The following is a 124,018-nucleotide window of genomic DNA, read 5'->3' as shown; positions in this document are numbered from 1 at the left end:
CAGACATAAATTTTGGTCCTCATTGTCCTATTTTGGACTGTCTGAGCCTTGGGCACTCTAGGACCCCACATCAGAGGGGCAACTTACTCCAAGAGTCCTTCAACTCTTTAAAAAAGAAGACTTGAGTGTCTCAGAACTACTAAGTGGGGTAGGAACTCTCCAGGATTATATTAAATTTTGAAGGGGGCAAAACAACCCTTACTATTTCAATTCCAGAAATTATGATACTTTTTCTCTAATATCTCAAAAGCTAATGATCAGTCTTGTTCCTTTGAACATCAAGTTTTAAAGTCACAGCCAAAGTGTGTCAGAAACCTAATGGGTAGAGTGCTTCCTGCTTTCGCCCCCAAAATGTTTATTCTTGTGAACAGTCATGTTTTCCCAGAATTCCACTGGGGAGGTACAATACTCCTGGTTAAATTTCAGGAGTTGATTTCTTCAGGTCTGTAGGATGGTGTGGGTGGGGAGATCCATAGGTAAAGGTTGAGTCAAGTAGTATGGGGCTCTCACCACAAAGTAGGATCTAATTGCTCTTGGCACAGGCTGGGGATGGGGAATGGGGATGGGGAAATATGGGGGTAGAGTAAAGCCACCAAACTAGGTAATTGCAGTTTAGGAGTCATTCTATGGTTTTTTCTCTCCTTCCCCAACCCTCAAAGGATTTGTTGTTTGCACCAAATACGTAAAGGTTTCTATTTTTCTTAATTAATTGTAAACTTTTATTATTACATAGCAATACAACTAAGCTCTTTTAGTAATTACTATGTACATAATTTCAATTCATAAAATAGTATCACTTTTGAATCTATGGCACATTAAAAATATTCATTTTATGTTTCTTGTTGCTATTAACTTGTTTTTTGGTTTCCATTTCACTAATATACTATAAGTTGTTTAACTGTTTCCATTTGGTTGAACCTTAAGGTTATTTTTGACTCTTCACAATTACACACAAGATTTCTAAGAAAATCTTAGAACATTTTTGTATGTTTTATGATACTTAGAGGATATATGAGCACCAAAGGAATTATCAAGCCAAAAGTTATGGTTTATTTAGACTTTTACTGTGTGCTGCCAAATTGCGTTCCTTAGAGTTTCTACAAGCCTGCAATTTCACAAGAATTGATTAAGTATACCTTTTTCTCCAGAGCCTGCCAGCATTGAGTTTTATCACTTTCGATAATTTTTGCCAGTTTGATGGTTTCTAATCTAGTTTGCATTGACTACTGGCAGAACATTCTTTGACGTACTAGGTCCAGTATTGTCATTTCTCTGCTCAAATATCATAGGAGTCTCCAGATTTACTTCCAAGTAATTCTCAAATTGTGTCTAGCATTTAAGTGGCAAGGCAGTGCTCTCTATTTTATCTCAAATTGTTCTCATCTGTGTAGAGGCAGGTGGTGCTGTAGACCTAAGTTGAAATATAGCCTCAGTCACTAGATGTACGTCCCTTGGGCAACTCATTCTACCTCAGTGGCCTGTTTCCTCAACTTTAAAATGAGGATAATGATAACACCTACTTCATATGGTTGTAATGAGGAAGAAATGAAATAATATTTGGAAAATGCTTTGCACAGAGTAGATGTTTAATAAATCCTGTTTGCTTCCTCCTTTCTGTGCCAAACTGTATTGCAGTCTCTTCCCTAAATTCATCCTGCACTTTTGAAATTACTTGCCTTTGCTCCTGTAGAATGTATAGACTTGAAATGCCATCCTTCCCCATAATAACATATTGAATTCTTGTTGATCTTTTAAGCCAAATAATCAATTGAACAACAAATATTTAGGAAACATTTACGATGAGCACTGTGTTAAGGGCTAGATCTAATTCCAATATTATTTTCTCACAGAAACCAAAATGAGAGAGAGAGAGAGAGAGAGAGAGAGAGAGAGAGAGAGAGAGAGAGAGAGAGGAAACTTTCTGGATGGTTTAGTCCAGTTGCTTGACAGGGTTTCCTCCAACAAGGAAAGGAAGTCCCTTGAAAGGCTGTTTCTTTTATTTTAATTAAGATTTTTTATTTTTATTTTACAACCCTCAGTTCCACTTGACTTTGAGTTCCAGATTTTCTTCCCCCTCCACCCTGCTTCCTCCCTGAGGTGGCATGGCATTCGATATATCTTCTACCTACAACTTCACATTAAACTTATTTATACAATAGTCAATTTGTAAAGAAAAAATATGACCAATGGAATGAATCATGAGAAAGAAGAAACAAAACAAAAAAAACCAAAACAATAACAAAAGAGGAGAAAAAAAAACAAAAGAAAAAAATGAGAGCAAATGCTTTGCCCCAATCTGCATTCAGACTCCATAGTTCTTTCTCTGGATGTAGATAGCTCTCTCCATTATGAGTCTTTTGGAGTTGTCTTTAAACCTTGTTTTGCTGAGAAAAGCCAACTCCATCAAGGTTAGTCATCTCGGAATCAATATATCTGCAGTTGTGTATAATATTCTCCTGCTTCTGCTCCACTCACTCAGCATTATATCATGTAGGTTTTTCCAGCTTATTATCAAGTCCATATCATCCCCATTCCTTATAGCACAATGGTATTCCATTACATTCATATACCACAACTTGTTCAGCCATTCTCCAGTTGATGGGCATTCCATTGATTTCCAATTATTTGGTACCACAAAAAGAGCCACTATAAATGGCTATAAATATTTATTGTACATATAGGTCCCTTTCCCATTTGTGTGATCTCTTTGCGATATAGCCCTAGAAGTGGTAATGCTGGGTCAAAGGGTATGCACATTTTTATAGCCCTTTGGGCATAGTTCTGAATTGCTGTCCAGGATGGCTGGATCCACTAACCACTCCACCAGCAATGTAACACTGTTCCAATTTTCCCAAATCCTCTACCAGCATTTATCATTTTCCTGTTTTGTCATTGTAGCCAATCTGACAGGAGAGATGTGGTATGTAAGAGTTGTTTTGATTTGCATTTCTCTAATCAGTAGTGATCTAGAGCATTTTTTCATATGCCTATAGATACCTTTAATTTCTCCCTCTGAAAACTGCCCGTACATATCCTTTGACCATTTCTCAATTGGGGAATGACTTGTATTCCTATAAATTTGGCTCAGTTTCATGTATATTTTAGAGATGAGGCCTTTATCAGAGACACTAGTTGTAAAGATTTCTCCCAATTTTCTGCTTACCTCCAAATCTTTGTTGCATTGGCTTTTTTATACAAAAACTTTTCAATTTAACATAATCAAAATTATCCATTTTGCATTTTGTAATGCTGTCTCTTGTTGTGACATACATTCTTTCCTTTCCCATAAATCTGATAGATAAACTATTCTTTGATCTCCCAAATTGCTTATAATATCAGCCTTTATTCCTAAATCATGAACCCATTTTGACTTTATTTTGGAATATCGTATAAGATATTGGTCTATGGCCAATTTCTGCCCTACCATTTTCCAATTTTCCCAACAGTTTTTGTGAAATAATGAATTCTTAGCCCAGAAGCTGGATTCTTTGGGTTTATCAAAGAGTAGATTGCTATAGTCATTGACTGTTGCGTCTTGTGTACCTACCTGATTCCATTGATCCACCACTCTATTTCTTAGTCGGTACCAAGTAGTTTTGATTACTGCTCCTTTATAGTACAGTTTAATATCTGGTATGGCTAGGCCACCTTCCCTAGCATTTCTTTTCATCAATTCCCTAGATGTTCTGGAACTCTTGTTCTTGCAGATGAATTTTGTTGTTATTTTATCCAGCTCTGTAAAATAATTTTTTGTTAGTTCAATTGGTATGGCATGGATAAATAAATTAATTTAGGTAAAATTGTCATTTTTATTATATTAACTCAGCCTCACCATGAGCAATTGATATTTTTCTACTTATTTAGATCTGACTTTATTTGTGTGAAAAGTGTTTCATAATTATGTTCATATAGGCCGTGGGTATGTCTTGGCAGGTAGATTCCCAAATATTTTATAGTGTCTACAATAACTTTAAATGGAATTTCTCTTTCTATCTCTTGCTGTTGAGCTTTGTTAGTTATATATATATATGAATGCTGAGCATTTATGTGAGTTTATTTTATATCCTGCAGCTTTGCTGAAGTTGTTTATCATTTTAAGTAGTTTTTTACTTGATTCTCTAAGATTCTCCAAGTAAATCATCATGTCATCTGCAAAAAGTGATAATTTAGTTTGTTCTTTGCCTATTCTAATTCCTTAAATTTCTTTTTCTTCTCTTATTGCTACAGCTTACTTTTCTAGCACCAAATTGAATAATAGGGGTGATAATGGACATCCTTGTTTCACCCCTGATCTTATTGGGAATGCATCTAGCTTATCCCCATTACAAATAATGCTTGCTGATGGTTTTAGGTAGATGCTATTTATAATTTTAAGGAAGGTTCCATTTATTCCTATGCTTTCCTAGTGCTTTTAATAGGAATGGGTGTTATATTTTGTCAAAGTCTTTATCTGCATCTATTCAGATGGTCATATATTTATGTTTACAATCTTCCTTATATTAGACTATCCCTGAAATCCTGGTATTATTCCAATCTGATCATAGTGTGTAATTATTCTAATATGTTGACATAGTCTATTTGTTACTATTTTATTTAAAAGTTTCACATCAATGTTCATTAGAGATATTGGTCCATATTTTATTTTTCTTTCCCTGGTTTAGGTATAAAGACCATATTTGTATCATTGAAAGAGAATGGATTTATGCCTTCATTTATTAGTGATATGAGCACTTTAAGAAATATAACAATTTTCCATTGAATATTTGTTTTTTTCTTTAAATATTTAATGTTCTTCATATACTTCTACCCTTTTAAATTCACTTATAGATGGATTAATTATTTTCTGGTATTAGATGATTTAAATAATCTATTTCTTTTGTTAACCTGATTTTTTTGTTTTTCAGAAATATTTAACCACATTCTCTAAGTTAAAAGTTAGCTTTACTTTACAATTGGGAAAACAGTTTTAGATCAGGACCTTTATTTTTCTTCAATTGTGAGTTTTTCTTTTTCATTTTTTTCTTTTTAAAATTTATTTATTTTCCTTTTCACGTTCACTTCCACAGGACTTGGGGTTTTAAATTTTCTCCTCATCTATCCTCTCCATGCACCCCAAGATGGTGTGCATTCTGATTACCCCTTTTCCCGATCTGCCCTCCCTTCTATCACCCCCTACCCTTCTATTTTCCTGTAGGGTAAGATAGATTTCTATATCCCATTTCCTCTGCATCTTATTTCCCAGTTGGATGTACAAACAATTTTTAACATTCATTTTTAAAACTTTGAGTTCCAAATTCTCTCCCATTAGCCCACCCCACCCATGCTCGTTGAGAAGGCAAGCAATCCAATGTAGGCTATACTAGAAAACACTTAAATAATAGTCATCTTGTGAAAGGCTAACTATATTTCCCTCTACCATAACCCACCCCTCGATTTATTCTATTCTCTTCTTTGACCCTGTCCCTCCATAAGAGTGTATGCTTCTGATTTTCCCCTCCCCCAATCTGCCCTCTCTTCTATCATCACCCATCTCTTATTCCCTTCTCCTTACTTTCCTATAGGGTAAGATAGATTTTCATACCCAATTGAGTGTGTATGTTATTTCCTCCTTAAACCCAATCTGATGAGAGTATGGTTCACTCATTACTTCTCACCTCTGCTTTCTTCCCCTCCATTGTAAAATAGTTTTCTTGCCTCTTTTATGTGAGATAATTAACCCCATTATTCCTCTCCTTTTCTCCTCTCATTACATTCCTCTCTCAATCTTCACTTTTTTTTAGATATCATCCTTTAATATTCAACTCACCCTATGCCCTCAGTGTGTGTATATATATATATTATTAGGGTAGTTGGAGGGAATATATATATATATATATATATATATATATATATATATATATATATATATATATATATATATATATTCCCTCCAACTACCCTAATAATGAGAAAGATCTCAGGAGCTGCAAATATCATCCGTCTATGTAGGAACATATACAGTTCAACTTTAATAAGTCCCTTACGATTTCTCTTTCCCGTTTACCTTTCCATGCTTCTCTTGAGTCTTGTATTTTAAAATCAATTTTTCTGTTTAACTCTTTTTTTCGTAAAGAATGCATAGAATTCCTCTATGTCACTGAATGTTGATTTTTCCCCCCTCATTGACTGCACAGAGTTTTGCTGGGTAGTTGATTCATGGTTTTAATCCTAGCTCCTTTGACCTCTGGAATATCATCCTCCAAACCCTCTATTTCCTTAATACAGAAGCTTCTAAATCTTTTGTTATACTGATTGTGTTTCCACAATACTTGAATCATTTCTTTGTGGTTGCTCGCAATATTTTATTCTTGGTGTGGGAGTTCTGGAATTTGGCTATAATATTGCTGGTGGTTTTCCTTTCGGGATCTTTTTCAAGAGGCTATTTGTGGATTCTTTCAATTTCTATTGTACCCTCTGGTTCTAGAATGTCAGGGCAGTTTTCCTTGATGGTTTCTTGAAAGATGATGTCTAGGCTCTTTTTTGGATCATGGCTTTCAAGTATTCCAATAATTTTTAAATTATCTCTCCTGGATCTATTTTCCAGGTCAGTGGTTTTTACAGTGAGATATTTCATGTTGTCTTCTATTTTTTCTTTCTTTCAGTTTGCTTTATAATTTGCTGATTTCTCATGAAGCCATTATCTTCCATTTGCTCCATTTTGATTTGTAAGGAATTATTTCCTTAATTGAGTTTTTGGACCTCCTTTTCCATTTGGCCAATTATGCTTTTTAAGGCATTCTTCTCCACATTGGCTTTTTGACCTGGTTTTACCATTTGACCTAGTCTATTTTTTAAAGTGTTATTTTCTTCAGTATTTTTTGGGTCTCCTTTAGCAAGCTGTTGACTCATTTTTTTTCATGATTTTCTAGCATTACTCTCATTTCTCTTCCCAATTTTTACTCTAGTTCTCTTACTTGATTTTCAAAATCCTTTTTGATCTATTTCATGGCCTGAGACCAATTCATGGTTTGTTTTTTTTTTTTTTTTGCAAACTTTGGATGTAGGAACTTTGACTTTGTTGTCTTCTCAGTGTATGTTTTGATCTTCCTTTTCCTCAAAGTAAGTTTCTATAGTCTTGAGGCTTTTTCTTGCTGTTTATTCATATCCTCTGCCAATTGTTTTACTTTTTAACTCTTTGTTAAGGTAGGAATCTGCTTCCAATGTGGATTGTATACTGTCCAAAGATTCAGAGGTTTTGTGCAGCTGTTCTCAGAGATACTTCTAGGGACTCGTAAGTTTTCAGTTCTTCCAAGGTGGTATGATCTAAGGAGAGATGTTTATTTTTCTCCTGGCCTGTGAGTGACACAAGCACTCTTTTCTGCCCTAGAACTGTGAGGAGGGTTTCCTCTCCAATGTTGCCACAAGCTCTGCTATGCCAGTTCTCCTCCTTGCCCCAGGACTGCCAACCAGGACTGTGACCCAGATTCAAACATGGGCAAAACCACAGAATCCTGGCTCAGTTCCAACAAAGGGACCCTTGTAGTCATTTTCTCATCAGTTGTTTGATCCCCTTATCATCTGTGTGTTGAGAGCTCTGGAAATTGCTACTGCTGCCACCCTGGGGCTGTGCTAAGGCTGTGGCTGGACTTTGCTCCACTCTCACCCAGGTCCAACTGACCTTTCCTACTGATCGTCTAAGGTTTTTGTTGGCATTTGTGGGCTGAGAAGTCTGGAACCTACCATAGCTGTCTGTGATTCCTTCCCCGAGACCTGCTCCTGGTTCAATGGGGTCTGGTTTGTGCTCATACAGCCTGCACTCCTCTCCTACCCTGAGTACAACAGACCTTTCCTGAAGACCTTCCATGTTGTCCTGGGCTGGAAATTTGTTTCACTTTGTCTTATTGTGGGTTCTACTGCTTTCGAATTTGTTTAGAGGCATTTTTACAGGTATTTGGAGGAGTTTGGGGGAGAACTCAAGTAAGTCCCTGTTTTCACTCTGCCCTCTTGGCCATGCTCTCCATGAGTTTTTCTTTTTCGTTTTTGAGATGAACAAGTTGGTTTGCCTCTCTTCTAAATAAACCCTTAAATTAGTTTGAAAAAGCATTCCTCATCTTACTTATCAATTTAATAACTTTTTCAAAAAATTTTCATCAACTTTATAACTCTTTTTGATTTTCAGAATTTCTACTTTATTAGTTATTTAGGGCTTTACAATTTTTTTAAAAGTGAAGGCCTAATGTTATGATTTGTTATTTCTCCTCTTTTTTGGATTAAAGTATTTAGAACTATATAATTTCCCCTAGGACCGTGTTAGCTGTATTCCATAAGTTTCCCTTGTTATGACACGATTGCCATTTTAAAATGAAATATTGGATTATTTCTATGATTTCTTCTTTAACTTGTCAGTCCTTTGGAATTCAGTTTCTAATGTATAGGACAACACATAGTCAAATTTTGTAATGGTTTCATTCAAAGATAAGAGCTATATAAAATACTTTCTGTTCCTATTCAGTAATTACTTTCCACATTTCCATATTTTGTTTGGAATTGTCCAGAGTTCCACTCTGTATCTGCTCCTCTGCCAGGTTTCAACTTCATTTAACAAAATTCTCCTCCCAGATTAGATTCATCCTACCTAATCTTCTCACCATTCTGTAATTTCAGTCATTGATTGACAGAGCCTCCCTCAGCCACATCTACCTCTGATTGGAGGGCTGGAGGATGGAGTAAAAAACTCTTCCCTATGTCTTCTTTAGGAAGGGCAGAAACTAAACTTTTTCTCATTCAACTCTGCATCTTCTATTCTGTTTGCTTTTAGCTCTGCTGGAAGATGTCCCTATGCTGGGCAGCCTTAGGTTTCCACCCCAAATCCACTCCACCTCCTCTTTCCTTCCTCCTTTTGGGTGTTGTCTCCTCCATTAGATTATGAGCTCTCCGAGAGAAGAAACAGGCTTTTTTATTACTTGTATTCCCAGTGCCTAACACAGTGCCTGCACATTGTAGGTGCTAAATAAATATTTGATAGGTTGGACTAGATTAGATCTGAAAGGGTCAATCTCTCAATAATATAGTTTTGCTGTTTATTTCTTCCTCCAATTTGATTAACTTTTCCTTTAGTATTTAGAAGCTATGCTCTTTGGTGCATACATATTAAGCACAGGTATTGATTTGTCATCTATGGCAACTTTAACATAATGAAGTGTTTTGATTGTCTCTTTTTATCATGTTTATATTTGCTTTAGCCCTATTTGAAATCATCATTACTACCCTAGCTTTTTGAAAAAAAATTACTTGAAGTAGAATGGATTGTACTACAGACACTACAATTTTGTGTGAATTTTTGTATTTCATGGGGAAATATTAGCTAAGATTTTTTCTTGTAAACAACGTAGTGTTGGATTCCATTTTTTAAATCTACTTTTATACCATCTTCCATTTTGTGGTTTGATTTTTTTATTATTTGTTTTCCTCAATGTTGTCATTTTCTGTTTTCCCTCCTTTTTTTTCTCAATCCTTTCTTTACTAATAAGGAGCTAGAAAAAAGGAGAGGGAATTTGCCTAATGTTTGTGATCTTCAAGTGAAGCTCATTGTTTCCTTTCTGTTGCCCCTTCCTTTTTCCTCTTGCCCTGCTTGAAATTCAAGTTACAGGAGATCAGGGGATCTAGTCACATTTCCAGGGTGGAGAAGAGTCCTGTGGTCACTGCAGGGCAACAGAGCCCTCACTCTCAGTTCTAAAGCAGAAAGTTATGTTTCAAGGGACCAGAGGAGGGCTAGGACTTGTGGCTGCAGAGGACAAAGGTCTCTCTGCCTTGATAAAGACCAGAGCACAGTGCAGGAGAGCAGTGACCATACCTCTTCTTGGACCATACCACCTTGGAAGCACAGAAAATGTACAAACCCCTTGAACTAGTTCTGATAAGATCAGCAAAAATATGTGAAGCTTGGGATAGGGTCCTCCCCTTCCTGAGAGTACAGCTCAACTTTAACATAAAGTTAAAAGTTAACAAATAGGGTGGGGAAAGGGTAGGAAGGAGGGAGAGAGTTCAGAATTCAAAAAAAATTTAAAATTATTTTAGAAATTTAAAAAATGCCAAAAATTGTTCTACAACTTTGAGCTAAAGGACCATGTAGATACATAACTGTGCCCTTGTCAATTTAGTACAGAATAGACACCCTGGCACTTAGTCCCTGAGCATATGGAGAAGTGATGACCCCAGGTAGTTAAATAACTCAGTATTTTCTTACAGTAAAGGTTTTATTGATACAAAGTGACTTTTTCTTCACTATTTCATGCTTTAGCTTTTGCAGGTTAAAAGCTGAACATTTTTAAGTCAAAATGAATGATGGACCAAACTGTGAGAATACAACTAAATCAAAACATTTATCTCAAAGTAGAAAGTGATCAAATTGTGCGGATTGAGGCTGAGCATTTGTTACAGTTGCCATTTCCAATCAGTGGCAAGATATGTCTGATGCATTTCTCCTTCATTGTCTCTGCAGCTAAATTCCTAAGGAAATAACATAAGCAAAAGTAATAATTAGTAAGTGAATGAAAATATTCAGCCTGAACAACCAAAGAATTTGTTTAGAGCAATGATGCTATGCATTTTTTAAAAACAACATGCCTAGGTTTTGGAGGGGCAGAAGACAGAATTGTTAGTTAGAGATGTATCTGTTTAGCTTAATGACAAACCCTAAACTATAGGGGACGTTTCTATAAGAACAGGTTTTCAAATGATACTATAAAGTTCAACAGAAAACCATTCCCTTTTGTTTCTTTGTATTTGTACCTGGTCTTTACCAATTTTTCTCTAAATGGGTCTCAAGATATTGATACAGAGCTAAGGAACTTCTAATAGCAGCCCAGAGAAAATTGTTGTCAATTTTCTTATTCTCTTCTGTCTGTAAAATGCTTGCTCTCCTTTCTTCCCCATGCCCCCACGCAAGAACTCAATTCCTTACAGATGTTTTGAGAGTTTTATAAACACAACTGAAAATCTGGTTCATCTGTCCTTGAAAGATTTTTAAACTATTTTAAAATTCTCATCACATAATGACCCCACTAGGAACTGTACAGAGTCAACATTTTGTCGCATTTGAAAAGGTCCTTAGAAGAGCATGATGAATGCTCATTTGAAGTGATATCTTTAGGCAACATAGATGGAAGGAGCCATAGTCTCTTCAAGACCCAAGTTAAACCACTTTAACTGTTTTTGACAAAGTGAAAAAAGATTTTTAATCAATTGCTGATAAAAATTTCTATATATGTATATATGTACGTAGATATCTGCATATAAGGTATCAAAACATATTATAAAACCCAAGCCATGTCTTCTGACAATGAGGATATTTTAAAGCAAATTTTTTTTGGTGGTGGTGGTGGTGGTGTTAGATAGAGAAGGTGGTCAATCTCTTCTCCTAGAGATCTGGAAAAAGAGGTCAAGGAATAATGTCTTTTGGATGGTTCTTCTGTGGTATTCTTTGAAGTGAATTGGGTTGCTTTCTCATGTTTACATCCTGACGATAACTTTAAAATGTTACAGTAATAAGAACATCACAAATTAGGAACACAAATCACATCAGAGAAGCCCAGGATTAGCGTAGAACTTACCAAAGTTCTCTTATGTACATCTGGGATAAATTATATTCCCTTTTATGCACTTTGCTCTAAATGGAGGTGATCTTGGAGCTTTACGAAATCCCGGAATACATGAAAATTCTGTTACTTCTCCTGTTCTTGAATAAAGTTTTTCAATGTCTACCCATTTAAGTTCTATGTTATTTTTCATCATCATCATTTCTTTTGATATTGTACGGTAAATAGTAAATTTTGATCAGAAGTCATAAAATAATCAAAACCTGTTTTTTTTTTCTGGTGAAATTGGAGGAATAAAAACTGTTCTAGTAAATATGATCTTGACATTTATTGAGACAGAGTGTAACAGGTCTAGCTTATAGAAGGCAGCTTTAGAGGCCGCCAGGAAGTACAGTGCATAGAGAGATAGACTTTGAGTCTGAATCCAAATCCAGCTTCTGATACTTTGTATCAGACTTTGTATGTGACTATGGGCAAGTCACAACCTCTGCCTCAGTTTCTTCATCTGTAAAATAGGGATGATAAGAATAGCATCTACCACCAAGGATTGATGAGATAATACTTGTAAAGTGTTTTGTACACTTGAAGTGCTATGTAAATATTAGCTATCATTATTAGAAGATTCAACAACAAAATAACAAACATGCATAGTTATACAATACTCATGTTGTGAAAGACTAACTATATTTTGCTCCTTCCCAACCTAACCCCTTTTATTCAGTTTTCTCCCTTGACCCTGTCCCTTTTCAAAAGTGTTTTGGATTACCTCTTCCCCCATCTGCCCTCCCTTCTATCATCCCTGCTTTTTTATCCCCTTCCTCCTACTTTCAAAGTGTATTTTCAGGTATTTCTAGCTGATAAATAATAATAGTTGACATTTCTATAGTGATTTGGAATTTGCATTTTTAATCTCATTTGATCCAGGTACTAACTCTGTGAGGTCAATACTACATGCGTTATTGTCTCCATTTTACATACGAGCTGATCTGAAGGCCAGAGAAGTAAACTGGCTTGCTTGGGATGACACAGCTAAGAAGTATTAGAGATAGATTTTAATGTGTGTTCTTTCAGATTCTAGTTGCGGTATTTACACCACTAAGCTTTTTGACCTCTTGGAAAGATATGCTGAAAGAGGGGGTGGAGCCAAGATGGCAGCTGGAAAGCAGGGACTTGTGTGAGCTCTGCCCCAGGTCCCTCCAAAAACCTATAAAAAATGGCTCTGAACAAGTTCTAGAACTGCAGAACCCACAAAATAGCAAAGGGAAACAGGGCTCCAGGCCAGGACAGCCTGGATGGTCCCTGGGTATGGTCTATTGCATGGAACTGGGAGCAGAGTGGAGCAGGACCAACCAGACCAGGAGCCAGGTGGAACAGGCCCTAGTGCCCTTAATCAGTGAGCTGTGTCAGTTACCAGACTTCTCAACCCTCAAACACCAAAGACAACAGAGAAGGTGAGTGGGAAAAGCTGTGGCAGACAGAGTTAAAGGAGCAGGGCAGCAGGGGTGGTGCAGCTACAGAACTGCAGTTGCTTCTGGCCCAAGGCCCACCTGGTGGGAAGAATTAAGTGGCAGATCAGAGCAGGAGTGTAGAACCTGCTAAAGATCTGAGTCCAGTCCGGGTTGGCGGTTCTTGGGGGAGGAGGAGTGCTGATGTGGCAGACCTAGCTGTATAGAAATAGCTTTGAAAACAACTGCACATCCCCTCAAGCTTGGAACAAAGTACTCTCTACTCTACAAGCAGTCATACCCCGACCAAAAACTCAAGGGTGAAGTAAGTTGGCTGGGAACATGGCCAGGCAGCAAAAACAGACTCAGATTCAGACTCAGACATTGGAATCTTTCTTTGGTGAGCTCAAAAAGCATTTGGAAAAGTAAATTAGATAAGTAGAGGAAAAATTGGGAAGAGAAATGAGAATGATGTGTGAAAACTATGAAAAACAAGTCAATGACTTGCTAAAGGAGACCCAAAAAATACTGAAGAAAATAACACCCAGCAAAACTGATCATCATGCTCCAAGGCAAAATATGGATTTTCAACAAAGTAGAGGACTTTCAAGCTTTCTCGGTGAAAAGACCAGAGCTGAATAGAAAATTTGACTTTCACACGCAAGAATCAAGAGAAGCATGATAGTGTAAACAAGAAAGAGAAATCACAAGGGACTTACTAAAGTTGAACTATTTTGTTTACATTCCTACATGGAAAGATGATGTGTGTAATTCATGAGATCCTTCTTGGCAGTAGGGTGGTTGAAGGGAATAACATACATACATACATACATATATACTTGTATATATATATATATATGTATATATATATATATATATATATATATATACATATATATATATATATGTAGACAGAGGGAACAGGGTGAGTTGAATATGAAGGGATGATATCTAAAAAATAAAATAAAATTAAGGGGTAGGAGAGGAATATATTGAGAGAGGGAGAAAGGGAGAGATAGAATGGGGTAAATTATCTTGCATAAAAGTGGCAAGAAAAAGCAGCCCTGTTGGAAGAGAAGGGGGGGCAGGTGAAAGGGAATGAGTGAATCTTGCTCTCATCAGATTTGACTTGAGGAGTGAATGACATGCAAACTCAATTGGGTATCTTACCCCACAGGAAAGTAGGAGGAAGGGGATAAAAAAGCAGGGATGATAGAAGGGAGGGCAGATGGGGAGGAGGTAATCAAAAACAAACACTTTTGAAAAGGGACAGGGTCAAGGGAGAAAATTGAATAAAAGGGGATAGGTTAGGAAGGAGCAAAATATAGTTAGTCTTTCACAACATGGGTATTGTGAAGGGTTTTACATAATGATACGCATGTGGCCTATGTTGAATTCCTTGCCTTCTTAGGGAGGGTGGGTGGGGAGGGAAGAGGGGAGAGAATTTGGAACTCAAAGTTTTAAAAAACAGGTGTTCAAAAAAAAAGTGTTTGCACGCAGCTAGGAAATAAGATACACAGGCAATGGGGAATAGAAATTTATCTGGCCCTACTAGAAGGTAAGAGAAAAGGGGATGGGAGTAGAGTGGGGTGACAGAAGGGAGGGCTGACTGGGGAATGGGGCAACCAGAATATATGCCATCTTGGGGTGGGGGGAGGATAGAAATGGGGAGAAAATTTGTAATTCAAACTGTTGTGAAAATCAATGCTGAAAACTAAATATATTAAATTAAATAAATAAATAAAGACAAAAAAGAAAGTTAAAAAAAAGATATGCTGAAAGAAGCTGGGGAACAAGGAGGCAGAAATGAAGAGGAAGAACATTCCAGACATGGGAGAATGACAATGAAAATGTATAGACTAATATTCATGGATCTTGACAGTTGATAGGAAAAAACCATACACACAGAAAAGTTGTCATGGTATACTGAACAGAGTCTTGGTGTCCAATCTATAGGTAACAACTTAGCACTGCATAGTGCAAAAAGCAGTCAAATGAGAAGTAGGAGATTAGTTCCAGACCTCATTCTGCTATTAAATTGGTGGTCAGTCACTATACCCCTTTGGTCCTCAGTTTACTGATCTGTAAAATGAAGTGACTGGGAGGGATGAAAATTGTAGATGTTATGTCTCATATTTACACAGTTTTATTTTTTTTTAAATTTACAATGTGATTCTGTTATAGGAGCCTTGAAGTAGATGATGCACATGTTGCATGTGGCTACAGAATCCATTTTCTATTACCCTCAACTATTTTTTTCTTTCTTTAATTAACATCATTATACCATATAGAACAAGGCTATAGTGGGGAGTAGGTAGAATTGTCCTTCTTCAGGGTCAAGAGGACAGTATTCTCATGCCTAATAGAATAATAATCAACATACCTTGCATTAGCACCAGGCAATACTTTTCCAACTGCTTGCCCATATGTATTCCCTAGTTAAATATCAGTTCTTTGAGAGCAGGGATTATCTTCTTTTGTGTTTTTATCCCTTAAGCACAATACCCTGGCATACTACAAGCACTTAATACATTCCTGTTGACTGATTCTATTTTGAGTGACTAGAGCTATATACTTGTTAAAAAAATACTCTCCAAGAAGTGTCATTACCAATGCACTGAGGTGATGGGCTCCATTTTCCCATATTACATGTTATCTCCTCTCTTCCTATCATCTTGAATCCTTCATCACATGAGTAGTTTACTGTAGTATTATGTGCGTAGGTATTGGATTCCAAATTGTCATCATCTACTTCTGAACTTCTCACTTGCTTAATGGCTCCATATTGAATAGCAGGAGGTTTGGAACACGGCTTTTTTTCTAGATAGAGAAGGGAACATGCTTATAAAACATAGTATTAAATATAAGTGTTTGGGGAAAATAAAATATCCATTTGAATTAAAAAATAATTGTATTTGAAAATGTGCAAATATTTCCTAAATGCAGGGATACAGTGAAAAGAGCCTTGATCTTAAAGTCAGAGAATCTGAGCTAACAATGTAGCTAAATACCACACAATTTCACATAAGACCCTTCTGGAAATAGTAGGTCTGATGGCAAGGGGAAGAAAAGAGAGAAGATGCATAGGAAACAAAAAATTACATAAAGACAAATATCTATGAGTAGGTTAGAATTAAATGACTAGGTTAGAATTCAGTTTCAGTATTAGCAGAATCAACTGGGGAAAACAATTTAGAAAATATATTCTTTGGATTATTATTTAAAGTATAATATTATAGGTTTGTTTAATAGAAAAAAAAGAGATTTTATACTTAGAGATCACATAGTTCAACCCTCTAATTGGACTGATGAGTTAGTTAAAGCATCACACAGCCATTAGTTAAAAATCTAAAACCAGAACCCACCACAGTACAATATATAGTCCTGTATATTTAATGAAAACAAACACAATATTCCACACATAAACGTGCAGTGTGTATATGTATATATGTTCATGTAATACACACATACATACACACTCTGATATAAACTACAAACATATTGTATAATACTCAGATATGATTCTAGAAAGTTATTTGTTTTATAACACCTCATATTTTTAGTTTGTATTCAGACATGATCTAAATAACCAACTTATAAAATTGGACAAGTTTTCCAATGGAAAAAAGTATCTTGTGCCACTCTCAAGACATGGTAAACCATATCAATGAATGAAACACACCTTTTAAGTCATACATTTAGAGCACAATTGATTTGTGACAAAACAATAATACCTGAGTCATAAAATATGAATAACTGGCAATTTCTAGTGTCAAAGATAATAACTTAATGGCATAAAGAAAAAATTACAGCTTAATTAGTCAAGATGGAGTAATCATCATTGGAACCAACAGAAGCTGGCAGCTACAAAGACTGCCAAACCTACAATAGCTTATAGGTGAAGAGACTTCAAGAAAAACTTCAACAAGGAGTCTAGAGAAGCTCCCAGTGGTGTTAGTATCCACATAAAAGAGCAAGAACAAAAAGGGCGTTTTGATAATGAGCATTAATATCTGAATTTATTTTAGGGAGGCAACATTTGGAAGATGGTTTTAATATTCAAAAATATTATTCATTGATTCATCTGAATGCCTTCAATGCTCCCCAAATCATTCTTATTTGTTGCATGTTTAGGTTGATTGCTGAAAAGTCTATTCTTTCCTATCCAACACAATTCTGCAGGAAATAGCTTGTATTATGAACATTAATCCTGGAATCAGTGTGACTGTCCAGAGGGAGAGCTCTAGTAGTAGCAACTTCCTCTGTAGATACTTTAGCTTCTATTACCTCTGGAGCAATGGCCAATGACTTCGAAAACAAAGTCCTTACTACCAAAATATTAATGTTGTCAGACAATTCAATAACTGAAATATATGGTTATATCAATGGAGATGACAATAAGAAGATGCATTAACATCAACCTTGACTCAACTGTAAGACCTCTAAGCCTTTCTAGCTGTCCTGCATCTGAACCCTCATACATCGGTTGTCTCCCTTTTTAGAATATGACATGACTGAGAGGGGGACTGTGTTGCTTTGCTTTTATCTCTTATCTATAAATGGCATATAGTAAGTGCTTAATAAATGCTTTTTTGTTCATTGAAAACATTAACAGTTGAATTCTACCCATCCATGAATACCCATAAACTTTTTTAATTCAGGAGAAGTAGCTTACCATAGCATTCAATTAATTTTTTTTAATTTAATTTATATTATATTTCATTTTCAGCATTGATTTTCACAACAGTTTGAATTACAAATTTTCTCCCCATTTCTCCCCTCCTGCCCACTTCAAGATGGCATATGTTCTGGTTGCCCTGTTCCCCAGACAGCCCTCCCTTCTGTCACCCCACTCCCCTCCCATCCCCTTTTCCCTTCCTTTCTTGTAGGGCAAGATAAATTTCTACGCCCCATTGCCTGTGTATCTTATTTTCTAGTTGCATGCAAAAACTTTTTTTTTGTTTTTGAACATCTGTTTTTAAAACTTTGAGTTCCAAATTCTCTCCCCTCTTCCCTTGGCACCCACCCACCCTAAGAAGTCAAGCAATTCAACATAGGGCACATGCGTATCATTATGTAAAACCCTTGCACAATACTCATGTAGTGAAAGACTAACTATATTTTGTTCCTTCCTAAGCTATCCCCCTTTATCCAATTTTCTCCCTTGAACCTGTCCCTTTTTGAAAGTGTTTGTTTTTGAGTTCCTCCTCCCCCATCTGCCCTCCCTTCCATCATCCCCCTTTTTTATCTTCTTCCTCCTTCTTTCCTGTGGGGTAAGATACCCAGTTGAGTGTGTATGGCATTCCCTCCTCAAGTCAAATCTAATGAGAGCAAGATTCACTCATTTCCTCTCACCTGCCTTCTCTTCTCTTCCTACAGAACTGCTATTTCTTGCCACTTTTATGTGAGATAAATTACCCCATTCTATCTCTCCCTTTCTCCCTCTCTCAATATATTCCTCTCTGATCCCTTAATTTGATTTTATTTCTTTTAGATATCATCCCTTCATCTTCAACTTACCCTGTGCCCTCTCCCTCTCTCTCTCTCTCTCTCTCTCTCTCTCTCTCTCTCTCTCTCTCTCTCTATATATATATATATATATATATATATATATATATACACACACACACGTACATACACACACACATATATATATACATACATACACATACACTTACACATACATATACATATATATATATGCATATTCACTTCAGCTCCCCTAATACTGAGGTCTCATGAATCATATACATCATCTTTCCATGTAGGAATGTAAACAAAACAGTTCACCTTTAGTAAGTCCCTTGCGATTTCTTTTTCTTGTTTTTTTTCTTGATTACCTTTTCATGCTTCTCTTAATTCTTGTGTTTGAAAGTCAAATTTTCTATTCAACTCGGGTCTTTTCACTGAGAAAGCTTGAAAATCCTCTATTTTATTTAAAATCCTTATTTTGCCTTGGAACATGATACTCAGTTTTGCTGGGTAGGTGATTCTTGGTTTTAATTCTAGCTCTACTGACCTCCGGAATATCGTATTCCAAGCCCTTCGATGTCTTAATGTAGAAGCTGCTAGATCTTGGATTATTCTGATTGTGTTTCCACAATACTCAAATTGTTTCTTTCTAGCTGCTTGCAGTATTTTCTCCTTGATCTGGGACCTCTGGAATTTGGCGACAATATTCCTAGGAGATCTCTTTTTGGGGTGTATTTGAGGAGGCGACCTGTGGATTCTTTCAATTTCTATTTTGCCCTGTGGCTCTAGAATATCAGGGCAGTTCTCCTTGATTTTCATCATTTAGTCAACTTAGTCATTGAAAGAATCCATGTATCACCTCCTGAAAGAGATCCCAAATTGAATATTCCAAGGAATGTTGTAGCCAAATTCCAGAATTATCAGCTGAAGGAGAAAATACTGGAAGCAACCTCAAATAAAGAATTTAACTATAGTGGAATCACAGTCAGGACTTAGCAGCTTCTACATTAAAGGACTAGGGGGACTGGAATATGATATTCCAGAAGGCAGAGGAGCTTGTGTGTTGGTAAGCAAAATGGGCTCCTTAGCACTTACTTCAACCAGTGCCCTTGAATAGTTTGGCTTTTGTTTGCTTTGAGTAATTCAGTGCATTTCATTGAGTCTTACTAAGTGCTAAGCCCCAGGCCCAAACCCCTATTAGGTGTAAAACCTATGTGGGTGTGGATTGGCAACTAAGGTAGGGCCCAAGATGGGGCTAACTCCAGGGAGGGCCTAGTTCACATGTCTGGGACAGCAGAGGCTTTTAGACCACGTGGGTTTAAGTTGCCTCTTTGCGAAGATTCTAGGTCACGTGGGTGAGTCGCATGTGTAACTCATCCCTGATGCTGAAAAAGATATAAAACCAGGGGTTGGCCTTCTCTTCCTTGGAGCGCCTACCTACAGCAGTGGTGGCACGTGACTCTGGGTCAGCCCTTGTTCTGAGCTCCTGGGCTGAACCTAGATGTTGTAACTATGAATCTGTATTTGGTCTGTCTGTTGATGTTTGTAATTTGTTTGTAATTTGCTCTGAAGTTCAGTGTGCTGGTCTCTTCCCCTGAACTAAGTGAATGATATTTGTGTGCTGAATTAAAGTAAGCTTGTCAACCCCTTCACATTGCTTTCCTTATTAAAGCAGATCAAAAGAACCTGTGCTTTCGCAGCCATGTTGGCAGCTTTCTGGGTGCTGGTTGTGGGTGGATCTTACATCCCCACAGCAGCTGCTACCCGGATTGTGGAAACAGCTTGGATTACAATCAAGAATCAATTAGCCAGCAAAGTTGAGAATATTATTTCCGGGGAAAAGACAGATGGGCATTCAATGAGATAGGAGACTTTCAATTATTCCTAATGAAAAAAACAGAACTGAACAGAAAATTCCATCTTCAAATACAAGACTCAAGAGAAGCATAAAAAGGTAAATAAGAAAGAAAAAAATAACATTCGACAAGGTTAAACTGTTTACATCCCTACATGAGAAGATGATGCTTATAATATTTTTTAATTAATTAATTTTTAGTTTTCAATATTCACCTTTATAAGATTTTGAAACCCCCACTCTCTTACCCTCTCCCCAAGAAAGGATGCAATCTGATACAAGCTATACAAGTACAATCATATTAAATATATTTCCACATTAGTCATGTTGTGAAAGAGGAATCAGAACAAAAGTGAAAAACTATGAGAAAGAAAAAACAAAAAAGATAAAATAGTATCATTTGATCTGCTTTCAGACTCCATAGTTCTTTTTCTGGATGTGGATACCATTTTCCATCATGAGTCCCCTCAGGTTCTCTTAGATCACTTCATTTCTGACAAGAGCTAAGTCTATCAATATTGGTCATTACCCAGTGTTGCAGTGACTGTGTACAATGTTCTCCTGGTTCTGCTCATTTCACTCAGCATCAGTTCATGTAAGTCTTTCCAGGTTTTTCTGAAATCTCATTGCTTGTCATTTCTCATGAAACAATAGTATCCCCTTACCTTCATATACTACAATTGTTCGGCCATTCCCCAACTAATGGGCATCCCCTCTGTTTGCAATTCTTTGCTGCCAGAAAAAGAGCTCCTATAAATATTTTTGTACATCTGGGTCCTTTTCCCTTTTTTATGATCTTTTTTGGATACAGACCTAGTGCTCTTGTAACTCTTGAGAACTGGATCTTTAATAGGGCAGTTAAAAGGGGTATACATAGAGAAAGCATGTGGGTATAAGCTGACTTTGATGTGATGATAAAAAATGAATTAATTAAGAGATAAAAAGACTTGTAGTGGGAGAAGAGGAAAGAGAGAGGCAGAATAAGGTAAATTACATCACATGAAGTGGCACAAAGACCTATTATAGTAGAAAGAAATAAAGCAGGAGGGTGAGCATTGTTTGAACCTTACCCTCATCAGATTTGGCTCAAAGATGTAACAACATATCACCACAGCACTTTGAGATAGGTAAAATGGTAAAATGGTATGGGCGATGTCTTTTTATTTGCGCATAAATTGGATTTAAGTGAGGCAGAGTTGCAGGAAGTCCTTGGCCTCACTCTCTCCTCCAGAGTCATCACAGTCCAGTGGCAGGACAGAATGAAGACAACTGGTGATGGCTCAAGATGCAGTGGATGATCTTGGTGTCTTTGATGTCTAACCAAGCTCTAAGCACTCCACAGTGCCTGCTTCAGTTGCCTTCATGGCCATTTGAATAAATTGTTCTCATCCACCCATTCCACCAGGGGAAGTCTTTGCATACTTGAGGTAGACACCTCCTTAACTCACCAATGGGTTTGAGACCCCTTGGTTACCCTCAACCGGGTTCAGCCCATCTGCCAAAATGGTTTACCAGGGTATGGCCCCTGTGCATGGCACAGCTCTTTGGAGCCACAGGCAAGAGTTGGGTGGAACAGGTGGACACCAAAGTTGGAAAGCAGCCCTACAAAGGGCTCAGCAGCCATCACACCAGAGGTACCAGTCCTCCCTTAACACACCCTACACCCCAAAATGTAATAAGTAATATCTATAAAACAATCAGCAAGCATTATCTTTAATGAGGATGAGCTACAATCCTTTCGAATAGGATAAGAAATAAAACAAAGATGTTAATTATTACTGCTGGTATTCAAAATTGTACTCAAAATGTTAGCTATAGCAGTAGGAGAAGAAAAAATTAAATGAATTAGAATAGGCAATGAGGGGAAAAAAATATCATCCTTTGCAGATGATATGAGTGTATACTTAGAGAATCCTAGAGAATCAACTAAAAAATCAAACAAATAAGAATTTCAACAAATTTTCGGGATATAAAATAAATGTACTTAAATCATCAGCATTCCCATATGTTATCAACAAAGTCCAGTAGCAAGAAATAGAAGGGTGTGTTGGTAAGCAAAATGGCCTTTGTTTTCTTTGAGTAATCCTTACTAGGTGCTAAGCCCCAGGCCCAAACCCCTATTAGGTGTGGAACCTATGTGGGTGTGGATTGGTGACTGGGTTGAGGCCCAAGGGGGGGCTGGCTAAGGGGAGTTGTTAACTCCAGAGCCATGCCCTATTAGGTGTTTACCTAATCTATGTGGATGTGAACCTCCCAGGGTCCTAAGGGGAGGGGCCAACTCAAGAACCAGTCATTCAGATGACATTTGATGACATCTGAAGCCCTATAAGAAGGGAGGACAGAGCCATTTGTGCAGGGCTGTCGAGATAGTGTTGATGCAAGAGACTCCAGGCAGCTGAAGCTAAGGGCCCTCCAGCTTGTAACCTTGATGCTGAGACTATGTATTGGGATTTGAATCAGACAAGGTCTGTCTGTTGATGTTTGTACTTTGTATTTGTTCTGAAGTTCAGTGTGCTGATCTCTTCCCCTGAACTAAGTGAATGATATTTGTATGCTGAATTAAAGTAAGCTTGTCAACCCCTTCACCTTGCTTTCCTTAGTTAAGGAGATCAAGAAAACCTGTGCTGCTGGGCAGCTTTTCTGGGTGCTGGCTGAGGGTGGATCTTACACCCCCACAGAAGCTGCTAGCTTGATTGTTGAAACAAAGGGGAAATTTCAAATTAAATGACTGCAGAGAATAAGAAAAAAAAACTTGAGAATCTACCTGCAAAACAAACCCAGGAACTATATGAACACAATTACAAAAGGCTCCTCACACAAATAGAGTCAGATCTAAACATTCAGAGAAATATTAATTACTCATGAATAGAGTGAGGCAAAATAACAAAAATGAAAATTCTACCTAAATCAAGGTACTTATTGAGTGGCATACCAATCAAACTACCAAGAAACTTTTTTAAAGTGCTAGGAAAAAAAAAAAAAAACTTAACGTAGAAGAACAAAAGGATCAAAGGATCAATGGAAAAAAATGTGAAGGAAGCAGCACCAGATCTCAAACTTTATTATAAAGTAGTAATTATAAAAACTACTTGATACTGGCTAAGAAATAGAGTGGTGGATCAGTCAAATAGATTAGGTATATAAGACAAAGGTGTAAATGCAGTGATTTAGTGCTTGGTAAACCCAAAGACCCCACCTTCTGGGTTAAAAACTGACTATTTGACAAAAACATCCGAGAAAACTGGAAAACATTATGGCAGAAACTAGGGATGGACCAACATCTCATACCATATACCAAGACAAGGTCAAAATGACTACATGATTTAGACATAAAGGTGATACCATAAGCAAATTAGGGGAGCATGGACTAGTTTACCTGTCAGATCTCCTGAAGGAAATATTTAGGATCAAACAAGATATAGAGAACATTACAAAATACAAAATGGATAATTTTGATTATAAAATATTAAAATTGTTTTGCACAAATAAAAGCAAAGCAAGCAAAATTAGAAGGAAAGCAGAAAACTGGGGGGAGGGAATTTTCTGCAAGTATCATTTATCAAAGCCTCATTTCTAAAGATAACTGGGTCAAAATTATGGGAACAAAACTCATTCTCCAATTAACAAATAGTTGAATGATATTAAACAGGCAGTTTTCAGTCAAAGAAATCAAAGCTGTCTATCGTTCTATGAAAAATGCTTTAAAGCACTAATGATTACAGAAATTCAAATTAAAACAACTATGAGGTACACCTCGCACCTATCAGATTGCTTAATATGACAGAAATGGAAAATGATAAATGTTAAAGAAGATGCGGTAAAACTGGGACACTAATGCACTGTTGGTGGAGTTGTGAGCTGATCCAACCATTCTGGAGAGCAATTTGGAACTATGCCCAAAAACAATGAAAGTGAGAACCCTGTGATCCAGCAATGTTGTTGTTTGTCTTTTGTTCTCAAAGATGACTATGACATCAGGAACATGATGCCATGACTCGCAAGCAAATTGGACCTAAGTGAATTGCCTGCCTCACCTTCTCCTCCAGAGTCATCTGAGTCCAGTGGCAAGACACTGATCAGGATTACTGAGGGTGGCCCTTGATGCAGCAATACCCAAAGGGCTTTTTGAAAGGGGTGGGGGAGAAGAACCTATCTGTACAAAAATATTTATAGCAGCTCATCATTTGGGGAATAGCTGAACAAATATTACCATATGGTTATAATGGAATATTTCTGTGCTATAATGAATGACAAGCAGGATAATTTCAGAAAGATCAGGACTTACATGAACAGAGAAAGAGTGAAGTGAGAAGAACCAGAGAACCAAACAAAATATTGTACAGAGTGACAGCAATGTTGTACAATGAACAACTGTGAATGACTTAATTATTCTTAGCAATACTATGATCTAAGACAATCCCAAAGGACTCTTGATCAAAAATGCTATCCAACTCAAGAGAAAGAACTGATGGTATCTGAATATAATGTTGTCTGAATGGCAAAGCATACTATTTTTCTCTTCCTTTGTTCTTTTTCTTTTTTCCTTTCTTTTGTCCTTGCTTCATTTTCTCCTTCTTTTCTTCTGACTCCTTCCTTCCTCCATTCTTCCCTCTCATCCCTCGCTCTTTATTGCCTCCCTTCCTTCCTCCTTGCCTCCTACCTTCTCACTTCCTTCTTTCCTTCCTTCCTTCTTTTCCTCCTTCCTTCTCTCTCCTTGTTGTTTGTGTTTTCTCCTAGAAAATGACTAATATGGAATTATTTAACATGGCTGATAATGTATAAACTATATCAGAGAGCTTAACATCACAGGAAGGGATGAGGAGAAAGAAGGAGGGATAGAATTTGGAACTAGAATCTTTTGAAAAAACAAATGATTTAGTAGACTTTTATACTCTTCTAAATATATATGTACTGTTCCCTCTTAAACCCATTCCCAATGAAAGTAGGTTACCAGAAATACCAGCCCTCATCCCCCACCTAAATCCTTTGTATCTTCTGAATTTAGAAGAAATAAAATGGTAGGGGTTTAGTGAGGGGGGAGAGAACAAGGCAGGGATTAGGACAAGGGAGGGATTTTAGAGGGGAGAATGAGGGAATAGGTAAATCGTGTTTAGATTAATGGGAATGGAAAGATAGGGGAGGGATCTTTGGAGGGGGGAAAGTAATAGGAGGTTAGGGTGGTTGGGGGTGGAGCAGGGTAGGCAAGTAATAGGAAGGTGATGTAGCAGATAGAAGTAAAGTAGAGGAGGCAGGAAGAATAGAAAACAAAAGATATGTACAAACACAAAAAACAAAGATCAAGACTAGATTATGTTTGGGAAAGTATATGTCTATATACTTATATATATACGTATAAGTGTACATATATATCTGTATTTGTATGTATATATTAAGAAATATATGAATTATATCATAGCCTTCTGGGGGTGTGGGGGAAAGGGAAAAAAAAGAACAAAGTTTAAAAGCGCACAGCAGAGAACAAAAGAAAACACAAGGAAGTAAAGAAAAGATGGACAATTGTCAACACAAGGTGTATTATTTATCATACAGGCTTCCTTGAAATGAAAACTTATATTTACGTATTTAGAATCCTTTCCTATGTTCTGCTATGCACATGACATGCTTTTTTCTTTTTTACTTTATATTTAAGTTTCAATATTTAAGTATATGACATGTTTTTGTTTCTTTTCTCTATTTTATATTTGTGTTCTGGTAAAATAAAACAAAAAACTGTTTAAAAAACAAATGATAAAAATTGTTTTTACATGTAATTGGGGGAAAATAAAATATTATTTAACGATTAAAAAAGAAAAAAGGAATGTTGAAAAATCATAAAAACAAACCTGACCCAAAATAACAAATGAAAAGACACTTCTCCCTACTTCTTTGTAGAAGTTTGGGGTCCTTGTGTATGAAACATTATATACAGTCAGATTATTTCAATGCATCCGTTGTTTTCCCTTTTTTCTTCTTTCTCTTTTTTCTTTGTAGAAATAAATCCTTGTTATAATGGATGGACCTCTGAGGAGTAAAGGGGAAAATTGACCTCTGGGGAATAAAGGGTGAAGTAAACAGGGGAAAATTAAAGATCAAAGATTTGAATTAAAATTCATTTTATAAGTTAAGGGCAGTCAAGAAGACAAGGTAGCAGTCACACTGTCAGACAATAAGCAATGCTACGAGAGACCAGACTGTCCTATCAAAGAAACTTTGGGGAAATAGGCTACATTATCAGAGAGCAGGTAATGGTACCTTAGAACACACAGTGCTACTGAAAAAGCCAGGTGTGATTTCATAAAATGATCAGCATTATCAGAGAATAGGAGGTACTATCCAAGAAGAAATAGCATCATTAGGGAAGCAGAAAGTGACACCAGAGTTCCATGATACTGACCACAGCAAATTGCATCCTGTGGTAGTGATTCATGAAAGGTGGACCCTAGTACGAAGAGACTTGAGAATTTATGAAGTTCATTGGCTTTTGCAAAATAAACTTTCTTCTGATAGGTCATGTCCAACATGTATCAGGAGGGAATACTAACTTTCTGTAATGTTCAATGATGATATCATAAAGACCTCACTGAAATGAAATGTTATATCCTTTCCAAATATAGTCTGGGACTTCCTATCATTTGGGCCCATTACAAATAGTTGAAAGAAGCATACTCACGAAGGCATTCTGGCACTGGAGACCATCCTTCTCCAGTACATGAAAATGTTGTCCAATAGTCTGAGGAGGATCCTTGAGCAGGTACATAATTTTCATTACAATGGTAGTGCATTACTTTTCCAATAAATTGTGGAAACAAACTTCGATAGTATTGCTCACTGTACCAAAATGGCTTAAAAATGATTCCATTTTCAATTTCTGGATAATCACAAAGTCTCACTTGGGAGAAAGAGAAGTAAAAAGAAATTATTTTCTTTATTAACAATTTTAACCATTTAATTATTTTTTATTTCCTATTATGAATACACACTTTACAACATGCTATAACTGCATTCATTTCATTTGTGATCTCAGAATGTGCACTGGTTTAGAATGGTAAAGTTAGCATAGTGCTTATCCATAGTTAGCTAGGAAATTATAATACCTAAAGACATTAAGACATATGAAGATTAGGTTGCATCCCTGAATTGTTCCTCAACTATGATATGGAGATGTTTTGATTTGTAGAATGCTTACTCTTCCACTATACTGTCATCCGTTGGCCTACATGACAATGCTGTCTTGCTCTTTGTTCTCATATCTATCTGATCATTCCTTCGTAGTCTTCTGCTACAATTCCATCTATCTTCTTATTAAACATTAATATCCTCCAAAGTTCTGTCCAGGGACATCTTCTCTACTCTTTTTTAAAATTGTTGCTGATCTCTTCAGTTCCTATCAGTTCAATTAATTCTATGAAGATTATTCTCAAATCTACATATCCAACTTTCATGTCTCTCTTGAACTCTAGTCCCATCTTATCAACTACCTATTGCACATTTTGATAGAAATTTCACATCAGTTATCCTTCACCTTTGCCTTTCCACTACCTCACATGTCCAATTGATTTCCATATCTTGTTGATGCTGTTTCCATGATATTTTTCTTATTTTACTCCTTTATCCTGAGACTCACATAGTCAGGACCGTACTTCATGTCCTCATAAGTCCTTGCCTATACTACTACAATAGCCTCTTAATTGTTCTAGTTGGTTCTAATTTTAGTCTCCAAGCCATCCTCCACACTACAGCCAAATTGCTATTCCTAATACACAGGTCTGAGAATGTCATATGTCCACTCAAAAATTTCAGTAGTTGCTTGTTCCTAGTGTAAAAACAAATAAATTCTTAGTCTGTAATATAAAAGTTCCCATCATCTGATTGCTATCTACCTTTCAAAATATTTCATATTAGTCTCCATCATACAATCTACATTCCAGCCAAACTAGACAAGTAGATGCTCCAAATGTGGCATGCTGTGTCTTATTTTCAGGACTTTGAAGAGGTTTTCTTGTGCCTGAACTATGCTTCTTGCTCACCTTTGTCTCTTAAGATATTCAGCTTCCTTCAATGCCCAGGTCAATTGCTACATCCTACATGAAACCCCCAATTTGTTAGTGCTTTCTTCCATCTCATCTTGTATGTACTCATCTGAGCATATAATGAATGTTTATATTCATACTGTAGTACTCTCAGATTTTTTTTGGTAGGGGAGGGAAACTATACCATACTTTCCTACAAGAATGAAATTATAAATTGAATAAAAGCCAATACAAGAAAAACTTTTTTAAAAAATAAATTTGGAAAGAATATTGTAATATTTTAAAGAGATTTAAACAGGTTTCATTGTAATATTTTTGTGTTCATAGATTCATTTCTGAATACGACACAAGAGATGTGACTATAAAGTAATAATGCTTGTTTCTTTTAAACATATAACAATAACATTTATCTGTAGAAGTTATTAGGAATTCAATGGTATTGCACCCACTCAAAATATTTTTGGAATTTCTATATTGGAAATGCCCTCATACTTGATTTCTAAGTCATTTTGGGGGGAGGGTAAAAGATGGGGTGGAGGGGACCGGTAATTTCATGGTGTAGTTTCTAATGAGAAAACTAGATCTTAACAATACAGATCAGCAACTGTGCTTCAGTTTCAAATTTTAGAATGTAGCTTGGGGTATAGAGAAGCAAAGTGCTGTCATCAGTCACAAGAGCAGTATGTTTTGAAGGCATCAACTAGTTTGGTTTCTTTGGACTACACTTGTGATGTTACTGGTTTAGGGACCCTTATCTAAAAAATTCAATGCTGATTGGATATCCACTCTGCTTTTTATAGTCCTAGGGGTTTTCCTGGGAGAAAGAGAGGTTAAATGATTTGGTGAGGCTCATATAACCAGTATAATTAGGAGGCAGAATTTAAACCCCAGTCTTCTATGATGGTTGACTATTTAATGTACCATGCTACCTCATAGTTTTAGGACATGCCAGAAAAAAATCACTAACATTTGTAGTTAGACCTTGGGTATTGAAGTAATTTTTACTTCTTTTAAAATGAGACAATGCCTTAAGATGTACCTACTGATTTATAGTTTGGCTGTGACCTGAATTGGTGCCAAGTTTCCATATAAACAAAATCATAGATTCCCAGGTGCAATGAAAAGCAAACAACTACAATGCCAGGTTCTGGTTTCTTCTCTTATTAAATATACAATCATCTCCCCAAATTCTGTCCTTTTAGAATTAGTACAGTTTCATCAGCCACTGATCTAGTTCAGACTCCCATCACTTTTTGTCTAGACTGTTGCAATAGCTCTCAAATTAGTTATTCTGCTTCAAGTGTTTCCCTTGTCCACTTCATTCTCTACAAGGCTATAAAGGTATTTTTCCTAAAGTACAAGTTTAACCAATTTTTTCTTCTAATTAATAAATTCCAGTGTCTCCCTATCACTTCCAAGATCAAATATAAACTCTGTTTAGCCTTCAAAGCTCTTCACTGTAGGAGCCTAACTTGCCTTTCCAACATGAGTACCTTATTGCTCCCCTTTATGCACTTTGTGGTCCAGCCAAACTAGCCTTTTTACTGCTCCATTTTATGGCTCCATCCCTTTGCACTTGTGGTCCTTTAAGACTTGACTTTCCCTCCTGATCTCTGCCTCAAAGGACTCCATATTTTCTTCAATATTCAGCTCAAGTGCCACTTCCATTAAGCCTTTCCTGATCATCTCATCTGCTAGCACTTTCCAGATACAAAATTACCTTTTACCTTTTTTTTTGTTGTTGGGGGGATTGATATTTTGTATTTACATCTATATGTATATCTCCCCTAATAGGTTCTAACCTCTTTGAAGGAAGAAACTGTATCACTTTTGACTTTGTATCCCTGGCATTTATGTTTTTGAATCACATGATACCTGCCATATGATAGACAGTAAATGCTTATAGAGTGATCAAGAAACTGTTTTGTAGAACTCTGATGCCTTAAATCTCAAGAATTTTGAGACCTGACTACATGATAAATGGTGGCAAATATCAGAGGAATAATCTTGCAGTCTAAATCTATTAGGCATTAAAAACACATAAACGTACAAATAAAGAAGAGAACTAAATTAACCATTTGTGAACTGGGAATCAGGATATCCTTGACCATGCTACAACATATCTATGGTTTTGTTAGAACTTGGACTCATTAATGTTTTCAAAAGTGCTATAGAAAATCAGACCAAAATAACCAAGATGAAAACTGACCTCGTGACCTGCCAAACAATTTCAATTCCGTGAATTAGGGATTTGTTTTTCCAGGGAAAATATTCTGGACTCTTAGATGGAAATAATGAGAAACATATATACTTGAGAGAAATTTCCCTTTCATTCTGTTCTAATAGAGCTAAAACATTCCAAATTATTGAGTGATGCCTTTATAGGATTCATCTTACAAAATCAAGAAAAGCAGGACTTATAACATTTTTAGATAAAATAAACAATTATTTCATATTCTTCAAAATAGAACAAGGTATGAATGAAACTTACAGTTACATCTTGGAAGAGGTAACCAGCCTTCAGGGGTACATTTTGACTTATTTCCAGTAAGTGGTGGGTAAAAACCTTTTTTGCAGTGGTATGAGATTTCATCACTTCCTCTATATTTATCTTTCTGAGGGTATATATTCCCATTAGCCAGGTGTGGGGGATTACATGTGATATCTAAAAATAAAAATAAGTATGTCATTGACTCAATTAAGGTATAAGAGCTACTGGTCATTAAGATTATGAAATCTACTCAAATAACAGTAGATTTTAATCTCACTTACAAGGAGCATTTAAGTTCCTCTTCATTCAGAATGGTTAAATCATGCTACATTCTTTTTTTAATTTTATGAAATTTATTAATATATGCAAATATTTATGCACTGTATTGAAATTATTTATTAATATTACATACTAATATTTCTGTATTTATTTATTTTTAAATTTATTTAATATATTTAGTTTTCAGTATTGGTTTTCACAAGAGTTTGAATTACAAATTTTCTCCCCATTTCTACCCTCCCACCCACTCCAAGATGGCATATATTCTTGTTGCCCTGTTCCCCAGTCACCCCTCCCTTCTGTCACCCCACTCCCCTCCCATCCCCTATTCCCTTCCTTTCTTTTAGGGCAAGATAAATTTCTACGCCCCATTGCCTGTGTATCTTATTTTCTAGTTGCATGCAAAAACTTTTTTTTATTTTTGAACATCTGTTTTTAAAACTTTGAGTTCCAAATTCTCTCCCCTCTTCCCTTCCCACCCACCCTCCCCAAGAAGGCAAACAATTCAACATAGGCCACATGTGTATCATTATGTAAAACCCTTCCACAATACTCATGTTGTGAAAGACTAACTCTAAGTTGTTCCTTCCTAACCCATCCCCCTTTATTCAGTTTTCTCCCTTGACCCTGTCCCTTTTTGAAAGTGTTTGTTTTTGATTTCCTCCTCCCCCATCTGCCCTCCCTTCCATCATCCCCCTTTTTTATCTTCTTCCTCCTTCTTTCCTGTGGGGTAAGATAACTGATTGAGTGTGTATGGCATTCCCTCCTCATATCAAATCTAATGAGAGCAAGATTCACTCATGCCCCCTCACCTGCCTTCTCTTCTCTTCCTACAGAACTGCTTTTTCTTGCCACTTTTATGTGAGATAATTTACCCCATTCTATCTCTCCCTTTCTCCCTCTCTCAATATATTCCTCTCTGATCCCTTAATTTGATTTTACTTTTTTTAGATATCATCCCTTCATCTTCAACTCACCATGTACCCCCCCTCTCTATTTATATGTATATATATGTGTATATATATATATTCCATACATCTATACATACACACACACATATATACATACACACATATACATACATACACACACATATATGTGTATATATGTGTGTGTATATATATATATGTGTATATATATATATACATATATGTGTGTTTGTGTGAGTGTGTATTCCCTTCAGCTACCCTAATACTGAGGTCTCATGAATCATACACATCATCTTTCCATGTAGGAATGTAAACAAAACAGTTCAACTTTAGTGAGTCCCTTGCAATTTCTGTTTCTTGTTCTTTTTCTTGATTACCTTTTCATGCTTCTCTTGATTCTTGTGTTTGAAAGTTAAATTTTCTATTCAACTTGGATCTTTTCACTGAGAAAGCTTGAAAGTCCTCTATTTTATTGAAAATCCATATTTTGCCTTGGAGCATGACACTCAGTTTTGCCGGGTAGGTGATTGTTAGTTTTAATCCAACGTCTACTGACCTCCGGAATATCGTATTCCAAGCCCTTCGATGTCTTAATATAGAAGCTGCTAGATCTTGGATTATTCTGATTGTGTTTCCACAATTCTCAAATTGTTTCTTTCTAGCTGCTTGCAATATTTTCTCCTTGATCTGTGATCTCTGGAATTTGGCGACAATATTCCTAGGAGATTTCTCTTTGGGATCTATTTGAGGAGGTGGTCTGTGGATTCTTTCAATTTCTATTTTGCCCTGTGGCTCTAGAATATCAGGGCAGTTCTCCTTGATTTTCATCATTTAGTCAACTTAGTCATTGAAAGAATCCATCTATCACCTCCTGAAAGAGATCCCAAATTGAAAATTCCAAGGAATGTTGTAGCCAAATTCCAGAATTATCAGCTCAAGGAGAAAATACTCCAAGCAACCTCAAATAAAGAATTTAACTATAGTGGAATCACAGGCAGGACTTAGCAGCTTCTACAATAAAGGACCAGGGGGCCTGGAATATGATATTCCAGAAAGCAGATTACAAATCTTGATTACAATCAAGAATCAATTACCCAGCACAGTTGAGGATAATATTTCAGGGGAAAAGACAGATGGGCATTCAATGAGATAGGGGAATTTCAATTATTTCTGATGAAAAAACCAGAGCCGAACAGAAAATTCCATCTTCAGGTATAAGACTGAAGAGAAGCATAAAAAGGTAAATAAGAAAGAAAAAATAACATTCGACAATGTTAAACTGTTTACATCCCTACATGAGAAGATGATGCATATAATATTTTTTAATTAATTGATTAATTTTTAGTTTTCAGTATTCACTTTTATAAGATTTTGAAACCCCCACTCTTTTACCCTCTCCCCAAGAAAGGATGCAATCTGATACAAGCCATACAAGTACAATCATATTAAACATATTTCCACATTAGTCATGTTGTGAAAGAAGAATCCGAACAAAAGTGAAAAACTATGAGAAAGAAAAAAACAAAAAAGATAAAATAGTATCATTTGATCTGCTTTCAGATGCCATAGCTCTTTTTCTGGATGTGGATACCATTTTCCATCATGAGTCCCCTCGAGTTCTCTTAGATCACTTCATTTGTGACAAGAGCTAAGTCTATCGAAGTTGGTCATTACCCATTGCTGCAGTTACTGTGTACAATGTACACAGTGTACAATGTGTAGGAGCAAAAGAGCTCCTATAAATATTTTTGTACATCTGGATCCTTTTCCCTTTTTTATGACCTTTTTTGGATACAGACCTTCATGGCCATTTGAATAAATTGTTCTCATCCACCCATTCCACCAGGGGAAGTCTTTGCATACTTGAGAAAGACACCTCCCTAACTCACCAATGGGTTTGAGACCCCTTGGTTACCCTCAACCGGGTTCAGCCCATCTGCCAAAATGGTTTACCGGGGTGTGGCCTCTGTGCATGGCACAGCTTTTTGGAGCCACAGGCAAGAGTTGGGTGGAACAGGTGGACACCAAAGTTGGAAAGCAGCCCTACAAAGGGCTCAGCAGCCATCACACCAGAGTTACCAGTCCTCCCTTAACACACCCTACACCCCCAAAAGTGATAAGTAATATCTATAAAACAATCAGCAAGCATTATCTTTAATGAGGATAAGCTACAATCCTTTCCAATAAGATAAGAACTAAAACAAAGATGCCAATTATTACTGCTATTATTCAAAATTGTACTCAAAATGTTAGCTATAGCAGTAAGAGAAGAAGAAATTAAATGAATTAGAACAGGCAATGAGGGGAAAAAACTATCATTCTTTGCAGATGATATGAGGGTATATTTAGAAAATCCTAGAGAATCAACTAAAAAATTAGACAATTAAGAATTTCAACAAATTTTCAGGATATAAAATAAATACATATAAATCACCAACATCCCCATATATGATCAACAAAGTCCAGAAGCAAGAAATAAAAGGGGAAATTCCAATTTAAATGACTGCAGAGAATAAAAAAAAAAAACTTGAAAATCTACCTGCAAGACAAACCTAGGAACTATATGAGAACAATTACAGAAGACTTTTCACATAAATAAAGTCAGATCTAAACATTCAGAGAAATATTAATTGCTCATGAATAGAGTGAGGCAAAACAACAAAAATGAAAATTCTACCTAAATCACGGTCCTTATTGAGTGGCATACCAATCAAACTACCAAGAAACTTTTTTAAAGAGCTAGAAAAAACAAAACTTCATCTAGAAGAACAAAAGGTCAAGTATCAAAGGATCAATGGAAAAAAATGTGAAGGAAGCAGTACCAGATCTCAAACTTTATTATAAAGTAGTAATCATAAAACCTACTTGATACTGGCTAAGAAATAGATTGGTGGATCAGTCAAATAGATTTGGTATATAAGACAAAGTTGTAAATGCAGTGACGTAGTGCTCGATGAACCCAAAGACCCCAGCTTCTGGGCTAAAAACTCACTGTTTGACAAAAACATCTGAGAAAACTGGAAAACATTTTGGCAGAAACTAGGGATGGACCAACATCTCACACCATGTACCAAGATAAGGTCAAAATGACTACATGATTAAGACATAAGGGTGATACTATAAGCAAATTAGGGGAGCATGGACTAGTTTACTTCTCAGATCTCCTGAAAGAAATATTTAGGATCAAACAAGATATAGAGAACATTACAAAATACAAAATGGATAATTTTAGTTATAAAATACTAAAATTGTTTTGCACAAATAAAAGCAAAGCAAGCAAAATTAGAAGGAAAGCAGAAAACTGGGAGGAGGGAATTTTCTGCTGGTATCATTTGTCAAAACCTCATTTCTTAAATATAAAGAGAACTGGGTCAAAATTATGGGAACAAAACTCATTCTCCAATTAACAAATAGTTGAATGTTATTAAACAGGCAGTTTTCAGTCAAAGAAATCAAAGCTGTCTATAGTCCTATGAAAAATGCTTTAAAGCACTAATGATTACAGAAATTCACATTAAAACAACTATGAGGTACACCTCACACCTATCAGATTGCTTAATATGACAGAAATGGAAAATGATAAATGTTAGAGAAGATGCGGTAAAATTGGGACACTAATGCACTGTTGGTGGAGTTGTGAACTGATCCAACCATTCTGGAGAGCAATTAGGAACTATGCACAAAAAACTATGAAAGTAGGTACCCTGTGATCCAGCAATGTTGTTGTTTGTCTTTTGTTCTCAAAGATGACTATGACATCCGGAATGTCATGCAATGACTTGCAAGCAAATTCATCCTAAGTGAATTACCTGCCTCACCTTCTCCTTCAGAGTCATCTGAGTCCAGTGGCAAGACACTGATCAGGATTACTGAGGGTGGCCCTTGATGCAGCAATACCCAAAGGGCTTTTTGAAAGGGGTGGGGGAGAAGAACCTATCTGTACAAAAATATTTATAGCAGCTCATCATTTGGGGAATAGCTGAACAAATATTACCATATGGTTATAATGGAATATTTCTGCGCTATAATGAATGACAAGCAGGATAATTTCAGAAAGATCAGGACTTACATGAACAGAGAAAGAGTGAAGTGAGAAGAACCAGAAAACAAAACAAAATATCGTACAGAGTAACAGCAATGTTGTACAATGAACAACTGTGAATGACTTAATTATTCTTAGCAATACTATGATCTAAGACAATCCTAAAGGACTCTTGATCAAAAATGCTATCCAACTCAAGAGAATGAACTGATGGTATCTGAATATAATGTTGTCTGAATGGCAAAGTATACTATTTTCTCTTCCTTTGTTCTTTTTCTTTCTTCCTTTCTTTTGTCCTTGCTTCATTTTCTCCTTCTTTTCTTCTGACTCCTTCCTTCCTCCATTCTTCCCTCTCATCCCTTGCTCTTTATTGCCTCCCTTCCTTCCTCCTTGCCTCCCACCTTCTCACTTCCTTCTTTCCTTCATTCCTTTCTTCCTTCTTTTCCTCCCTCCTTCTTTCTCTTTTTTTGTTTTTGTTTTCTCCTAGAAAATGACTAACATGGAAATATTTAACATGGCTGATAATGTTTAAACTATATCAGATAGCTTAACATCACAGGAAGGGATGAGGGGAAAGAAGGAGGACAGAATTTGGAACTAAAATCTTTAGAAAAAACAAATGATTTAGAAGACTTTTATACTCTTCTAAATATATATGTACTGTTCCTTTTTAAACCCATTCCCAATGATAGTAGGTTACTAGAAATACCAGCCCTCCTCCCCCACCTAAATCCTTTGTATCTTCTGAATTTAGAAGAAATAAAATGGTAGGGGTTTAGTGAGGGGGGAGAGAACAAGGCAGGGATTAGGACAAGGGAGGGATTTTAGAGGGGAGAATGAGGGAATAGGTAAATCGTGTTTAGACAAATGGCAATGGGAGGATAGGGGAGAGATCTTTGGAGAGGGGAAAGTAGTAGGAGGGCAGGGTGGTTGGGGGAGGACCGGGGTAGGCAAGTAATAGGAAGGTGATGTAGCAGATAGAAGTAAAGTAGAGGAGGCAGGAAGAATAGAAAACAAAAGATATGTACAAACACAAAAAACAAAGATCAAGACTAGATTATGTTTGGGAAAGTATGTGTCTATATACTTATATATATATATATGTATAAGTGTACATGTATATCTATATATGTATGTATATATCAAGAAATATATGAATTATATCATAGCCTTCTGGGGGTGTGGGGGAAAGGGAAAAAAAGAACAAAGTTTAAAAGCGCACAGCAGAGAACAAAAGAAAACACAAGGAAGCAAAGAAAAGATGGACAATTGTCAACACAAGGTGTATTATTTATCATACAGGCTTTCTCAAAATGAAAATTTATTGTTACATATTTTGGATCCTTTCCTATGTTCTTCTATGCACATGACATGCTTTTTTTCTTTCTTACTTTATATTTAAGTTTCAATATTTAAGTTTATGATATGTTTTTGTTTCTTTTCTCTATTTTGTATTTGTGTTCTGATAAAACAAAAAACTGTTTAAAAAACAAATGATAGAAATTGTTTTTACATGTAATTGGGGGAAATTAAAATATTATTGAACAATTAAAAAAGAAAAAAGGAATGTTGAAAAATCATAAAAACAAATCTGACCCAAAATAACAAATGAAAAGACACTTCTCCCTACTTCTTTGTAGAAGTTTGGGGTCCTTGTGTATGAAACATTATATATAGTCAGATTATTTCAATGCATCCATTGTTTTCCCTTTTTTTCTTCTTTCTCTTTTTTCTTTGTAGAAATAAATCCTTGTTATAATGGATTGACCTCTGGGGAGTAAAGGGTGAAGTAAAAAGGGGAAAATTGACCTCTGGGGAATAAAGAGTGAAGTAAACAGGGGAAAATTAAAGATCAAAGATTTGAATTAAAATTCATTTTATAAGTTAAGGGCAGTCAAGAAGACAAGGTAGCAGTCACACAGTCAGACAATAAGCAATGCTACAAGAGACCAGATTATCCTATCAAAGGAACTTTGGGGGAATAGGCTACATTATCAGAGAGCAGGTAATGGTACCTTAGAACACACAGTGCTACTGAAAAAGCCAGGTGTGATTTCATAAAATGATCAGCATTATCAGAGAATAGGAGGTACTATCCAAGAAGAAATAGCATCATTAGGGAAGCAGAAAGTGACACCAGAGTTCCATGATACTGACCACAGCAAATTGCATCCTGTGGTAGTGATTCATGAAAGGTGGACCCTAGCATGAAGAGACTTGAGAATTTATGAAGTTCATTGGCTTTTGCAAAATAAACTTTCTTCTGATAGGTCATGTCCAACATGTATCAGGAGGGAATACTAACTTTCTGTAATGTTCAATGGTGATATCATAAAGACCTCACTGAAATGAAATGTTATATCCTTTCCAAATATAGTCTGGGACTTCCTATCATTTGGGCCCATTACAAATAGTTGAAAGAAGCATACTCACGAAGGCATTCTGGCACTGGAGACCATCCTTCTCTAGTACATGAAAATGTTGTCCAATAGCCTGAGGAAGATCCTTGAGCAGGTACATAATTTTCATTACAATGGTAGTGCATTACTTTTCCAATAGATTCTGGAAACAAACTTCGATAGTATTGCTCACTGTACCAAAATGGCTTAAAAATGATTCCATTTTCAATTTCTGGATAATCACAAGGTCTCACTTGGGAGAAAGTGAAATAAAAAGAAATTATTTTCTTTATTAACAATTGTAACCATTTAATTATTTTTAATTTCCTATTATGAATACACACTTTACAATATACTATAACTGCATTCATTTCATTTGTGACCTCAGAATGTGCACTGGTTTAGAATCATAAAGTTAGAATGAATTTGTGAAAGTTATCTCAATTCAATTCAACAAACATTTTGAAATGCCTACTACAGAAGAAAAAAATATGAAATACCTGATTGGGAAAACAACTGACCTGGAAAATAGATCCAGGAGAGACAATTTAAGAGTTATTGGTCTACTGGAAATCCACGATGAAAAAAGGAGCCTTGACAGTATCTTCGAAGAAATTATCAAAGACAACTGCCCAGAGGTCCTAGAACCTGGGGGCAAAATAGTCATTGAAAGAATTCACCGATCACCCCCTGAAAGAGATCCCAAACTGAAAACACCAAGAAATATTATAGCCAAATTTCAGAACTATAAACTCAAGGAGAAAATACTGCAAGCAGCCAAAAAGAAGAAATTCACATATCGTGGAACTACAGTCAGGATCACGCAGGATCTCTCAGCTTCCACATTAAAAGACAGGAGAAATTGGAATATGATATTCCAAAGGGCAAAGGAGCTGGGACTACAACCAAGGATCAACTACCCAGCAAAACTAAGCATAATTTTTCAGGCAAGTAGATGGACACTCAATGAAATAAGGGAATTCCAGACCTTACTGATGTAAAGGCCAGAACTCTATGGAAAATTTGATCTCCAAATACAAAACTCAAGAGATACATACAAAGGTAACCAGGGGGAAAAACCCCACAAACCTTATTAACCAATAAGGGCAGGTTGTTTGCATCTTTATGTGGGATTATATATGTTTTATATGTATATTTTTATGTTATATATATATATATACATGTATGTTTTATATACATATATATATATATATATACATGTATATATGTCAGTCTTGAGAATGGTACAGCTATTATTACAATTGAAAGGGATATACATAGGTTGTGAATGCCTGTATAAATTAACTGATGTAAAGATAGAAAATATAAGTAAGAGATATAAAGGGAGGGCTATGAGAGAAGAGGTAAGGAGGTAGTAGAAAAGGGTAAATTACACCAAATGAAGTGGCACAAAAACATATTATAGTAGAGGGAAAGTAGGGAGGGAGAAGAGCAGTATTTGAGCTTTACTGTCATCTGATCTAGTTCAAGAAGGGAATAACATACCCTGATAAGTTTAGAAATCTAACTTGTCCTACAGGAAATAGGAGGGGAAGGGGGGAAAAGGGAGGGGGTGGTCAGAAGGGAGGGGAGAAGTAGCAAGCGGGAAATGGTAGGATAAGGGAGGGGAATAAAGAGGGAGGGCAAACTGAGGAAGGCAGCGGTCAAAAGCAAAATTTTGTTGAGGAGGAGAAGGGGAAAGGGAGAAATAAAAGCATAAACAGGGGGAACTAGGATGGAGAAAAAGACACAGATAGAAATCATAACTCTGAACGTGAAGGGGATGAACACTCTCATAAAACAGAAGTGGATAGCAGAATGGATTACAAACCATAATCCTACAATACGCTGTTTACAAGAAACGCATTTGAAACAGGGGGATACACATAGATTAAAGGCAAAAGGCTGGAAGGGGATAAAAAGGAATATACTTTCTTCTCAGCAGTACATGGCACATACTCAAAAACTGACCATGTACTAGGGCATAAAAACCTCACAATCCAGTGCAGAAAGGCAGACGTAGTCGAAGCATCCTTTTCAGGTCATGATGCAATAAGAATCATTTTTAATAAAGAACCATGGAAAAATAAGCTAAAAACTAATTGGAAACTAAATAATCTTATTCTAAAAAATGAGTGGGCCAAAGAACAAATCAGAGAAACAATCGATAACTTCATGCAAGAGAATGACAATAATGAAACAACATACCAAAACTTATGGGATGCAGCAAAAGCAGTTCTTAGGGGAAGTTTTATATCCCTAAATGCTTACATGAATAAAATAGGGAAAAAGGAGATCAATGATCTGGGCATACAGCTGAAAAAGCTAGAAAAAGAGCAAATTGAAAACCCCCAATTAAATACCAAATTAGAAATACTGAAAAGCAAATGAGGGATTAATAAAATTGAAACCAAGAAAACTATTGAATTAATAAATAAAACAAAGAGCTGGTTTTATGAAAAAAAGCAATTAAATTGATAAACCTTTGGCCAATCTGATTAAAAAAAAGAAAGAAGAAAATCAAATTACCAGTATCAAAAATGAAAAGGGTGAGGTCACCTCTAATGAAGAGGAAATCAAAACAATAATTAGGAATTATTTTGCCCAACTGTATGCCCATAAATTTGACAACCTTAGAGATATGGATGAATATCTACAAAAACATGAACTTCCCAGGTTAACTGAAAAGGAAGTAAAATTTCTAAATAACCCCATCTCAGAAAAAGAAATTGAGCATGCTGTCAATGAACTCCCTAGGAAAAAATCTCCAGGACCAGATGGTTTTACATGTGAATTCTATCAAACATTTAAAGAACAACTAATTCCAATACTTTGTAGACTATTTGGGAAAATAGGTGAAGAAGGAGTCCTACCAAATTCTTTTTATGACACAAATATGGTACTAATACCCAAACCAGGTAGAGTCAAAACAAAGAAAGAAAATTATAGACCAATTTCTCTAATGAATATTGATGCAAAAATTTTAAATAAAATATTAGCAAAAAGATTGCAGCAACTCATCACGAGAATAATACACTATGACCAGGTAGGATTTATTCCAGGAATGCAAGGCTGGTTCAGTATTAGGAAAACTATTAGCATAATTGACCATATCAACAACAAAACTAGCAGAAACCATATGATCATCTCAATAGGCGCAGAAAAAGCCTTTGACAAAGTACAACACCCATTCCTATTAAAAACACTAGAAAGCATAGGAATAAATGGAACCTTCCTTAAAATTATAAATAGCAGGGGCAGAGCCAAGATGGCGACTGGTAAGCAGGAACCAATGTGAGCTCCGTACCGAGTCCCTCCAAAAACCTATAAAAAATGGCTCTGAACCAATTCTAGAATGGCAGAACCCACAAAACAGCAGAGGGAAGCAGGGCTCCAGCCCAGGACAGCCTGGATGGTCTCTGGGTGAGGTCTATCCCACATGGAGCTGGGAGCTGGGAGCTAGGAGCTGGGAACGGAGTGGAGCAGAACCCAGCCTGAATGTCGTGGACCATCCAGACGAGAAGCCGGGTGGAGGGGTCCCTAGCGCCCTGAATCAGAGAGCTGCGGCAAGTTACCAGACTCCTTAACCCACAAACACCAAAGACTGCGGAGAAGGTTAGTGGGAAAAGCTGCGGGAGTAGAAGGAGTTCTGATTCGGCTTCCAGCCCCGGGGGCAGTGGAGGTGGGGCAGCTACAGCTGTTGCTACTTCTGGCTCCAGGCCCAGCTGGTGGGAGGAATTAAGTGGCGGATCAGAGCAGGAGTGCACAGCCTGCCGAAGATCTAAGGCCAATTCGGGTTGGGGGTTGGGGAAGGAGCAGTGCTGGAGTGGCAGCGCTGGCACCTCCCCCCCAAACGTGGAACATAGAACTCGTTAGTCTACAAGCAGTCATACCCCACTGAAAAACTCAAGGGTCAAGTCAGTTGGTTGGGAATATGGCCAGGCAGCGAAAACGTGCCCAGATTCAGTCTCAGACTTTGGATTCTTTCTTTGGTGACGAAGAAGACCAAAACATACAGCCTAAAGAAGACAACAAAGTCATAGAGCCTACAACAAAAGCCTCCAAGAAAAACATGAACTGGCCCCAGGCCATAGAAGAACTCAAAAAGGATTTGGAAAAGCAAGTTAGAGAAGTAGAGGAAAAATTGGGAAGAGAAATGAGAATGATGTGCGAAAACCATGAAAATAAGTCAATGATTTGCTAAAGGAGACCCAAAAAATACTGAAGAAAATAACACCTTCAAAAATAGACTAACTCAAATGGCAAAAGAGCTCCAAAAAGCCAATGAGGAGAAGAATGCCTTGAAAGGCAGAATTAGCCAAATGGAAAAGGAGGTCCAAAAGACCACTGAAGAAAATACTACTTTAAAAATTAGATTGGAGCAAGTGGAAGCTAGTGATTTTATGAGAAATCAAGATATTATAAAACAGAACCAAAGGAATGAAAAAATGGAAGATAATGTGAAATATCTCATTGGAAAAACCACTGACCTGGAAAATAGATCCAGGAGAGATAATTTAAAAATTATTGGACTACCTGAAAGCCATAATCAAAAAAAGAGCCTAGCTATCATCTTTCATGAAATTATCAAGAGAGCTGCCCTGATATTCTAGAGCCACAGGGCAAAATAGAAATTGAAAGAATCCATTGATCGCCTCCTCAAATAAATCCCAAAAAGAAATTTCCCAGGAATATTGTCGCCAAATTCCAGAGCTCCCAGATCAAGGAGAAAATACTGCAAGCAGCCAGAAAGAAACAATTTGAGTATTGTGGAAATACAATCAGAATAACCCAAGATCTGGCAGCCTCTGCATTAAGAGATCGAAGGGCTTGGAATACGATATTCCGGAGGTCAATGGAGCTAGGATTAAAACCTAGAATCACCTACCCAGCAAAACTGAGTATCATGCTCCAAGGCAAAATATGGATTTTCAATAAAATAGAGGACTTTCAAGCTTTCACAGTGAAAAGACCAGAACTGAGTAGAAAATTTGACTTTCAAACACAAGAATCAAGAGAACCATGAAAAGGTAATCAAGAAAAAGAACAAGAAAAAGAAATTGCAAGGGACTTACTAAAGTTGAACTGTTTTGTTGATATTCCTACATGGAAAGATGATGTGTATGACTCATGAGAACTCAGTATTAGGGTAGCTGAAGGGAATATGCATACATATATGTTTATATATATATATGGGTGAATGTGTATGTATGTATATATCTATGTGTGGGAAGATATCTAAAAGAAATAAAATCAAATTAAGGGATGAGAGAGGGACATACTGAGAGAGGGAGATAAGGAGAGATAGAATGGGATGGATTATCTCCCATAAAGGTGGCAAGAGGAAGCAGTTCTGTGGGAGGAGGGGAGAGGGTAGATGAGGGGAGAATGAGTGAACATTGCTCTCATCAGATTTGGCCTAGGGAGGGAATACCATACATACCCAATTGGGAATCTTACCCCACAGGAAAGAAGAGAGAAGAAGATAAAAAAAATGGGGGGGATGATGGAGGGGAGGGCAGATGGGGGTGGAGGTAGTCAAAAACAAACACTTTCAAAAGGGGACAGGGTCAAGGGAGAAAATTCAATAAAGGGGGATGGGTTGGGAAGGAGCAAAATATAGTTAGTCTTTCACCACATGAGTATTGTGGAAGGGTTATACATAATGATACACATGTGGCCTATGTTGAATTGCTTGCCTTCTTAGGGAGGGTGGGTGGGAAGGGAAGAGGGGAGAGAATTTGGAACTCAAAGTTTTAAAAACAGATGTTCAAAAACAAACAAAAATGTTTTTGCATGCAACAAGAAAATAAGACACACAGGCAATGGGTCGTAAAAATTTATCTTGCCCTACAAGAAAGGAAGGGAAAAGGGGATGGGAGGGGAGTGGGGTGACAGAGGGGAGTGCTGACTGGGGAACAGGGCAACCAGAATATACGCTATCTTGGAGTGGGGGGGAGGGTAGAAATGGGGAGAAAATTTGTAATCCAAACTCGTGAAAATCAATGCTGAAAACTAAATATGTTAAATAAATTAAAAAAATAAAAAATAAAAAATAAAAAAAATAAAGAATTCTAATCAATGTAAAAACCAAAAAAAAAAAGTATAAATAGCATCTACCTAAAACCATCGACAAGCATTATTTGTAATGGGGATAATCTAGATGCATTCCCAATAGGATCAGGGGTGAAACAAGGATGTCCATTATCACCCCTATTATTCAATTTGGTACTAGAAACTTTAGCTGTAGCAATAAGAGAAGAAAAAGAAATTGAAGGAATTAGAATAGGAAAAGAAGAAACTAAATTATCACTTTTTTGCTGATGATATGATGATTTATTTAGAGAATCCTAGTGAATCAAGTAAAAAACTACTTGAAATAATAAACAACTTTAGCAAAGTTGCAGGATATAAAATAAACCCACATAAATCCTCAGCATTCCTGTACATTACTGACAAAGCCCAACAGCAAGAGATAGAAAGAGAAATTCCATTCAAAGTTACTGTAGACACTATAAAATATTTGGGAGTCTATTTGCCAAGACAAACCCAGGGCCTATATGAACATAACTATGACACACTTTTCACATGAATAAAGGCAGATCTAAATAAATGGAAAAATATCAGTTGCTCATGGTTAGGCCGAGCTAATATAATAAAAATGACAATTTTACCTAAATTAATCTATCTACTCAGTGCCATACCAATCAAACTACCAAAAAATTATTTTACTGAGCTGGACAAAATTATAACAAAATTCATCTGGAAAAACAAGAGGTCTAGAATGTCTAGGGTATTAATGAAAAGAAATGCTAGAGAAGGCAGCCTAGCTATACCAGATATTAAACTGTACTACAGAGCAGCAGTCATAAAAAGTACCTGGTACTGGCTAAGAAACAGGGGTGTGGATCAGTGGAATAGGATAGGTACACAAGATGGAGAAGTCAACAACTATAGCAATCTACTCTTTGATAAACCCAAAGAATCCAGCTTCTGGGCTAAGAATTCACTATTTCACAAAAACTGCTGGGAAAATTGGAAAATAGTAGGGCAGAAACTGGGCATAGACCAATATCTTACACCATATACCAGAATAAAGTCAAAATGGGTTCATGATCTAGGAGTAAAAGCTGATACTATAAGTAATTTGGGAGAGCAAGGAATAGTTTACTTATCAGATTTATGGAAAAGAAAAGAATTCATGACCCAACAAGAGATAGAGAGAATTACAAAATGCAAAATGGATAATTTTGATTATGTTAAATTGAAATGTTTTTGTACAAAAAAAGCTAATGCAACAAAAATTAGGAGGGAAGCAGAAAATTGGGAGAAAATCTTTGCAACTAGTATCTCTGATAAAGGCCTCATTTCTAAAATATACAGGGAACTGAGCCAAATTTATAGGAATACAAGCCATTCCCCAATTGAGAAATGGTCAAAGGATATGAACAGGCAGTTTTCAGAAGAAGAAATTAAAGCTATATATAGGCATATGAAAAAATGCTCTGGATCACTACTGATTAGAGAAATGCAAATCAAAACAACTCTTAGATACCACATCTCTCCTGTAAGATTGGCTAAAATAACAAAGCAGCAGGATGATAAATGCTGGAGAGGATGTGGGAAAATTGGAACATTGTTACATTGCTGGTGGAGTTGTGAGATGATCCAGCCATTTTGGAGAGTAATTTGGAACTACACCCAAAGAGCCATAAGAATGTTCATACCCTTTGACCCAGCAATACTATTTGTAGGGTTGTATCACAAAGAAATCACACAAGAGGGAAAGGGACCCATGTGTACAAAGATATTTATAGCGGCTCTCTCTGTGGTAGCCAAGAACTGGAAATCAAAGGGATGCCCATCAATTGGGGAATGGCTGAACAAGCTGTGGTATATGAAGGTAATGGAATACTATTGTGCCATAAGAAATGGGGATGATATGGACTTCGTAACAACCTGGAAAAACCTACAGGACATAATGCTGAGTGAGCGGAGCAGAGCCAGGAGAACATTGTACACAACCACAGATATATGGATTCCATGAGGACCAACCCTGACAGACTTAGCTCTTCTCAGCAACGCAAGGTGCAAGGACAACTCCAGGGGACTAATGATGGAGAATGCTGTCTTCATCCAGAGAAAGAACTGTGAAGTTTGAATGCAGATTGAGGCACACTACATGCTCGCCTTTTTTCTTCTCTTTTGTTTTTGTTTTTGGGTTTTTTTTTTTTTGGTTCTGTCTCTTCTTTCTCATGATTCATTCCATTGGTCATAATTCTTCTCCACAACTTGACTAATGTATAAATTAATTCAATGTGAAGTTATACATGGTAGTTATATGAGATTCCATGCCATCTTGGGGAGGGAGGGGGAGGGAGGGGAGAAAACCTGGAACCCAAAATTATGTAGAACCATGTGTGGTAAACTAAAAATAAAAAAAATATTAAAAAAAGAAGGAATTTGTGAAAGTTATCTCAATTCAATTCAACAAATATTTTGAAATGCCTACTACATACAAGATACTATACTACGCAATTAGGATGCCATGACAAATTTAACCTTCTTTGCCTTTGAGTACTTATATTCTGCTAGAAGCTATTAGGATGATAGCATCTAAACTGTATGAAATGGTTAGTAACTTGCCTGTTTTAAAATGCTTCCCTAAAGAGATCCTACAAATTTCTCAGCAATCCACCCCAGGATTAAACACACTCTATAGAACCCCAAGAAAGAGTTTTCAATTTCTCAATTATTCACCCCACTTTCACCACCCCAGAAACACAGTTATTTCTACATTAAATATTAAAATGTCATAGCCACTCTTTGCCAGACCTTTCCTTTGTGAATGAATGAATGAATAAGAATTCATTTTTTTGGAGGGGGGAAGTCAGGGCAATTGGGATTAAGTAACTTGCCCAAGGTCACACAGCTAATACATGTGTCAATTGTCTGAGGCTAGATTTGAACTCAGGTCCTCTTCACTCCAGGGCAGGTGCTCTACTCACTGCACCACCTAGCTGCCTGTGAATGAGGATTTGAAGGCTTTCTCTAAGGAATAGTGCTTATCCAAAGTTAGCTAGGAAATTATAATACCTAAAGACATCAAGATATATGAAGGTTAGGCTGGATCCGTGAGTTGTTCCTCAACTATGATATGGAGATGTTTTGATTTGTAGAATGCCTACTTTTCCACTATACTCTCATCCCTTGGCCTACATGACAATGCTGTCTTGCTCTTTGTTCTCATATCTATCTGATCATTCCTTCGTAGTCTTCTGATATAATTCCATCTATCTTCTTATTAAACATTAATATCCTCCAAAGTTCTGTCCAGGGACATCCTGTCTACTCTTTCTTAACATTGTTGCTTATCTCTCTAGTTCCTATCAGTTCAATTAGTTCTATGAAGATTATTTTCAAATCTACATATCCAACTTTCATCTCTCTCTTGAACTCTAGTCCCATCTTATCAACTGCCTGTTGCACATTTTGATACAAATTTCACATCAGTATCTTAGACTTAATACATCTACAATTGATTGTCCTCTGTTTCCTGAAAACATCCTCCCCATACACTTTTCTTTTTTAGTAGAGGATGCCATCCTTCTGATGACACAGGTTCACAACCTTTGAGTCATCCTTCACCTTTGCCTTTCCACTACCTCACATATCCAATTAATTTCCATGTCTTGTTGATGCTGTTTCCATGATATTTTTCTTATTTTACTCCTTTTTCCTGAGATTCACATAGTCATGACCCTACTTCGGGTCCTCATAAATCCTTGCCTGTACTACTACAATAGCCTCTTAATTGTTCTAGTTGGTTCTAATTTTAGTCTCCAAGCCATCCTCCACACTACAGCCCAATTGCTATTCCTAATACACAAGTCTGAGAATGTCATATGTCCACTCAAAAAATTCAGTAGTTGCCTGTTGCTAGTGTAAAAACAAATAAATTCTTAGTCTGTAATATAAAAGTTCGAAGGGCGGAGCCAAGATGGCGGCTGGTAAGCACGGACTAGAGTGAGCTCCGTACCCGAGTCCCTCCAAAAACCTATAAAAATGGCTCTGAACCAGTTCTAGAACGGCAGAACCCACAGAACAGCGGAGGGAGGCAGGGCTCCAGCCCAGGACAGCCCGGATGGTCTCTGGGTGGGCTCTATTCCACACGGAGCTGGGAGCTGGGAGCTGGGAGCTGGGAACGGAGTGGAGCAGAACCCAGCCTGAATGTCGTGGACCATCCAGACGAGAAGCCGGGTGGAGGGGGCCCTAGCGCCCTGAATACGGGAGCAGTTACCAGACCCCTCGACCCACAAACACCAAAGACTGCGGAGAAGGTTAGTGGGAAAAGCTGCGGGAGTGGAAGGAGTTCGCGGTTCGGCTTCCAGCCCCGGGGGCAGCGGAGGTGGGGCAGCTACAGCTGTTGTTACTTCCAGCTCCAGGCCCACCTGGTGGGGGGAAATAAGTGGCGGATCACAGCAGGGGTGCACAGCCTGCCGAAGATCTGAGCCCAGTCTGGACTGGGGGTCCTTGGGGAAGGAGGAGTGCGGCTCTGACAGAGCTGGCACCTCCCCCCCAAACGTAGAACATAGAACTCTGTAATCTACAAGCAGTCATACCCCACTGAAAAACTCAAGGGTCAAGTTAGTTGGTTGGGAATATGGCCAGGATGCGAAAACGCGCCCAGATTCAGTCTCAGACTTTGGATTCTTTCCTTGGTGACAAAGAAGACCAAAACATACAGCCTAAAGAAGACAGCAAAGTCATAGAGCCTACAACCAAAGCCTCCAAGAAAAACATGAACTGGCCCCAGACCATAGAAGAACTCAAAAAGGATTTGGAAAAGCAAGTTAGAGAAGTAGAGGAAAAATTGGGAAGAGAAATAAGAAGGATGCGAGAAAACCATGAAAAACAAGTCAATGACTTGCTAAAGGAGACCCAAAAAAATACTGAAAAATACACTGAAGAAAACAACACCTTACAAAATAGACTAACTCAAATGGCAAAAGAGCTCCAAAAAGCCAATGAGGAGAAGAATTCCTTGAAAGGCAGAATTAGCCAGATGGAAAAGGAGGTCCAAAAGACCACTGAAGAAAATACTACTTTAAAAATTAGATTGGAGCAAGTGGAAGCTAGTGACTTTATGAGAAATCAGGATATTGTAATATAAAAGTTCCCATCATTTGATTGCTATCTATCTTTCAAAATATTTCATATCAGTCTCCATCATACAATCTACATTCCAGCCAAACTAAAATCCACTGAAGAAAACAACTCCTTAAAAAGTAGACGTGGCCAAATGATAAAGGAGATAGAAAAGCTAAGTGAATAAAATAATTCCTTAAAAATTAGAATTGGGAAAGTGGAAGCTAATGACTCTATGAGTCATAGAGTCTTTGACTCTGTGAGTCTATGAGACATCAAGAATCAGTCAAACAAAATCAAAAGAATGAAAAAATAGAGAAGAATGTAAAATACTTCATTGGCAAAACAACCGACCCAGAAAATAGATCCAGGAGAGACAATTAAAGAATTTTTGTACTACCTGAAAGCCATGATCGAATAAAGCACCTGTATAGCATCTTGCAAGAAATAATCAAGGAAGTGGTGGAGCCAAGATAGCAGAGTAAAACCAGGGACTTCCTTGAGCTCTCCCCCAAACCCATTCAATCATGTGTAAAAAATTGCTCTAAACAAATTCTAGAGCTGCAGAACCCTGACAGAGTGAAACAAATTTCTAGCCCAAGACAATCTGGAAGTTTTACAGGAAAGGTCTATTGTACCGGGCTGGGAGAGGAGCACAGTCTAGTGTGGGCCATGCTGGAATACATTGGGCTGTAGCAGTCCTCAGTGGATGGAATCACTTACAGCTGTGGTGATTTCCAGACTTCTCAAACCTCAAACAATATTTACTTATTTAATATTTTTAGTTTTCAGCATTAATTTCCACAAGAGTTTGAATTACAAATTTTCTCCCCATTTCTACTCTCACCCCCAGACCAAGATGGCATATATCCTGATTGCCCCATTCCCCAGTCAGCTCTACCTTCTCTCACCCCACTCCTCCCCAATCCCCTTTTCCCTTATTTCGTGCTAGGCAAGATAGATTTCTATGGCCCGTTGCCTATATATCTTATTTCCTGGTGGCACGTAAAAACTTTTTTTTTGAACATCTGCTTTAAAAATTTAAGTTCCAAATTCTCTCCCCTCTTCCCTCCCAAACCACCCTCACTAAGAAGGGAAGCAATTCAACATAGGCCACATGTGTATCATTATGCAAAGCTCTTCCACAATACTCATGTTGTGAAAGGCTAACTATATTTCATTGCATCCTGTCCTATAACCCTTTATTCAGTTTTCTCCCTTGACCCTGTCCGTTTTTGAAGGTGTTGGTTTTTGATTACCTCCTCCCCCTATCTGCCCTTCCTTCTGTCATCCCCCCTTTTTTATCTCCTTTCTCCTTCTCTCCTGAGCAGTAAGTTACCCAATTGAGTGTGTATGTTATTCCCTCAAGTCAAATCAGATAAGAGCAAGATTCACCCATTCCCCCTCACCTGCCCCCTCTTGCCTTCCAAGGAACTGCTTTTTCTTACCACTTTTATGTGAGATAATTTACCCCATTCTATCTCTCCTTTTCTCCCTCTCTCAATATATTCCTCTCTCATCCCTTAATTTGATTTGATTTTTTTAGATAACATCCCTTCATATTCAACTTACCCTGTCCCCTCTGTCTATATATATGTATATTCCCTTCAACTACCCTAATACTGAGAAATGTCTCATGAATTACACACATCATCTTTCCATGTAGGAATGTAAACAAAACAGTTCAACTTTAGTAAGTCCCTTATGATTTCTCTTTCTTTTTTATTGATTTAAAATGCTGATGAACTTCTCCAGGCAACCAAATTTTGATATGATTTTCCATAAGCCCTCATAACTAAAACTATCAAAGGCCTTGGTCAGATCTACAAACCTATACAGACCTTTGTTCTAGTCCTGGCATTTTGTCTGGAGTTGTGGAGGAGCAAACACCGTATCAACTATACCTCAGCCCTTTCTGAAGCCACACTGGCTCTCAGGTAGATGATCATCTTCCAGGTGAAAGATCAGCCTATTAAGGAGGACTCTGGCAAGAATCTTGCCAGCAATGACTGACATAGATACCCCACTGTGATTGTTACAGGACAATCTATTTCTTTTACCCTTATAGAGATGGACAATGGAGGCATTTTGTAAGTACTGGGGGATAACCTCCTATTGCCATATAGCCTGGAAAATATCAGTCAGCATTTTTGTGAGCAGTGGACCACCTACCTTGTAAATCTCAGCTGGAAGAAAAACAGAACCAAGTGCTTTTCCACATGAAAGGAGCCTGATAACATTCAAAATGTCTTTTTCAGTTAGAACTTCAGCTAGAGAGGGATTGACTTCAATATGAGGCATATGGTCAATGGCTTCAGCATTGATTAATGATGGTCTGTTAAGAACCCTATGGAAGTGTTCAGCCCATCTCTCTAGGATCATGTCCTTATCACTAATCAATGTGGCTCTATCAGCACTATGTAGTTGAGATGCAAATACATTTTTGGCCCATGAATAGCCTTCAGGACATCATAAAAGTGCTTTGGATTACTACTGTCAGCATAAAACTGAATTTCATCCGCCTTTGTACTGAGCCAAGAATATTGCATATCTCCAAGCTTTGTTTGTACTTAATTTTTGATGGAATTGAATGCTGTCTTCTTAGAGACGGATGAGCTATCCTGATGGTATACCCTGTGGAGTTCCTGTTTTTCATTTAGCAGCTTCTGAATTTCCCCATCATTTCCATCAAACCAGTCTTGGTGTTTGTGAGAGTTCTGACCCAGATGAGCAAAGGCAGTGCTGTACACCACATCTCTGAAAGCTGCCCACTCCATTTCTGCTCCACTGTTGCCAACTGTGTGTTGTTTCAAATTTTCCTCCAAGTTAGAAATGAACTGTTTCCACTCAGCGAAGGGCTCTAATTTGTTGACATTAATTCTTCTGGTAGTCATTTTGCCTTGGGGCTGCCATTTTTGCTGAAATCAAATATTTAGCTTGGAAAGGGTAAGTCTCTGATCAGTCCAGCTCTCTGCACCACACATTGCCTTCATCACTCTCATACCCTGTCTGTCTCTTCTCCTTATGATCACATAGTCTATTAAATGTTGAGGTTTGCTGTGGGGGTGCATTCATGAAGTTTTATTATGTTTAGGTAAAGGGAAGACAGTGTTGTTGTTGAGAAGGTTATGAGATGCCCCAGTCTTCAGTGGTAAATGATCATTGATCTTGCTGTTTCCAATTCCATTCCTCACTAGGACTCCAGGCCAAGTCTGGTAGTCTGAGCCTATTCTAGCATTAAAATCACCCTGAATTAAAAGCTTGTCCTCTTTTGGCACATTGATGATAAGTGTCTCCAGGTCTTCATACATTTTTCTTTGACCTCATCAGGGTTCAACATGGTGGAAGCATAGGCACTGATGATGGTGGCCTGACATTTTACTGCAAGTGACAATCCCATTGTCATGTGTTCACTCCTTTTGGCAAGCATACAAACTTGTTGACTAGATTAGTTTTGATTGCAAAAGTTACCCCAGCTTCATGGCATTCCCCTTCATTGTGGCCACTCTAGAAGAACATATATCTGACTCCAACTTCAGTAAGCTGCCTTTCATTTGCCAGCCTTGTTTCACTCAGGGCTACTATTTGGATGCAACACCTACTGAGTTCTCTTGCAACGAGAGTTGTTTGTCTTTCAGGTCTACTGGATTTTGTGTTATCTGTAAGTGTACGCACATTCCATGTGCCAATGGTGAGTGGAATCATCTTTGAAGATGTTTTTGTATGTTTCTCCGTGTTTTGACTGCAGAGTGGGATTCCCTGAATGCCACAGTAATATGGTAAGGGTTTGATAAACACATAATTTTGAGGGCACCTTTTCTAACCCCTTCCTCACAGCAGGAGGTGAGCAGTGCAATCCTTAAAAGACTGTTCAGATACCCAAGGGGCTGCCAAATCCCACTGCTGCTTCCAGTGAGAAACTACCCTATGACCTGGGCTGCCTGTATGCAAGATTGTGACTACAACTCCCAGTGTATCTGCTTCTCATGTTTTGTCATCTGCCTGTTGCCACAGGACTTTGAGATAGGTATAATGGTAAAATGGTATGGGTGATGTCTTTTGATTCATATATAAATTGGATTTAAGTGAGGCAGTGCATGAAGTCCTTGCCCTCACTTTCTCCTCCAGAGTCATCACAGTCCAGTGGCAGGACAGAATGAAGACAACTGGTGATGGCTCAAGATGCAGTGGATGACCTTGGCATCTTTGATGTCTAACCAAGCTCTAAGCACTCCCCATACCTGCCTCAGCTGCCTTCATGACCATTTGAATAAATTGTTCTCATCCACTCATTCCACCAGGGGAAATCTTTGTATGCTTGGGGTAGATACCTCCCTAACTCACCAATGGGTTTGAGACTCCTTGGTTACCCTCAACCAGGTTCAGCCCATCTGCCAAAATGGTTTACCAGAGTGTGGCCTCTGCACATGCCACAGCTTCTTGGAGCCACAGTTGAGAGTCGGGTGGAACAGGTGGACATCAAAGGTGGAAAGCAGCCCTGAAAAAGGCTCAGCAGCCATCACACCAGAGGTACCAGTCCTCCCTTAACACACCCTACACCCCAAAAAAGTGATAAGTAATACCTATAAAACAATCAGCAAGCATTATCTGTAATGAGGATAAGCTACAATCCTTTCCAATAAGATAAGAAATAAAACAAAATGCCAATTATTACCACTATTATACAAAATTGTACTTGAAATGTTAGCTATAGCAGGAAGAGAAGAAGAAATTAAATGAATTAGACCAGTCAAAAAGGGAAAAAATTATCATTCTTTGCAGATGATATGAGGATATACTTAGAGAAACCTAGAGAATCAACTAAAAAATTAAACAATTAAGAGTTTCAACAAATCTTCAGGATATAAAATAAATACACATAAATCATCAGCATTTCTGTATATTATCAACAAAGTCCAGCAGCAAGAAATAGAAGAAGAAATTCCAGTTTAAATGAGTGTAGACAATAAATAAAAACTTGGGAATCTACCTATAAGACAAACCCAGGAATCATATGAACACAATTATAAAACATTTCACACAAATAAAGTCAGATACCAATAATTGGAAAAATATAAATTGCTCATGAATAGAGTCAAAACAACCAAAATGAAAATTCTACCTAAATGAATGTACTTATTGTGTGGCATACTAATCAAACCATCAAGAAAGTTTTTTTAAAGAGTTAGAAAATAAAACTTTGTATGGAAGAACAAAAGGGCAAACATCAAAGGATCAATGGAAAAAAAATGTGAAGGAAGCAGTATCAGATCTTAAACTTTATTATAAAGTAGTAATCATCAAAACTACTTGGTACTGGCTAAGAAATAGAGTGGTGGATCCATCAAATAGATTTGGTATATAAGACAGTGTTGTAAGTGACCATAATGATTTAGTGTTTGATGAACCCAAAGACCTCAGCTTCTGGGTTAAAAACTCACTATTTGACAAAAAACACCTGAAAAAACTGGAAAACTTTGTGGCAAAAACTAGGCATAGACCAATATCTCATACCATATACCAAGAATAAAAGAATCAATAGGGCCATCAGCCAGAGGAAAGAATCCAGGAGGATGAGAATTTTGCTTGGTAATGAGGACTAATGGGGCAGCTAGGTGGCACCATGGATAGCGTCAGGCCTGGAGTCAGGAAGACCTGAGTCTAAATGTGGCCTCAAATACTTATGAGCTGAGTGAGCCTGAGCAAGTCATTTAACCTTATTTGTCTCAGTCTGCTCATCTGTAAAATGAGCTGGAGAAGGAAATGGCAAACCATTTCAGTGTCTTTGCCACAGAAACCCCAAAAGAGGTCATGAATTGTTGCACGAGGTGAAAAAATGATTAAACCAAATGAGGAGCAAAAAAAAGCAGAAAACCTGAGAGAACTAGTGGTAAGAATCTTACTCTCCCTTATTTCTAATGTTAGCCTTCTGTCTCAGTACACATTGAGAAGTCTTACAGGGTCCTGAGATTAAGCCAACAACAAAGAATCTATGACTTTCATGGAGAAGAGGACATCACAGTGTAGCTGTGCTCAGAGGTTTGTTTTTTTTCAAAATACACTTTTTAACATTCAAAAAGAAAATAAGGGTAGATCCAGGATAAGCTGAATGTCCTGAAAGCAAGTCAAATTCCAGGATTTGAATCAATTAAGATTTTAATTGCTTGCTCAGGGACTATTTATCAGAAAGGAGTGAGTGACAGCAAATCTGGTTTCAGGGCAAGAGAATAGGCCTTTCTAGTTAGTAATGCAAGTCACCCGGATCATCATAAATTAATTGTAAGAAATTAATAACGAAAACTTGAGTAGGTCAAAGAAATTAGAATAATGATCTTTTTAAATATAACATTTAAAGTAGATTAATGATGTATATAGACACAAAGTCTAATACTATAGCTTTTCACTGGTCACATATATTGCATGTGTGTTTGTCTTTCATTGTTGAGGAGGACCATGGCATCAGAGAAATGAGGACATGACTTACAGTTGACTTCAATTTGAGTGACTGAGGACTGTGCAAGGTCACCGGCCTCACTTTCTCCTCCAGAGCCATCCGAGTCTGGTGCCCTGACATTCACCAGGACAACTGGAGATGGCCCAGGATGAATTGGGAGATGCTGGCCCTTTTAGGCTAAAGTCTTTTCAGGTTCTCACTTTGAGTGAGGTAATGCCCATTCAGTGAATAGGCCTCTTTAAGTAGTGAATCAAGGAATGGTCTCTTTAATAAAAACTCAAAAGAAAAAAGGAAAGAATCAAACTGAGAGGGGAAGACCCTCAGGGTTCCTGGCCAAAAGAGTAATAGTTACTATTACTTGTGATATAAAGGAAGGTTTAAAAAAATGGTTTGTGCTTTCAAAAAGCCCACAGTCTAATGGGGGAGGCAACACATAAACAACTACATGAAAGACATATACAAGATAAATTGTAAATAATCAGCAGAGGGAAGGTACTAGCATTACATTATACCCATCATTTATGTAGCTTTTGGGGGTTTTATAAAGCACTATCCATATCTTATTTGATCCTTAGAACAACCCTGTTATTATTATGCTATTATTCTGTCCATTTTACAGGTAAGGAAACAGAAATAGTGAGATAAAGTGTCTTTCCCAGGGTCACACAGATAGCAACTGTGTGAAGCAGGATTTGAACTTGTGTCTTCCTGATTCCAGGAACTGCATTTTATCCATTGTGACAGGTAATAAATTCAGGAATTAGAAACAGAGTGAGGAGACTGAGATGAAGAATAAAAAGCTGGAGCAGCTCCTCATAAGGCAAGTACCCAGACCCAGATATTTACTCCTTCATTCCTCTTGGAGCTCAATTCCTGATTCTCTAGCCTTTTTTTCATTATGCCCCTCGGGTCCCTTGCCCCTTTTATTTCAATCTCTACTTTTCCTCTTCCTTTCACATGCTTGTCTTCCCAGATTGGAACGTAGACTCCTTGAAGGCAGGGGTTGTCTTTCTTTTTGATTGGCTTTGTATTGCCAGTGCTTTGCCCAGTTCTGGGCACAAAGTAACCATTCCTACTGCCTTTTCATTGCTATCCTATTACTAAACTCCCTAAAATAGTGACAATTAACTGATTCTTTGTGTTCTCCTACCAAATAATCACTCAGTACTTATGGTTTGGAGGTTATTTAGTTACATATGCCTCAACTGTGGCTCCATTCTCCCAAAAAGATTTAGTTTTCATTTATAACTGCTCTGTTTTTAAACCAATATTTACAAGGAACCCATATACTACTTGAAATTGTTACAAATCATGTTCTTTGTTATCTCCCTGATACTTCTCTTCATTTTTAAAAAGTAAAATCTGTTACTATACCTTTGCATTGAGGAAGTTCTGTCCAGGTCTTATTTATACAAACTATATCTGGATTTCCATATATTTTAAACTGTCGAATACACTTGTAACTCACTGTTTCACCAGCCTCATATCGTGCCTTTATATTGCTTATAATTTCACCATTTTCAATTTGAGGTGGATACCCACAAGAGTAATCTAAAAAAATCAAAGAAGAATATCTCTAATCAGTTTTGACATTGGTTGTTAGTCATGAAGTTCTTTTTGGTGAGATTTTTCATTTATAGTTTACAACACTCTGTTCTACATAATTTTGAGTTCAAAATTTTCTTTTCCCTCCTTCCCCTCTCCCTGCCCAAGACAACATGGAATCTGGTATATCTTCTACATCTAACTTCACATTGAACTTATTTTCAAAATAGTCAAGTTGTAAAGAAGAATTATGACCAATGGAATGAATCGTGAGAAAGACAAAAGAAATAACAAAAAAAGGTTAAAAAAAAAGGTGAGCATAAAGTGTGCCTAAATCTGCATTCAGATTCCATAGGTCTTTCTCTGGATGTAGATAGCATTCTCCATTGTGAGTCCTTTTGAGTTGTCTTTGCACCTTGTATTGCTGAGAGGAGCAAAGTCTATCAGGGTTAGTCATCGCAGAATCCATATATCTGTGGCTGTGTATAATGTTCTTCTGGTTCTGCTCTGCTTGCTCAGCATTATATCATGTAGATTTTTCCAGGTTATTATGAAGTCTGTATCATCCCCATTTCTTATAGCACAATAGTATTCCATTACCTTCATATACCACAGCTTGTTCAGCCATTTCCCAGTCGATGGGCATCCCCTTGATTTCCAATTCTTTGCTACTACAAAAGGAGCCACAATAAATATTTTATACATATGGGTCCTTTTCCCACTTGTGTGATCTCTTTGGGATACAACCCTAGAAGTGGTATTGCTGGGTCAAAGGGTATGAAGATTTTTATAGCCCTTTGGGCATAATTCCAAATTGCTCTCCAGAATGGCTGGATCAGTTCACAACTCCACCAGCAATGTAACACTGTTTGAATTTTCCTACATTCTCTCCAGTATTTATTGATGTCCTTTTTTGTCATTTTAGCCAATCTGACAGGAGAGATGTGGTACCTAAGAGTAATTTTGTTTTGCATTTCTCTAATCAGTAATGATTCTGAGCAATTTTTCATATGCCTATAGATATCTTTAATTTCTTCCTCTGAAAACTGCCTGTTCATATCCTTTGATCATTTCTCAATTGGGGAATGACTTGTATTCCTATAAACTTGGTTCAGCTCCCTGTATATTTTAGAGATGAGGCCTTTATCAAAGACACTGGTTGTAAAGATTTTCTCCCAGTTTTCTGCTTCCCTCCTAGTCTTTGTTGCATAGGTTTTTTTTACAAAAACATTTCAATTTAACATAATCACAATTATCCATTTTGCATTTTGTAATGCTATCTCTTGTTGTGTCATACATTCTTTCCTTTCCCATGAATCTGATAGGCAAACTATTCTTTGCTCTCCCAAACTGCTTATAGTATCAGACTTTATTCCTAAATCATGAACCCATTTTGACTTTATTTTGGTATATGGTGTAAGATATTGGTCTATGCCCAGTTTCTGCCCTACCATTTTCCAATTTTCCCAGAGGTTTTTGTGAAATAGTGAATTCTTAGCCCAGAAGCTGGCCTCTTTGGGTTTTTCAAAGAGTAGATTCCTATAGTCGTTGACTTCTCTGTCTTGTATACCTCTCCTATCCCACTGATCCACGACTCTGTTTCTTAGCCAGTACCAGGTAGTTTTGATGACTGCTGCTTTATAGTACAGTTTAATATCTGGTATGGCTAGGCCACCTTCCCTAGCATTTCTTTTCATTAATACCCTAGATATTCTAAACCTCTTGTTCTTTCAGATGAATTTTGTTATTATTTTATCCAGCTTTGTAGCAGAATGTAGTGTCCTTCCTCATCTCTTTTAATTAACTCTATCTTTACTTTTGCTTTGCATGAGATTAGGATTCCTACCCTTGCTTTTTAACTTTAGCTGAACTGCAATATATTTTGCTCCAGCCTTTTACCTTTACCCTGTGTGTATCTCCCTGTTTCAAATGTGTTTCTTGTAAACAGCATATTGTAAGATTATGGTTTTTAATCCATTATGCTATCTGCTTCTGTTTGATGGGAGAGTTCATCCCATTCATATGCACAGTTATGATTACTATCTGTGTCTTTTTCTCCATCCTATTTCCCCCATTTATGCTTTTATTTCTCCCTTTTCCCTTCCACTTCTCAACAAAGTTTTGCTTTTGATCTCTGCCTTCCTCAGTTTACCCTCCCTCTCCCCTCCCTCATCTTTCCATTTTCCACTTGCTACTTCTTCCCTCCCTTTTGACCACCACCTCCCTTTTTTTTCCTCTTTCCCCTTCTACTGCCTGTAGGACAAGTTAGATTTCTATACTTATCTGTGTATGTTGTTCCCTTCTTGAACCAGATCCAATGAGAGTAAAGCTCAAATACTACTCTTCTCCCTACCTTCTTTCCCTCTGCTATAATGTATTTTTGTGTCACTTCATTTGCTGTAATTTATGCTTTTCTACTACCTCCTTACCTTTTCTCCCGGAACCCTCCCTTTACATCTCTTAGTTATGTTTTTATCCTTATATCAGTTATTTTATACAGACTTCCACAGTCTATGTGTATCCCTTTCAATTGTCATAATAACTGTACTATTCTAAAGATTGACATATATCTATATATATATATATATATATATCACACACATAAGATGATATAATCCTATATAAAGATGTAAATGATTTGCACTTATTGATTAGTAAGGTTTGTGCGGTTTTCCCCCCTGTTTACCTTTTTATGTCTCTCTTGAGTTTTGTATTGGAAGATCAAATTTTCCATTGAGTTCTGGCCTTTTCATCAGGAAGGTCTAGAACTCCCTCATTTAGATGAATGCCCATCTCATTGCCTGGAAAATTATGCTCATTTTTGCTGGGTAGTTGATCCTTGGTTGTAGACCCAGCTCCTTTGCCCTTCGGGATATCATATTCCAATTTCTCCTGTCATTTAATGTAGAAGCTGAAAGATCCTGCATTGATCCTGACTATAGTTCCATGATTTGAATTGTTTCTTTTTTTGGTTGCTCTCAGTATTTTCTCCTTGACTTTATAATTCTGAAATTTTGCTTTAATATTTTTTTGTGTTTTCAATTTGGGATGTCTTTCAGGGGGTTATCAGTGGATTCTTTCAATGACAATTTTACCCTCTGGTCTAGGACCAATCGTTAGTTGTCTTTGATAATTTCTTCGAAGATACTGTCAAGGCTCTTTTCTCATCGTGGATTTCTGGTAGAGCAATATTTCTTAAATTGTCTCTCCTGAATCTATTTTCTAGGTCAGTTGTTTTTCCAATCAGGCATTTCACATTTTCTTCTATCTTTTCATTCTTTACATTTTGTTTTACTATTTCTTGATGCCTCATAGCCCAATGCTTCCACTTGTTCAATTCTAATTTTTAATGAGTTGCTATCTTCCTTTTGCTTTTGGGTCTCCTTTTCCAATTGATTGATTTTACCTCTCAGGGTGTCATTTTCTCTATTTGGATTCTGAATCTCCATAACCATGTCACCAGTCTTATTTTTTAATGACTTGATTTCATCAGTGGTTTTCTTTTTTTTTCCATTTTTTCCATTTTTTTCTTTTACCTCTCTAATTTGATTTTTCAAATCCCCCTTTAGCTCTTCCAGTAATGCTTTTTGGGCTTGAGACCAGTTCACATTCCCTTTTGAGGTATCAGATGTGGGTATAGTGTCAATGCTATCCTCTTCCAAATTGGTATTTTGACCATGCCTGTCTCCATAAAAAGAATCAGTGGTCCTCGGTGTTTTTGTGTTCTTCTTCATGTTAGTTAGCCTTTTCCTGGCTTTACAATAAATTTTTGTTATTGGGGCACAGGGCTCTCTGTCCCAGATTTCTTGTTCTGGGGATTGTGAGTCTAGTTACTGGCTTTGTGTATTATAGCCTTCAGTTTCCTGAGGTGTCGGGGAGGGGTCTGGCTGCCTGAAGTCTCCTCTTCCCCTGGCGCTGCTCTCCAGCACTGTGGCTCTTCAGCAATTGTCTCAGCTGTTTGTTGTTTGTGCTGGTGTCTGCCACTTTTCTCCTTTTTGTTTCCCAATCCTTCTTTAAGAGTTTGTTTTCTTTACTCCTTTATTTCCTGTTTTCCTGTCGGTGAAATTCATGTCAGTACTGAACTCTGTGTGTGTATACTTCCCTCCATTAGCCAGTTCAGATGAGAGTGACATTCAAGTATCACCCATTCCCCCCACCACTTTATTTCTCTTGGGGTATAGACTTTTACTTACGCAAACCATTTTTGTGAAATATTTCCACCTATTTTTCCTTTCCCTTCTCTCCTGTCCCACAGCATTCCTCTTTTGTATCCCTTCCATTTTTCTTAGATATCAAAACATCACAGAATTACTCCTAGGTCCTTGGACTAATTAAGCTCCCTCTATGACCTGATGCTTGGTGATTATGAGGTTTCTTAGGGGCTACATGTATCATCTCCCTATATAAGAATGCAAATAGTTTAATTTTGTTTAGCTCCTTATGATTACTTGACAAATTTTCTATTTAGATCTTCACTTTTCATCAAGACTGTTTGGGAATCAATTGTTCAATTTTTCCCATGTAGGATTATACACAGTTTTTCTGGATAAGCTATTCTTGGTTATGAGCCTAGATTTTTTCAATTTTTATCTTTTAATTAATTTTTTACTTTTCAGCATTGGTTTCCACAAGATTTTGAGCTATAAATTTTCTCCACATTTCTACACTCTCTCCCCGAGTCCAAGATGGCATATGTACTGATTGCCCCATTCCCCAGTCAGCCCTCCCTTCTGTCACCCCACTCCCCACACCCCATCTTCTTCCCCCTTACTTTCTTGTAGGGCAAGATAGATTTCTATGCCCCATTGCTTGTATATCTTATTTCCCAGTTGCATGCAAAAACAAATTTTTTGAGCACCTGCTATTAAAACTTTGAGTTCCAAATTCTCTCCCCTCTCCCTTCCCACCCACTCTCCCTAAGAAGGCAAGCAGTTCAACATAGGCCACACATGTATCATTAGGCAAAACACTTCCATAACAGTCATGTTGTGAAAGACAAATTGTATTTTTCTCCTTCCTATCCTATCCCCCTTTATTCCTTTTCTCTTTGGCTAATTCTGCCTTTCAAGGCATTCTTCTTCTCATTGGCTTTTTGGAGCTCTTTTGCCATTTGAGTGAGTCTATTTTTGAAGGTGTTATTTTCTTCAGTATTTTTTAGGTCTCCTTTAGCAAGTCATTGACTTGTTTTTCATGATTTTCTTGCATCTCTCTCATTGTTCTTCCCCGTTTTTCCTCTCCTTCTATTCCTTGCTTTTCCAAATCCTTTTTCAGCTCCCCCATGGCCTGAGACCAATTCATATTTTTCTTGGAGGCTTTTGATGTGGGCTCTTTGACTTTGTTCACTTCTTCTGGTTATATGTTTTGATCTTCTTTGTCAACAAAAAAAGATTCTAGAGTCTGAGCCTGAATCTGCATCCTTTTTCACTGCCTGGCCATGTTACCAGCCAACTACATGACCTTTGAGCTTTTTGTCAGGGTATGACTGCTTGTAGAGTAGAGAGTGATTTTGCCCAAGCTTTAGGGCCTGGGCTGCTGTTTTCAGAGCTACTTCTGCACAGCAAGCTCTGCCACATGAGCACTGCTCCTCTCCCAAGAACTGCCAACCAGAACCACAACCCAGATCCAAGCAGGGCAAAGTAGGCTCTGCAAACCCACTTTGCTCTGCCACTTAATTCCTCCCAATGGGTGGGCCTGGGGCCAGAAGCAACCACAGCTGGAGCTCTGGAAACAGCCTCAGAACTGCACCACCTCTGCAACCCCAGGACTACGGCAGACTCTGCACTCTTCTCACTCTGTTCCAGCAGTTTTGTAACTAGGTTGCTCCGTTGTCTTTGGCATTTGTGGGTTGAGAAGTCTGGTAACTGCCACAGCTCAATGATTCAGGGCTCTGTGGCCTGTTCTGCCTGGCTCCTGGTCTGGTTGGTCCTGGCACCACACACTGGGCTGCCCTCCACTCCCAGCATCATGGAGAGACCATTACCAGTGACCATCCAGGCTATCCTGGGTTAAAGCCCTGCTTCCATCTGCTATTCTGTGGGTTCTGCAGCTCTAGAATTTGTTCAGTGCCATTTTTTTACAGGTGTTTGGAGGGACCTGGGGGAGAGCTTAAGCAAGTCCCTGCTTTCCAGCCTCCATCTTGGCTATGCCAAGGATAGATCTTTTGTCTTCTACAATATCATATTAAAGGTCTCTGCTCCCTTAAAGAGTTCTCACTAAGTTTTATATAATCTTGATTTGGATTCCTCATAACTTGGATTATTTATTTTTGGATGCTTATAGGTTTATTTGTTGTTTGTAATGTTGTTGTTTGATAGGCATCTCTAATTTTTTGCTTTAATATTCCCTGAATTTTCATATTAAGGTTTCTTTCAGGATAGGACAAGTAACTTCTATATCTTGTTCTGAGAGATCTAGGCAGTTTTCTTTTATGATTTCTTCAAATATTATGTCTAGGTACTTTGGTATTGGCTTTCAAATAGTACAATGATATTTAAATTATTTCTCCTGAATCTGTGTTCCAGGTCCATTGTGTTTGCTATGAAATAGCTCACAATTTTTCATATATTTTCAGAATTTCTTTTATTAGCTAGTTTTTTTTCTCAAATTTCTTCCCCCATACTCTTAGGAAGCTCTTCTCTCTCTATGATTATAGTGACCCCCTGTGCACACATGACTTTGCATTTTATGTCTTCAACCTTGAATGAAAGCCAGTTAAGTGCAGTGTCATGGAAGTCAAATTTAAAGAAAATGACAAGGAATTTAATCAGTATCTTCAAAGACATCAGAAATGTCCAGAAGGATGAAAACAAAACTATAGAAACAATGGAAGTGGCATTAAAACACATATTTCAGGGTTGGAGAGCCTGTAGCTTTCAGGTCATATGTGGCCTCCTAGGTTCTTAAGTATTACCTTTTGACTAAGTCCAAGTTTTATAGAACAAATCCTTTTATTAAGTGGATTTTTCTGTGACATTTGGATTCAGTCATTGGGCCACACTTGAGGATCTAGAAGGGCACAGCATCCCCACACCTGATTTATTTCTTCCTTCTGCCTGAAGGAAGACAGGACCTCAAAACTCTTTCCAAAATATTATAATAGAAACATTATTTAAATATTTCTACAAAATAAATTGTATTGCACTCCATAACTCAAATCATTTTCAATTCAACAAACATTTAAAAAAACACTCATTCAAGTAGAAACTTGTGCTAGGTCCTGGAGGAGATACAAAATTTCAGTTCCTGCCAAAATTTAGATAGTTGCTGCCCTCATGGAGTTCATGATCTTATGAAGCAATTTTTAAATTAATCACTTCTAATTAATTTATTTAATCATTTTTAGTTAAAATGATAAGCTTAATTATTTCTGTTAGTAAGGTATAGTATATAGAGAGCCCATCTTGAAATCAAGATGACTTAATTTAAATTCCCATCTCTGACCCACGCTGCTTGTCTGAACCTGGTTATATCACAACCTCTCCTTGTCCCAGGCAATTCTCAAAAACTGAATTGCAAAGCAATATGGATCTACCCTAATGAGTTCTTTTATAATTCTCTAAACCCATAAAATCACTGGGAAATTGAAAGAATCCAAACAAATTAGTAAATACCTTTGCATTGGGGATCCCCTTTCCAGAGGCCTCCTATACAAGTTACTTCAGTTGAGCCTTCAGCTTGGAAATTTGGTAGACAATGATAAATCACTTTGTCTCCTGGAAAATAGTGGCGTTTTGAAATACCAATCATGTCAGCATTAAAGAACTGGGGTGGAGCTGAACATCTCACAGCTGAAAAAAAATTTGTGTAATTAATAAGTATTTAAAAAAAGATATGATGAAATAACTACAATAGCATGGTTGTAACAGCAACAACAACACAAAAAATAAATTTTTATTCTTCAATGTCCTGTAGTATTAATGGGATGTAAGATCTTCCCTGCCCATTAATAGGCCTCACATGGAGCCTGTGAAAGGAAGCTTACTTAGGGGAGGCTTGCTTGTAGGAAGGCTCACACTTTTTGCTAATTTCTAATTAGGCACTGAGTCAGGAGGGTTTTGATGCCTTCTGACTCTGAGAAGTGTATATATACTCTGAGTTGGTATTTTGCTCTGGCATTTCACTTATGAGAAGAGTCCTGTGGTTCCCTGGTGGAGATTCTGAGTAGCCATATGTTCAGAACTCCCCAACTGCTTAGAGGTAAAGGCTCTCTTGATTCAGTGGTGGATATAAGTGTATAGTAGTATTGCTTTGATTCAGGTAGTTAACACCCCTATCTGTTGGTCTTTATGCTAATTTCTCTTCTCTGTATTTTCTCTGACATTCATGGTGCTAACCTTTCCCCTGTAGTAGTGAATGTGATTAAAAGAAGATTATTGACACCTTTTTGAGCAGTCTTTCGTAGCAAAGCTGATAAAAGAACCTGTACTAGTAGCCATCCTGGGTGTGCCAGTGTGGTTGCATTTACATGTACTTATGTCAATACCTTAAAAAATTGTGATTTCATCACTGGTTTTCCTTGAAACAACTTGGCTGAGCATAGACCATGAAAGGGAATTCAAGGTAAAATGAAATCAGAAACCCAGAAAAGAGCCACACTTAAGGGGAACATCATGAGGACTCTGGTAGCAAGAAAAAGGACTTGCTACACAAAAAAGCTGTGACTTATTCCTATGCCAAATGTGTTCTCTACACTTGCACCTCACCATAAGACTACTTATTAAGATTATGCCTACTCTCACCACTGACTTTATGTGTATTTGTGGAAGGCTGTGCCCCAGAAGTTTAGGGAGGGGTTTATTTTTTGTTCCAATCTAACTATACTATCTCATTAAATAATTTCTCTTTTAAATTTTTTAAATTAATGAGAATTTTTTTCTCCTTCCTACTTTCCCCCACTACTAAAAATAAAGAAAGAAACACAAATTCTTATAACAAATATGCATAGTCATGTAAAACAAATTCCCAAATCAGTCATTTCCAAGTTGAGATTCCTGGCCAACACTCAATAGAGAGCACACCAGATGGCATTAAAATTCCCAGCTTTTTAGAATTACTCCTACAACTCTGAGGGTAGAAATAATATTTGGCCAGATTTTGAGGGTCTGGCTTTCCAGTTAGAGTAGGAGTTGAAAGAATGAGTCAAAAAGAGGTGCTACGATAGTCAACTCATGATTCATTGCAATCAGTGTAGTGAGGCATGTGTAGCATTATACAAATACAGTATAAGGAATCAGAGACTTGATTGTGAATCCCAGACTTAGTATTATCTATGTAACACTGGAAACTCACTGATTTCTCTGAGTCCAGTTTTCTTGTTTTAAAGAGAATTTAAAACTCTAAATCATAAAACCTCTGACTATTTAAACTACTGTAAGAAAGTGAGAATTACCAACATCAGTATGAAACAAGCTATATTCTGTTTTCTTCCTTCTTGTATAAAACTATATATTGAGGATTAAAGAGACTATTTCATACTTGGGGTACATCCGCACACTCCTTTGGTTCTTTTGGGATTGTTAATTTTGTATAGAGTAAACTTAATGTCAGGAAACAATTAGAAACCAAGGAAATTGTTGCCCTATTTTCTATCCCCAGTACACTGTGAAGTGTAAAAGGATTTAAAAAAACAACAGATAAAGTATTAAGAGGACAATCCATTTGATGATGTAAGTTAGTATGTTACAATTATTGTCTATTTTGAATTGAATTTTCAAGTTTCTAGTTAACATCTGGAAAACTCTAATTCAAAAGAAGCCTTTGGGAATTCATATCTATTTTTGCAATTTGTGTTTAACATTGGTTTGATCATTCTAGCATTACTGTATCATAAATACTTTGTGAGCTAGATCTAAGTATTAAAAAATAAAATTGTCCTTGAAAGGAAAAGAAAGGCTCTTTACCTTTACATCGTGGTGGATTAGGCCAGGTTCCTCTGATACATTTTATAGCTTCTGGCCTGTCAATACTGAAACCTTTATAACATTTGTATATCACTCTGTCTCCAAACTCATAAATGTTTAACTCATTAAGAATGGCACCATTTTGTATTACAGGTGGTTTTACACATGGAATTCCCGAAAAAGAATGAGAAAATATAGTCTTTATTTTAGTTTTTATATAGTATATGTCTTATTCAAATCAAGTAGCTTCACAGTAAATAGTAAATTTTTATCAGAAGCTATAAAATAATCAAAACTTATTTATTTTTCTAGTGAAACTGGAGGAACAACAACTGTTATAGAAAATGTGATCTTGACATTTATTGAGATGGAATATAACATGTAGACCTTATGGAAGGCAACTTTAGGGGCAGAGCCAAGATGGTGGCTGGAAAGCAGGGACTTGCTTAAGCTCCCCTGCCACCCAGGTCCCTCCAAACACCTATAAAAATGTCTTTAAACAAATTCTAGAGCTGCAGAACCCATGAAATAGCAAAAGGAAGCAGGACTCCAGCCCAGGAAAGCCTGGATGGTCACTAGGAAGGGTCTATTGCACAGAGCTGGGATCAGAGCAGAGCATAGCCCAGCGTGTGCTGTGCCAGGACCAACCAGACTGGGAGCCAGGTGGAACAAGCCCTAGCACCAAGAATCAGTGAGCTGTGGCAGTTACCAGACTTCTCAACCCACAAACACCAAAGACAACAGAGAAGGTTAGTGGGAAAAGCTGCAGGGATAGAATGAAAGGAGTTTGCCATCAGCCACCACCCCAGGGGCAGCAGAGGTGGTGCAGCTCTGAGGCTGCTTCCACAGCTACAGCTGTGGTTGCTTCTGGCTCAGGCCCAACTGGTGGGAGGAATTAAGCAGCAGAATAGAGTGGGAGTGCAAAGCTTGCTTTTCCCTGCCTGGATCTGGGCCACAATCCTGGGTGGCAGTTCTTGGGGGAGAAGGAACACTGGTGTGGCAGAGCTTGCTGTGTAGAAGTAGCTCTGAAAATAGCAGTGCAGCCCCTCAAGCTTCGGACAAAGCACTCTCTACTCTACAAGCAGTTGTACCCCGACAAAAAGCTCAAGGGTCAAGTAGTTGTCTGGAAACATGAACAGGCAGTGAAAACAGTGTCAGATTCAGACTCAGACTTTGGAATCTTTTTTTGGTGACAAAGAAGGCCAAAACATACAGCCAGAAGAAGTCAACAAAGTCAAAGTGCCTACAGCAAAATCCTCCAAGAAAAATATGAATTGGTCTCAGGCTATGGAAGAGCTCAAAAAGGATTTGGAAAAGCAAGTAAAAGAAGGAAAGGAAAAATTGGGAAGAGAAATGAGAGGGATGTGAGAAAACTATGAAAAACAAGTCAATGACTTGCTAAAGGAGACTCAAAAAAATACTGAAGAAAATAACACCTTAGAAGTCAGATTTATAGGCAGCCAGGTAGTACAGTGGATAGAAACCTAGATTTTGAATGCAAATCCAGCTTCTGGCACTTTGTAGTTATTTGACTATGGGCAAGTCACAACCTCTGCCTCAGTTTCTTCATCTGTAAAATAGGGATGATAACAATGGCACCTACCACCAAGGATTGATGTAAGGAAAAAATGAGATAACACTTGTAAAATGTTTTGTACACTTGAAGTGCTATGTAAATATTAGCTATCATTATTAGAAGATTCAACAGCAAAATAACAAACAGGCATAGTTATACAATAACATTTTCAAAGTATATTTTCAGGTATTTCTATCTGACTAATAATAATAGCTGACATTTCTACAGTGGGAATTTGCATTTTTAATCTCATTTGATCCAACTACTAACTCTGTGAAGTGGATAATACAAGGATTATTAACTCCATTTTACATATGAGCTGATCTGAAGACCAGAGAGGTAAATTGGCTTGCTTGGGATGACACAGATAAGAAACATTAGAGATAGATTCTGATACATGATCTTCTAGATTCTAGTTATAGTGCTTACACCACTAAGCTTTGTTACCTCCCAGAAATATGTGCTGAGTGGCCCATGACGATAAAAGAATATCATTAAATAGAATGTAGGAAATCTCTTCCTGAGTTTTTATAAGGGTTTCTTTCGCATTGAAAATTTTACTCAGTCTAGAAGTCAATCATTGTCCTAACTTCTGGGGATATAAGGAAAAGCAAAAGAGAATTCCTGCTCTTACAAGCTCAGTCTAATGGGGAGACAACATGGAAACACATATGCACAAAAAAGTGAAATATAAGATCAATTTGCAATAATTAATAGAAGAAAGGTACTAGAATTATGGCAGATCATGAAAGGCTTTCTGTAGAAGGCAAGAGGAATTTAAAAGAAACTGGGGAGCTAGGAGGCAGAGATGAAGAGGAAGAACATTCCAGACATGGGAGAAAGACAATGAAAATACAAAGACTAATATTCATAGGTCTTAACAATTGATTGGAAAAAAAAACATAGACACAGAAAAATCATCATGGTATACTGAACAGAGCCTTGGTGTCCAATCTGTAGGTAACAACTTAGCAATGCATAGTACAAAAAGCAGTCAAATGAGAAGTAGAAGATTAGTGCCAGACCTCATTCTGCTTTTAAATTGGTGGTCAGTCACTATACAGTCACTTTGGGCCTCAGTTTACTGATCTGTAAAATGAGGTGACAGCGATGAAAATTGTAGATGTTATGTCTCATATTTACATAGTTTTATTTTTTTTAAGTTTGCAATGTGTTTTCTTTACAGGAGCCTTGCAGTAGATAATGCATATGGCTACAGGATGCATTTTTTTTACTACCCTCGACTATTTTTTCATTCTTTAATTAACAATTATACCATAGTTAAATATCAGCTCTTTGAGAGCAGGGATTATCTTCTTTTTGTATTTGTATCTCTTCAGCACAATACCTTGGCATACTACAAGCACTTATTACATTCCTGTTGACTGACTCCATTTTGAGTGACTAGAGCTATAAACTTGTTAAAAAATACTCTCCAAGAAGTGCCATTACCAATGCACTGAGGTGATGGGCTCCATTTTCCCATATTACATGTTATCTCCTCCCTTCCTATCATCTTGAATCCTTCATCACATGAGTAGTTTACTATAGTATTATGTGCATAGGCATTGGATTTAAATTGTCATCAGCTACTTCTGAACTTCTCACTTGCTTAACGGCTCCATATTGTATAGCAGGTGGTTTGGAACATGGCTTTTTTTCTAGATAGAGAAGAGAACATGGTTATAAAACATAGTATTAAATATAACTGTTCGGGGAAAATAAAAATATCCTTTTGAATTAAAAAATAATTGCATTTTAAAATGTGTATTTCCTCAATGCAGGGATACAGTGAAAAGAGCCTTGATCTTAAAGTCAGAGAATCTGAGTTCAAATACCAGCTCTGCCATATACTACCTGTGTGACTTTTGGCAAATTGTTCATATTCTTGGAGTCACAGGTTCCTAATCTACAAAAGTTGTTGTTGGATTCTACAAGACCTGTAGAATTTCTTCCAGCTCTAGATCTGTGATCCCATAACCCTCTTCTTACAATTCTCTGTGATTCCTCTTTCTATCCACTGTTCACCTACATGACTGAATCATTCTTCTTTTTTGTGGAGTGTAGAGGGACCAGGTATGAACCAAGGGATTTTTCAGATAATAGGAAATAAAGCACCAGAGCTGTCTTCTGTCTCACTTTCCTGAACAAATTTCTAGGAAGTAAATTTGCCCACAATAATTTAGCTCCAGCAGAATTAGAGGAGACTACCATTTTTTATTGTCATATGAGCCATCCTAATTTCTAGGGATCACATATAGGAGAGTCAATATCACTTTGAAGGAAAATTATTTTGCTAGATATTAAATACAAACCAATACAACGTGGCAATGAATCCCACTGTCCATTTTTACATATTATCTCTTCTTGTCCTTGAAGAAGGTAATTTTCTTTACAAAAAACACCTATTTTTTCACCATCCTCATAGTTCACCATTGTACTCATATTCTGAGCATTAGGTATTTGAGGTGGAGGTCACATGATTTCACTTCTGGAAGACAATATTATCTGTTATAATTCCTGTTATTAAAAATGATACTTAGCTTGTATGTCGGGGGCCACAGTTTTTCCCATGCACAGAACTGCCAAGTTCATGTTGAATAAAGACAAACTATAAACATTATACAAAATAATTGGTCTAATAATTATAAGATATACCAATTGCTCTCTATACCTCCTTATAGCTCTTATCTCTCCATTACCTCTGTGATTCTCTAACTTACACATGGTTTTGCCAACAGTCTCCACTAAATGCTATTCCTTTGGCTCATCATGGCAGGAAGATGACTCTAGCAGGTTCTCCTCCTGGGGAAAAATTTCAAGTTAGATTCTGGGCAATAACTATGTGATTCCCAAGGATAAGACTAAGCAGATGTGGAGAGACTAGGCAGTTGGTAATGAATTCTCAGGCAATGCTTAACCATGAAGCCAAGACAGAGAAGGTCATTTCATTGATTATAGAGAGGCAAGTTTGTGGGCTGTGGTAGTGAAAGATTCAAGCTTTGCACTTTGGAATAGGACTGGCACTTAACCCTTTCCTGGTTCATGAAAAAGAGGAAAGTTTTATGTCTACTAGGAAAAAACCAAAAGATAATTGAACATATAGTTAGATATTTAGGGAATCACACAAGCTAAAGTTAAATATTGATCAATGATCAATGTAAAAGTAATTTTTTGAATTGGTGTGTTTGTATATGTGTATCTTGAAACTGGAAATTTTACAATAACTGATACGAGATTCCTACTCAATTTTATGATAGATTATTTGTTTGAGTCTTAAGAATTGTCTTGCTCCTACCCATACAAGATGAGCTTATTTAAGACAGCAACTTGAAAACGCTTTGTGTTACTTCTGTGAATTATATAGTGGAACTTAACTGTTATTAGTAAAACTCATTCTGGTTTTTGAAACCTCTATCTTTTAAGGAATACCCAAATTGAAGCAAAGTAAGAGAAATAATGGCTTCAGGGAAAATACAGATGATAGATAAGAAGGCTTAGGGACAAATCTTGTCCCTGGACAGTTGGTCTGAGTGCCCTTGTGCTGACTTCACATGGTTTAAGCATGTTGAGAGAGTATTAGCAAGTATAAATTTGTTTATGTTGCAAGATTGAACATGAAAATGTTGTAGTTTGATTTGAAAGCAATACAGTCTGTTATAGAGAGCTAGGAGTAAATTGACAAGTAATGGTTCTTTCTGAAATTGTAGAACCCTGGTCTGAACTAAATTGTGATATGCTCTTAAATGTGATAGGTAGATTAAAACCTGAATTAGAGTGCCACTTTTACAGTCTTTGGCTGTAGATTGGCTGAAAATAGTAGACATTTCTTAGATTTATGATGCTGGGTGAGTCACTTAACTGCTGTGTGCCTCAGTTTCCTCATCTGTAAAGTAGAGATAATAATAGCACCTATTTCACTTTAATATTATCCTAGAGGTAATAGAGAGCCCAGTGGAGTTTGATAAATAGGTGACAGATAGAGTTAGGTCTGGGTTTAAGGAAAATCACTTGATCACAAATATGGAAGATGGACTAGAGTGAGGGGAGGCTTGAATCAGGGAAGCCAAGTAGGAGGCAATCACAGTAGTACAGATGAGGAGTGATGGAGGAACTGGGGTGATAACTCTGTAGATGGAGAGAAGGGGTCAGATGTAAGGAATGTGGGAACTTGAAAGGCAAGATTTGGGAAGTGATTGGCTATGTGGGATGAGGGAGTGTGAGGAGTTGAGGGCCATGTCAAGATTTCAGACGTAGGAGACTGGAAGAATGGAAGCTTCTTCTATAGAAATAGGGAAGTTTGGGAAATGAGAGGATTGGGGTCTGTGTGGGGGTATACAAAATGAGTTCAGCTCCAAATATGTTGAGCTTGAGATAGTTTTAGGGCATCTAGTTTGAAATGTCAAATAGGTGATTAGTAAAGTGTAAACTCAACTCAAAAGGAGAATGGGCTGTATATTTATGAATCACCTGCATAGAGGTCCTAATTAGATCAGTGGAAGATGATGCATTTACCAGGCTTAGCACAGTGCCTGACACAAAGTATGTGCTTAATAAATGTTTTTTGAATGAAACAGAATGAGTTTAAAATGAGAAGAGTGCTCAGGATAGAGCCTCAGGGAACATCCTTGATGAGTCAGTAAAGGAGACTGAGATGAGTTAATAAAGTACTTAGATAAAAATGATGAGAACCATGATTGCAAAATCCAGAGAGAAGAGGACACAGGATGAGTTACTCAATAGTATTACATGAAATAGGTGGAGAAGGATGGGGACAAAGAAGAGACCACCAATTAAAAAGATCACTGGCCACTGTGGAGAGAACAATTTCATTTGAGTGATCAGGTTGGAAGCTGGATTGCAAAAGGTGAATGAAAGAAAAAGAAGTGTAAAAGGTAACCATTAAGAGCTTTTCCTAGCATTTTGGCTGAGAAAGGGAGGAAAAGTATAGGATGACAATTTGAGGTTATTGAAGGGTTAGTGAAAGTTTGAAGGATGCCTGAGACTGCTTTCTACTTCTCAGAAACCATGTATTTCTTCAAGAAATAGCTCATGTTCAATCTTCTCTGCATCCCTGTTGTCCAAGTGATTAGTGTTTTCTCCCCCCTCAAATTACCTTGTGTTAACTTTCCTATTGTAATGGCAAGTAAATTGGGACTTTTTGTTTTCTTTTGTTTTGGAATGGAATTTTGTTTTGTTTTGGAATTCTCAGCACTAAGACAATCAAGTGCCTTTGAGTCTTGCCTTTATTTTGGTGGAGAGTCTTTGATTGAACCTTGAGCCTTGATGACCTGCTTAAGTTAGGGGAAGGCTTAGGTCACATGGGTTTGAGTCCAGTGGTTATTTCACTCTCTGACCCTGAAGAAGTGTATATATACTCTGACACTAGCATTTTGCTTGGGGCTCACTCACTGAATGAGTGTCCTGTGACTTGACCGGAAAAGATGTTGATCAAATGGAGCCCCTGGCCTTTGAAAAATCCAGATGTTGGTGATTCTGTTTCTGGTAACTATGTATGTAATGTCTTGGATGGACAGGTAAAAGCCTTTCTGCTGATTTGTGTTATTTTGCTCTGTTTATATAATTTCTGCTTGTAATTTCTGTTTGTGTTTTCTCAGAAGTTAAGGGTGCTGACTTTTTCCCCTGAACTAAGTGAATAATGTATGAATATTTAAATGAAGTGAGATTGTAAACCCCTTAAAGTTGCTTTCCTTAGAAAAGCAGATCAAAGAACCTGTGCTAGCAGCCCTCCTGTGTGCTGGTGTTATTGGCCTTACACAGCCACAGTAGTGGCAAGTAGCATTGTTATTACACCTATGTATATGTTAATTTTTTTCTACTAGAAAATAAATTGCTTGATGGAGTGATCACTTAATTTTTCCCTTTGTTTACTTGGCAACTAACAGTGATTTGTGTGTAGCATGTAATTAATTCATGCTTGCAGAAATGAAATCCTAAGTAAAGGATTGTTGAGATTTATCTGAGACTCAACTATCTATGCTCTGAGCCTCTGGATGATTGAATGAAACTGACCTACCTGTATCAGCAACTTCTATTTGGGCTAGCAACAAATCGACTGAGATCAATCAAAATGTCAGTCAGTAAAGAGCAAGTTCTCATTAGGACTTTGCTGAAAATTGTACAGAATAGCCCATTAGAGACAATGGAAAACTAAATCACATTAGCATTTACCAGGTTTATATTTAAGACAAATATAGTTGATATGAGCCCTTTTAAAATTTGTTGGCCTTGTCTGAAGCCAGGTAAGCCAAAACTTTCTAAAGCTTTGGTTTTCATATTTATAAAATGTGGATAACAATACTTGTACTACGTACCTCAGAGGACACTAATAGAAAAAAAAACATTTGCAAATCCTAAAGTGATATAGAAACCTCTGCATTGTTATTATTGTTTTCTAAGTTTTGTATTTTACTTTTTCACAGGTGAAAGTAGGAGTTTTATGATAATGAAAATTTGCTTCGGTGAATTAAAAAACTCTCTTAATTGGAAATTGTGGCTCAGGAAGCCAAATGACCTGTTCCCTATGCCTAATTTAGCCCTGGAAAATACATTTCTCCAGGCTCAGATTTGGAGTAGCTAGCACTGCAGTACAGGTATATATGTGGACGTGGTAAAGAAAAGGGGAATATATGTAAGGAGAATTATCTTTTAAGGACTTCACATCTTCTAAGTGTTTCAGTGGGTCATTTGAAGGCATTTCAATACTATATACATATCCATTTTTAAAATTTCACCTCTTAAGACTTATCTCTGCAATGCCAAATCACTAAAATCATATCAACAGCCAAATGGCTTAAAATCATAGAGTATTAGTTGGAAGTAACCTTTCTGAAACATCTTGAAGAGATGTTTTACCTATTTTGGGAAAGACCCTGAGAGGTTGCCCCTCTGGATAGCCATTAAGGCCTCCCTGGCTTTGAAAAACCAGACGTTGGTACTTCTCTCTCTGGTAATTATGCATGTATGCAATGGTCAGAGAGCTAGAAGCCCCGTCTATTGATTTCTGTTATTTTCTCTGCTTGTAATTTAAGTATTTGTGACAAAAAGACCAGAACTCAATAGAAAATTCAGCATAAAAGATCAGAGGAAAGATAAGGGAGACTTCCAGGAGCCAAGATAGTGCAGCCAGCAGTTAAACACAGTAGCTCTCCCCTATTCACCTCCAAACAATCATAAAATAGGTCCTCAAAATAAATCCTGGAGGGGTGGAGCCAGAATAAAGATGAGGTGAACAGTCTTTTTTCCCAGGAGACTTGGAGGATAGGTAAGAAAGGTCTAGAAAGAAAGGTCCATCTTATTTGTGTAAAAGGAGAGCACAGGCCAGGACAAGAAGAGTTCCAGCAAGCCAGCAGCAAGCCCCACTTCACAAAACTGGTGGGAGGTCCTGAGCCCCAGTGTGGTGCAGCAGGCAAATGCCAACACCAGGACCCCTCATATGCATTAGCACAACCAGGGACAGCAGCAGACTACAGCTAGAGTACTGCCATGTCCTTCAGTGTCATCCCAAGTGAGCAGGCATCCTCCAGCTACCAAACCTCCACATGCTTTAGCACAGTCCAGGGTATATAGGCATCTTCCAGCTGTTGGACCTTTTTGCAGCCCCAGGCAGGCAGGCCTTCTCTAGCAGCTGGACCTCCATTGGCTTCAGTGCAGCCTAGGGCAAACAAGCATCCTCCAGGGGCCAGACATCCACATGCTCAGTATAGCCTCAGGGATATGCAGCAAAGCCCACCTAGACTCAGTGCACACCAGACACCATGATTAGGACTCCAGCTCACCACTAGATGAGCTTCCAGATCCCCTTCAGCCACCAGCCACTAGCATCCGAGTCTCCAGAAGACAAAGCCAGTGACCAGGCCCCTTCACCACAGCACAAGAAGCTTGGGAAAGTGCCTCTTGGGCTTCAACAGGAGAGCTCAACTTTAAAAGATATAAAATATGCTAAAAATATGAGCAAGAAGCAAAAAGAAACATTGACCCTGGAAAGATAATGGTGATAAAGAAGATCAGAACACAAACTCAGAAGAGGACAACATTGTCAATATGCCTACACACAAAACTTCAAAGGGGAATACAAATTGGTCTTGAGCCCAAAAATCCCTCTTGGAAGAGCTCAAGAAGGATTTTAAAAGTCAAAGAAGAGAATTGGAAGAAAAATTGGGAAAAGAGAGGTTTGCAGCTTGGAAAAGGAAGGCCAAAAATTGACTGAAGAAAGCAATTCCTTAAAAAAATACAATTGATGAAATGGAAAAAGATGTACTGAAGAAAACAACTCCTTAAAAAGTAGAATTGGCCAAACAGTAAAACACATTCAAAAGTTAACTGAATAAAATAATTCCTTAAAAATTAAAATTGGGGAACTGGAAGTTAATGATTCTGTGACTCATAGAGTCTATGAGACATCAAGAATCAGTCAAACAAAATTAAAAGAATGAAAATATAGAAGAAATTGTAAAACACCTCATTTGGAAAATAGATCCAAGAGAGGCAATTTTAAGAATTATTGGACTACCTGAAAGCCATGATCAAAAAAAGCACCTGTATAGCATCTTTCAAGAAATAATCAAGGAGGTTGTGGAGCCAAGAGGGCAGAATAAAACCAGGGACTTCTTTGAGTTTTCCTCCAAATTCCTCCAAATATCTGTAAAAAATTACTCTAAACAAATTCTAGATCTGCAGAACCAACAAAATGACAGAGTGAAACAAATTTCCAGCCCAAGACAACCTGGAATGTTGACAGGAAAGGTCTATTGTACTGCGCTGGGAGACGAGCACAGTCTAGCATGGGCCATGCCAGAACACAATGGGTTGGAGCAGGCCTCAGTGGATGGAATCACTTGCAGCTGTGGTGGTTTCCACACTTCTCAACCCACAAATGCCAAAGACAACTTAGCAGGTCAGTGGGAAAGGTCTCTCTGGACCTGGGAGAGAGAGGAGCGCAGTCTGTCCTCAGCCCAGGAGCAGTGGTGGTGGTGGCAACAGCAGCAGTGGCAGTGACCGTGTCTGGAACTTCTTGCCACATAGATGGATGGGGGATTGAGCAGCTGATCAGAGGAGGATTGCAGGGAACTCTTTGCTGGCACCGAGGCAGGATTCCCTTGCTTTGCCCTGCTTAGATCTGGGTCCTGGGTGGTGGTCTTTGGGTGAGGAGCCATGCTGTTATGGCAGAGCTTGTGGCAGCAGTGAAGGAGAATCCTCCTTGCAGTTCCAGGGCAAAAAAGAGTACTTGTGGTTGCTTACAGACCAAATCACAGGCCAAGAAATGAGTAAACATCTCTTCTTTGATCATATCAACTTGGAAGAACTGAAAATTTACAGGCCCCTAGAAGCATCTCTGAAAACAGCTGCATGAAACCCCTGAAGTATACACTCCACACCAAAAGCAAAGTCCTACATTAACAAAGGGTTAAAAAGTCAAGTATTTGGCTGGAGAAATGAGCAAACAGGGTAAAAAAATGAGATTATAGAATCTTACTTTGGTGACAAAGATCAAACGTACAATGAGAAGGAGAAAACTAAGTCAAATATCCTACACCAAAAGTATCCAAAAAAATATGAATTGGTCTCAGGCCATGGAAGAGCTCAAAAAGGATTTTGAAAATCAAATAAGAGAAGTAGAAGAAAAATTGGGAAGAGAAATGAGAGTGATGCAAGAAAATAATGAAAAAATGAGTCAACAGCTTTCTAAAGGAGACCCCCAAAATACTGAAGAAAATAACACCTTAAAAATAGACTAACCCAAATAGCTAAAGGAGTCCAAAAAGCCAAAGAGGAGAAGAATGCCTTAAAAAGCAGAACTGGACAAATGGAAAAGGAAGTCCAAAATCTCACTGAAGGAAATAATTCCTTAAAAATTAGAATGGAGCAAATGGAAGCTAATGACTATGAGAAATCAAAAATTATGAAACCAAACCAAAGGAATGAAAAAATAGAAGATAATGTAAAATATCCCACTGGAAAAACCACTGACCTGGAGAATAGATCCAGGAGAGATAATTTAAAAATTATTGGACTACTTGAAAGTCATGATCAAAAAAAGAGCCTAGACATCATCTTTCAAGAAATCATCAAGGAAAACTATTGTGATATTCTAGAACCAGAGGGGAAAATAGAAATGGAAAGAATCCACCAATCACCTCCTGAAAGAGATCCCCAAAGGAAAATTCCTAGAAATATTGTAGCCAAATTCCAGAGTTCCCAGGTCAAGGACAAAATATAGCAAGTAGCCAGAAAGAAACAAATCAAGTATTGTGGAAACCCAATCAGGATAACACAAGATTTAGCAGCTTCCACATTAAGGGACCAGAGGACTTGGAATACAATATTCTGGAGGTCCAAAGAGTTAGGATTAAAACCAAGGATGACCTACCAAGCAAAACTGAGTATAATACTTCAGTAAAAAATTATGGATATTCAATGAAATAGTGGATTTCCAAGCATTCTTGATGAAAAGACAGGAGCTGAATAGAAAATTTGACTTTCAAATACAAGACTTAAGAGAAGCATGAAAAGGTAAACAGGAAAGAGAAATTATAAGGAATTTATTAAAGTGAAACTTTCTACATTCCTACACAGAAAAATAATATTTGTAATATACATATATATGTACAGTGAGGGCAGAGTTGAATATGAAGGGATGATATCTGAAAAATAAAATTTAGGGGTGAGAGACGAATGTACTGGGAGAAAGAGAAAGAAACAGGTGGAATGGGGTAAATTATCTCACATAAAATAGACATTGGAGGGAAAGATGGGAGAAGTGAGAGCGAATGAGTGAACCTTATTCTCATCAAATTTGACTTAAGGAGAGGATAATACACACATTCAATTGGGTACAGAAATCTATCTTACCCTACAGCAAAGTAGGGGGAAGAGCATAGGGGGGGGGGTGAATGATAGAAGGGAGGGCAGATTGGGGGGGCACTCAGAAGCAAACACTTCTGAAAAGGAACAGGGTCAAAGGAGAGAATAGAATAAGTGGGGCTGGGATAGGATGGAGGGAAAAATAGTCTTTCACAATGTGACTATTATGGAAGTGTTTTGCATAATTATATACGTATAACCTATATCAAATTGCTTGCCTTCTAAATGAGGGTGGGTGGGGAGAGAAGAAGGGAGAGAATTGGAACTCAAATTTTTAAAAACGAATGTTAAAAATTGTTTTTAATGCAAGTGGGAAATAAGATATACAAGCAATGGGGTATAGAAATCTATCTTACCTTACAAGAAAGTAGGGGGGAAGGGGATAAGAGAGAAGAGATGGGTTACAGAGGGGAAGGCAGACTGTGGGAAGGGGTAATCAGAATGCATGCCATCTTGGGGTGGGAGGAGGGGAGAAATGGGGTGAAAATTTGGAACTCAAAATCTTGTGGAAATGAATGTTCAAAACTAAAAATGAATTAATTAAAAAAAAATCTCACACACACACACACACACACACACACACACACACACACACACACAAGAAATCATTGAGGAAAACTTCTCTGAAGTCCTAGAACCAGAGTTTAACTTAGTCATTGAAAGAATCCACCTATCACCTCCTGAAAGAGATCCCAAATTGAAAATTCCAAGGAATGTTGTTGCCAAATTCCAGAATTATCAGCTCAAGGAGAAAATACTGCAAGAAACCTCAAATAAACAATTTAACTATAGTGGAATCACAGTCAGGACTTAGCAGCTTCTACATTAAAGGACCAGGGGGCCTGGAATATGATATTCCAGACGGCAAAGGAGCTTGGATTACAATCAAGAATCAATTAGCCAGCAAAGTTGAGGATAATATTTCAGGGGAAAAGACAGATGGGCATTCAATGAGATAGGGGACTTTCAATTATTCCTGCTGAAAAAAACAGAGCTGAACAGAAAATTCCATCTTCAAATACAAGACTCAAGAGTAGCATCAAAAGGTAAATAAGAAAGAAAAAATGACATTTAACAATGTTAAACTGTTTACATCCCTACATGGAAAGATAATGCTTGTAATATTTTTAAATTAATTTATTAATTTTTAGTTTTCAGTATTCACTTTTACAAGATTTTGAAACCCCACTCTCTTACCCTCTCCCCAAGAAAGGATGCAATCTGATATAAGCTATACAAGTACAATTATATTAAACATATTTCCACATTAGTCATATTGTGAAAGAAGAATCAGAACAAAAGTGAAAAACTATGAGAAATAAAAAACAAAAAAAGAGAAAATAGTATGTTTTGATCTGCTTTCAGACTCCATAGTTCTTTCTCTGGATGTGGATACCATTTTCTATCATGAGTTCCCTCGAGTTCTCTTAGATCACTTCTTCGCCGACAAGACCTAAGTCTATCAAAGTTGGTCATTACCCAGTGTTGCGGTTACTGTGTACAGTGTTCTCCTGGTTCTGCTCATTTCACTCAGCATCAGTTCATGTAAGTCTTTTCAGGTTTTTCTGAAGTCTCACTGCTCGTCATTTCTCATGGAACAATAGTATCCCATTACCTTCATATACAACAATTGTTCAGACATTTCCCAATTAATGGGCATCCCCTCAATTTGCAATTCTTTGCCACCAGAAGAAGAGCTGCTATAAATATTTTCGTACATCTGGGTCCTTTTCCCTTTTTTATGATCTTTTTGGGATACAGACCTAGTGCTACTTGTAAGTCTTGAGAACTGGATCTTTATTAGGGCAGTTAAAAGGGGTATACATAGAGAGAACATGTGGGTATACGTTGATTTTGATGTCATGATTAAAAAAATTAATTAATTAGTTAAGAGGTTAAAAAAAGGCTTGTAGTGGGAGAAGAGGAAAGAGAGAGGCAGAATAGGGTAAATTACATCACATGAAGAGGCACAGAGATCTATTACAGTAGAAAGAAATAAAGCAGGTGGATGAGCATTGTTTGAACCTTACCCTCATTGGGTTTGGCTCAAAGATGGAACAACATAGACATTCAGGTGATTATAGAAATCTCTCATGCCCTGCAGGAAAGTAGGAGGAGAAAGGGAAAAGAAAAGGGAGGAGGTGGATAGAATGGATAGAATAAGAAAGGACAGAATTCATAGGGGAAAGGGGAAAGAAAAGGGAAGGGGCTGATAGAAAGGCATCAGATTGAGAGAGGTGGTGGTCAGAAGCAAAAACACTTGGGAGGAAAGAAAGGGAAAAAGGAGACAGAAAAGCATCAACAGGGTGGCAATAGGATGGAGAGAAAGACACAGTAATCATAACTGTGAATGTGAACGAGATGAACTCACCCACAAAATGGAAGAAGATAGCAGAGTGGATTAACACCCATAATCCTACAATATATTATTTACAAGGAACACATTTGAAATAGAGAGATACACACAGAGTAAAGGTAAAAGGCTGGAGCAGAATATATTATGCTTCAGCTGAAGTTAAAAAAAAAAAAGCAGGTGTAGCTATCCTGATCTCAGACACAGCAAAAGAAGAAATGTAAGGAAAACATTAAAGACTGATTATAAGGGACTCATTAAGGTCAAACTGTTTACTTCTTATATGTGAAAATGTTATCAGTATTGGTATGATTGTCATCATTACTAGACTATTTTGAAAGAAAAGTTGGGATTGAGTTGTGTATGATGTGGTGATTCTAAAACAATATTGGGTAAGAAAGGGCAAAAAAGAAAATACTATCTCATAAAAATGGAGTGTGAGAGTAAGACTGATATAGAAGAATCAAGTGAGGGTGGAGGACTGGTAGCGTTAGAACATTACTCTTATGGGATCTGGGTTAAAGAGAGAATATACATATCTAATAGTGTACAAAAGTGTTCTAAACTTGTGAAGAATAAAATGTTTGGGGACAGGATGAGGGAGGGACTTGTAGAAGGGTGTGTAGATTAAGATTAAGATTTAGAAGGGTGTGTCAATTAAGGGTGGAGGGAGAAGATAAGGGAGAGACTTTTAGGTTAAGATTTAGGAGGGTTGGGGGGAGAGGATAAGGGAGGGACTCTGAGAGGGATGGGCAGAATAAAGAATAGAGAGGAAAGGGGAAAGCATAAGGTAATAATGATAGGGTAAAAAGAGAATCTGAGAAGGACAATAGTGAGTAAAAATAAGATGGAGGGAAAGTGACAATTATAAAATACAATTTTGAATGTGAGTGGGATGAACTCACTAATCAAGCAGAAATGGATAGCAGAATGCATTAAAAATCAGAATCACTATATTCTGTATAAGAAACACATTTAAGATACACATGGCATTAAAATGGAGAGTTGAAGTAGAATTTATTTTGTTTTAGCTGATACAAAAAAGGTAGGGGTAGCAATCATGATCTTAGACAAAGTTAAGGATAAAAGAAATTTAATTAAATGAAATAAACAGTGTAACTACATTTTGATTAAAGGTATCATAGACAATGAAGCAATATTAACACTGAATCGATAATCTCCAGTTACTATAATATCTCAATATTTAAAAGTTAAATGGATTACAGGTAGAGATAGATAGCAGTTACACAATAGTAGGGAACTTTAATCTTCCCCTTTAGAATAAATAAATAAATAAAATCTAATAAAAATAAGTAAGAAAGAAGTCAAGGAAGTGAATATACTTTTAGACAAGATAGATAATGTAGCTACCCAGAGAGAATTGAATGGAAATAGAAAGAAATATACTGTTTTTCAAGGGTTTATGGTACCTTGACAAATATTTGACCATATATTAGGATGTAAACATTTTATAGTTTAAATGTGAAATATTGAATGTATCTTTGTCAGATACTAATGCAGTAAAAATTATATTTAAGAAAGGAAACATAGATTAAAAATTAATTGAAGATTAAATAACTATCTCAAATAGTGGGTTGGTTAAAGAACAAATCATAGCATAGAAACAACAATATGACATTCTGAGATATCAAAAATAATAAAACATGTGAACATTTGGGGTGGATACTCCAAACTTGCGCATCCTGTGTTTCCTTTGAGCTATTTCAATTCTGCTTTGCTCATAGAGCACAGCACCTTCTCTGATGTTGGAATGCCATGCTGAATGGTCCTGTGCCAGTGTCTCCCATGTCACACAATCAATTCCATAGTTCTTGAGAGAGAACTTGAGAGTGTCCTTGTGTCACTTCTTCTGACCACCATGTGAACACTTGTCCTGTGTGAGTTCTCCTTAGAATAGTCTTTTTGGCAAGCATATGTTTTACATTCAAACAACGTGGTCAGCCCATTGAAATTGGGCTCTCTGAAGCAGAGTTTGAATGTTTGGCAGTTTAGTTTGAGGAAGGACCTCATTGTCTGGTACCTTATCTCGCCAGGTGATCTTCAGAATCTTCCTAAGACAATTCAAATGGAAGTGACTCTGTTTCCTGGCATGGCACTGGTAGACTGTCCATGTTTCACAGGCATACAATGATGAGTTCAGCACCACAATTCTGTAGACCTTCAGTTTGGTGATCAATCTAATACCTCTTCTCTCCCATACTTTCCTTCCCAAACACTGAGCTAGCTCTGGCAGTGCATGTGTCAATCTCATTATCAATGTGTACATCCCTGGAAAGTACACTACCAAAGGCAAGTGAACTTATCTACAGCATTCAAAACTTCTCCATTTGCTTTAACTGATGGTTCCACATATGGATGGTGTGGTGGTGGCTAATGGAGCACCTGTATTTTCTTGGTGTTAATTGTTAGGCCAAAATTAGCACAAGCAGCAGAGAATTGATCCTTACTTCATTGCATCTCAACTTCAGAGGCTGCATTGAGTGAACAATTATCTGCAAACAGAAAATCATGCACTAACACACCCTCCACTTTGATCTTGTTTTATAGCCTTTTCAAGTAGAAAAATTTACCATCAGTGCGGTAGCCCACCTTGATGCCATGTTCATCCTCATTGAAAGCATTTGGCAACATGGCTGAAAACATCATGCTAAAAAGCATGGGAGCAAGCACACAGCCTAGTTTCACTCCACCACTGACTGGGAAGGCACAAGAGCATTCTCCATTATTGAGAATCCGGGCAAGCATGCTGTCATGAAATTGACTTATGATACAGATGAACTTGTCCAGGCAACCAAATTTTGACATGATTTTCCATATGCCCTCATGACTAACAGTATCAAAGGCCTTGGTCAACTCCACAAACCTATGCAAACCTTTGTTCTACTCCTGACATTTCTCCTGGAACTGTCAGGCAGCAAACACCGTATTGACTATTACTCAGCCCTTTCTGAAGCCACACTGGCTCTCAGGTAGATGACCATTTCCAGGTGAAAGATCAGCCTATTAAGGAGGACTCTGGCAAGAATCTCGCCAGCAATGATGAACAGAGATACCCCACTGTGATTGTTACAGGTCAATCTATTTCTTTTACCTTTATAGAGATGGACAATGGAGGCATCCTTGAACTCCTGGGGGATAACCTCTTGCCATGTTACCTGGAAAATTTCAATCAGCTTTTGTATGAGCAGTGGACCACCTACCTTGTAAATCTCAGTTAGGATAGAATCAGTGCAAAGAGCTTTGCCACATGTAAGGAGCCTAATAGCATTCAAAACATCTTTTTTAGTTAGAACTTCAGCTAGGGAGGGATTGACTTCAATATGAGGGATATGGTCAATGGCTTCAGCTTTGATTGATGATGGTCTGTTGAGAACACTATGGAAGTGTTCAGCCCATCTCTCTAGGATCATGTCCTTATCATTAATCAATGTGGATCCATCAGCACTGCATAGTTGAGATGCACAATAGGTCTTTGTCCCATTAATTGCCTTCAGGGTATCGTAAAAGCACTTTGGATTATTACTATCAGCATAAAATTAATTTCATCTGCCTTCTTACTTAGCCAAGAATATTGCATCTCTCTAAGCTTTACTTGTACATTATTTTTGATGGAATTAAATGCTACATTCTTAGAAATGGATGAACTATCTTGCTGGCAAACCCTGTAGAGTTCCCGTTTTTCATTTAGCAACTTCTGAATTTCCCCATCATTTCCGTCAAACCAGTCTTGGTGTTTGTGAGTGTTCTGACCCAGATGAGCAAAGGCAGTGCTATATACCACATGTCTGAAAGCCACCCACTCCTTTTCTGCTCCACTTTTGCCAACTGTGTGTTGGCTCACAATTCCCTCCAAGTTCCAAAACAAACTGTTCCCACTCAGAGAGGAGCTCTAACTTGTTGACATTAATTCTTCTGGTAGTCATTTTGCCTTCGGGCTGCCACTTTTGCTGGAGTGAATATTAAGCTTGGAAAGGATAAGTCTATGATCAGTCCAGCATTCTGCACCACACATTGCCTTCGTCACTCTCACACCCTGTCCTGTCTCTTTTCCTTACAATCACATAGTCAATTAAATGCCAATGTTTGCTGTGATATTGCATCTGTGAAATTTTATTACATTGAGGTAAATGGAAGACAGTGTTGGTGATGGGTAGGTCATGAGATATACAAGTCTTCGATAGTAAGTGACCATTGCTGTTGCTGTTTCCAATTCCATTCCTCCCTAGGACTCCCAGCAAAGTCGGGTAGTCTGAGACTACTCTAGCACTAAAGGCACCAAGAATTATAAACTTGTTCTCTTTTGGTACATTGATGATAAGGGTCTTCAGGTCTTCATAAAATTTTTCTTTGATCTCATCAGGGTTCATCATGGTGGGAACATAGGCACTGATGATGGTGGCATGATATTTTCCTGCAAATGGCAATCACATTGTCATGAGCCTGTTATTCACTCCTTTTGGCAGGTATACAGGCTTGTTGACTAGGTTACATTTGATTGAAAAACCTACCCCAGCTTCACAGTACTCCCCTTTACTGTGACCACTCCAAAAGAACATGTATACAGCTCCAACTTCAGTAAGCTGGACTTCATTTGCCACCTTTGTTTCACTCAGGGCTACTATTTGGATGTAATCGCTACTGAGTTCTCTTACAAGAAGAGCTGTTCATCTTTCAGGTCTACTGGATTTTGTGTTGTCCATAAGTGTGTGCACATTCCATGTGCCAGTGGTGAGTGGAACCATCATTGCAGACATTTTTGCATGTTTCTCTGTGTTTTGGCAGCAGAGTGGGATTTCCTGCCTGCCACAGTAATCAGGCAAGTGTTAGATAAGCAGACAGTTTTGAGGGCACCTTTTCCAGCTCCTTCCTCACACCAGGAGGTGAGCAGTGTGATCCTTAAAAGGCTGCTCAGACACCAAGAGGGCTGCTGAATCCCATTGCTGCTACCAGTGAGAAATGACCTTATGGTCTGGGCTGCCGGTATACAGGATTGTAACTACAACTCTCAGTGTATCCACACGTGATGTTTTGTCACTTTCCTGTTGCCACAGAGCTTTGAGATAAGTATAATGGTAAAATGGTATGGTGATGTCTTTTAATTTGTGCATAAATTGCATTTAAGTGAGGCAGAGCTGCATAAAGTCCTCAACCTCACTCTCTCCTCCAGAGTCATCACAGTCCAGTGGAAGGACAGAATGAAGACAACTGGTTATGACTCAAGATGCAGTGGATAATCTTGGTGTCTTTGATGTCTAACCAAGCTCTAAGCACACCACAATGCCTGCTTCAACTGCCTTCATGGCCATTGGAGCAAATTTTTCTCATCCACCCATTCCACCAGGGGAAGTCTTTGCAAACTTGAGGTAGACATTTCCCTAACTCACCAAGGGATTTGAGACCTATTGGTTAACCTCAACTGGGTTCATCCCATCTTCCAAAATGATTTACCGGAGTGTGGCCTCTGCACATGCCACAGCTTCTTTGAGCTACAGGTGAGAGTTGGGTGGAACAGGTGGACACCAAAGATGGAAAGCATCCCTAAAAAGGGCTCAGCAGCCATCAGACCAGAGGTACCAGTCCTCCCTTAACATACCCCACACCCCAAAAAGTGATAAGTAATATCTATAAAACAATCAGCAAGCATTATCTTTAATGAGGATAACTACAATCCTTTCCAATAGGATAATAAATAAAATGAAGATGCCAATTATTACAGTTATTATTCAAAATTGTACTCAAAATGTTAGCAATAGGAGTAAGAGAAGAAGAAATTAAATGAATTAGAACAGGCAATGAGGGGAAAAAACTATCATTCTTTGCAGATGATATGAGGGTATACTTAGAAAATCCTAGAGAATGAACTAAAAAATAAACAATTAAGAATTTCAACAAATTTTCAGGATATAAAATATATACACATAAATCATCAGCATTTCTGTATATTATCAACAAAGTCCATCAGCAAGAAATATAAGGGGAAATTCCAATTTAAATGACTGTAGAGAATTACAAAAAAAAAACTTGAAAATCTACCTGCAAGACAAACCCAGAAATTATATGAACACAATCACAAAACTCTTTTCACACAAATAAAGTCAGATCTAAACAATCAGAGAAATATTAATTGCTCATGAATAGAGTGAGACAAAATAACAAAATGAAAATTCTACCTAAATCAAGGTACTTATTGAGTGGTGTAGCAATCATACTACCAAGAAACTTTTTTTAGAGAGCTAGAAAAAAAAGCAAAAAAAAAAAACTTCATCTAGAAGAACAAAAGGTCAAGTATCAAAGGATCAATGGAAAAAATGTGAAGGAAGCAGTACCAGATCTCAAACTTTATTATAAAGTAGTAATCATAAAAACTACTTGATACTGGCTAGGAAATAGAGTGGTGGATCAGTCAAATAGATTAGGTATATAAGACAAAGTTGTAAATGAAGTGATTTAGTGCTTGATGAACCCAAAGACCCCAGCTTCTGGGTTAAAAACTGGCTATTTGACAAAAACATCTGAGAAAACAGGACAACTTTATGGCAGAAACTAGGCATAGATAAACATCTCACACCATATACCAAGATAAGGTCAAAATGACTACACGATTTAGACATAAGGGTGATACCATAAGCAAATTAGGGGAGCATAGACTATTTTTCCTGTCAGATCTTTGGAAGGAAATATTTAGGATCAAACAAGATACAGAGAACATTACAAAATATAAAATGGATAATGTTGATTATAAAATATTAAAATTGTTTTGCACAAATAAAAGCAAAGCAACCAAAATTAGAAGGAAAGCAGAATACTGGAGGGAGGGAATTTTTTTTACAAATATCATTTATCAAAGCCTCATTTCTTAAATATAAAGAGAACTAGGTCAAAATTATAGGAACAAAAGTCATTCTCCAATTAACAAATAGTTGAAGGATATTAAACTGGCAGCTTTCAATCAAGGAAATCAAAGCTGTCTATAGTGCTATGAAAAATACTTTAAATCACTAATGATTACAGAAATTCAAATTAAAACAAATGTGAGATGGACCTCACATCTATCAGATTGCTTAACATGACAGAAATGGAAAATGATAAATGTTAGAGAAGATGCTGTAAAACTGGGACACTAATGCACTGTTGGTAGAGTTGTGAACTGATCCAACCATTCTGGAGCAATTTGGAACTATGCCCAAAGAACTACAAAAGTGGGTACTCTGTGATCCAGCAATGTTGTTTTTGTCTTTTGTTCTCAAAGATGACTATGGCATCAGGAATGCGATGCCATGACTTGCAAGTGAATTAGATCTAAGTGAATTACCAGCCTCACCTTCTCCAGAATCATCTGGATCCAGTGGCAAGACATTGATCAGGATGACTTGAAGTGGCCCCTGATCCAGCAATACCCAAAGGGCTTTTTAATAGGGGTGGGGGGGAAGAAACTATCTGTACCTGTATCTTTATAGCAGCTCTTTTTGTAGTGGCTAAGAATTGAAAGTTGAAGGAATGCTCATCATTTGGGGAAAGGCTGAACAAATTTTGCCACATGATTATAATGGAATATTTCTTTGTTATAATAAATGACAATCAGGATAATTTCAGAAAGATCTGGACTTACATGAACAGAGAAAGAGCGAAGTGAGAAGAACCAGAAAACAAAACAAAATATTGTACAGAGTAACAGCAATGTTGTACAATAAACAACTGTGGATGACTTAATTATTCTTAGCAATACTATGATCTAAGACAATCCCAAAGGACTCATGATCAAAAATGCTGTCCAACTCAAGAGAAAGAACTGATGGCATCTGAATACCATGTTGTCTGAATGGCAAAGCATACTATTTTTCTCTTCCTTTGTTCTTTTTCTTTCTTCCTTTCTTTTGTCCTTGCTTCATTTTCTCCTTCTTTCCTTCTGACTCCTTCCTTCCTCCATTCCTCCCTCTCATCCCTCCCTCTTTATTTCCTCCCTTCCTTCCCCCTTGCCTCCCACCTTCTCACTTCCTTCTTTCCTTCATTCCTTTCTTCCTTCTTTTCTTCCCTCCTTCTTTCTCTTTTTTGTTTGTTTTTTCTCCTAGAAAATGACTATTATGGAAATATTTAACATGGCTGATAATGTATAAACTATATCAGATAGCTTAACATCACAGGAAGGGATGAGGGGAAAGAAGGAGGATAGAATTTGGAACTAAAAACTTTTGAAAAAACAAATGATTTAGAAGACTTTTATACTCTTCTAAATATATATGTACTGTTCCCTCTTAAACCTGTTCCCAATGAAAGTAGGTTACCAGAAATACCAGCCCTCCTCCTCCATCTAAATCCTCCGTATCTTCTGAATTTAGAAGAAATAAAATGGTACGGGTTTAGTGAGGGGGAAGAGAACAAGGGAGGGATTTTAGAGGGGAGAATGAGGGAATAGGCAAATCATGTTTAGATTAATGGGAATGGGAGGATAGGATCCTTGGAGGGGGAAAAGCAAGTAATAGGAGGGCAGGGTGGTTGGTGGAAGAATGGGGTAGGCAAGTAATAAGAAGGTGATGTAGCAGGTAGAAGTAAAGTAGAGGAGGCAGGAAGAATAGAAAACAAAAGCTATGCACAAACATAAAAAACAAAGATCAGGACTAGATTTTGTTTGGAAAAGTATATGTCTATATAAGTATTATATATGTATAAGTGTATGTATATATCTGTATGTGTATGTATATATCAAGAAATATCTGAATTATATTGTAGCCTTCTGGGGGTATGGGGGAAGGGTAAACAAAGAAGAAGTTAAAAAGTGCACAGCAGAGATCAAAACAAAAAATAAGGAAGCAAAGAAAAGATAGACAATTCTCAACACAACGTTATTATTTATCATACAGGCTTTCTTGAAATGCACATTTATTGTTACATATTTTGAATCCTCCGCTATGTTCTGCTATGAATATGACATTCTTTTTTTCTTTCTTACTTTATATTTAAGTTTCAATATTTAAGTTTATGATATGTTTTTGTTTCTTTTCTCTATTTTGTATTTGTGTTCCGGTAAAATAAAATAAAAAAAATTGTTTAAAAACAAATGATAAAAATTGTTTTTACATGTAATTGGGGGAAAATAAATATTATTAAACAATTAAAAAAGAAAAAAAAGGATTGTTGGAAAATCATAAAAACAAACCTGACCCAAAATAACAAATGAAAATTCACTTCTCCCTAATTCTTTGTAGAAGTTTGGGATCCTTGTGTATGAAATATTATATATACTCAGATTATTTTAATGCATCCATTGTTTTCCTGTTTTTTCTTCTTTCTCTTTTTTCTTTGTAGAAATAAATTGTTGTTATAATGGATCAATTTCTGGGAAGTGAAGGGTGAAGTAAACAGGGGAAAATTAGGAAATTAAAGATCAAAGATTTGAATTAAAATTCATTTTATAAGTGACGGGCAGTCCACAAGACAGTGTAGCAGTCGCACTGTCAGACAATAAGCAATACTACAAGAGACCAGATTATCCTATCAAGGGAACTTTGGGGGAATAGTCTCCACTATCAGAGAACAGGTAATGGTACCTTAGAATAGACAGTGTTACTAAAGAAGCCAGGTGTGATTTCACAAAATTATTAGCATTATCAGAGAACAGGAGGTACTATCCAAGAAGAAATAGCATAATTAGGGAAGCAGAAAGTGACACCAGAGTTCAATGATACCGAACACAGCAAATTGTATCCTATGGTAGTGATTCATAAAGGCTGGACCCTACTGTGAAGAGACTTGAGAATTTATAAAGTGCATTGCCTTTTGCAAAATGAACTTTCTTCTGATAGGTCATGTCCAACATGTATCAGGAGGGAATCTTAACCTTTTGTAATGTTCAATGGTGATATCATAAAGACCTCACTGAAATGAAATGTTATATCCTTTCCAAAAATAATCTGGGACTTCCTATCACTTGGGCCCATTACAAATATTCGAAAGAAGCATACTCACGAAGGCATTCTGGCACTGGAGACCATCCTTCTTCAGTACATGAAAATGTTGTCCAATAGTCTGAGGGAGATCCTTGAGCAGGTACATAATTTTCATTACAACGGTAGTACATTATTTTTCCAATAGATTGTGGAAACAAACTTCGATAGTATTTCTCAGTCTGCCAAAACGGCTTATGAATGTATCCATTTTCAATTTCTGGGTATTCACAAGGTCTCACTTGGGAGAGAGTGAAGTAAAAAGAAATTATTTTCCTTATTAATATTTTTAACCATTTTATTGATTTTAATTTCCTACTGTGAATACACACAACAATATTTATACAATAATAAGAATAATATATTATAACTGCATTTCTTTCATTTGTAACCTCATAATGTGCACTGGTTTAGAATCATAAAGTTAGAAGGCATTTTTGAAAGTTATCTCAATTCAATTCAACAAATATTTTGAAATGCCTACTACATACAAGACACTATACTATGCAATTAGGATGCAGTGACAAATGTAACCTTCTTTGCCTTTGAGTACTTAAATTCCACTAGATGCTCTGAGGATGATAGCATCTAAATTGTATGAAATGGTTAGTAACTTGCCTATTTTTAAATGCTTCCCTAAAGAGATCCTACAAATTTTTCATCAATTCACCCCAGTATTAAACACACTCTATAGAACTCCAAGAGTTTTTAATTTCTCAATTGTTCAACTCCACTTTCACCACCCCAGAAACACAGGTAGTTCTGCATAAAATATCAAAATGTCATATCTGCTCTTTGCCAGACCTTTCCTTTATGAATGAATGAATGAATAAGAATTTATTTTTTTGAAGGGGTGAGGCAGGGCAATTGGGGTTAAGTGACTTGCCCAAAGTCACACAGCTAGTACATGTGTCAAGTATCTGAGCCCAAATTTGAACTCAGTTCCTCCTGTGCTCTACTTGCTGCACCCCCTAGCTGCCCGTGAATAAGAATTTAAAGGCTTTCTTTAAGGGATAGTGCTTATCCAAAGTTGGCTAGGAAATTATAATGCCTAAAGACATCAAGATATGTGAAGGTTAGGCTGGATCCCTGAGTTGTTCCTCAACTATGATATGGAGATGTTTGGATATTGTAGAATGCCTACTCTTCCACTATCCTCTCATCCCTTGGCCTACATGACAATGCTGTCTTGTTCTTTGTTCTCATATCTATCTGATCATTCCTTCTTAGTCTTCTGCTACATTTCCAACTATCTTTTTATTAAACATTAATATCCTCCAAAGCTCTGTCCAGGGACATCTTCAGAAAAAGAATCTAAAACCAGAACACACCACTGTACAGTATATAGTCCTGTACAGTTATTGCAAACAAACACAATATTCCATACACAAACACAGTATGTATATGTATATATGTGCATGTAATACACACATACATATATACTCTGATATAAACCACAAACATATTGTATAATACTCAAAGATAGCATTCTAGAAAGTTATTTGTTTTATAACATCTCATATTTTTAATTGTATTCAGACATGATCTAAATAGCTGACTTATAAAATTGGACATGTTTTCCTGTGGAAAAATACCTTGTGCCACTCGCAAAACATGGTAAACCATATTAATGAGCAAAACACACCTCTTAAGTCTTGCATTTAGAGCATAGTTGATTTGTGATGAAAGAGTAATACTTGAGTCACAAAATATGAATACCCAGCAATTTCTAAGGTAAAATTCAATAACTTAATGGCATAAAGAAAAAATAATTATGGCTTAATTAGTTAAGATGGAGTAATCATAACTGGAACCAATAGGAGCTGGCATCTGCTGACTGCCAAACCTACAATGGCTTGTAGGTAAAGAGACTTCAGGATAAATTTCAACAAGGAGTCTAGAGAAGGTCCCGGTGGTATTAGTATCCACATAAAACATTTAGAACAAACAGGACATCTTGATAATGGGCATTAATATCTGAGTTTATTTTAGGGAGTGACGAGGAAACATTTGGAAAATGTTTTTTAATGTTCAAATATTATCCATTGATTCATCTGAATGCCTTCAGTGCTCCCCAAAGCATACTTATTTGTTGGATCTTTATGTTGATTACTAAAGTCTATTCATTCCTATCTAACATAATTTTGCAGGAAATAGCTTGTATTATTAGCATTAATCCTGGAATTACTGTGACTGTCCAGAGGGAGAACTCTAGTAGAAATTTGACCTGGCAACTTTCTCTGTGGGTGCTTTAGCTTCTATTACCTCTGGAACAATGGCTAATGACTTGGAAAACAAAGTCCTTACTACCGAAATATTAATGTTGTTAGACAATTCAATAACTGAAATATATGATTTTATCAATGGAGATGACAAAAAGAAGATGCATTAACATTGGCCTTGACTCAACTATAAGACCACTAGGCCTTTCTAGCTGTTGTCTCCCTTTTTAGAATATGACATGACTTAGAGTCAGGACTTATGTTGCTTCACTTTTATCCCTTCAGCCCTTAGTAAATTGCTTGGCATATAGTAAGTGCTGAATAAATGCTTTTTTGTTCATTGAAAACAATTAACAGTTAGATTCTACCCATCCATGAATACTCATAAAACTTTTTTTTTATTTCAAGAAAAGTAGCTTACCATAGCATTCAATTATTGTGGGCCACTCATCAACACCACAAACTTTGACACCTGTAGTTTCCCCACTTGTAATTTCATATCCATCCATGCATTCATATTCTAATCTTTCATTAGGCCTCAGAAATGCCTTATTTCCTTTGTATCTGGCATTTTCAAATTGCGGAATATCACAAATTTCTAAACCCAAAAACAAAGTTGGAATTATATCTGTTATGTAACCTCATGTATATTTCAACTCAGCAAATCAGGCTTAATAGAAGGTCATGGCTTCATTTCTGAGTTTTTAAAACAAAAATGAAATAAAGTGCTATATATTAAGCAATAAATAAGTATTCTGCCATTTTTCATGGAAACCTGGATTTGTAGGAATCCATATCAGGACAGTATCCAAGTGCATGTTTCCCTGAGGACAAAGTTTTCTGAATGACTTAAGATCTATTTCATAAGACCATGCCTGAATTAAATATAAAATTTTGAAAATGGTTCATATGGACTGCCAATTTCTCTAAGAGAAATCTAAAATCAAAGGGTTCATGTCTATTACTTACATTATATGATATCCTGTGGGCTTGGCACATAAATCACAAAGAACATAAACCTCAAATATTGTTTACCATTTCTATAGATACAAGTATGCACTACTATTTTGGTTGTCGAGCCCAAGTAAAATGTTTAGAGCTTTGTTGTAATTAAGTTCCTCTTTCAGGACACTAAGATGCCATTTGATGAAGCTAAGAATTAGTGTACCAAATTAATGTAATCAATTAGTTCATGTCTTTGAGAATTAAAGTAATTGAGTTCCTAAGTTACTGCCAGGCAATAACTCGGTTATCAGGAAGAATTGTATTCATTGGCAAAGTAGAAAAAAATAAGATTTGCAAATTGAGGATATAGTTCAAATCCCAATTTGCTACCTACTAATATTGATATCTTAAATAAAATCAGTTACGATCCGTGGACCCCAGGTGGCTCATCTATTTGAATAAAAGTGGGAGGAATGGACTAGATGGTTGTTAGGAGTTCTTCTAGTTTTGTATTGACATAAAAAATCTATCTATTAATATTTGGAATTTTTACTCATGAACCACAAAAAGGCAGAATCTAAAATAAAATTCAAATATCAAGCTAAGAAATTAAAGTTATACCATAAAATCTGAGCTTAAATTTATTCCTTAGAACTCCAAGCAATGGAGTACATTATTGATCAATGCTTGTTGTTTATTTCTTAAAAATATGTGTCACAAGCTGAGATATTCCAAGATTAGAAGCTCTGGAATGACTCTAATGAGTTTGATCTGAATTAAGCCTTTATTCATAGCATGTTTATTAGACACCTACTATGAGACAGATTCTGTGCTAGGAGTTGGGAACATAAAGATTGAAAAGAAACAATCCCTCTCTCAAGAAGTTTATTTTTGATTGAGTCAATATATGTATATATACAAGTATGTACAAAAATACAAGGTGAATGGGAGGAAAATTCCCTAACAGCTAGAGGGTATCAAAAGAGGCTTTATGTGGTACAAGAGATAAATTAGAAAGGAAAATAGTCATTCTAAGAGGCAGTAATGAGGAGTGCAATTCAGGCAAGGGGCAAGGGCAAAGCAAAGGCATGGGCAAAAGACACTGAGGTGAAGCATTGTTATGCTAAACTCTCCCTGTGCCTAAAAATCACTAGCACATTCCTGGATAAAAGAACATCCAGGTACAGGGATGTGATTGTGCTTGTTCTTCAACAAACCTCCATATGTAAGCCTCTCTGATGCTATGGCAATGATAAAAAGTGCCAGGATCTCCAAGTGGAATCAAAGGCATGGATTTGGCTGGTTCCCTTAAGGACTTGGAAGTTACAAAACTACATCCCCCCTCTTTTGATCTCCAATCTTTATCTATCTTTTTATTAGAGAGTAGGTGATCAGTTTTACCGTTTTGGAGAACCAGGGGTAGGGAAGCAGCCAAAGAGGCCTAGCAGTAAAATCCAATGACATCTATGCCCTACCAGGAATCTCCTGCAGTGTATCATTGATTTTGGCTACGCTCATTACACCTAGTGAAAGGCAGGAACGTATAGCTAGAGAGAATTTGAATAGGACAGAGGGAATTTTGTCTACCCTAAAAGAACTACACTTATAAATGCATATAAAATAGAGCCGAAAGAAATCTTCTCATCTACACTCCTAATTTTACAGACCCAAAAACAGGCCTAGAGAGGCTGAATAACTTGCCTATAGTTGCATGACTAGTTAGCAGTGAAAAAGGATTAGAACCAGACATCCAGGAGGAGAGAATTTCAGTGTTGTTCTTATTTTTCCCCACTATTCTAGACTGCCTTTCAAATTTGCAAGCATGTAAAATAAGATTATCTGGATAATATCTGAATTTTATGGGATCAAATGAAATTATTCATTTCCAAGATGTGAGGTATCAAGATGAATCCCTAGCTACATTCAGGAAGAGAGTGAATAAAATATTAAATTACTCACTAATACACTGTGGTTGATTCAACCATCCTTGTTGCCCACATGTGATAAATCCCTCTTTTTTTCCATCTGTTGTTGCATATCCTTCTTTACATTGGTATCTTGCTTCTGCGTTGACAAGGTAATGTGATTTTGATTCAGAAAAAAATCCGTTCTCAAAGTAAATTTTGACTGTGCACATTTCTGAAAGGGAAGGATCACAAGCAAATTATTAACCTGGACTCATTACTGTCTTTGTGGGAAAGCAAATAATAAAACAATGGCATCAAAAAAGTGAGGGAATTTTATAAAAAAAAATCTGATTTAGTCATTGATGACCTTGATAAGGTAGCACAGTTAGGAGTTTGTCATGCTTTAGATTGTTGGAGAACTTTCTCATTAGAGGTCAAGGAGCCATAGATCACTCCTTGCAGTCTTTACCCCTCAGAAAGCATACCAATACTGACTGCTAGATTATTAAGGTCAGTGGGCAGGGGAGATCCTTTGAGTGGTGGTTCTGACCTTCCCTTGGAATTTAGATGCAGGGAATGTTTTCATTGGTGTTTCATGGGGATCCTGTATAACCTAGGTGCCTCTGATATTTCCTTAGACAATCTTGAAATTCCTAGGAGTTCCCCAAACCAATCTGTCAATGTGAGAATCTCTAGACAGAGTTAATTTAGTCCAGAATTGGATATCTCTCTACAGCTATGATTCAGATACACTGAGGCAACTGACTACTGGATTGTGGGCTGGAAATCACAGCATGATAACATTTCAGAGTTGTAAAAGACTATAGGAGGGATCTACTCTGGATCATATTGGAGTAGTCATCCTCTCTAAAACATTCTCCACACCTGGATATCAAGCTTCTGATTGAAGATTTCCACTGACTGGGAACTCACTACTTGGGAGGTCAGCCCACTTTTTGAGTTAGTTTTCCTTACACTGAGCCTTTTTCTTCCTCTAACTTTACACCTTGATTTTAGCCTTGTCCTCTGAGGCCAATCAAAGCAATTCTAATCCCTCTTCCACAAGACATCCCTGCCTCACACTCAGTAATTTAGCAAACGAACACTTTCTATGTGCCAAGCACTGTGCTTGACCATGGGGTTACAAAGAAACACCAAAAGAAAAGTGCCCCTAACCCATCAATAGCATCCCAATCACAGGGGGAACAGCAAGCACAAAGGCATAGATAGCAAGATCAGCGTAACTGGATTGCTACACTGTGTAGAAGGGGATAAAATGGAAGAAGACTAGAAAAGTAGGAAAATGCCAGGTTATGAAGAACTTTAAATACCATGGGACTTCATCTTTAATCTTCACCATAGTAGAGAGCCAATAGAGTTTCTTGAAAAGGGGTGTGATTTGTTTTTGAAAATCAGTTTATCTGCTAATTAGAGGATGGATTGGAGTAGTGAAAGATTTAAGGCATGATGAACAACCAGACAGCTAAAGCAATAGTCCAGGCAAATGGTAATAGGTCCTTAACTGGGGTATAGGCTATGAAGAGGGGAAAAGGGAATGTATATGAGAAATGCTGTGAAAGTTGAAATGACAATATCTAGTAAGGGATTGAATATATGGGCTTGATGAGAGTGAGCTGCTGATAACACCTAGGTTGTGAGCCTGGACAACTGTGGGAATGATAATGCCCTTGACTATACTAGGGACGTTTGGAAGAAAGGAGTGTTTTTGGAGCAGGAATTTAATTATTTCTCTGTTGGACATAATTAGTTTGGGATTGCTATGAAATATCTAGTTTAAGATATCCAAAAGATAGTTGGTTATTTGAGATTTGAGTGTAGGAAAGATACTAGGCCTGCATGTATATGTGTATGTGTGTGTGTATGTATGTATATGTATATATTTACACCTTCACACACATATGTATACACACACGTATATATGTATACCTGCATGTGTGTATACATACATGTATGTGTGTATGCATATATACATATATATCATCTGCATAGAGATGATAACTGAACTCACGAAAGTCAATGAGAACACCAAATGGTATATTATAAAGGAAAAAATAAAAGGAGAAGGCAGAACCTTGCTGAACTCTCATAATTAGTGGCTGTGATATGAATAAGGAGTGTTCAGAGAGGAAGGAGGAGAACAAGGAGAGAGGAATGTTATCAAAACTTATAGGAAAGACTATCCAGGAAGAGAAAGTGATCAACAACGTCAGATGTTTCCAGATAGGTCAAAATAATTAGGATTTGAAAAAGGTCATTATATTAGTCCAATGAGAAGTCATTGGTAAATTTGGAGAGAATAACTTCTATAAGTAAAAACCAGATTGCAGAGTTAAGAGACTGATAAGAGACACAGTAGAGGCACCCATCATGATTGCTGACTGATCTTCCTCTGAGATAGCTTCCAATCCTCTCATCACACCTTTCATTCTCCTCTGAGTTTCAATGTCCTTCCTAAAATATGGCACCTAGAAGTGAACTTAATATATCAGATAAGGATTCATCAGGACTGAGTAAAGCAGAGCAATCAACCTTCTCATCACTCCTCTCCCATTCCTCCAGGTCTGCTATGTTTCTGTTAATAAAACCTAAGACTGAATTAGATCATTTGGTTGTCATGTCACAGTATGGACCCATCGATGTTATAGTCCACTAAAAAAACACATTTCTTCCATATTACCTATTCTCTCATTTGTCTCCCTCTCTTGTGTACCTATGTAATTAAAATCCTTTTTCATTGCAAATGACTTTATAATTGTCATCTGAAGTGGAATCCAAGCCTAGGGAAATATGGATTACCATGGGGAAATGACCTGTTCCCTATACCTAATTTAGCCCTGGGAAATACATTTCTCAAGGCTCAGATTTGGAGTAGCTAGCACGGCAGTACAGATAATATATGTGGAAGTGGTAAAGAAATGGGGAATATATTTAAGGAGAACCATCTTTTAAGGACCTTACATCTTCTAAGTCTTTCAGTGGATTATTTGAAGGGATTTCAATAGTAGATACACACCTATTTTTTTTTTAAATTTCACCTCTTAAGCCCTATCTCTGCAATGCTAAATCACTAAAACCAAATCACCAATCAAATGACTTAAAATCATAGAGTATAATTTGGAAGTAACCTTTCTGCATTATCTTGAAGAGATATTACACCTATTTTGGGAAAGACCCTGAGAGCTGGACCCTTTATTTCTCAGCAATGCTCATTTTAACCCCTTCCCCAAATGGGAGCATGGAAATTCTAAGTTTCTTGGTTTTGTACCAATACCAAAATCACATGCCTTTCAAAGCTCGCCTCAATTACCTTCTGCTAAGGGAAGCCTTTTCTGATCCTTTTAGTTGTTCACTCTGACCTCTTTCTTCAAATTGTCATGGATAGACATAGCTAGTTACATGTCCTATTTCCTCAACATGTGAATTACATAAAAGTAGGGGACATTTTTTCACTTAAGTTTTGTATCCCCATCACCTTGCATAGTCTGGTGCACAAAAATTTCATAAATGATTATTATGACAGGAGTATAATAATTTAGAGTATATCAATACTTCCTCTATCTCCTCTCTCCCTCTCTGTTCTTCCTCCTCTTCCTTCCTCCTCTTTCTCTATTTCTTCCTTACTTTACTATCTCTCTATGCCTTTCTCCTTTCCCCCCTCCATTTCTCTATGTGCCTACTTTTTTCCCTGCTTTCCCTGATCTTTTTCATTTTCTCTTTCTTTTCCTCTTAAACTTTCAGTTCCTGCCCCCTTTCTTTCCCTTTCTTCAATTTTCTTCACATTTATCTTTGCTTCTTTCCAAATCTGCTTCTTCTTCTGAATTGAAGATTTCAACATATCTGTTGATGCCTCTTTGTACTGAGGATTGACATGAATAAATGGTAGTGTTTGTATGGACAAAATGACTGTTATTATTATTATTCAAGTCATCTTTTAACCCTCGTCCCCATTATCTGCCTTTCTGATTTAACTGTTTCATTCACTTTGGGAGACATGCCTCTCCACCTGCTTTCCCTAGGCTGTTTCACAAGACACTATCATACCTAAGAAATCTTTAGCCCAAGGGAGGAGAAGTAGTATAGAGAAACCTTTTTTCTACTGAGAAATAATAACCATACTGGAGAAATTATTTTGTTCCAACAGGCAATATATGTACGCCGCTTGTGGGAAAGAACAAATTAAGGTTGTAGACATTTTTGAAAACAGATCTCTTGACCTCCATTAGGCTCAACTTTATGACTCTTGCCAATTGTCCCAAATTTAATCTAGAGAGAGAGCCAGCCTAACAACAAAATGCTCAAAATTATTTCTCAGAGCTCCTTTTTAAGACCATCAATTCAATGGCAAATAGTATTTTTATGTCAAACTATTTCTTACACAGGAAACTGAATAATGGAGAGAGATGTTAAGCTAATTGGAAGAATTTGCCATTTTAGAATCACTTGTTTTCAGTATATTTTAATTTTGATAGTTGAAGAAAAACTCAGATATCCTCATAGTTCCCTGATTTATGGCATATTTTATATATGGAAAACATTAAGATTGAAGTGCCTCACTTCTGCCACTACAAAAAAAATTATTTCCTCTAGCAACTGTTGCTCTGTGTGGAAAAAAAATGGGACAAGAGAACAAGTGCCCCTTCTCCATGAATGCTCCTCATGACTACCACATAAAGTCAGGGTTAGAAGACAGAAATCCATCTTCCCTTACAAAGAGAACAAAAGGACAAAGCAAATAAGAACTAAAAGATTCTTCTATAGGCTTGGGTGAGTAGCAAAGTCAATACTGTTCATTCAAAATTTTTGTGCCATGGATGGAGCACCAAAATATTTCCCCAGCTCATCAGATGCCCTATTTTTCTTTAATGAAAAAGATATTAAAATTCAGCCTGTATAATCCAAGTGTCTCCCTTCCCCCCACCCCCACTTTACAAAGAAAACTTAGCTTCTTGTCTTAAAAAAATAAAGGAGAACACATTGTTTTCTAAACCCTGTCTGTCCAGGTTTACTGCATATCTTTCTGCATGCACTCACATAACAACCAAACTGGCCTTCTTACACTGTAACCTGTGCCCAATATCCCATCTCCTCTCTCTGTGTCTCTGCCTAGGCTGTGCTCTATGTATAGAACACCCTCCCTCCTTCGATCTCTTATAAAATTCCTATCTTCCTTCAGAGCTCAGCTCAAAGGGCTACCTTCTATAGAAAGCCCATCCATATATATTTTGTATTTAATTTTTCTGGGTGTGTGTTGATTCCCTTCACGAGAATCTGTGACCTGTGAAGGAAGAGCCTTTTCATCCTCTTTGAATCTTCTGTGCCTGGCACTTAGAGAACCTTGATAAACAATTGCTGATGGAAAGAGTAAATATAATAAACTGCTGTGAAGAAGAACAAAAAAAGTGAATCTAAAATATGTATTTAACATAGAGCACAGTCTTTTAAAAAATTTTCCCCCACAAAGCCCAATATGGTAAATAACCAGTCATTTGCTAATGAGTATAACATATTTTGGCATTTTGTATTGTTGCTATTTTCACCATTTGCCTTATTCATCTTTGTATGGAAATGTAAAGATTTACAAATGATGAGACAGTCCCACCAGTTCTGTGCCAAATGTCCTGCATCACACCTATACTTTGAGGTTCTTGCTGTGGTATTTCTGGAAGGGGTCACCAATTCACCAGTTCTGTCTCTTACAGAAACATTTTGTCATTTTACTGAGGAGTTGACTTCAGGTTTTGTTGCAGAATACCTGTTCTTTCAGGTGTCTTTTCACCCAGGCTTCTCTTCCCACAGCCTCTTCTTATAAACAGCCTTATTACTCCAAGACCACAGTGTAGTTGGAGTGACCTAAAGAAGATGGCTTTCACAGCTTATATTTTCCTTTGATTAAGCTACAATATGTTAACCTTCTGACAGGTGATCACGGGACAGTTGGAAGCACTATTAAGGATTGCTGAAGGATGATCACATGTCAGATTTCTAACACATGGAACTAGTTTAACAGCAGGAGAAACAAGTGGAGCCTGAATATGGCTGAATGTTGTTCAGACAGAATGGAATTCAGACACACAGTGTTGGAAGTTTTGGAAGGTGGATGAAACCAAAATATTAAGGGGTGAAATGATTCCTATGGAGGCCCATGGCACAAAGGTGGACGCTGCCATCTTTGATTTGCTTTTTAAAAACAAACACAATATACATTGAAGACTGCCCATGTAGCAGGGTTACTTACTGATCCTTATACAGTCTGTATCAGCAGACCAGCCTTGTTTGGTGCAGGAAATTTTGTCTTGATCATTTGGAAGTCTGTAGCCATGATTACATTCAATTGTTATTTCATCACCTTCCTTATAATGGCCTTTTATTGGCCAAAAATGACCATTTTCTACTGAATAAAGGTAGCACTCTCCTATACATGAGAAAAGTAAAAAATGAAACAATTAGAACATGAAATGATAGAAATAGCAAATTAAAAGAAGAAAGGCTGGTATCCATATGTGTAAGAAAAAGAGGACAAAGTATGATGGAGAAAAAATTTATTTAAATTTACTTAAGGTAAGGTCAGAGAAGAATTATCAATTTGTCACCAAACATTTATTAAATTCCTATTATGTGTAGGTGTTGTAATAGTCATTCCATTCAAATGTAGAAGACAACAATATATATAAAATGTATATAATAAATGCAAAGAAAATGAATAAAGTGAACATAAAATAGTTAAATACAAGGTAGAGTAAAAAGGAAGGTACAAGTACTTTTCGAGTAGAAAAAAGATTTCATGTAGAAGGCAGGATATAAAGTGAGTTTTGAAGAGAGGGATTTTATGTAGTGGAGGTCATGAAAAAATACTTTCAATGCATGAGTATGGTCAGTACAAATGCATGAGATGGGAGGTGAAATAAAATGAGTGAGGAAGAACAAGGGCCAATTTGGAGAGGTCAGAGCACAGAATGTGAAGTAGGGTTGGAAAGAGAGGTTGGTACCAGGTTGTGAAAATCTTTAAAAGCCAAAAGGGGCATTCTGGGAAGATGGCAGAGTAGGTCAGAAGTTTCCATGCTCTCCAGATTTTCTCCATAAACAGACAAAACATCCCCATGATATGAATGGAGAACAGCAGAAGTAAAGGGGTAAATTAATGGTTCTCCTAAGAGCACTTGAGAGGACTTCAGGAAAGATATCACATCCAGGGGCTCAGGATGGACCTAAGTGTCAACACCTCCAAGCAGATTTTGCTGAATCAACAAACAGCAGACCTGGGGGCAGCTTCATCCCAGAAGTAGACTAAGCCTCAAGAAATTTCACCTCAGGAACTTTCTCCTCATGAATTTTTACATCACAAAATTTTATCTAAGGAATAGCAGAGGCTGAGTGGGGGAAGGTTGAAGGACAACCTCCCCTCTCCCATTTCCATATGCCAGGTCTAACAGTACTGACCAGTGGCTGTGGATGAGCAAGAAAGAGCACTTGCCTGGTAAGTGTAGTTGTGATGACAAGCAAAGTGGGACTTTTTGTTTTGCTTTTTATTCTTTTGGAGTTCTAGTTCTTCTCAGCACTAAAGTAATCAAGTGCCTTTCATTGAGACTTGCCTTTGTTTGAATCAAGAGTCTTTGATTAATCGAAAGTCTTTGATGACCAGCTTAAGTCACAAGAAAGCCTAAGTCACATGAGTTTGAGTCACTTGGTTGTGATGCCCTCTGTGGACTGACCCTGAAGAAGTGTATATATACTCTGAGATTAGCATGTTGCTTTGGCGGTTCACTCACTGGAAGAGTGTTCGTGTGATGTAGCCAGACAAGACTCTGGGTAGCTGTTAAGGAGCCCCCCGGCTTTGAAAACCCAAATGTTGGTGCTTCTCTCTCTGGTAACTATGTATGTATGTAACGGTCAGAGAGTTAGAAGCCCTGTCTATTGATTTGTGTTATTTTCTCTGCTAGTAATTTATGTTTGCATTTTCTCTGAAGTTCAGGGTGCTGACTTTTCCCCCTGAACTAAGTGAATGATATATATATGTTTAATTAAAGTGAGATTGTAAACCCCTTAAAGTTGCTTTCCTTAGAAAAGCATATCAAAGACCCTGTGCTAGCATCCCTCTTGTATGTTGGTGTTGTTGGTCTTGTTGTCGGTCTTACACCTCCACCACAGCTGCTAGCAACATTGTTGTTACAGTGGTGCAGCAAGGAGCAAGAACATTTTAGGGACTACATGGTGAGGTGCCCTAACTGTGACTTAGGGTAGGAGAGGAGTGCCTGAGTTTGGGCCCCAGGAAAGAATTCAGAGAACAACAGCAAGGAGGACTTGAGGTCTGGGTAAGCAAAGGGAAAAGAATGTGACTGTATATAGTTACTATGTTGTAAAAGAAGATCAGAATTCATATCGACAGGAAGATAGTCAGGTTACAAAAGCTACTCCTACCTCAAAGAAGAAGATCAAATAGTCACAAATTTAAAAATTTAAATAATTCAGAGAAACAATTAAGTTTTCATAGGACTTAGCAGCTTCTACACTAAAAGACTGGTGGTCTTAGAACATTATTTTTCAAGGAAAAAGAATAACCCAGCAAAGTTGATTATACTCCTGAATGAAAAAAATGAACACTTAATAAACTGAAAGACTTTTAATTATTTGTGACAAAAAGAACAGAACTCAAAAGAAAATTCAGCATAAAAGATAAGAGGAAAGATAAGAGAGACTTCCAGGAGGAAATATGGTAGAGTAAGCAGTAAATCACTGTAACTCTCCCCTATTCACCTCCAAATAATCATAAAATAGGTCCTCAAAATAAATCCTGGAGGGATGGAGCCAGCGGAAAGATGAAGTGGAGCAGTCTTTTTTCCCCAGGAGACTTTCAGGATCCGCAAGAAAGGTCTGGAAAGAAAGGTCCATCTTACTTGTGTAAAAGGAGAGCACAGGCCAGGACAAGAAGAGTCCCAATAAGCCAGCAGCAAGCCCCACTTCACAAAACTGGCGGGAGATTCTGAGCCCCAGTGTGGTACAGTAGGCAAATGCCAACACCAAGATCCCTCATGTGCATTAGCACAGCCAGGGACAGCAGCAGACTCCAGCTGGAGTACTACCATGTGCTTCAGTGTAGTCCCTAGTGGGCAGGCATCCTCCAGCTGCCAAACCTCCACATGCTTTAGCACAGCCCAGCATAGACAAGCATCTTCCAGCTGTTGGACATCTTTGCAGCATCAATCAGGCAGGTCTCCTTCAGCAGCTGGACCTCCATGTGCTTCAGTGCAGCCCAGGGCAGACAAGCATCCTCCAGGGGCCAGACCTCCGCATGTTTCACTATGGCCCCAGGGAAATGCAGCAAAGCCCACCTAGTCTCAGTACACACCAGACACTAACACTAGGACTCCAGCTCACCATGGGTAAGCTGCCAGATGCTCTCCAGTCTCCAGCCAATAGCACCTGAGGCCCCAGAAGACAAAGCCAGTGACCAGGCCCCTGAACCACAGAACAAATAGCTTGAGACAGTGCCTCCTATGCTCCAACAGGAGAGTTAAAATTTAAATAACATGAAATAGGTCAAAAATATGAGCAACAAGCAAAAATGAACATTGATCATAGAAAGTTAAAGATCAAAACACAAACTCAGAAGAGGACCACATTGTCAATATGCCTACACACAGAACTTCAAAGGAGAATATGAATTGGTCTCAAGCCCAAAAATCCTTTTTGGAAGAGCTCAAGAAAGATTTTAAAAGTGAGATAAGAGAATTGGAAGAAAAATCAGGAAAAGAAATAAGAGGTATACGTGAGAGGCAGGCAGCTTGGAAAAGGAAGGCCAAAAATTGACTGAACAAAGCAATTCCTTAAAAAATACAATTGGTGAAATGGAAAAAAAAAATCCACTGAAGAAAACAGCTCCTTAAAAAGTAGAAGTGGCCAAATGGTAAAGGAGATAGAAAAGCTAAGTGAATAAAATATTTCCTTAAAAATTAGAATTGGGCAAGTGGAAGCTGATGACTCTATGAGTCATAGAGTCATTAACTCTGTGAGTCTATAAGACATCAAGAATCAGTCAAACAAAATCAAAAGAATGAAAAAATGGAGGAAAATGTAAAATACTTCATTGGCAAAACAACTGAGCCAGAAAATAGATCCAGGAGAGACAATTAAAGAATTTTTGTACTACCTGAAAGCCATCATCAAATAAAGCACCTGTATAGCATCTTTCAAGAAACCATCAAGGAAGTGGTGGAGCCAAGATGGCAGAGTAAAACCAGGGACTTCCTTGAGCTCTCTCCCAAACCCCTTCAAACATCTGTGAAAAAATTACTCTAAACAAATTCTAGAGCTGCAGAACCCTGACAGAGTGAAACAAATTTCTAGTCCAAGACAACCTGGAAGTTTTACAGGAAAGGTCTCTTGTACTGGACTGGGAGAGGAGCACAGTCTAGTGTGGGCTATGCTGGAACATATTGGGCTGTAGCAGTCCTCAGTGGATGGAATCACTTACAGCTGTGGTGATTTCCAGACTTCTCAAACCTCAAACAATTTTTACTTATTTAATATTTTTAGTTTTCAGCATTGATTTACACAAGAGTTTGAATTACAAATTTTCTCCCCATTTTTACCCTCACCCCCAGACAAAGATGGCATATATTCTGATTGGCCCATTCCCCAGTCAGCTCTACCTTCTCTCACCCCACTCCCCTCCAATCCCCTTTTTCCTTATTTTGTTCAGGGCAAGATAGATTTCTATGCCCCATTGCCTGTATATCTTATTTCCTAGTTGCATGCAAAAACTTTTTTTTGAACATCTGCTTTAAAAATTTAAGTTCCAAATTCTCTCTCCTCTTCTCTCCCAAACCATACTCACTAAGAAGGGAAGCAATTCAACACAGGCCACATGTGTATCATTATGGAAAGCCCTTCCACAATACTCATGTTGTGAAAGGCTAACTATATTTCATTGCATCCTATCCTATAACCCTTTATTCAATTTCCTCCCTTGACCCTGTCCCTTTTTGAAGGTGTTGGTTTTTGATTACCTCCTCCCCCTATCTGCCCTCCCTTCTATCATCCCTCCTTTTTATCTCCTTTCTCCTTCTTTCCTGAGCAGTAAGTTACCCAATTGAGTGTGTATGTTATTCCCTTCTCAGGTCAAATCAGATAAGAGCAAGATTCACCCATTCCCTCTCACCAGCCCCCTCTTGCCTTCCAAGGAACTGCTTTTCCTTGCCACTTTTAAGTGACATGATTTACCCCATTCTATCTCTCCCTTTCTCCCCCTCTCAATATATTCCTCTCTTATCCTTTAATTTGATTTGATTTTTTTAGATAGCATCCCTTCATATTCAACTCACCCTGTCCTCTCTCTCTCTCACTCTCTCTCTCTCTCTCTCTCTCTCTCTCTCTCTCTCTCTCTCTCTCTATAATATATATATATCTATATATATATATATATATCTATATATATATATTATATTTATATATATATTCCCTTCAAGTACCCTAATACTGAGAAATGTCTCATGAATTACACATGTCATCTTTCCATGTAGGAATGTAAACAAAACGGTTCAACTTTAGTAAGTCCCTTATGATTTCTCTTTCTTTTTATCTTTTCATGCTTCTCTTGGAGAATATCAAAATGACATCACTATGCTAGAGTCAAGTTTCAATGTGTCTGCCTGTGGCTGATCAGACCAATAACAGCTTGTAATGCTCTACCACAGGTCAGCCACAAATAGTCTATGTGGACACTTGGGGTGGACAATTCAAACTTGCAAATCCCGTGTTTCCTATGAGCTGCTACAATTCTTCTTTGTGCATAGAGCACAGCACCTTCTCTGATGTTGGAATGGCATGCTGAAAGGTGCTGTGCCAATGTCTCATAAGTCACACAATCAATTCCAAAGTTCTTGAGAGAGACCTTTAGAGTGTCTTTGTATCAGTTCTTCTGACCACCATGTGAACACTTGTCCCGTGTGAGTTCTCCTTAGAATAGTCTTTTTGGCAAGCATATGTTTTGCATTCAAACAACATGATCAGCCCATTGGAGTTGGGCTCTCTGAAGCAGAGTTTGAATGCTTGGCAGTTTAGTTTGAGGAAGGACCTTAGTGTCTGGTACCATATCCTGCCAGGTGATCTTCAGAATCTTCCTAAGACAATTCAAATGAAAGTGACTCATCTTCCTGGCATGGCACTGGTAGACTGTCCAGGTTTCACAGACATACAACAATTAGGTCAGCACCACAGCTCTGTAGACCTTCAGTTTGGTGATCAGTCTAATACCTCTTCTTTCCCATACTTTCCTTCCCAAACACTGAGCTAGCTCTGTCAGTGCATGTGTCAACCTCATTATCAATATGTACATCCCTGGAAAGTACACTACCAAGGCAAGTGAACTTATCCACAGCATTCAAAACTTCTCCATTTGCTTTAACTGATGGTTCTACGTATGGATGGTGTGGTGGTGGCTAATGCAGCACCTGTATTTTCTTAATTGTTAGGCCAAAGTTAACACAAGCAGCAGAGAATTGATCCTTACTTCATTGCATCTCAACTTTAGAGGCTACAGTAAGTGCACAATCATCTGCAAACAGAAAATTGTGCACCAACACTCCTTCCACTTTGACCTTGTTTGGTAGCCTTATCAAGTAGAAAAGTTTACCATCAGTGCAGCAGCCGACCTTGATGCCGTGTTCATCCTCATTGAAAGCATTTGACAACATTGCTGAAAACATCATACTAAAAAGCATGGAGTAAGCACACAGCCTTGTTTCACTCCATTGGTGACTGGGAAGTCACAAGAGCATCCTCCATTATCTAGAACAGGGGCAAGCATGCTGTCATGAAATTGATTTAAAATACTGATGAACTTCCCCAGGCAACCAAATTTTGATATGATTTTCCCTAAGCCCTCATAACTAACACTATCAAAAACCTTGGTCAGATCTACAAACCTATACAGACCTTTGTTCTAGTCCTGGCATTTTGCCCGGAGTTGTCGTGGAGCAAACACCGTATCGACTATTCCTCAGTCCTTTCTGGAGCCACATTGGCTCTCAGGTAGATGACCATCTTCCAGGTGAAAGATCAACCTATTAAGGAGGACTCTGGCAAGAATCTTGCCAGCAATGATGAACAGAGATACCCCACCGTGATTGTTACAGGTCAATCTGTTGCTTTTACCCTTATAGAGATGGACAGCGGAGGCATTTTGTAAGTACTGGGGGATAACCTCCTATTGCAATATAACCTGGAAAATTTCAGTCAGCTTTTTTGTGAGCAGTGGATCACCTACCTTGTAAATCTCAGGTGGAATAGAAACAGCACCAAGTGCTTTTCCACATGAAAGGAGCCTGATAGCATTCATAATGTCTTTTTCAGTTAGAACTTCAGCTAGGGAGGGATTGACTTCAACATGAATATATGGTCAATAGCTTCAGCATTGATTAATGATGGTCTGTTAAGAACCCCAATGGAAGTGTTCAGCGCATCTCTCTAGGATCATGTCCTTATCACTAATCAATGTGGCTCTATCAGCACTGTGTAGTTGAGATGCAAATACATCTTTGGACCATGAATAGCCTTCAGGACATCATAAAAGTGCTTTGGATTATTACTGTCAGCATAAAACTGAATTTCATCTGCCTTCTTACTGAGCCAAGAATATTGCATATCTCTAAGCTTTGCTCGTACTTAATTTTTGATGGAATTAAATGCTGTCTTCTTGGAGATGATGAGCTATTCTGCTGGTAAACCCTGTGGATTTCCTGTTTTTCATTTAGCAGCTTCTGAATTTCTCCATCATTTCCATCTGACTCAGATGAGCAAAGGCAGTGCTATACACCACATCTCTGAAAACTGCCACGATCCTTTCTGCTCCACTGTTGCCAACTGTGTGTTGTTTCAATTTTTCCCTCCAAGTTAGAAATGAACTGTTCCACTCAGAGAAGGCCTCTAATTTGTTGACATTAATTCTTCTGGTAGTCATTTTGCCTTGGGCTGTCATTTTTGCTGAAATTCAAATATTTAGCTTGGAAAGGGTAAGTTTCTGATCAGTCCCAGCACTCTGTACCACACATTGCCTTTGTCACTCTCACACCCTGTCTCTTCTCCTTACAATCACACAGTCTATTAAATGTCAAGGTTTGCTGTGGGGGTGCATCCATGAAGTTTTATTATGTTTAGGGAAATGGAAGACAGTGTTGGTGTTGAGAAGGTTATGAGATGCCCCAGTCTTCAGTAGTAACTGATCATTGATCTTGCTGTTCCAATTTCATTCCTCACTAGGACTCCTGACCAAGTCTGTAGTCTGAGCCTACTCTAGCACTAAAGTTCACTCAGAATTATAAGCTTGTCTTCTTTTGCAACATTGATGATAAGTGTCCTCCAGGTCTTCATACATTTTTCTTGACCTCATCAGGGTTCAACATGGGTGGAAGCATAGGCACTGATGATGGTGGCATGATATTTTCCTTCAAGTGACAATCCCATTGTCATGTGTTCACTCCCTTTTGGCAGGCATACAAGCTTGTTGACTAGATGAGTTTTGATTGCAAACTTACCCCAGCTTCAGGCATTTCCCCTTCACTGTGGCCACTCTAGAAGAACATATATCTGACTCCAACCTCAGTAAGCTGCCCTTCATTTGCCAGCCTAGTTTCACTCAGGACTACTATTTGATTGCAACACTACTGATGTTTTCTTGCAACAAGAGTTGTTTGTCTTTCAGGTCTACTGGATTTGTGTGTCTATAAGTGTGCACACATTCCATGTGCCAATGGTGAGTGGAATCATCTTTGAAGATGTTTTTGTATGTTTCTCCGTGTTTTGACTGCAGAGTGGGATTCCCTGCATGCCACAGTAATATGGTAAGGGTTTGATAAGCAGACAATTTTGAGGGCACCTTTTCTAGCCCCTTCCTCACACCAGGAGGTGAGCAGTGCAATCCTTAAGAGGCTGTTCAGACACCCAAGGGGCTGCCAAATCCCACTGCTGCTTCCAGTGAGAAACTACCTTATGACCTGGCTGCCTGTATGCAAGATTGTGACTACAACTCCTAGTGTATCTGCACCTGATGTTTTGTCACCTGCCTGTTGCCACAGGACTTTGAGATAAGTATAATGGTAAAATGGTGTGGGTGATGTCTTTTGATTCATGCATAAATTGGATTTAAGTGAGGCAGAGTTGCAAGATGTCCTTGCCCTCACTTTCTCCTCCAGAGTCATCACAGTCCAGTGTCAGGACAGAATGAAGACAACTGGTGATGGCTCAAGATGCAGTGGATGACCTTGGTGTCTTTGATGTCTAACCAAGCTCCAAGCACTCCCCACACCTGCCTCAGCTGCCGTCATGGCCATTTGAATAAATTGTTCTCATCCACCCATTCCACCAGGGGAAATCTTTGTATGCTTGGGGTAGACACCTCCCTAACTCACCAATGGGTTTGAGACCCCTTGGTTGCCTTCAACCTGGTTCAGTCCATCTGCCAAAATGGTTTACCGGGGTGTGGCCTCTGTGCATGCCACAGCTGCTTGGAGTCACAGTTGAGAGTTGGGTGTAACAGGTGGACATCAAAGGTGGAAAGCAGCCCTGAAAAGGGCTCAGCATTATCATAGAACAGGAGGTACTATCCAAGAAGAAATAGTATAATTAGGGAAGCAGAAAGTGATACCACAGTTCGATGATAATGACCACAGCAAATGGCATCCTATGGTAGTGATTCATGAAGGGTGGACCCTAGTATGAAGAGACTTAAGAATTTATAAAGTTCATTGCCTTTTGCAAAACAAACTGTCTTCTGATAAGTCATGTCCAACATGTATCAGGAAGGAATTCTAACTTTATGTAATGTTCAATGGTGAAATCATAAAGATCTCACTGAAACGAAATGCTATACCCTTTCCAAATATAATCTGGAACTTCCTATCACTTGGGCCCATTACAAATAGTTGAAAGAAGCATACTCACGAATGCATTCTGGCACTGGAGACCATCCTTCTGCAGTACATGAAAATTTTGTCCAATAGTCTGAGGGAGATCCTTGAGCAGGTACATAATTTTCATTACAATGGTAGTGCATTACTTTTCCAATGGATTCGGGAAATGAACTGCGATCAGATTCCTCGCTTTGCCAATATGGCTTATAAATGATTCCATTTTCAATTTCTGGATATTCACAAGATCTCACTTGGGAGAGAGTGAAGTAAAAAGAAATTATTTTCCTTCTTAATAATTTTAACCATTTAATTAATTTTAATTTCTTATTATGAATACACACTTTACAACGTACTATAACTTCATTCCATTAATTTGTGATCTCATAATGTGCACTGGTTTACAATCATAAAGTTAGAAGGAATTTGTGAAAGTTATCTCAATTCAATTCAACACATATTTTGAAATGCCTACTACATACAAGACACTATACTATGCAATTAGGATGCAAAGACAAATGTAACCTTCTTTGCCTTTGAGTACTTATATTCCACTAGATGCTCTGAGGATGATAGCATCTAAATTGTATGAAATGGTTAGTAACTTGCCTATTTTAAAATGTTTCCCTAAAGAGATCCTGCAAATTTCTCAGCAGTCCACCCCAAGACTAAACACACTTTATAGAACCCCAAGAAAGAGATTTTAATTTCTCACTTGTTCATCCCCGCTTTCACCACCCCAGAAACACAGTTAGTTCTGCATAAAATATCAAAATATCATAACCACTCTTGCAAGCCCTTTCCTTTATGAATGAATGAACAAATAAGAATTTAACAGCTTTCTTTAAGGAATAGTGCTTATCCAAAGTTGGCTAGGAAATTATAATGTCTAAAGACATCAAGATATATGGAGGTTAGCCTGGATCCCTGAGTGGTTCCTCAACTATGATATGGAGATGTTTTGATATTGTAGAATGCCTATTCTTGCACTATACTCTCATTGCTTGGTCTACATGACGATGCTATCTTGCTCTTTGTTCTCATATCTATCTGATCATTCCTTCTTAGTCTTCCTCTACATTCCATCTATATTCTTATTAAATATTAATATCCTCCAAAGCTCCATCCAGTGACATCTTCTCTACTCTTTCTTAATGTTGCTGATCTCTTCAGCTCCTATCAGTTCAATTAGCTCTATGAAAATTATTCTCAAATCTACATATCCAACTTTCATCTCTCTCCTGAACCCTAGTACCATCTTATCAACTGCCTGTTGCACATTTTGATACAAATTTCACATCAGTATCTTAGACTCAATACATCTACAATTGATTGTCCTCTATTCCTTAAAACATCCTTCCCACACACTTTTCTTTTTTAGTAGAGGATGCCATCCTTCTAATGACACAGGTTCACAATCTTTGAGTCATCCTTCATCTTTGCCTTTCTGCTACCTCACATATCCAAATAATTTCCATGTCTTGTTGATGCTATTCCCATGACATTTCTCTTATTTTACTCCTTCATCCTGAGACTCACATAGTCATGACCCTAGTTCATGGTCTCATAAGTCCTTGCCTATACTACTACAATAGCCCCTTAGTTGTTCCAGTTAGTTCTAATCTTAGTCTCCAAACCACCCTCCACACAACAGTCACGTTACTATTCCTAATACGCAGGTCTGAGAATGGCATTTATCTACTCAAAAATGCAGTAGTTGCCTGTTTCTAGTGTAAAAATAAATAAATTCTTAATCTGTAATATAAAAGCTCCCATCATCTGATTCCCATCTACCTTTCAAAATATTTCATATTAGTCTCTGTCATACAATCTACATTCTAGGCGAACTAGACAAGTAGATGCTCCAAATGTGGCATGCTGTGTCTTATCTCCAGGATTTTAAACAGGTTATCTGTGCCTGAACTATACTTTTTTCTCACCTTTGTCCCTTAAAATGCTCCGCTTCCTTCAATGCCCAGGTCAGTTGCTACTTTCTATGTTAAGCCCCCAAGTTGTTAGTGCTTTCTCCCACCTCATCTTGTATTTACTCCTCTGAGCATATAATGAATGTTTATATTCACAGTACAATATTCAGAGATTTTTTGGTAGGGCAGGGAAGTATATCATCATTTCCTACAAGAATGAAATTATAATTGAATAAAAGCCAATACAACAAAAACTTTAAGAATCAATTTAGAAAGAATATGGTGATGTTTTTAAAGAGAATTACTCAGGTTTCACTGTAGTATTTTTGTATTCATAAATCATTTCTGAATAAAACATAAGACATATGATTATAAAGTAACAGTACTTGTTTCTTTTAAACATACCAAACCTTAAACATCTTAATAACATTATCTGTAGAACTTGTTAGGAATTCAATGGTATTGCCCCTCCTCAAAATATTTTTGGAAGTTCTATATTGTAAATACCCTCATACTCAATTTAAGTCGTTTCGGGGGAGGATAAAAGGCGGGGTGAAGGGCCCTGCAATTTCATGGTGTAATTTCTAATGAGTAAACTAGATCTTAACAATACACATCAGCAACTGTGCTTCAGTTTCACATTTTAGAATGTAGCAAGAGATATGGAGTGAAATTAAGTAGATCTCTTTTTACCCTGTTTGCTTTGAGTTTGAGATGTCTTTTGGATAGCTTACCATAGAGGAATAGAATAGAAAGGAAAAGTTCACGTTTAGACAGATGAGTTAGAGAGGGAAAGATTTGCTAGGAGAGTACTAACATATTCTAGGTGAGAGGTAACAGTGACCTGAATTATGTTGATGGCAATAAGAATGTAAAATATTTTGTAAGTATAATTAACTAGACTTCGCAACATAGGAGAAGCATGATTGTAGTAGCAGGAAGAGTAAAATATGTTCATTTTACATGAAAAAAGAAAACAAGACAAAAACATGAAAAATATGTTCTGTTTCCTCAACTCTTAAAGGTGGCCAACATTACAGTAGTTATGCAAAAGGAGTTTTGCTTGTTCCCCCTGCCCCACATATCTCCCAAATTCATTGGAACAAATTGTCTAAAGAAATTTCCACAAAAGCACAGAATGTGAAAGCTTTAATGAATCTTAGTATTATTTAACAGAATCCTTATGTTTTAAAAAAAGAAAATCAAGGTCTTAAATGCTAAGTGATTTGTCTAACATCACAATTAATAAGTGATAGAATCAGGATTTATCCATATACGAAAGACTAGTCTCTAGATAAAAGATGGTGATTATCATTCTACACAGCAATGATAAAGTAAAAGTAAGCAATATCTTATTAGTATGGAATTTGTAATAATTTAACCCAAACGTGACTGGAATTTATTTTTCCACTGTATTAGAAAAAAAGATTTCAAAATAACATGATGAAAATATTGCAGGGAAAAGTTGATATAGTTGGGAGAACTGCTTATTTGTGAGGAATTTCATGAACATATGATTGATTTATAAACAAAGTGTCATTAAACAGAAAACTTTAAACACATATTTTCATTCTGTAAGTTGTCTTTATGTATATAAAATAGTTTTGTCTTCTTTCTTACTTTTTTCATTTGATAAGATTGATTACTCAATCATTTTAAATGTTATTTTTGTTGCACTTACATTTTTGTACTTTGGTTTTTTTCTATTAGTTTTGATGATACTTTAAAAATGCAAAAAGAGAGAGAAAGAAGAATATATAGTTTGGGGCAGGAGGGAGAAGAAGACTTTTCAAAATAGTCTCACATAATCAAGGCGCACAAATATATTCCTACACAAAGAAGGATATAGGGTATGGGAATAGCTGGCACTTGAACCTCACTGTCACCTGAAGTGTCCAAAGGACCAAGAATACACACACATACAAATAGTTGCATAAAGTAATTCTCTCAATATGGAAACAAGATGGAAAGAAAAGATAAGAAAGAGATACTACAATAAAGGGTTGTTTAGGGAGGGTTTATTTGTTGTTCAGCTATTCAGTCATGTCTGAATCTTTGTGAGCCCATAGGCTTGTCGATGGGGTGTTCTTGACAAAGAAACTGGAGTGTTTTGCCATTTCATTCTCCATTTTGACCCCATTTTTACAGATCAGGAACTGAGGCAAAGAAGGGTTAGGTGACTTTGTCCAGGGTCACAGTAAGTGAGTCCAGACTTTAACTCAAATCTTCCCAACTCCAGCACTAAAACTCTATCCACCCCACCACCTAGGTGCCACCAGGGAGGACTTAGTCCTAAGCAAAAACATTCTTACTAAGGATATATAAAAATATTTATTTCTCTTTTTATTTTGGTGATGAATTGGAAAGTGAACAGGTGTCTATCAAATGGGGAATGGTTGAACAAATTCTGGTATACAAATGTGATGGAACACTGTTAGAATGATGAAATAAGAGAAATCTGGGGGAATGTTTTTAAACCAAAGCAAAGTGAAGTGAATTGAACCAAGGGAAAAGTTTATATAATGAAACTGAAAAATTTAGGAACTTTGATAAAGACGATGATTCTAACCACTTGCTAATAGGGTGGTGAAAGACTCAGAAGGCAGAGTGAGATACATATTTTTAGGTATGGCCAATGGAGAAATTTATTTTGTTTGATGATATATAATAGGCAAGGAAAGAAATCAGGTTTTAGCTGACTAAAAAAAATTAATAAAAGACAAAAGTGAACCTAAACTATGTTGTCCCACTCTGATTTGACATTGCAATATCTGGGTTTATGAGTGAGATAATCTGCGTAACCCAGATACAGCTAGTTTTATCCTCTTAGCAATTTTTTGGTTTGAAGAGAATGGCTGTTCACATAAAAAGCTAACACTTCTAGACTGCCATTTAATGGACATGATTAATTGAAAGCACTTATAAAAAGTAGGTTTAAGTGGGAGTGGAGCAAAGGCAGTGCTGGAAAGCAGGGACTTGCTTAAACTCTCCCCCAAATCCCTCCAAACACCTGTAAAAATGGCTCTGAACAAATAATAGAGCTGTGGAATACATGAAATAGCAGAGGGAAACAGGTCTCCAGCCCAAGAGAGCCTGGATGGTTTCTGGGAAGGGTCTATCACATGGTGCTGGGAGTGGAGTACAGCCCAGCATGGGCCACACCAAGACAGACCAGACCAAGAGTTAGCTGGCTGGAACAGGCCTTAGGGCCATGAATCACTGAACTGTGGCAGTTACCAGACATCTCAACCCACAAACGCCAAAGGCCATGGAGCAGGTTAGTGGTAAACTTTGGGATCCAGTTGAGAGCAGTCTGACCCCATCCCTGAGGGTGGCAGGGGTAGTGCAGTGGTGATGGCTGCAGCAGCAGGAAGCTCCTGAGGTTGTTTCCAGAGCTCCAGCATCAGCTGCTTCCCAAGTCTGTGGCTCACAAGGTGGGAAGAATGTAGTGGCAGATCAGAGTGGGAGTGCAAGAGCACTTTGTAGGTGCAGAGGCAGGTTTACTTGCTGTGCCCTGCTTGGATCTGGATTGCAGTCTTGGTTGGCAGTTCTTGGAGAAGGAGGAGTGCTGCTGTTACAGAGCCTGGAGTGATGGTAGAGTAGAAGTAGCTCTGAAAATGGCAGTGCTTGGCCCCTAAAGCTTGGGACAAAATATTCTCTACTCTACAAGCAGTCATACCCTGACGAAAAGCTCAAGGATTGAGGAGTTGGCTGGTAACATTAATAGGCAGTGAAAACAAACTCAGACTCAAACTCAGACTCAGACTCAAACTCTAGAATACTCTTTTGGTGACAAAGAAGATCAAAACATACAGCCAGAAGAAGTCAACAAAGTCAAAGAGCCTACATCAAAAGCCTCCAAGAAAAATATGAGTTGGTCTCTGGGCATGGAAGAGCTCAAAAAGGATTTTGAACATCAAGTAAGAGAAGTAGAGGAAAAATTGGGAAGAGAAATGAGAGTGATGCAAGAAAATCATGAGAAACAAGTCAATGACTTCCTAAAGGAGACCCAAAAAATACTGAAGAACATAACACCTTAAAAAATAGACTAACCCAAATGGCAAAAGAGTTCCAAAAAGCTGATGAGGAGAAGAATGTCTTAAAAGGCAGAATTAGCTAAATGGAGAAGGAGGTCCAAAAGACCACTGAAGAAAATACCACCTTAAAAATTAGGTTGGAGCAAGTGGAAGCTAGTGACTTTATGAGAAATCAAGATATTATAAAACAGAACCAAGGAATAAAAAATTGAAGACAATATGAAATATCTCATTGGAAAAATAAGTGACCTGGAGAATAGGTCCAGGAGAGATAATTTAAAAATTATTGGGTTACCTGAAAGCTGTGATCACAAAAAGAGCCTAGATATCTTTCAAGAATTTATCAAGGAGAACTGCCCTGATATTCTAGAGCCATAGGGTAAAACAGAAATTTAAAGAATCCATGATCGCTGCTTGAAAAAGATCCCAAAAAGAAAACTTCTAGGGATATTGTCACCAAATTCCAAAGTTCCAAGGTCAAGGAGAAAATAGTGCAAGCTGCCAGAAAGAAACAATTTGAGTATTGTAGAAACACCATCAGGATAACTCAAGATCTAGCAGCTTCTACATTAAGGGATTGAATGGCTTGGAATATGATATTCCAGAGGTCAAAGGATCTAGGATTAAAACCAAGAATCATCTACCCAGCAAAACTGAGTATAATGCTCCAAGGCAAAAAAAGGATTTTCAATAAATAGAGTTTCTTTCAAACTTTCTCAATGAAAAGACTAGAGCTGAATAGAATTTGACTTTCAAATACAAGAATTGAGAGAAACATGAAAAGGTAAACAAAGAGAAATCATAAGGAACTTTACTAAGTTGAACTGTTTGTTTGCATTCCTACATTGAAAGATGATGTGTATAATTCATGAGACATTTCTCAGTATTAGGGGAGTTGAAGGGAACACACACACACACACACACACACACACACACACACACACACATAGACAGAGGGCACAGGGTGAGTAGAATATGAAGGGACAAAATCTAAAAAAAAAATAAAAATAAGGGTTTAGAGAGGAATACATTGAGATAAGGAGAAAGGGAGAGATAGAATGGGGTAAATTATCTCACATAAAAGTGGCAAGAAAAAGCAGATCTGTTGAAAGGGAAGAGGGGGCAGATGAGGGAGAATGAGTGAATCTTGGTCTCATGTGAGCCAGGGACTCAGGAAGGAGGGAATAACATACAGACTTAATTGGGTATCTTATGTCACAGGAAAGTAAGGGGAAGGAGATAAAAAAAGAGGGATGATAGAAGGAAGGGCAGTTAGGGGGAGGAAATAATCAAAAGCAAACACTTTTGAAAAGGGACAGGGTTAAGGGAGAAAATTGAATATAGGGAGACAGGATAGGAAGGAGGAAAATATAGTTAGCCTTTCACAACATGAGTATTGTGGAAGTGCTTTACATAATGATACATGTGTGACCTATGTTGAATTGCTTGCCTTCTTAGAGATGGTGCATGGGAAGGGAACAGGGGAGAGAATTTGGAATTCAAATTTTAAAAGCAGGTGCTCAAAAAATATTGATTTGCATGCAACTGGGAAACAAGATATATAAGAATGGGGCACAGAAATCTATCCTGCCCTACAAGAAAATAAGGGGAAATGGGATGTGGAGGAGTGGTGTGACAGAAGAGAGGGCTGACTGCGGAATGGGGCAATCAGAGTACACACCATCTTGGAGTGGGGGGGAGGGTAGAATGGGGAGAAAATTTGTAACTCAAATGTTTTAGAAATCAATGTTGAAAACTAAAATATTAAATAAAATGATAATTTTTTTTAAAGTAGGTTTAATTAGAGAAAAGAAGGGAATTTCCCCAGCTTGAACAGTGGTAAGGATTAACAGTCAATCAATGGGCAGAGGAGCCTTTACCATACACCACAACCCTTCAGCTTTCATTGTTACAGATGTTCTGAAATGTACTGAAAAATGTGGAAGCTGAGTCTACAGTTGTGAACTACACTAAGGTCATGTGCTTTCCTCTTTCATGTGTTTTACTGCCATGTTTCTGCAAGTGTGTGTCCCCCTCTTCACAATAGCTGTTGAGTGTATTAGTGGGAGAGTGTGATTTTGGGTTAGATGAATATTATACTACATCTGTTATCAATATTTTAATAATATTTAATGCATTGTTATCTATAATATTTTATCTTTGCCCCACTGTTATGTAACTGTCTATATTTAATATCCCAAAGGGCCATTATTATGAATAACTGGTTCTACAAGTAGCACATGCATTATGAATGTGTTACTTTGAGTGATTGGTTTGTAGAAAGGAAAGACATTGGGTGGAGTCTCAACAGCTAGAGTGCCAAGTAGGGAAAACATTTCTACTCAAGAGACTGACTCCTAGGACTTAGAGAGAGTTTAAATGGAACCATATGGTGGTCTATCTCTGAAGTTTCCACAACATCACTGCAGTAGTGCCCTACAGAAATAGTCTGATCTTCAAATATGATATTGTCAATACCTACATAGCACAGAACAGGGGCCTTGCCTCACAACTTTCATTTAGGCATTTCTCTCCTGAATCTACACTGGAGTTTCTCTACTATGCCACAGAAATGTCTTTTTCTTAGGAACGCATTATAATCCTGGGATTCACACATTGAAAGTAGATTTTGCCCTTGTGGTCTCTCCTTTTGATTAGATGACTCCTCCTGGAATCTCCATTTAAGGAGAGCTCCCAGGCCATTCACATCTTCATTTCTCTCTCAATCAGCTGTACTCTGAGCCTTTTCTCCTCTGCCCCCTGGCTGGATATCTTTACCATACCCCACAACCCTTCAGCTTCCTCTTATGTAATCTTTCTGCATTAGATTGTAAACTCCTTGAGTTCAGGCTCTGTCTTTCTTTACACTCATATTTGAATTTTTTGCATTTAGAAATTTATCAGGCACATTAGTAAATTCACAATAAATGTCTCCTGTTGACTAGGCATGTAAAAACACTTTTCAAAGGTTTGGCTTGATCCACAAAGCTATCCTTACACTAACAGGTCTAAGGTCTCAGAGACAGATCATCATGAGAGTTAAGTTCAAGCTCGAAGAGAAATGTATTTCTTTTCCTTACCACTCTAACTAATGAGCCTGTGTTAAATATGTTTTGTATCCACATTGTGCATAATATTTATACAACTAGCCATTCACAGCAAGGACATGTTTAAATATTCAACATTAACCATTGATTTAACGAAAAAGAAAATATGTATTGTACTAAATAATATTTGAAGATAATAATATATTAAAGTAAAATATATCTTACACTAAATGGAACTGAGTACAAAATGAATGAAGAAGTCTATATAAACTGCATGATTAATAATATAAAAATAGACTTACAGGACCACGTAAAATTGCTGTTTAAGAATTTCCTCATGTATAAAACAGATGCCACTGAATTGCATGATACACAAGTTGCAATGGTATTACTAATTTTTCCCAGTGTTATTTAGCCCAAAATGCTGTTTTCAATAAAAATATGGTAGAATTCCACTTATGAAGCCATGGCATTTTGTTATTAATGGAAGTATTATTATTGCAAGGTACCAAATGGGTACACAATCACATTTAAGTTTATGTAAAATGAAATTTGTTCACTCTACTAAATGTTTCACTGAAGTTTTTTTTTTCTTTCATGTTCATATATGTTTTGTCAAAATATGGGCTCAAATGTGATCCTTCCATGAGTTAGCAAACCTCAAAGAGTCAAATCAGTGAAAAACAAATCTCACTACAAGAGCATTTTGGCAAAGTGTCCAGTTCTTCTCATGACAGTCTATCCATTCAGATCCTACTAGGGTAGTAGCAGCAGAGCCCTGATACCATACTTTGTCACCTTTATGCTATTCTGTTTTTCCATCATTCACTCCTTCTAAAAGTTGATGTCAGGTGGTTCTTTACATTTTGTACTAAAGATGCAAGATATACATTTTTTCTAAGAGATCAAGAAACATTATCTTTAAATGATTTAAATTGACTTTTGGTACTCTGTGCCCAAATATCTTTCACTCTTTTATTCATCCAAGAAGATAGAGAAAAAATACTGTAAGATGAAAAACAAGAAAATGAACCCATGAACAGAATAGTTTACTAATTTCCCCACAAGCCCCAGGTATCTACTAATTCTAAGAAATGAACCTTCTGTTCCATTTTCAACTTACCTTGTCCTACAGTGTAGGAAGGCCATAGGATAAAAATTATCATTAGGTGGTATAATATCATGGTGCTTCCCAGGAGGAAATGACCAAGATATTTGTGAGTATTTTGATTTGGATCCTGTTTTCATTAGATTTCTTCCAGTCTAGTGCTGTGTTTCTGTCTTATATCATCAGGAAAGTTCATCATCCCTCCTTTGTAAACATCAAAGTTCACAAACACTTGTACAAAATCAGCAAACAATGACTTACCAAGTCTTTTCCTGTAATTTACTGGATTTATTCCAAGATATTTGATTTGGAGAAATCATTTAGTAAACAGAAGGCTGGAATAATTCAGAAAATATTTGTCTATATAGCTTATGTCCACTGCCATACAACTGTGAGAATTCTCACCACCTAAAATTTGCATATCATTTTCAGTTTTGCAAAGAGCTTGATTTATGGTGTCTCTATTGATCATCTCAGAACCCCTATGAAGTAGCTGTTATAATATTCCCCCATTTTGTAGATGAGGAAATTAAGGTTGATTGAAGTTAATTCACTCACTAGGGTCACA

General features: G+C 37.4%; 1 protein-coding gene and 1 pseudogene across 1 annotated transcript; both read right to left on the bottom strand.

Annotated features, from left to right (window-relative positions):
* Positions 1–10,216: 10,216 nt before the first annotated feature.
* On the bottom strand, positions 10,217–123,614 carry LOC118846198 (complement factor H-related protein 4-like). Its single transcript, XM_036754492.1, has 13 exons — positions 123,466–123,614; positions 113,368–113,586; positions 103,670–103,846; positions 97,466–97,645; positions 94,983–95,159; positions 92,362–92,580; positions 65,276–65,452; positions 57,495–57,671; positions 38,553–38,771; positions 30,870–31,043; positions 27,019–27,237; positions 15,632–15,841; positions 10,217–10,488 (listed from the first exon to the last, which is right to left on the bottom strand). The coding sequence occupies exons 1-13, from the start codon at positions 123,524–123,526 to the stop codon at positions 10,481–10,483; spliced, it is 2,217 nt and encodes a 738-aa protein (XP_036610387.1). The 5' UTR covers positions 123,527–123,614; the 3' UTR covers positions 10,217–10,480.
* LOC118846201 lies at positions 103,064–103,601 on the bottom strand (annotated as a pseudogene).
* Positions 123,615–124,018: the final 404 nt, after the last annotated feature.

The sequence above is a fragment of the Trichosurus vulpecula genome, chromosome 4, assembly GCF_011100635.1.
Source record: "Trichosurus vulpecula isolate mTriVul1 chromosome 4, mTriVul1.pri, whole genome shotgun sequence".
NCBI classification, from domain to species: Eukaryota; Metazoa; Chordata; class Mammalia; order Diprotodontia; family Phalangeridae; genus Trichosurus; species Trichosurus vulpecula.
This window is presented reverse-complemented; position numbering and strand designations above follow the sequence as displayed.

What these genes read in the sequence shown, in the direction of transcription:
- LOC118846198 (XM_036754492.1), bottom strand. Translation starts at nt 123,526, where the DNA reads ATGATATTATACCACCTAATGATAATTTTTATCCTATGGCCTTCCTAC. An exon ending in CACAATAATTGAATGCTATG is followed by an intron (nt 92,581 to 94,982) that starts GTAAGCTACTTT and finishes CTCTCTCCCAAG; the next exon opens with TGAGACCTTGTGAATACCCA. An exon ending in AGGGGATCCCCAATGCAAAG is followed by an intron (nt 57,672 to 65,275) that starts GTATTTACTAAT and finishes TGATTTTTTTAG; the next exon opens with ATTACTCTTGTGGGTATCCA.